The sequence below is a fragment of the Brienomyrus brachyistius genome, unplaced genomic scaffold (assembly GCF_023856365.1).
Source record: "Brienomyrus brachyistius isolate T26 unplaced genomic scaffold, BBRACH_0.4 scaffold58, whole genome shotgun sequence".
Taxonomy (NCBI): Eukaryota; Metazoa; Chordata; class Actinopteri; order Osteoglossiformes; family Mormyridae; genus Brienomyrus; species Brienomyrus brachyistius.
Genome location: NW_026042333.1, coordinates 1383699 through 1527210, shown reverse-complemented (window position 1 = coordinate 1527210; position 143512 = coordinate 1383699). Strand labels below are relative to the sequence as shown.

General features: G+C 49.5%; 4 protein-coding genes and 1 long non-coding RNA gene across 6 annotated transcripts; 2 read left to right on the top strand and 3 right to left on the bottom strand.

The window, feature by feature from the left end:
* Nucleotides 1–33566: 33566 nt before the first annotated feature.
* On the bottom strand, nt 33567–36728 carry LOC125724957 (uncharacterized). The gene is made up of 3 exons (XR_007387264.1): nt 36518–36728; nt 34080–34513; nt 33567–33978 (listed from the first exon to the last, which is right to left on the bottom strand). It is a non-coding gene; the product is annotated as an uncharacterized LOC125724957 (long non-coding RNA).
* A 784-nt stretch (nt 36729–37512) lies between these two features.
* LOC125724953 (NACHT, LRR and PYD domains-containing protein 12-like) lies at nt 37513–69074 on the top strand. The gene is made up of 17 exons (XM_049001444.1): nt 37513–37560; nt 39860–40156; nt 41912–42031; nt 42566–42679; nt 44390–44503; nt 48301–48364; nt 48548–48776; nt 49375–51094; nt 56672–56890; nt 56981–57025; nt 57071–57160; nt 57656–57700; nt 57900–58073; nt 58520–58693; nt 65652–65825; nt 65940–65986; nt 68297–69074. The coding sequence occupies exons 3-17, from the start codon at nt 41952–41954 to the stop codon at nt 68818–68820; spliced, it is 3813 nt and encodes a 1270-aa protein (XP_048857401.1). The 5' UTR covers nt 37513–37560; nt 39860–40156; nt 41912–41951; the 3' UTR covers nt 68821–69074.
* A 15365-nt stretch (nt 69075–84439) lies between these two features.
* Nucleotides 84440–103948, bottom strand: LOC125724967 (unconventional myosin-Ic-like). The gene is given in 32 exon segments (XM_049001469.1): nt 84440–85849; nt 85975–86074; nt 86344–86441; nt 86848–86918; nt 87603–87738; nt 87941–87996; nt 88217–88307; nt 88482–88565; nt 88661–88820; nt 90173–90257; nt 91099–91167; nt 91378–91454; nt 92169–92282; nt 92640–92757; nt 93775–93880; nt 94421–94501; nt 94599–94645; nt 95376–95470; nt 95725–95816; nt 95915–95995; nt 96738–96843; nt 97295–97377; nt 97570–97689; nt 97898–97969; nt 98061–98168; nt 99143–99241; nt 99396–99575; nt 99577–99657; nt 99984–100182; nt 101304–101419; nt 101989–102141; nt 103617–103948. Coding segments are annotated over 32 exon segments (3231 nt in total). The 5' UTR covers nt 103743–103948; the 3' UTR covers nt 84440–85822.
* Nucleotides 103949–108795: 4847 nt separating this feature from the next.
* Nucleotides 108796–117156, bottom strand: LOC125724974 (14-3-3 protein epsilon-like). 2 transcript variants are annotated; one of them, XM_049001474.1, is made up of 7 exons: nt 116913–117156; nt 111808–112007; nt 111366–111472; nt 110907–111113; nt 110594–110730; nt 110056–110099; nt 108796–109135 (listed from the first exon to the last, which is right to left on the bottom strand). In XM_049001474.1, exons 1-6 carry the CDS (start codon nt 116974–116976, stop codon nt 110092–110094), a joined length of 723 nt encoding a protein of 240 aa, XP_048857431.1. In that variant the 5' UTR covers nt 116977–117156; the 3' UTR covers nt 108796–109135; nt 110056–110091. The 2 variants fall into 2 exon arrangements, with proteins under 2 accessions (XP_048857431.1, XP_048857430.1); XM_049001473.1 differs by lacking the exon at nt 110056–110099 and having other exon boundaries at nt 108797–109135; nt 116913–117155.
* A 3003-nt stretch (nt 117157–120159) lies between these two features.
* LOC125724980 (protein phosphatase 1D-like) lies at nt 120160–123553 on the top strand. The gene is made up of 5 exons (XM_049001484.1): nt 120160–121197; nt 121553–121781; nt 121882–122006; nt 122215–122396; nt 122486–123553. Exons 1-5 carry the CDS (start codon nt 120804–120806, stop codon nt 122774–122776), a joined length of 1221 nt encoding a protein of 406 aa, XP_048857441.1. The 5' UTR covers nt 120160–120803; the 3' UTR covers nt 122777–123553.
* Nucleotides 123554–143512: the final 19959 nt, after the last annotated feature.

The following is a 143512-nucleotide window of genomic DNA, read 5'->3' as shown; positions in this document are numbered from 1 at the left end:
CCGTCGGACAGAATGGGCAGGTGCCCAGGTAGCCTTGCCACCCCCACCACACTGTAAAAGGTCTGGTAATGCCCCCGTCGGACAGAATGGGCAGGTGCCCAGGTAGCCTTGCCAGCCCCACCCCCACTGTAAAAGGTCTGGTAATGCCCCCGTCGGACAGAATGGGCAGGTGCCCAGGTAGCCTTGCCACCCCCCACCCCACTGTAAAAGGTGTGGTAATGCCCCCGTCGGACAGAACGGGCAGGTGCCCAGGCAGCATTGCAACCCCCTCCCCACTACAAAAGGTCTGGTTACTCCCCCGTTAGACAGAACGGGCAGGTGCACAGGCAGCCTTGCCACCCCCCACCCCCACTGTAAAAGGTCTGGTAATGCCCCCGTCGGACAGAACGGGCAGGTGCCCAGGCAGCCTTGCCACCCCCACCCCACTGTAAAAGTTCAGGTAATGCCCCCGTCGGACAGAACGGGCAGGTGCCCAGGTAGCCTTGCCACCCTGACCCCAGTGCAAAGGGTCTGGTAATGCCCCCGTCGGACAGAACGGGCAGGTGCCCAGGCAGCCTTGCCACCCCCCACCCCACTGTAAAAGGTCTGGAAATGCCCCCCGTCGGACAGAATGGGCAGGTGCCCAGGAGTCCTTCCCCCCCCCCCACCCCACTGTAAAGGGTCTGGTTTCTCCCCCGTCGGACAGAACGGGCAAGTGCCCAGGCAGCCTTGCAACCCCCTCCCCACTACAAAAGGTCTGGTTACTCCCCCGTTAGACAGAACGGGCAGGTGCACAGGCAGCCTTGCCACCCCCCACCCCACTGTAAAAGGTCTGGTAATGCCCCCGTCGGACAGAACGGGCAGGTGCCCAGGCAGCCTTGCCACCCCCCACCCCACTGTAAAAGGTCTGGAAATGCCCCCGTCGGACAGAACGGGCAGGTGCCCAGGTAGCCTTGCCACCCCCACCACACTGTAAAAGGTCTGGTTACTCCGCCGTCGGAGAGAACGGGCAGATGCCCAGGTAGCCTTGCCACCCCCACCCCACTGTAAAACGTGTGGTAATGCCCCCGTCGGACAGAACGGGCAGGTGCCCAGGCAGCCTTCCCACCCCCACCCCCACTGTAATACTCTGGTCACTCCCCCGTTGGAGAGAACGGGCAGGTGCCCAGGCAGCCTTGCCACCCCCACCCCACGGTAAAAGGTCTGGTAATGCCCCCGTCGGACAGAACGGGCAGGAGCCCAGGCAGCCTTCCCACCCCCACCCCCTCTGTAAAAGGTCTGGTAATGCCCCCCGTCGGAGAGAACGGGCCAGGTGCCCATTCAGCCTTGCCACCCCCACCCCACTGTAAATGGTCTGGTTGCTCCCCCGTCAGACAGAACGGGAAGGTTCACAGGCAGCCTTGCCACCCCCACCCCACTGTAAATGGTCTGGTTGCTCCCCCGTCAGACAGAACGGGCAGGTGCCCAGGCAGCCTTGCCACCCCCACCCCACTGTAAAAGGTCTGTTTGCTCCTCCATTGGAGAGAATGGGCAGGTGCCCTGGCAGCCTTGCCACCCCCACCCTACTGTAAAAGGTCTGTTTACTCCCCCGTCAGACAGAACAGGCAGGTGCCCAGGTAGCCTTGCCAACCCCACCCCACTGTAAAAGGTCTGGTTACTCCCCCGTCGGAGAGAACAGGCAGGTGCACAGGCAGCCTTGCCACCCCCACCCCACTGTAAAAAGGTCTGTTTACTCCCCCATCAAACAGAACAAGGCAGGTGCCCAGCAGCCTTGCCACCCCCATCCCACTGTAAAAGGGTCTGGTAATGCCCCCGTCCGGACAGAACGGGCAGGTGCCCAGGCAGCCCTTGCCAACCCCCCACCCCACTGTAAAAAGTTCTGTTAGCTCCCCCTTCGGAGAGAATGGGCAGGTGCCCAAGTAGCTTTGCCACCCCCACCCCACTGTAAAAAGTCTAGTTACTTCCCCCGTTAGAAAAAACGGGCAGGTGCCCAGGCAGCCTTGCCACCCACACCCCACTGTAAAAGGTCTGGTAATGCACCCCGTCGGACAGAACGGGCAGGTGCCCAGGTAGCCTTGCCACCCCCACCCCAGTGCAAAGGGTCTGGTAATGCCCCCGTCGGACAGAACGGGAAGGTCCCCAGGCAGCCTTCCCACCCCCACCCCACTGTAAAAGGTCTGGTTACTCCGCCGTCGGAGAGAACGGGCAGGTGCCCAGGTAGCCTTGCCACCCCCACCCCCACTGTAAAAGCTCTGGTCACTCCCCCGTTTGGAGAGAACGGGCAGGTGCCCAGGTAGCCTTGCCACCCCCACCCCACTATAAAGGTGTGGTAATGCCCCCGTCGGACAGAACAGGCAGGTGCCCAGGTAGCCTTCCCACCCCCACCCCACTGTAAAAGCTCTGGTCACTCCCCCGTTGGAGAGAACGGGCAGGTGCCCAGGCAGCCTTGCCACCCCCACCCCACTATAAAGGTTCTGGTAATGCCCCCGTCGGACAGAACAGGCAGGTGCCCAGGCAGCCTTCCCACCTCCACCCCACTGCAAAAGGTCTGGTTGCTCCCCTATTGGAGAGAAAGGGCAGGTGCCCAGGCAGCCTTGCCACCCCCATCCCACTGTAAAAGTTCTGGTAATGCCCCCGTCGGACAGAACGGGCAGGTGCCCAGGAATCCTCCCCCCCACCCCACTGTAAAGGGTCTGGTTTCTCCCCCGTCGGACAGAACGGGCAAGTGCCCAGGCAGCCTTGCCAGCCCCACCCCACTGTAAAAGGTCTGGTAATGCCCCCCGTCGGACAGAATGGGCAGGTGCCCAGGCAGCCTTCCCACCCACACCCCACTGTAAAAGGTCTGGTTACTCCGCCGTCGGAGAGAATGGGCAGGTGCCCAGGTAGCCTTGCCACCCCCACCCCACTGTAAAAGGTCTGGTAATGCCCCCGTCGGACAGAATGGGCAGGTGCCCAGGCAGGCCTTGCCACCCCCACCCCACTGTAAAAGGTGTGGTAATGCCCCCGTCGGACAGAACGGGCAGGTGCCCAGGTAGCCTTGCCACCGCCACCCCACTGTAAAAGGTGTGGTAATGCCCCCGTCGGACAGAACGGGCAGGTGCCCAGGCAGCATTGCAACCCCCTCCCCCACTACAAAAGGTCTGGTTACTCCCCCGTTAGACAGAACGGGCAGGTGCACAGGCAGCCTTGCCACCCCCACCCCACTGTAAAAGGTCTGGTATGCCCCCGTCGGACAGAACGGGCAGGTGCCCAGGCAGCCTTGCCACCCCCACCCCACTGTAAAAGTTCAGGTAATGCCCCCGTCGGACAGAACGGCAGGTGCCCAGGTAGCCTTGCCACCCTGACCCCAGTGCAAAGGGTCTGGTAATGCCCCCGTCGGAGAGAACGGGCAGGTGCCCATTCAGCCTTGCCACCCCCACCCCACTGTAAATGGTCTGGTTGCTCCCCCGTCAGACAGAACGGGAAGGTTCACAGGCAGCCTTGCCACCCCCACCCCACTGTAAATGGTCTGGTTGCTCCCCCGTCAGACAGAACGGGCAGGTGCCCAGGCAGCCTTGCCACCCCCACCCCCACTGTAAAAGGTCTGTTTGCTCCTCCATTGGAGAGAATGGGCAGGTGCCCTGGCAGCCTTGCCACCCCCACCCTACTGTAAAAGGTCTGTTTACTCCCCCGTCAGACAGAACAGGCAGGTGCCCAGGTAGCCTTGCCAACCCCACCCCACTGTAAAAGGTCTGGTTACTCCCCCGTCGGAGAGAACAGGCAGGTGCACAGGCAGCCTTGCCACCCCCCACCCCACTGTAAAAGGTCTGTTTACTCCCCCATCAAACAGAACAGGCAGGTGCCCAGGCAGCCTTGCCACCCCCATCCCACTGTAAAAGGTCTGGTAATGCCCCCGTCGGACAGAACGGGCAGGTGCCCAGGCAGCCTTGCCACCCCCACCCCACTGTAAAAGTTCTGTTAGCTCCCCCTTCGGAGAGAATGGGCAGGTGCCCAAGTAGCTTTGCCACCCCCCACCCCACTGTAAAAAGTCTAGTTACTTCCCCGTTAGACAGAACGGGCCAGGTGCCCAGGCAGCCTTGCCACCCACACCCCACTGTAAAAGGTCTGGTAATGCACCCGTCGGACAGAACGGGCAGGTGCCCAGGTAGCCTTGCCACCCCCACCCCAGTGCAAAGGGTCTGGTAATGCCCCCGTCGGACAGAACGGGAAGGTCCCCAGGCAGCCTTCCCACCCCCACCCCACTGTAAAAGGTCTGGTTACTCCGCCGTCGGAGAGAACGGGCAGGTGCCCAGGTAGCCTTGCCACCCCCCACCCCACTGTAAAAGCTCTGGTCACTCCCCCGTTGGAGAGAACGGGCAGGTGCCCAGGTAGCCTTGCCACCCCCACCCCACTATAAAGGTGTGGTAATGCCCCCCGTCGGACAGAACAGGCAGGTGCCCAGGTAGCCTTCCCACCCCCACCCCCACTGTAAAAGCTCTGGTCACTCCCCCGTTGGAGAGAACGGGCAGGTGCCCAGGCAGCCTTGCCACCCCCACCCCACTATAAAGGTTCTGGTAATGCCCCCGTCGGACAGAACAGGCAGGTGCCCAGGCAGCCTTCCCACCTCCACTCCACTGCAAAAGGTCTGGTTGCTCCCCTCTTGGAGAGAAAGGGCAGGTGCCCAGGCAGCCTTGCCACCCCCATCCCACTGTAAAAGTTCTGGTAATGCCCCCGTCGGACAGAACGGGCAGGTGCCCAGGAATCCTTCCCCCCCCCCACCCCACTGTTAAGGGTCTGGTAATGCCCCCGTCGGACAGAATGGGCAGGTGCCCAGGCAGCCTTGCCACCCCCACCCCACTGTAAAAGGTGTGGTAATGCCCCCGTCGGACAGAACGGGCAGGTGCCCAGGTAGCCTTGCCACCCCCACCCCACTGTAAAAGGTCTGGTTACTCCGCCGTCAGAGAGAATGGGCAGGTGCCCAGGTAGCCTTGCCACCGCCACCCCACTGTTAAAGGTCTGGTAATGCCCCCTTCGGACCGAACGGGTAGGTGCCCAGGCAGCCTTCCCACCCCCACCCCACTATAAAAGGTCGGGTAATGCCCCCCGTCGGAGAGAACGGGCAGGTGCCCAGGCAGCCTTTCCACCTCCACCCCACTGCAAAAGGTCTGGTAATGCCCCCGTCGGACAGAACGGGCAGGTGCCCAGGCAGCCTTGCCACCCCCACCCCACTGTAAAAGTTTAGGTAATGCCCCCGTCGGACAGAACGGGCAGGTGCCCAGGTAGCCTTGCCACCCCCACCCCACTGTAAAAGGTCTGGTAATGCCCCCGTCGGACAGAACGGGCAGGTGCCCAGGCAGCCTTGCCACCCCCACCCCACTGTAAAGGGTCTGGTTTCTCCCCCGTCGGACAGAACGGGCAAGTGCCCAGGCAGCCTTGCAACCCCCTCCCCACTACAAAAGGTCTGGTTACTCCCCAGTTAGACAGAACGGGCAGGTGCACAGGCAGCCTTGCCACCCCCACCCCACTGTAAAAGGTCTGGTAATGCCCCCGTCGGACAGAACGGGCAGGTGCCCAGGCAGCCTTGCCACCGCCACCCCACTGGAAAAGTTCAGGTAATGCCCCCGTCGGACAGAACGGGCAGGTGCCCAGGTAGCCTTGCCACCCCCACCCCACTGTAAAGGGTCTGGTTTCTCCCCCGTCGGACAGAACGGGCAAGTGCCCAGGCAGCCTTGCAACCCCCTCCCCACTACAAAAGGTCTGGTTACTCCCCCGTTGGAGAGAACGGGCAGGTGCACAGGCAGCCTTGCCACCCCCACCCCACGGTAAAAGGTCTGGTAATGCCCCCGTCGGACAGAACGGGCAGGTGCCCAGGCAGCCTTCCCACCCCCACCCCTCTGTAAAAGGTCTGGTAATGCCCCCGTCGGAGAGAACGGGCAGGTGCCCATTCAGCCTTGCCACCCCCACCCCACTGTAAATGGTCTGGTTGCTCCCCCGTCAGACAGAACGGGAAGGTTCACAGGCAGCCTTGCCACCCCCACCCCACTGTAAATGGTCTGGTTGCTCCCCCGTCAGACAGAACGGGCAGGTGCCCAGGCAGCCTTGCCACCCCCACCCCACTGTAAAAGGTCTGTTTGCTCCTCCATTGGAGAGAATGGGCAGGTGCCCTGGCAGCCTTGCCACCCCCACCCTACTGTAAAAGGTCTGTTTACTCCCCCGTCAGACAGAACAGGCAGGTGCCCAGGTAGCCTTGCCAACCCCACCCCACTGTAAAAGGTCTGGTTACTCCCCCGTCGGAGAGAACAGGCAGGTGCACAGGCAGCCTTGCCACCCCCACCCCACTGTAAAAGGTCTGTTTACTCCCCCATCAAACAGAACAGGCAGGTGCCCAGGCAGCCTTGCCACCCCCATCCCACTATAAAAGGTCTGGTAATGCCCCCGTCGGACAGAACGGGCAGGTGCCCAGGCAGCCTTACCACCCCCTCCCCACTGTGAAAGGTGTGGTCACTCCCCCATCAAACATATCGGGAAGGTGCCCAGGCAACTTTGACACCCCCACCCCACTGTAAAAGGTTTGTTTACTCCCGCATCAAACAGAACAGGCAGGTGCCCAGGCAGCCTTGCCACCCCCATCCCACTGTAAAAGGTCTGGTAATGCCCCCGTCGGACCGAACAGGCAAGTGCCCAGGCAGCCTTGCCACCCCCACCCCACTGTAAAAGGACTGGTTGCTCCCCCGTCGGAGAGAACGGGCAGGTGCCCAGGCAGCCTTGCACCCTCACCCCACTGTAAAAGTTCAGGTAATGCCCCCGTCGGACAGAACGGGCAGGTGCCCAGGTAGCCTTGCCACCCTCACCCCAGTGCAAAGGGTCTGGTAATGCCCCCGTCTGACAGAACGGGCAGGTGCCCAGGAGTCCTTCCCCCCCCCACCCCACTGTAAAGGGTCTGGTTTCTCCCCCGTCGGACAGAACGGGCAGGTGCCCAGGCAGCCTTTCCACCCCCACCCCACTGTAAAACTCTGGTCACTCCCCCGTTGGAGAGAACGGGCAGGTGCCCAGGCAGCCTTGCCACCCCCACCCCTCTGTAAAAGGTCTGGTAATGCCCCCGTCGGACCGGACAGGCAAGTGCCCAGGTAGCCTTGCCACCCCCACCCCACTGTAAAAGGTCTGTTTACTCCTCCGTCGGACAGAACGGGCAGATGCCCAGGCAGCCTTGCCACCCCCACCCCACTGTAAAAGGTCTGGTTACTCCCCCGTCAGACAAAACGGGTAGATGCCCAGGCAGCCTTGCCACCCCCACCCCACTGTAAAAGGTCTGTTTACTCCCCCGTTGGAGAGAACGGGCAGGTGCCCAGGCAGCCTTGCCACCCCCACCCCACTATAAAGGTCTGGTAATGCCCCCGTCGGACAGAACAGGCAGGTGCCCAGGCAGCCTTCCCACCCCCACCCCACTATAAAAGGTCTGGTAATGCCCCCGTCGGAGAGAACGGGCAGGTGCACAGGCAGCCTTGCCACCCCCACCCCACTGTAAATGGTCTGGTTGCTCCCCCGTCAGACAGAACGGGCAGGTGCCCAGGCAGCCTTGACACCCCAACCCCACTGTAAAAGGTCTGTTTACTCCTCCGTCGGACAGAACGGGCAGATGCCCAGGCAGCCTTGCCACCCCCACCCCACTGTAAAAGGTCTGGTTACTCCCCCGTCAGACAAAACGTTTAGATGCCCAGGCAGCCTTGCCACCCCCACCCCACTGTAAAAGGTCTGTTTACTCCCCCGTTGGAGAGAACGGGCAGGTGCCCAGGCAGCCTTGCCACCCCCACCCCACTATAAAGGTCTGGTAATGCCCCCGTCGGACAGAACAGGCAGGTGCCCAGGCAGCCTTGCCACCCCCACCCCACTGTAAAAGGTCTGGTTGCTCCCCCGTCGGACAGTACGGGCAGGTGCACAAGCAGCCTTGCCAACCCCACCCCACTGTAAAAGGTCTGGTTGCTCCCCCATTGGAGAGAATGGGCAGGTGCCCTGGCAGCCTTGCCACCCCCACCCAACTGTAAAAGTTCTGGTAATGCCCCCGTTGGAGAGAACGGGCAGGTGCCCAGGCAGCCTTGCCACCCCTACCCCACTGTAAAAGTTCTGGAAATGCCCCCGTCGGACAGAACGGGCAGGTGCCCAGGCAGCCTTGCCACCCCCACCCCACTATAAAGGTCTGGTAATGCCCCCGTCGGACAGAACAGGCAGGTGCCCAGGCAGCCTTGCCACCCCCACCCCACTGTAAAAGGTCTGGTTGCTCCCCCGTCGGACAGTACGGGCAGGTGCACAAGCAGCCTTGCCAACCCCACCCCACTGTAAGGGGTCTGGTTTCTCCCCCTTCGGACAGAACGGGCAAGTGCCCAGGCAGCCTTGCCACCCCCACCCCACTGTAAAAGGTCTGGTAATGCCCCCGTCGGACAGAACGGGCAGGTGCCCAGGTAGCCTTGCCACCCCCACCACACTGTAAAAGCTCTGGTAATGCCCCCGTCGGACAGAACGGGCAGGTGCCCAGGTAGCCTTGCCACCCCCACCACACTGTAAAAGCTCTGGTAATGCCCCCGTCGGACAGAACGGGCAGGTGCCCAGGCAGCCTTGCAACCCCCGCCCCACTACAAAAGGTCTGGTTACTCCCCCGTTAGACAGAACGGGCAGGTGCCCAGGTAGCCTTGCCACCCCCACCCCACTGTAAAAGCTCTGGTTACTCCGCCGTCGGAGAGAACGGGCAGGTGCCCAGGTAGCCTTGCCACCCCCACCCCACTGTAAAAGGTGTGGTAATGCCCCCGTCGGACAGAACGGGCAGGTGCCCAGGCAGCCTTGCCACCCCTACCCCACTGTAAAAGTTCTGGTAATGCCCCCGTCGGACAGAACGGGCAGGTGCCCAGGCAGCCTTGCCACCCCCACCCAACTGTAAAAGTTCTGTTAGCTCCCCCTTCGGAGAGAATGGGCAGGTGCCCAGGTAGCCTTGCCACCCCCACCCCAGTGCAAAGGGTCTGGTAATGCCCCCGTCGGACAGAACGGGCAGGTCCCCAGGCAGCCTTCCCACCCCCACCCCACTGTAAAAGGTCTGGTTACTCCCCCGTCGGAGAGAACGGGCAGGTGCCCAGGTAGCCTTGCCACCCCCACCCCACTGTAAAAGCTCTGGTCACTCCCCCGTTGGAGAGAACGGGCAGGTGCCCAGGTAGCCTTGCCACCCCCACCCCACTATAAAGCTCTGGTAATGCCCCCGTCGGACAGAATGGGCAGGTGCCCAGGTAGCCTTGCCACCCCCACCCCACTGTAAAAGGTCTGGTAATGCCCCCGTCGGACAGAATGGGCAGGTGCCCAGGCAGCCTTGTCACCCCCACCCCACTGTAAAAGGTGTGGTAATGCCCCCGTCGGACAGAACGGGCAGGTGCCCAGGCAGCATTGCAACCCCCTCCCCACTACAAAAGGTCTGGTTACTCCCCCGTTAGACAGAACGGGCAGGTGCCCAGGCAGCCTTGCCACCCCCACCCCACTGTAAAAGTTCAGGTAATGCCCCCGTCGGACAGAACGGGCAGGTGCCCAGGTAGCCTTGCCACCCTGACCCCAGTGCAAAGGGTCTGGTAATGCCCCCGTCGGACAGAACGGGCAGGTGCCCAGGTAGCCTTGCCACCCTGACCCCAGTGCAAAGGGTCTGGTAATGCCCCCGTCGGACAGAATGGGCAGGTGCCCAGGTAGCCTTGCCACCCCCACGCCACTGTAAAAGGTCTGGTAATGCCCCCGTCGGACAGAATGGGCAGGTGCCCAGGCAGCCTTGTCACCCCCACCCCACTGTAAAGGGTCTGGTTTCTCCCCCGTCGGACAGAACGGGCAAGTGCCCAGGCAGCCTTGCAACCCCCTCCCCACTACAAAAGGTCTGGTTACTCCCCCGTTAGACAGAACGGGCAGGTGCACAGGCAGCCTTGCCACCCCCACCCCACTGTAAAAGGTCTGGTAATGCCCCCGTCGGACAGAACGGGCAGGTGCCCAGGCAGCCTTGCCACCCCCACCCCACTGTAAAAGGTCTGGAAATGCCCCCGTCGGACAAAACGGGCAGGTGCCCAGGTAGCCTTGCCACCCCCACCACACTGTAAAAGGTCTGGTTACTCCGCCGTCGGAGAGAACGGGCAGATGCCCAGGTAGCCTTGCCACCCCCACCCCACTGTAAAACGTGTGGTAATGCCCCCGTCGGACAGAACGGGCAGGTGCCCAGGCAGCCTTCCCACCCCCACCCCACTGTAATACTCTGGTCACTCCCCCGTTGGAGAGAACGGGCAGGTGCCCAGGCAGCCTTGCCACCCCCACCCCACGGTAAAAGGTCTGGTAATGCCCCCGTCGGACAGAACGGGCAGGAGCCCAGGCAGCCTTCCCACCCCCACCCCTCTGTAAAAGGTCTGGTAATGCCCCCGTCGGAGAGAACGGGCAGGTGCCCATTCAGCCTTGCCACCCCCACCCCACTGTAAATGGTCTGGTTGCTCCCCCGTCAGACAGAACGGGAAGGTTCACAGGCAGCCTTGCCACCCCCACCCCACTGTAAATGGTCTGGTTGCTCCCCCGTCAGACAGAACGGGCAGGTGCCCAGGCAGCCTTGCCACCCCCACCCCACTGTAAAAGGTCTGTTTGCTCCTCCATTGGAGAGAATGGGCAGGTGCCCTGGCAGCCTTGCCACCCCCACCCTACTGTAAAAGGTCTGTTTACTCCCCCGTCAGACAGAACAGGCAGGTGCCCAGGTAGCCTTGCCAACCCCACCCCACTGTAAAAGGTCTGGTTACTCCCCCGTCGGAGAGAACAGGCAGGTGCACAGGCAGCCTTGCCACCCCCACCCCACTGTAAAAGGTCTGTTTACTCCCCCATCAAACAGAACAGGCAGGTGCCCAGGCAGCCTTGCCACCCCCATCCCACTGTAAAAGGTCTGGTAATGCCCCCGTCGGACAGAACGGGCAGGTGCCCAGGCAGCCTTGCCACCCCCACCCCACTGTAAAAGTTCTGTTAGCTCCCCCTTCGGAGAGAATGGGCAGGTGCCCAAGTAGCTTTGCCACCCCCACCCCACTGTAAAAAGTCTAGTTACTTCCCCGTTAGAAAGAACGGGCAGGTGCCCAGGCAGCCTTGCCACCCACACCCCACTGTAAAAGGTCTGGTAATGCACCCGTCGGACAGAACGGGCAGGTGCCCAGGTAGCCTTGCCACCCCCACCCCAGTGCAAAGGGTCTGGTAATGCCCCCGTCGGACAGAACGGGAAGGTCCCCAGGCAGCCTTCCCACCCCCACCCCACTGTAAAAGGTCTGGTTACTCCGCCGTCGGAGAGAACGGGCAGGTGCCCAGGTAGCCTTGCCACCCCCACCCCACTGTAAAAGCTCTGGTCACTCCCCCGTTGGAGAGAACGGGCAGGTGCCCAGGTAGCCTTGCCACCCCCACCCCACTGTAAAAGCTCTGGTCACTCCCCCGTTGGAGAGAACGGGCAGGTGCCCAGGCAGCCTTGCCACCCCCCACCCCACTATAAAGGTTCTGGTTTCTCCCCCGTCGGACAGAACGGGCAAGTGCCCAGGCAGCCTTGCCAGCCCCACCCCACTGTAAAAGGTCTGGTAATGCCCCCGTCGGACAGAATGGGCAGGTGCCCAGGCAGCCTTGCCACCCCCACCCCACTGTAAAAGGTGTGGTAATGCCCCCGTCGGACAGAACGGGCAGGTGCCCAGGTAGCCTTGCCACCCCCACCCCACTGTAAAAGGTCTGGTTACTCCGCCGTCAGAGAGAATGGGCAGGTGCCCAGGTAGCCTTGCCACCCCCACGCCACTGTAAAAGGTCTGGTAATGCCCCCGTCGGAGAGAACGGGCAGGTGCCCAGGTAGCCTTGCCACCCCCACCCCCACTGTAAAAGGTCTGGTTACTCCGCCGTCAGAGAGAATGGGCAGGTGCCCAGGTAGCCTTGCCACCGCCACCCCACTGTTAAAGGTCTGGTAATGCCCCCGTCGGACAGAACGGGCAGGTGCCCAGGTAGCCTTGCCACCCTGACCCCAGTGCAAAGGGTCTGGTAATGCCCCCGTCGGACAGAACGGGCAGGTGCCCAGGAGTCCTTCCCCCCCCCACCCCACTGTAAAGGGTCTGGTTTCTCCCCCGTCGGACAGAACGGGCAAGTGCCCAGGCAGCCTTGCAACCCCCTCCCCACTACAAAAGGTCTGGTTACTCCCCCGTTAGACAGAACGGGCATGTGCACAGGCAGCCTTGCCACCCCCACCCCACTGTAAAAGGTCTGGTAATGCCCCCGTCGGACAGAACGGGCAGGTGCCCAGGCAGCCTTGCCACCCCCACCCCACTGTAAAAGGTCTGGAAATGCCCCCGTCGGACAGAACGGGCAGGTGCCCAGGTAGCCTTGCCACCCCCACCACACTGTAAAAGGTCTGGTTACTCCGCCGTCGGAGAGAACGGGCAGATGCCCAGGTAGCCTTGCCACCCCCACCCCACTGTAAAAGGTGTGGTAATGCCCCCGTCGGACAGAACGGGCAGGTGCCCAGGCAGCCTTCCCACCCCCACCCCACTGTAATACTCTGGTCACTCCCCCGTTGGAGAGAACGGGCAGGTGCCCAGGCAGCCTTGCCACCCCCACCCCACGGTAAAAGGTCTGGTAATGCCCCCGTCGGACAGAACGGGCAGGTGCCCAGGCAGCCTTCCCACCCCCACCCCTCTGTAAAAGGTCTGGTAATGCCCCCGTCGGAGAGAACGGGCAGGTGCCCATTCAGCCTTGCCACCCCCACCCCACTGTAAATGGTCTGGTTGCTCCCCCGTCAGACAGAACGGGAAGGTTCACAGGCAGCCTTGCCACCCCCACCCCACTGTAAAAGGTCTGTTTGCTCCTCCATTGGAGAGAATGGGCAGGTGCCCTGGCAGCCTTGCCACCCCCACCCTACTGTAAAAGGTCTGTTTACTCCCCCGTCAGACAGAACAGGCAGGTGCCCAGGTAGCCTTGCCAACCCCACCCCACTGTAAAAGGTCTGGTTACTCCCCCGTCGGAGAGAACAGGCAGGTGCACAGGCAGCCTTGCCACGCCCACCCCACTGTAAAAGGTCTGTTTACTCCCCCATCAAACAGAACAGGCAGGTGCCCAGGCAGCCTTGCCACCCCCCATCCCACTGTAAAAGGTCTGGTAATGCCCCCGTCGGACAGAACGGGCAGGTGCCCAGGCAGCCTTACCACCCCCTCCCCACTGTGAAAGGTGTGGTCACTCCCCCATCAAACATATCGGGAAGGTGCCCAGGCAACTTTGACACCCCCACCCCACTGTAAAAGGTCTGTTTACTCCCCCGTCGTCTAGAATAGGCAGGTGCCCAGGCAGCCTTGCCACCCCCACCCCACTGTAAAAGGTCTGTTTACTCCCCCGTCGGAGAGAACGGGCAGGTGCCCAGGCAGCCTTGCCACCCCCACCCCACTGTAAAAGGTCTGTTTACTCCCCCGTCAGACAGAACGGGTAGGTGCACAAGCAGCCTTGCCACCCCCACCCCACTGTAAAAGGTCTGATTACTCCCCCGTCTGACAGAACGGGCAGGTGCCCATGCAGTCTTGCCACCCCCACCCCACTGTAAAAGGTCTGGTAATGCCCCCGTCGGACCGAACGGGCAAGTGCCCAGGTAGCCTTGCCACCCCCACCCCATTATAAAAAGTCTGGTTACTACCCCGTCAGACAGAACGGGCAGGTGCCCATGCAGCCTTGACACTGCCACCCCACTGTAAAAGGTCTAGTTACTCACCCGCCGGACCGAACAGGCAAGTGCACGGGTAGCCATGCCACCCCCACCCAACTGTAAAAGGTCTGGTTACTCCCTCGTCGGAGAGAACAGGCAGGTGCCCGGGTAGCCTTGCCGCCTACACCCCACTTTAAATGGTCTGGTTACTCCCCCGCCTGACCGAATGGGCAAGTGCCCAGGTAGCCTTGCCACCCCCACCCCACTGTAAAAGGTCTGTTTGCTCCGCCGTCGGAGAGAAGGGGCAGGTGCCCAGGCAGCCTTGCCACCCCCACCCCACTGTAAAAGGTCTGTTTACTCCTCCGTCGGATAGAACAGGCAGATGCCCAGGCAGTCTTGCCCCACCCTCCCCACTGTAAAAGGTCTGGTTACTCCCCCGTCAGACAGAACAGACAAGTGCCCAGGTAGCCTTGCCACCCCCACCCCACTGTAAAAGGTCTGGTTACTCCCCCGTCGGAGAGAACGGGTAGCTGCACAGGCAGCCTTGCCACCCCCACCCCACTGTAAAAGGTCTGGTTGCTCCCCCGTCGGAGAGAACGGGCAGGTGCCCAGGCAGCCTTGCCACCCCCACCCCACTGTAATAGGTCTGGTTATTCCCCCGTCAGACAAAACGGGTAGATGCCCAGGCAGCCTTGCCACCCCCACCCCACTGTAAAAGGTCTGGTTACTCCCCCGTCGGAGAGAACGGGCATGTGCCCAGGCAGCCTTGCCACCCCCACCCCACTGTAAAAGGTCTGTTTCCTCCCCCGTCGGACAGAACGGGCAGGTGCCCAGGCAGCCTTCCCACCCCCTCCCTACTGTAAAAGGTCTGTTTACTCCCCCGTCAGACAGAACAGGCAGGTGCCCAGGCAGCCTTGCCACCCCCACCCCACTGTAAAAGGTCTGGTTACTCCCCCGTCGGAGAGAACGGGCAGGTGCACAGGCAGCCTTGCCACCCCCACCCCACTGTAAAAAGTCTGGTTACTCCCCCGTCAAACAAAACGGGCAGGTGTCTAGGCAGCCTTGCCACCCCCACCCCACTGTAAAAGGTCTGGTTACTCCCCCGTCGGACAGAACGGGCAAGTGCCCAGGCAGCCTTGCCACCCCTACCCCACTGTAAAAGGTCTGTTTACTCCCCCGTCGGACAGAACGGGCAAGTGCCCAGGCAGCCTTGCCACCCCCACCCCACTGTAAAAGATCTGGTTACTCCCCCGTCGGACACAACGGGCAGGTGCCCAGGCAGCCTTGCCACCCCCACCCCACTGTAAAAGGTCTGGTTACTCCCTCGAATGACCGAATAGGCAAGTGCCCAGGTAGCCTTGCCACCCCCACCACACTGTAAAAGGTCTGTTTACTCATCCGTCAGATAGAACAGACAGGTGCCCAGGCAGCCTTGCCACCCCCACCCCACTGTAAAAGGTCTGGTTACTCCCTCGACTGACCGAATAGGCAAGTGCCCAGGTAGCCTTGCCACCCCCACCACACTGTAAAAAGGTCTGTTTACTCATCCGTCGGACAGAACGGACAGGTGCACAGGCAGCCTTGCCACCCCCACCCCACTGTAAAAGGTTTGGTAATGCCCCCGTCGGACCGATCAGGCAAGTGCCCAGGTACCCTTGCCAACCCCACCCCACTGTAAAATGTCTGGTTACTCCCCCGTCTGAGAGAATGGGCAGGTGCACAGGCAGCCTTGCCACCCCCACCCCACTGTAAAAGGTCTGGTTACTCCCCCGTCCGAGAGAACGGGCAGGTGCACAGGCAGCCTTGCCACCCCCACCCCACTGTAAAAGGTTTGGTAATGCCCCCGTCGGACCGATCAGGCAAGTGCCCAGGTACCCTTGCCAACCCCACCCCACTGTAAAATGTCTGGTTACTCCCCCGTCTGAGAGAATGGGCAGGTGCACAGGCAGCCTTGCCACCCCCACCCCACTGTAAAAGGTCTGGTTACTCCCCCGTCCGAGAGAACGGGCAGGTGCCCAGGCAGCCTTGCCACCCCCACCCCACTGTAAAAGGTCTGGTTACTCCCCCGCCTGACCGAATAGGCATGTGCCCAGGCAGCCTTGCCACCCCCACCCCACTGTAAAAGTTCTGGTTACTCCCCCGTCGGACAGAACGGGCAGGTGCACAGGCAGCCTTGCCACCCCCACCCTACTGTAAAAGGTCTGTTTACTCCCCCGTCAGACAGAACGGGCAGGTGCCCAGGCAGCCTAACCACCCCTACCCCACTGTAAAAGGTCTGGATACTACCGCGTCAGACAGAACGGGCAGATGCCCAGGCAGCCTTGCCTCCCCCACCCCACTGTAAAAGGTCTGATTACTCCCCCGTCTGACAGAACGGGCAGGTGCCCAGGCAGCCTTGCCACCCCCACATCACAGTAAAAAGGTCTGTTTACTCATCCGTCAGATAGAACAGACAGGTGCCCAGGCAGCCTTGCCACCCCCACCCCACTGTAAAAGGTCTGTTTACTCCCCCGTCAGACAGAACGGGCAGGTGCCCAGGCAGCCTAACCACCCCTACCCCACTGTAAAAGGTCTGGATACTACCGTGTCAGACAGAACGGGCAGGTGCCCAGGCAGCCTTGCCTCCCCCACCCAACTGTAAAAGGTCTGGTTACTCCCTCGTCGGAGAGAACAGGCAGGTGCCCGGGTAGCCTTGCCGCCTACACCCCACTTTAAATGGTCTGGTTACTCCCCCGCCTGACCGAATGGGCAAGTGCCCAGGTAGCCTTGCCACCCCCACCCCACTGTAAAAGGTCTGTTTGCTCCGCCGTCGGAGAGAAGGGGCAGGTGCCCAGGCAGCCTTGCCACCCCCACCCCACTGTAAAAGGTCTGTTTACTCCTCCGTCGGATAGAACAGGCAGATGCCCAGGCAGTCTTGCCCCACCCTCCCCACTGTAAAAGGTCTGGTTACTCCCTCGTCAGACAGAACAGACAAGTGCCCAGGTAGCCTTGCCACCCCCACCCCACTGTAAAAGGTCTGGTTACTCCCCCGTCGGAGAGAACGGGTAGCTGCACAGGCAGCCTTGCCACCCCCACCCCACTGTAAAAGGTCTGGTTGCTCCCCCGTCGGAGAGAACGGGCAGGTGCCCAGGCAGCCTTGCCACCCCCACCCCACTGTAATAGGTCTGGTTATTCCCCCGTCAGACAAAACGGGTAGATGCCCAGGCAGCCTTGCCACCCCCACCCCACTGTAAAAGGTCTGGTTACTCCCCCGTCGGAGAGAACGGGCATGTGCCCAGGCAGCCTTGCCACCCCCACCCCACTGTAAAAGGTCTGTTTCCTCCCCCGTCGGACAGAACGGGCAGGTGCCCAGGCAGCCTTCCCACCCCCTCCCTACTGTAAAAGGTCTGTTTACTCCCCCGTCAGACAGAACAGGCAGGTGCCCAGGCAGCCTTGCCACCCCCACCCCACTGTAAAAGGTCTGGTTACTCCCCCGTCGGAGAGAACGGGCAGGTGCACAGGCAGCCTTGCCACCCCCACCCCACTGTAAAAAGTCTGGTTACTCCCCCGTCAAACAAAACGGGCAGGTGTCTAGGCAGCCTTGCCACCCCCACCCCACTGTAAAAGGTCTGGTTACTCCCCCGTCGGACAGAACGGGCAAGTGCCCAGGCAGCCTTGCCACCCCTACCCCACTGTAAAAGGTCTGTTTACTCCCCCGTCGGACAGAACGGGCAAGTGCCCAGGCAGCCTTGCCACCCCCACCCCACTGTAAAAGATCTGGTTACTCCCCCGTCGGACACAACGGGCAGGTGCCCAGGCAGCCTTGCCACCCCCACCCCACTGTAAAAGGTCTGGTTACTCCCTCGAATGACCGAATAGGCAAGTGCCCAGGTAGCCTTGCCACCCCCACCACACTGTAAAAGGTCTGTTTACTCATCCGTCAGATAGAACAGACAGGTGCCCAGGCAGCCTTGCCACCCCCACCCCACTGTAAAAGGTCTGGTTACTCCCTCGACTGACCGAATAGGCAAGTGCCCAGGTAGCCTTGCCACCCCCACCACACTGTAAAAAGGTCTGTTTACTCATCCGTCGGACAGAACGGGCAGGTGCACAGGCAGCCTTGCCACCCCCACCCCACTGTAAAAGGTTTGGTAATGCCCCCGTCGGACCGATCAGGCAAGTGCCCAGGTACCCTTGCCAACCCCACCCCACTGTAAAATGTCTGGTTACTCCCCCGTCTGAGAGAATGGGCAGGTGCACAGGCAGCCTTGCCACCCCCACCCCACTGTAAAAGGTCTGGTTACTCCCCCGTCCGAGAGAACGGGCAGGTGCACAGGCAGCCTTGCCACCCCCCACCCCACTGTAAAAGGTTTGGTAATGCCCCCGTCGGACCGATCAGGCAAGTGCCCAGGTACCCTTGCCAACCCCACCCCACTGTAAAATGTCTGGTTACTCCCCCGTCTGAGAGAATGGGCAGGTGCACAGGCAGCCTTGCCACCCCCACCCCACTGTAAAAGGTCTGGTTACTCCCCCGTCCGAGAGAACGGGCAGGTGCCCAGGCAGCCTTGCCACCCCCACCCCACTGTAAAAGGTCTGGTTACTCCCCCGCCTGACCGAATAGGCATGTGCCCAGGCAGCCTTGCCACCCCCACCCCACTGTAAAAGTTCTGGTTACTCCCCCGTCGGACAGAACGGGCAGGTGCACAGGCAGCCTTGCCACCCCCACCCTACTGTAAAAGGTCTGTTTACTCCCCCGTCAGACAGAACGGGCAGGTGCCCAGGCAGCCTAACCACCCCTACCCCACTGTAAAAGGTCTGGATACTACCGCGTCAGACAGAACGGGCAGATGCCCAGGCAGCCTTGCCTCCCCCACCCCACTGTAAAAGGTCTGATTACTCCCCCGTCTGACAGAACGGGCAGGTGCCCAGGCAGCCTTGCCACCCCCCACATCACAGTAAAAAGGTCTGTTTACTCATCCGTCAGATAGAACAGACAGGTGCCCAGGCAGCCTTGCCACCCCCACCCCACTGTAAAAGGTCTGTTTACTCCCCCGTCAGACAGAACGGGCAGGTGCCCAGGCAGCCTAACCACCCCTACCCCACTGTAAAAGGTCTGGATACTACCGTGTCAGACAGAACGGGCAGGTGCCCAGGCAGCCTTGCCTCCCCCACCCCACTGTAAAAGGTCTGGTTACTCCCTCGTCGGAGAGAACAGGCAGGTGCATAGACAGCCTTCCCACCCCCACCCCACTGTAAATGGTCTGGTTACTCCCCCGTTGGAGACAACAGACAGGTGCCCAGGCAGCCTAACCACCCCTACCCCACTGTAAAAGGTCTGGTTACTCCCTCGTCGGAGAGAACAGGCAGGTGCATAGACAGCCTTCCCACCCCCACCCCACTGTAAATAGTCTGGTTACTCCCCCGTTGGAGAGAACAGACAGGTGCCCAGGCAGCCTTGCCACCCCCACCCCACTGTACAATGTCTGGTTACTCCCCCGTCTGAGAGAATGGGCAGGTGCACAGGCAGCCTTGCCACCCCCAACCCAATGAAAAAGGTCTGGTTACTCCCCCGTCCGAGAGAACGGGCAGGTGCACAGGCAGCCTTGCCACCCCCACCCCACTATAAAAGGTCTGATTACTCCCCCGTCTGACAGAACGGGCAGGTGCCCAGGCAGCCTTGCCACCCCCACCCCACAGTAAAAAGGTCTGTTTACTCATCCGTCAGATAGAACAGACAGGTGCCCAGGCAGCCTTGCCACCCCCCACCCCACTGTAAAAGGTCTGGTAATGCCCCCGTCGGACCGAACAGGCAAGTGCCCAGGTACCCTTGCCTCCCCCACCCCACTGTAAAAGGTCTGGTTACTCCCCTGTCGGAGAGAACGGGCAGGTGCCCAGGTAGCCTTGCCGCCCACACCCCACTGTAAATGGTCTGGTTACTCCCCCGCCTGACCGAATAGGCAAGTGCCCAGGTAGCCTTGCCACCCCCACCCCACTGTAAAAGGTCTAGTTACTCCCCCCCTGGACAGAACAGGCAAGTGCACAGGTAGCCTTGCCACCCCCACCCCACATTAAAAGGTCTGGTTACTCCCCCGTCAGACAAAACGGGCAGGTGCCCAGGCAGCGTTGCCACCCCCACCCCACTGTAAAAGGTCTGGATACTACCGCGTCAGACAGAACGGGCAGGTGCCCAGGCAGCCTTGCCACCCCCACCCCACTGTAAAAGGCCTGGTTACTCCCTTGTCGGAGAGAACAGGCAGGTGCATAGACAGCCTTCCCACCCCCACCCCACTGTAAATGGTCTGGTTACTCCCCCGTTGGAGAGAACAGACAGGTGCCCAGGCAGCCTTGCCACCCCCACCCCACTGTAAAAGGTCTGGTAATGCCCCCGTCGGACCGAACAGGCAAGTGCCCAGGTACCCTTGCCTCCCCCACCCCACTGTAAAAGGTCTGATTACTCCCCCGTCAGACAGAACGGGCAGGTGCCCAGGCAGCCTAACCACCCCTACCCCACTGTAAAAGGTCTGGATACTACCGCGTCAGACAGAACGGGCAGGTGCCCAGGCAGCCTTGCCACCCCCACCCCACTGTAAAAGGTCTGGTTACTCCCTCGTCGGAGAGAACAGGCAGGTGCATAGACAGCCTTCCCACCCCCACCCCACTGTAAATGGTCTGGTTACTCCCCCGTTGGAGAGAACAGACAGGTGCCCAGGCAGCCTAACCACCCCTACCCCACTGTAAAAGGTCTGGTTACTCCCTCGTCGGAGAGAACAGGCAGGTGCATAGACAGCCTTCCCACCCCCACCCCACTGTAAATGGTCTGGTTACTCCCCCGTTGGAGAGAACAGACAGTTGCCCAGGCAGCCTTGCCACCCCCACCCCACTGTAAAAGGTCTGGTAATGCCCCCGTCGGACCGAACAGGCAAGTGCCCAGGTACCCTTGCCAACCCCACCCCACTGTACAATGTCTGGTTACTCCCCCGTCTGAGAGAATGGGCAGGTGCACAGGCAGCCTTGCCACCCCCACCCCACTGTAAAAGGTCTGATTACTCCCCTGTCTGACAGAACGGGCAGGTGCCCAGGCAGCCTTGCCACCCCCACCCCACTGTAAAAGGTCTGATTACTCCCCTGTCTGACAGAACGGGCAGGTGCCCAGGCAGCCTTGCCACCCCCACCCCACAGTAAAAAGGTCTGTTTACTCATCCGTCAGATAGAACAGACAGGTGCCCAGGCAGCCTTGCCACCCCCCACCCCACTGTAAAAGGTCTGATTACTCCCCCGTCAGACAGAACGGGCAGGTGCCCAGGCAGCCTAACCACCCCTACCCCACTGTAAAAGGTCTGGATACTACCGCGTCAGACAGAACGGGCAGGTGCCCAGGCAGCCTTGCCACCCCCACCCCACTGTAAAAGGTCTGGTTACTCCCTCGTCGGAGAGAACAGGCAGGTGCATAGACAGCCTTCCCACCCCCACCCCACTGTAAATGGTCTGGTTATTCCCCCGTTGGAGAGAACAGACAGGTGCCCAGGCAGCCTTGCCACCCCCCACCCCACTGTAAAAGGTCTGGTAATGCCCCCGTCGGAGAGAACAGGCAGGTGCACAGGCAGCCTTGCCACCCCCCCCCCACTGTAAAAGGTCTGATTACTCCCCCGTCTGACAGAACGGGCAGGTGCCCAGGCAGCCTTGCCACCCCCACCCCACAATAAAAAGGTCTGTTTACTCATCCGTCAGATAGAACAGACAGGTGCCCAGGCAGCCTTGCCACCCCCCACCCCACTGTAAAAGGTCTGGTAATGCCCCCGTCGGACCGAACAGGCAAGTGCCCAGGTACCCTTGCCAACCCCACCCCACTGTAAAAGGTCTGGTTACTCCCCTGTCGGAGAGAACGGGCAGGTGCCCAGGTAGCCTTGCCGCCCACACCCCACTGTAAATGGTCTGGTTACTCCCCCGCCTGACCGAATAGGCAAGTGCCCAGGTAGCCTTGCCACCCCCACCCCACTGTAAAAGGTCTAGTTACTCCCCCCCTGGACAGAACAGGCAAGTGCACAGGTAGCCTTGCCACCCCCACCCCACATTAAAAGGTCTGGTTACTCCCCCGTCAGACAAAACGGGCAGGTGCCCAGGCAGCGTTGCCACCCCCACCCCACTGTAAAAGGTCTGATTACTCCGCCGTCGGACAGAACGGGCATGTGCCCAGGCAGCCTTGCCACCCCCACCCCACTGTAAAAGATCTGGTTACTCCCCCGTCGGACACAACGGGCAGGTGCCCAGGCAGCCTTGCCACCCCCACCCCACTGTAAAAGGTCTGGTTACTCCCTCGACTGACCGAATAGGCAAGTGCCCAGGTAGCCTTGCCACCCCCACCACACTGTAAAAGGTCTGGTTACTCCCCCGTCGGACACAACGGGCAGGTGCCCAGGCAGCCTTGCCACCCCCACCCCACTGTAAAAGGTCTGGTTACTCTCTCGACTGACCGAATAGGCAAGTGCCCAGGTAGCCTTGCCACCCCCACCCCACTGTAAAATGTCTGGTTACTCCCTCGTCGGAGAGAACAGGCAGGTGCATAGACAGCCTTCCCACCCCCACCCCACTGTAAATGGTCTGGTTACTCCCCCGTCGGACCGAACAGACAGGTGCCCAGGCAGCCTTGCCACCCCCACCCCACTGTAAAAGGTCTGGTAATGCCCCCGTCGGACCGAACAGGCAAGTGCCCAGGTACCCTTGCCAACCCCACCACACTGTAAAAGGTCTGGTTACTCCCCCGTCGGACAGAACGGGCAGGTTCCCAGGCAGCCTTGCCTCCCCCACCCCACTGTAAAAGGTCTGGTTACTCCCTCGTCGGAGAGAACAGGCAGGTGCATAGACAGCCTTCCCACCCCCACCCCACTGTAAATGGTCTGGTTACTCCCCCGTCGGACCGAACAGACAGGTGCCCAGGCAGCCTTGCCACCCCCACCCCACTGTAAAAGGTCTGGTAATGCCCCCGTCGGACCGAACAGGCAAGTGCCCAGGTACCCTTGCCAACCCCACCCCACTGTACAATGTCTGGTTACTCCCCCGTCGGAGAGAACAGGCAGGTGCACAGGCAGCCTTGCCACCCCCCCCCACTGTAAAAGGTCTGATTACTCCCCCGTCTGACAGAACGGGCAGGTGCCCAGGCAGCCTTGCCACCCCCACCCCACAGTAAAAAGGTCTGTTTACTCATCCGTCAGATAGAACAGACAGGTGCCCAGGCAGCCTTGCCACCCCCCACCCCACTGTAAAAGGTCTGGTAATGCCCCCGTCGGACCGAACAGGCAAGTGCCCAGGTACCCTTGCCAACCCCACCCCACTGTAAAAGGTCTGGTTACTCCCCTGTCGGAGAGAACGGGCAGGTGCCCAGGTAGCCTTGCCGCCCACACCCCACTGTAAATGGTCTGGTTACTCCCCCGCCTGACCGAATAGGCAAGTGCCCAGGTAGCCTTGCCACCCCCACCCCACTGTAAAAGGTCTAGTTACTCCCCCCCTGGACAGAACAGGCAAGTGCACAGGTAGCCTTGCCACCCCCACCCCACATTAAAAGGTCTGGTTACTCCCCCGTCAGACAAAACGGGCAGGTGCCCAGGCAGCGTTGCCACCCCCACCCCACTGTAAAAGGTCTGATTACTCCGCCGTCGGACAGAACGGGCATGTGCCCAGGCAGCCTTGCCACCCCCACCCCACTGTAAAAGATCTGGTTACTCCCCCGTCGGACACAACGGGCAGGTGCCCAGGCAGCCTTGCCACCCCCACCCCACTGTAAAAGGTCTGGTTACTCCCTCGACTGACCGAATAGGCAAGTGCCCAGGTAGCCTTGCCACCCCCACCACACTGTAAAAGGTCTGGTTACTCCCCCGTCGGACACAACGGGCAGGTGCCCAGGCAGCCTTGCCACCCCCACCCCACTGTAAATGGTGTGGTTACTCCCCCGCCTGACCGAATAGGCATGTGCCCAGGTAGTCTTGCCACCCCCACCCCACTGTAAAAGGTCTGGTTACTCCCCCGTCAGACAGAACGGGCAGGTGCCCAGGCAGCCTTGCCACCCCCACCCCACTGTAAAATGTCTGGTTACTCCCCCGTCAGACAAAACGGGCAGGTGCCCAGGCAGCGTTGCCACCCCCACCCCACTGTAAAAGGTCTGGTTACTCCCCCGTCGGACAGAACAGGCAGGTGCCCAGGCAGCCTTGCCACCCCTACCCCACTGTAAAAGGTCTGTTTACTCCGCCGTCGGACAGAACGGGCATGTGCCCAGGCAGCCTTGCCACCCCCCACCCCACTGTAAAAGATCTGGTTACTCCCCCGTCGGACACAACGGGCAGGTGCCCAGGCAGCCTTGCCACCCCCACCCCACTGTAAAAGGTCTGGTTACTCCCTCGACTGACCGAATAGGCAAGTGCCCAGGTAGCCTTGCCACCCCCCACCACACTGTAAAAGGTCTGGTTACTCCCCCGTCGGACAGAACGGGCAGGTGCACAGGCATCTTTGCCGCCCACACCCCACTGTAAATGGTGTGGTTACTCCCCCGCCTGACCGAATAGGCATGTGCCCAGGTAGTCTTGCCACCCCCACCCCACTGTAAAAGGTCTGGTTACTCCCCCGTCAGACTGAACGGGCAGGTGCCCAGGCAGCCTTGCCACCCCCACCCCACTGTAAAATGTCTGGTTACTCCCCCGTCGTATAGAATGGGCAGGTGCACAGGCAGCCTTGCCACCCCCCACCCCACTGTAAAAGGTCTGGTTACTCCACCGTCAGACAGAACGGGCAGGTGTCCAGGCAGCCTTGCCACCCCCACCCCACTGTAAAATGTCTTGTAATTCCCCCGTCGGACAGAACGGGCAGGTGCCCATTCAGCCTTGCCACCCCCACCCCACTGTAAAAGGTCTGGTAATGCCCCCGTCGGACAGAACGGGCAGGTGCCCAGGCAGCCTTGGCACCCCACTGTAAATGGTCTGGTTACTCCCCTATTTGAGAGAACGGGCAGGTGCCCAGGCAGCCTTGCCACCCCCACCCACTCCCCACTGTAAAAGGTCTGGTTACTCCCCCATCGGACAGAACGGGCAAGTGCCCAGGCAGCCTTGCCACCCCCCCCTTATGTGCCTGACCCAGAGAAATTGATGCATAGATAGATACTGAATCCATTGTCCCCTCCCACCCTTCACTGGCAAAAGCCACTAAATTTATCTACATGCATCATTATTAATAACAGACATGTATGAATATACATAGACATCCATTAACAATCCAGCATTCCATTCATTATCTATTGCATTTTAACGTTTTATACAGAGACTGTAGTCAGTTATAATGTCTCTCTCTCAAGCTGCTGCCATATTTCTTACATCCACACAGAACAAGGATCCTTCTCGAAACAATGTGTACTTTTCTGGGACGCCCCTAGGTGGAGACAAAAGACAGTTAACTAAATAAAAGAGGTTCAGAATTAAATTACAAGAAATCGGATATATGCGCGATATTAAGTCCCATGTAAGTCTGACCTAGACATGTTTGAGTAGATTACCAGGTTTCCTCTGGTTATTGCACTTACCGCACACAATATGAATAAAATTTAAGTGAACTGAAATTAGCATCCTGTGAGTATCAAGTGCTGCACCCCATACATTAGCAATGGGCATCAGATCACTGTATTCAAAAGGGTGAGGGGTTATTCAGGAAGGACGAGTGTATTATTATAAAACAGACTGATAAATCAGCTGGTTTAAGCAGTTATTACTGTATGTCTTGTTCAATCATCCAACATACTTTCCCAGCTGGCAGCTTTCAAAGAGGATTGACCTCATTGTTCTTGCAAAACTCGACATTTATGAAGCCCTCCATACCTTAACAAACTTACGATTAAATGCAGCACGGCCCTTGATGTCCTGTCTGGATGTCTGGAGGTGATTTTCTGTACGGAGTTAGATGAAATGCATGAATCCAATTCCAAAAGCTGTTTATCTGGGTCCCCGCGATGGGGCCCCTTGGATATGGTGCCAGTATCTCACAGGCCTTGGACACCGAATCACTCAGGCATTTCTGAGTCGCATTTTTTTTTAGCCTGATCTTTATTTTTTGTCTAGCAAATTTAACACAAACCAGTGTGTGGCCTGAATGACACACTAATGAAAAACAATTCAGTGGCAGGAAAAGGTTTCCCGCTTATTTACATACATTCCAGAGGTTCACAGGGATGGCAACTTTGGTCTGACATTTTCATTCATCCATTTTCCAAACCTTTTCCTACTGGGTCACATGGGGCCTGGAGCCTATCCCGGCAGCAATGGGCACGAGGCAGGGAACAACCCAGGATGGGGGGCCAGCCTATCGCAGGGCACACAGCATTCACACACACCTACGGGCAATTTAGCAATTCCAATTAGCCTCAGCATGTTTTTGGACTGTGGGGGGAAACCGGAGTACCCGGAGGAAACCCCACGACGACATGGGGAGAACATGCAAACTCCACACACATGTGACCCAGGCGGAGACTTGAACCCGGGTCCCAGAGGTGTGAGGCAACAGTGCTAACCACTGCACCACCATGCTGCCCTACATGTACTATATTATTATTATTATTTTTATTATTATTATTTCTATTCACCTCCTTTTGTTTTTTTGTTATTTTTTTCTCTTTCTCCATGGTGATTAATGTCTGTTATTGTTATGATTGTTGTTTCTGTGCCTCCCCCCCCCCCCCCCCCCCCTTTTTTTTTTGTATAATCACGGCAGTAGGGTGGGTGATTTCGGAGTGGCCACACTGGGGTTGAATAATTTTACACGGTAACTTTAATTTTAAATAAAATAATAAAGTCTTCCGAAGAGGGGGGATGGTGGTGAGCAGAAAAATATCTTTTACTTTCTTATTTCCTCTCCTTTTACTGTATCTCCCCTTCCCAAATACTTTAGTGACCCCTAGTGTCCTGACATGGTATTACTGCACCCTGCCCCTTTATTCAATTAACATAATTCTTTACTCTTCTTTTGAATTGTATCAGGCTGGTAATAGAACCCAACAGTAATGTAACAGTATTGTGTCTGTTCTTAAATCATGAACAGCATTATTACTCTTCTGTAAAAATGATCAGCCTTAAGCTTATTGTTCTTTTCTAAGCTGAAACGGTAGACTGTCTGATTTTTGCTCTCTTGCTCTGCCTCTTGCCCCGTAAACTTTCTTTGATTAATTTTATCTTCATGTCTTTCGTTTTAATTGCCTAGAGGTCTGGTCACTCCGCTCTGAGTGTTTGAGGAGGGACTGGATCTGTAGACCTTAACCTTCTCCCCATCAGCAGTTCTGCTGGTGAGACTCCATGTCCTAATGGAGCTGTTCTGTAAGCCAAGAGGGCTTTCTGGTCCTAATCTTTATTCAGTATCTGTTTGACCGCTCTAACAGCTCTCTGCCTCTCTGCTGCATTGGGAAAACTCAGGGGCTACTAGTGACATGTTCAAGTTGTGAGAGTTGGCAGATTGGCTACTTCTATGTATCTGGAGAAGTGATCACTGCAGCTAAGTAGTGACCTTTTTCCCACTGGAAAATATCTGCAGCCGCTCTCTACCGTGGTCCTGCAGGCAAAGGTGCTGTGAGGAGAGGTTCTGTTACTTGGCCAGAATGCTGGCAGATTATGTCACACTGTTCCACCATTTCTCTGATGTCTCTGGTCAGAATAAGGATTTGTTCTCCCTTTAGCAGGAGATCCTCTGCTACATGTGTGTCCATCCTGAACGACCAGTAAGGTAAGAGATTCCCTGGGACTGCTTTCCTGTGTACAGGCTAAACTCGGTCTGCGAACTGTCTTAGTTGCCTCTTGGCTCTGTCTTTATTCAGCATGTCTCTAATCTGACCTAGTTTAGTCTTTGTCACAGGTATGTGCTCCATGACATGATCGATATAGACGCCACACTCCTTTTCCAGTGTGTCACTCTCCCTTTCCAGTGTGTCACTCTCCCTTTCCAGTGTGTCACCCTCCCTTTCCAGTGTGTCACTCTCCCTTGTGTTTTCGGATCCAGTGGAGCTTGTGATTACACATCAGCTGCCACCAGTTGTTACCCTGCAACATGAATGATTCTGTATTTGAATCTCTGAGTCTGAGTTCCTCGAGGAAAGTCATCAAGTGGTGAAGAATCTATGAAGGAGATCAGGAGCTTGTGGTCTGTATGCACTGTGACGTTCAATCCCAAGAGACATATGATCATTCACTTACAGGCCCGTGTCACACCAAGGGCCTCTTTTTTGATCAGTGCGTATCGGGTTTCACTGGGAGTCAGACTCCTACACAGATATGTACATCACTGGTCTGTATTCTCCTTCTGTCTGGGGGCAGGCAGGGAGAAAACCTGCCAATGTAGTTCACCATCCCCACGATGCGTGTCACTCCTTCAGTACTCTGAGGTTTGGGCATGTTGATAATGGCTTTAATGCTGTCGGGGGTCACCTCAGTCCCTTTAGCTCTTATTTTATGACCCAGGAACTTCACCTCATTCACTCTGAACTCACAGTGTTGATTTAGAGTGAGGTCTGCATTCTCAAACTTCTGGGGAACTTTGCATAGCGTATCGTCATGCTGCCTCTGGTCTTTGCCAGTTACCAAAATTTCATCGGTATAGCACATTGTTCTAGGTGCGCCTGAAACAATCTGAGAGATTCTCAGCTGGAAGTGCTTGAGTACCGAGAAGATCCCAAAAGGTAGTCTGTTAAAACAGTACCTGCTGAAGGAGAGTAATGAAGGTCATCAAGGGCTCGGAGTCTTTATATGAGGGTATCTGCCAGAATCCCGATCAGGCATCCCGTTTGGAGAACATTACTGCCCCGCCCAGTTTGACAAGTGTGTCATCCACAGCTGGGAGTATGTGCCTCTTTCACAGACACTTCCATTGAGTCTTGTTAGGTCCACACAGATCCTAATATGTGGCAGAGTGGGCTAAGCCTCGGAAGATCGGAAGGTTGCTCGATCCAGCCTGGCTTTGGCAGAATAGCCACATGTCTCTGGGCCCTTGAGCAGAGCCCTTAACTCCCAGCTCCATAGGTGCCACTGCAGGTGGCTGCCCTTTGCTGCCAAGCTGACTCTCACCTACATGTGTACAGAGCTCCATGTCCAGGGGCTGACAGTGCATATGGTGATGCCACCTCAGCAAACTCTATCTTATAGTACAACCTTTGTTTCTGACCCTCGTGCTCCTTTTGCTTTTTGTCCTGTTCTTAGTCTTTTCTGTTTTATGTAATAAATCCCCATTTGCTGTGAGCCGCAAGTGGGTCGTCCACCATTTCTGTTCCCCACCTGCATGACGCCTCGTTCCCGCTCAGAACCCGCCCGGATCCATGACAAAGTCTGCGTTTAAGTTTGTTTCCCCAGTCCGCTCACTGTAAAGTCATCGCGTGTTTCCCTGTGTACGATCCTGAATAAACCCCGTGTTCCTTCACTTCTCGGATTTCAGTTCATGTTTCCCTGTAGAGAAACGCTGACTTAAGCACCAGCTTTATGGCACCTAGTAAAACAAACTACAGCAGACGTATAGTCTATCGTTATCATTCATGAGGACCTATAACTGTCACATGTAAATTCACCTGTAAGCTGAAAACTCTCACTTTGTCTCACAAAGAGAAGGAGGGGATAATGGCATCAGAGTCAGCTTTAGGTGAGACCTGGGCTTTTCTTAATTTTCTTTTCCTGAAGTCCTGCTAACAGTCCTGTTAAACACATCCTCTTTATTACTTGTTTGGTAATTATTACATAATTGGGGAATTATTACGTCATTGGTCTCCTCCATGGATCTGGTTGATCTATGAAGGCGTTCCCATGTGTCATTCTACAGTGCTGTCTTCTGGAAAACAAATCAGAGATGCAGTAATTTATTAAGCTCACTGTACCTTTGCATTAGAGCAGAACTCAGTGTAATTGGACCACAGAACTGTAAGAACATAAGAAATTTCCAAATGAGAGGAGGCCATTCGGCCCATCAAGCTCGTCCTTGTAGACTGAGACTGGTGCACTGAGACTATAATAAACAGTCTGTGTTTTCATCAGGCGAAATGACACAAGCATAGGCAAAGGAATTTGAGGTTGGAGATGTAGCACTGACACAGGTCCTGACATTAGTTCATGATGAGGGCTTAGATGTTCTATATCCTCCACACAGCTCAGGGATGAGAACAGCGAGAAGCTGAGCTGGAGTCGCAGTTAATCTATGTCAGAGTCAGTCAGAGAATGAGCCAAACTGACAAATATGCCCAAAATTGCAACTGTTTTTCTTCCATCCATCCATCCATCCATCCATCCATCCATCCAGATGTAGCTGATATCCTTATAGCTGATAATGTCTCTATAGCAACTTTCCCATTGAAGTTCAGGAACCTAGTTCCTGGATTTGAGTTCCTGGGCCATGTTGACCAGGAACTTATGTAGCTCTTGATCACTTCCGTGTTTTGCTTTCCCACTGCACAACAGGAACTGTGACCTTTATGCTAAGAAGACGCAAAAAGCGTGTAGGATAAACTTCATACGAAATTACACCACGATCCCAAATCTCTCAACCTCCCACAGTCTCTTGACCTCCACAGACTAAAAATCCATCCATCCATCCATTTTCCAAACCGCCTATCCTACTGGGTCGCGGGAGGTCCGGAGCCTATCCCGGAAGCAATGGGCACGAGGCTGGGAACAACCCAGGATGGGGGGCCAGCCCATCGCAGGGCACACTCACACACCATGCACTCTCACATGCATTCCGACGGGCAATTTAGCAAGTCCAATTAGACTCAGCATGTTTTTAGACTGTGGGGGGAAACCGGAGTACCCGGAGGAAACCCCACGACGACATGGGGAGAACATGCAAACTCCACACACATGTGACCCAGGCGGAGATTCGAACCCGGGTCCCAGAGGTGTGAGGCAACAGTACTAACCACTGCACCACCATGCCGCCCCCAGACTAAAAATGATGTCACGTTATTCTACTAGTAAGTGCTGGCAAGTTTCAGGACTGGAACCACTAATAGACAGAAGTACATTATACTGGCTATCAATTGAATTTTCAGATGCAGAACTTTGGGGACACAAGCAAAAAGGTCATTGATGCCTTTAATGTAACTGAGGTACAAAAAAAATCCTTCTGCTCAATTTTTGCTCCACTTCTCTTTTCCCCTCATTTCCATGAAACTTTCAAGTTGGCGCTGGGACTTGTGGTCAACTAATTGGCAAAATTTATCACAATAAGCCCCATCCAGTAGCTCTTGGCTGAGTGAAAAGTACATATTCTGGAGTAGGAACTAAAAAACAATTCAGGAACAACCTCCTATGACCTACAATCGGGCCAAGTTCCTAGGCTGAGAATGTGATAGAAGTTCCAGGTTCCTGAAAAAAGGTTCTAGTTCTTGAAAATGTTTTCTCTGTCACCTTGCATGCACCCACAATGGCTCGTTTAAAGACACCAGTTCAGCTGCCTGTGTGTTTGTCACATGCGGCAGAAACAGCAGTGAAAACTTTTGTTCAAAAGTGCATGAAACATTGAAAATTGCTAAGTGTGGCTGCATGTCTAAGCTTTTCTGTTAGTGTTCAGGTAAACAAACTATGGATACAAATGAGGTTTTCCTTTTGCTAAGCAGACAGATGAAATATCTGTGTTCAGTAATAAAATGAGTTGAATAAGTACCTCTGACTGTCAGTCTCTTTCCCATGCGCTCATGCTTTGTGTGGCTCTGCACTGCCATCTACTGACAGAATAAAGTAGTTGCACCCAAGACATGCTAAAGACATGCTGGAGAATTTCCACAGCAATATGGGATGTTCGTGTTCATTATAACCATATTCACGTTGCCTCCTGCTGACAGGCTTGATCGTAGCACATTGCTATGAGTCTTCAGTCAAACTGAAACAGATCTATAACATTCATGGTAACTGATATTGTGTTTTCTCTCCCAAAGGACCTTCTGAAGTAAGAATTGTGCTTTTGGGAAAAACAGGATCTGGGAAGATGTTATCCTGGGGGAAGAGAACGAGTCAGTGAAGATGGTACTGAAGTGGTTTGGGGAGGAAGCCCTGAAACACACAGGTGTCCTCTTCACACAGGCTGATGGGCTTAAAGAAAACCAAACCATTGAGGAATATGTGAAGGAGAACAAGGACCTGAAGGAACTTGTTGATAAGTGTGGAGGCCGAGTCCATGTCCTTCACTCTAAGCACTGGAACAGAAAAGATAAAAATGCTCAGTCTGCAGATCTCATGGAAGAACTACATCAAGTGATGATAGAGAGGAGAGAAGCTGGGGAATCACAGGCTGTTCAGACACTGGAGGAGATGAAGAACTGGCAGTTAGAACAAAGATCATCACACCTGATCAGGAACCAGGCCAAGGGTCAGGAAGACCTTCGAGCTCTGATGGAAACCTGGATGAATCAGAGTACAGGAGTAACAGCCTTCAGATTAAACAGCTGCTGACAACTATAGAGAACATGGTGACAAACAATGGCAGCAGTCATTACACAAATAAATCACTACAGGTAATAACAGACGCTATAGAAATGGAGGTGAAAAAGACAAAAGAAGAGATGGAGGAGAGAGGAGAGGAAGCAGGGGAGTCTGAGATCAGGAGAAGAGCAAGAGAGAGTGAGGTGGGGCATTAGGGGCAGCAGGAGCTTGGGCAGTTGGGGCATTAGGAGCTGGGGCATTAGGGGCAGCAGGAGCTGGAGCATTAGGGGCAGCAGGAGCTGGGGTAGTTGGGGGATTAGGGACAGCAGGAGCTGGGGCAGTTGGGGGATTAGGGGCAGCAGGAGCTGGGGCATTAGGGGCAGCAGGAGCTGGGGCATTAGGGGCAGCAGGAGCTGGGGCATTAGGGGCAGCAGGAGCTGCAGCTACAGAAGCTGGGGTAGTTGTGGCATTAGGTGCAGTTCTGATCTGCTTGCGATTTTTGCCTAAAAACAAATGCTGGTGTTATCAAAAACTATGTTATGTGGCTATATTCCAGATTTATTACAGCCAAACACATCTGGGAGCTCCGAGGAACCTCCTTCTCCTTACATTTCCCTCCTTCCCACTCTTCCCTCAAATACTGTCACATTTGTGTTTTTTCCTCACTCACACCCTGTCTTGATCATGCTCTCCCTTAGCAAAAAGTAGTTTATTCAAGTGTACTACGAGTATACTTATTTTAGGCTAAAACTGGGTGCATGTTGCCATATGCATGGCAAACTATTTTACAGTCTTATCTTGTATAATAGGACATAAACATTTAATTTGATAGTTATCTTTTATTTTCACATCCGAACACAACGCACGAACATGAAGGGGTGGTTTGCATTTGCAACCAACCCCTCCGCAAACCCCCCAGCGGAATACTGGCCGTGGACCGGGTTGGGAATCCCCAAGCTGGAAGACTGTACTGCGTCATGTTAACATTAGTTAGCTAGTTAGCATGGATACAGAGTGCACCGGACTAAAACTATAAAGGAAGTAAGGTGTATGACATAGTAAAACACTTACTAACTGGTAATGCACGTTAGCATTACGTTAAATGACAACTTTACCTGTTACTTACCAGAATAGTCTCCTATACGTTCGCCGAATGACAGCAGGCAGAAGGCGGCGCGTTTTCAAAAATACAAAGTTACGTCACGTTATTTACAGGCACTTCTAACACCAACATTTGCAGCCATTAATTCATAGGTGGTAGTAACACTGAAATTACGTTTTCTGCTTCAAAATAAGGTAACACTGTTTAATAATTTTAATAATAAATCAAATAAGTTTGATAATTTATTATTTTTCTTTACTTAACCGTACCTTCCTCTGTCTCTGCTTATTGACGTTGAGGAAAGTGTCAAGTATAAATTAAAGATGCAAAATTATCAAAGACAGACACAACACTGAAGAGAAGACAAACACACAGTTTGAATAGGAATTATATGGTTTATTGTTAAGCTCTTATATTTTAACAGCCTATTTTTATCATATTTTAACAGCCTATCATCATATTTTAACAGTCTATCTTATCATATTTTAACTTAGCCTATCATATATATTTAACTTAGCCTATAATTATATTTTTAACAGCCTATCGTCATATTTTAACAGCCTATCTTATTATATTTTAACTTATCCTACCTCATCTAAACCTCTTATCCTATCTTATATCTATAACAACACTTAAATAATACCTGTATTAACCCTCCGTCCCCGGCCATAACCAACAAGTCCGTCAACAATATGTGTATTAACCCTCCGTCCCCGGCCATAACCCATAAGTCCATCAGTCCTCTTTCTTGTGGCTCCTGCTTCCTCCAGGGGGGGTGGCTCGTCCCTCCCGTTCCATGGGCGAATCTTCAGGCCACGGTCATTTTCTTTTCTTCCAGTCTGGCACAGCCGATTGTGAAAACAAGGAAAGATTATTGATATAGCACATTTTATACTCTAATTAAAGTGTTATAATAAGGTCTCTTAAGCCAGGACTTTACCTTCGGCATGTAACACACTGTCCATCGGGGCTTGTCCGTGTCATCCGTCTTCTTAATCACCTTCACCATATCCACCCCCTCGCCGCTGTTCGTCTCCAGTGCCTCATTTTTTTCAGAAAATGTCTCACCTTCCTTATGTGTTATTTTCACTTTGATTTTAATTTTTATTTGAATCTTAACAACCTTAATTTCTTTGTTTTCCATTTTTAAACGTTAAGAGTCTTCAAAATACGACCAGTCGCGAAAGAAATTTGATAAGATAAGTACATGTGATTCAAAAGTAATCAAGCTGTTGTCACGGACGCCCAGGCATTCGTACTATAACAGACAATGCGATCCTACGCAGCTCGTCGGCGACTTTCGGCCGCGTTCGGCTCTGACTGACCGGTCGTAGGTCCGATTCGGCTGTAAGCAGGTTGCCAACTCTGACGCATCTGGCGCGAGACTCGGGCTTTGAGACTCAAACGCTCACAGCAAGAAATCTTACGGCGAATCTCTATTAATCAATTTTAAACCTAACATTAGCTACAATATAATCAAGAACACACTGTAACCCTACACTAGATTAGTCACTAAGCTATGATGGTTCCAGCATGGGTTAGTATCTGCCTCAATCTTAACCATGACTTGGCTCAGTGTTCTATGTCTATATTTTGAATTTGCCTCAGTGTCTCTGTCAATTTGATAACTAGATTATGGGTTTGGAAATGATCAAATGAAATGGTCCCAGATTCACGTTCTTCATTACTGGAGTTCTTAGTCAAAGAATGTGTGACATGAATGTTCTTTAGAATTTAATTTTCAATGTAATTATCTTGCTAGTTTAAAGGTGTTTTTGCGCTTCTACACCGACTGCTAACAGATAAGCAGCAAATTTAGTCACTGACAGCTTGTTTGTAATATGTAATATTTCAGGTAATCAAACTAATAACTTGTGTAATTCACCTCAGATGTGGTGTAAAAATGAGACCTTCTGATGAAGGGAAGGGCTGAATATCTACATGGCTCAACATGCAACACGTGCAGGATGAAAACAGGTCCTGGGGGGCAGACAGCCAACAGGGAGCAGATAAGATGAGGCCCTTAGTGCAGAGCAGACAGCAGCAGCCCCAGGAGGGAAGTCAGGGCTGGGATCCCCCTCAGGGATCCCCACAGTAACGTCCTCACTGCCGGGGCAGCTAGACAGCAGGCAGAATAAACACCACCATCATTACGACCAAAACCATTTCTGTAGGCACACAGACCAGCAAAGACAGGACCACAGTCATGACCATTATCTGCTTCATCAGCACAATGAGCATCATCTGCATCACCTGTCTACATCCCCTCCATCATCATCACTGCCGTCATAACTTCAGTCATCTCTACCATCATCACCAACTCTGCCATCATCAGTGCAGTAATATGGTCTCACCATTAACACAGGAGTTACCATCTATAAAACAGAGAAGTGAAATCATGTGTCAGGGTTTCTGTTAAGTGTGAAATTAGGCAACATCTGATTGGATGGACAAACCCACATGATCCCCATCTGTGTTCACGAGGCTTTTAAGTACCTACAACAGAGTTGTTTTTTTCACTGGAGTATATTTCCATTTAGTAGCATCAGCAACAGACACAAGGAATCATATTGGTTTTACAGCAGGAAGTTGATGTTGTGAGAAGGTCACTGAGAAGTTTCAGGTATGAAATATAATCACGTAATTCTGGCCATCATCTGAAATGCATCAGCAACAGACACGAGGAATCATATTGGTTCATGGGCTCATCATGCAGCACTATAATCAGACTGAGTCAGCACTGTCTCCATTGTTGGAGTCCCCCCCCCTCAGGAATAGAATAAACATCGCCATCACTACGACGAAAACCATTTACACAGGCCCTGAAGGTGTTATCGGTCAGCTGCTACATGAGATCAAAGTGTCTAAGAAACAGACTATAGTGAGGTCTGTTGAAAGGGGAGGGAAGTGTTAAATATTAACTAGTGATTTATAACACCACATTAAGACATTTAGAAGCCTGTAGTTAATGATGAACAGATCATTCCCAGATTCTTAAGACATTTTTTAATTTATGTAAAACATTTACATGTGATGAATTGCTGATGTTTTAGATTTGGGTTTTTAAATGACTCGTAAAATAAATTGTTACCCTGAAGTGTTTTCCACCAATGACGTCATCGACGACTAGGCTCCGCCCAGTGTCCCAATAAATTGGTGACCTGTGTTGGCAAAATTAGTTGGAATGCGCACAGGCTAATTATGAGCTAGAGTAAAAAATGTCAAAGTTAATTTTCGTCGAAATTGAGATTTTCTCAAAAATGAGTCCGTTAAATCATCATCTATCGATCCCAATAATTAAAATAGAAAATAAATACCTTGAACCATCATAATTTGAATGTTTTGTACAGGCTTTGTCTTCAGAAATTAGTCCTTTACCTTAAATTTTCTTAGAAAATCCGTGTTTTTCTCCACTCACTCGCGGCATGACTGGGAATCCCCCCACCGATTGTTTGGTATCACCTTGAAGCGAAGCACGCGTACTTTCTAAAAATTTGCATAGAAATTCCAATGACATCACTCTGAACCAATACAACTCGATTTTATAAAGCCCTGTTGATGTAAACAACTTCTAAGGATGTAACGCGGCCATTTTTTGTCCGATTCCAACGAACCATATATAATTTTGAAGGTTTTAAAAAGGAGAATTCAAAAATAATAATAACTACAACTGCATGCTATATTTTTAACCACAAAAATATTTGTTGCTGCATTATGGGAAAATTATGGGAGTTAAGGCCTGTTAAACTTGGCTTAAAAACTAAAATAAACAAACAAACACAGATTTCAAAGTAATGGTTCAGTGAATGTTAAGCAAATTGTGTATTGGTAATAGCTTGGGACCTTCCCTTTTAGAGGGTATAAGACTTGTTCATACACTATGGGAAAATTCTGAGATGTGTCCTGTCAAATTTGGCTCACATAAGGAAATTCACGTAGAACCATAGTTTTCCAAGTGCAATCGCTAGAAAGTGGTACAATTGACTAAATTTTGTCTGGAAATTGCCTAGGAATTTGCCTCTCAGATAGTATATCACTTGTTTTTTGTACTATGGGATAACAAGAAATTAATTATACTTTAGTGCATCCTGCACTTCATAGATATGACAGTAAATCTTGAGCCATTTTCTATGCACGATCGCTTAGAGTATTATTTGTCATTTGATATCGTTATGTTACGTTAAGCGCGCGTGATTTGACCGTAGTCGGTAAGGTGTAACTATACTTTTATGCATAAATTAGGCTATATAACAGCAACTGTACGGTAACCCTGAAATGAGATTTGCTGCAATATTAAATATTCATGAACTATGGTGTGGCTACCATTACCTGTGCGACTATATAATAAAATGCTTCGAACTCGTACTTTCATTTTCGCATTTGTCAGTAAAACTGCAGCTTTCGAGGGTCGTTTGGAAAAGGTGAGCTTGTTAAAGAAATTGGCTTATATACCGTATAAACTGTAGGCTAGTAAACCCCATAACTCGTTAATTTTGTCATTCTGTAATTTTTTTCACATTTTTTAAGCTCTCTTGTGGAACTCTCAGTGATGTTCTCTAATCATTTTATACCTAAGGAACTTATGTAGATGTGTAGAAGGATTTCAATATCTGTATTAATAATAGAACTTATTCTAGCAATTGTATAAGAATATTGTTAAATAACAAATGTACTTATATTTTACCTTTAACCTCTGTTATCCGTGTGACTATGTAAAATATGCTTTTACTTCCACAACTGTCTGTAAAAACTACAGCGGTTGAATGTGGTTTGGAGAAGCCGAGTTTTTTATACAAATATTTGTATATTTCAGTGGGGTGCAAAATGTAAGAAATCCAATATTAGTGGTTTTGTGTCCAGCTGATCCATGTTTTGTTGAAACGTCTTTGGCTGAAATTGGTCTTTACGCTTGTTCACCGACCGCGACATTCCAGGGGAATTCATAAAGATGTGTAGAAAGATTTCAACATCTGTATTAATATATTAACTCTTTCTAGCAATTTTTCTTTGTAAAGTAGGAAAACAGACGTTGCAATTACATCCATTACCCCGGAGCCCTGTTATAATTCACGCAAATCAGTTTATTTTAAAAGATCAGATACGAAATAGAAGAATCTATTTGACTGTAGTTTTACTTTTAAGCGATGTAATTGTTTTATTTTTAAATTAGACTAGCATAGCATTTTAAGTCAACAACTGTACGGTAACCCTGAAATGAGAATTGCTGCAATATTAAATATTCATGAACACTTGTGTGGTCACCATTACCTGTGCGACTATATAAAATGCTTTGAACTCCTTTCATTTTCGCAGTTGTCTGTAAAACTAGCTTTCGAGGGTCATTTGGAAAAGGTGAATTTCTTAAACAAATAGACCTATATACCGTGCAAACTGTAGCTAGTAAACCCCATATTTCGTATTTTTTTAATTTTTGAAGCGTTTTTTTGGCGGAACTGTTTGTTTCTGTTGTTGAATCACGTCATACCCACGGAACTCATTTAGAAGGATTTCGAAAGCTTCAACACAAGAGCGTATTACAGTAATTATACAACTAGTAAATTCCAAACGTACTTAAATTTTACGTTTTACTTCCGTGATCTGTGTGGTTATATAAAATGCTTTTTAAATTCTTTCACTTTCATAATCGTCTATAAATATGGAGGCAGTCGAATGTAGTTTGGACAAAGTGAGTTTGTCCAACAAATATATGTAAGCTACATCTCAATAGCGTGCAAAATGTAATACACCCCAATAACTGATTAATTTATTGGTTTTGTGAGAAGTCCTACTAAACAAAGTTTTTTGACACACATTTGGCTGGAACAGTTTCCAGCAATTTAAAGATCCAGGGCTATAGGTGAAGTTTACCTGGGGATGATTTTTTTCAAGGAACATTGGCATCGGGGCGGAAATATTCGGCTTGGGTTCATGGGGAACTCATGTACAGTAAATGTGCAGACGGATTTCAGCATCCGTATTCATATAATAACTTATAGGCCCTATTCTAGAAATTTGCTAACTATTAAATATCAACCATATTTATATTTTCTTTGTAAATAAGCAAAACTGACGTCGTGGAACTTCATTACCCCAGAGCGCAATTATAATGAACACAAATCAGTTTATTTTAATATACAATATATAAAAACAGAATAGTCCATTTGACCTGCCTTTTACTTTAAGCCAACTCCAAAGACACTGTAAAAGATACTGCGTGTTGTAACCACAGTAATCTGCGTGACTATCAGAAAGACGTCTTCATTCCTACAGTCACTTTAATAATAGCCTGTAAAACTGCAGCTTTCCCGGTCGGTTGGGAAAAACGAGTTTAACGACATATTTCTTGAACAGTGTGGGTCACGGAGCCATGCTGCTTATTAATGATACTGAGATAATTCTGGTCTCAACCACAAGGTGGCCTTTATTGCACCCGGGTCAGTTGTACTCACAACGCATTCATACTGCCCACCGTGCCCGTTCATGCGCACACTCCTAACACGTACGGTGGGCGCACACACACAAACACACACACATTAATATTTAACACTATACTTGACATTACAATGCATGTGACTATGGAGAACTATTCACAAGGCTAGCATCAGTCCAACCTGCTGCGCTGCCTGCCGGTACCTCAACGCTACACTGCACTCCATCTATGGGGTTAACTGTCCCAGAACCCCCACAAAGTCCCTGAAACGCAGGTGCTATTTTGTCTAGCTCACGTGGTGGTGAAGTTGGGGCGAATGCTGCATACCCCCCTTGAAGCTGTGAGCACAACTGGGCAGCCTCTGGGGAGTCATTCACTGTTAAAACCTCCATCACCTTCCAGAAAAGGCCTTGGAGGGTGAAGAACGTCCCAGCCAGAGACTTAGCGGCAGGCAGCCGAGCCTCCAGCTTCCTCTAGGGGGCAGCGGCAGCAAAGCGAACTCCGGGGATACTCAGAGGTGGCTTTGGACGATCACATGAGAGGGAGTGGCACACAAGAGGATCGTACGATCAGGTCATAACACAGAGGTTAGTAATAGTAAGCAATCACTCACGGCACCTCCACACTGCACTCATTCAGTGCTAAATGATAAGCAATCACACTGACACGGGTGCCACGTATTTGTGCTTCACTAAGCAGAGCAGTTGTGGTTTATTGAGTGTGTGTGTGTCCAGGAGAGAACTTGCTGGATAACATTGTGAGATTGTAAAAAAAAATTTTTGACAATCTGTTTCAACTTCGCACCGTCATACTTATTTTGTTTCTGACAGGTGTTACAGGATATTCAGTTCTCCCATGTTCTCTTGTCGAGTGCTGATTAGATATCATGACGTCATCCGCTACTTTATATTATATTATTATATATATATTTAGACGGTTATTAACTAGACCCAGTTATCGTGAGTACGGCGAAGGATGAGGGCACTTGCTTGCTAGGACAGAATCACACTTTTTATTTTAGTCCTGAAAAAGATTGTAACAGGCACCATATGAGCAACACCACTAAATATACAAAACGGAAATACAAGGTGGTCAGACGCCAAACTGAAAGGTGACTTACGGCGGGGGAGTTATACAAACTAAGAACATGTGAGGATCGGACAGGGTACACACAAGATACGGGCAAACATACACACCACGATCGAGAAGGCAACTATAGCCTTAAGAACAACAACAATACAAGGGCTATTTACAATTACACAGACACGAGGTTATATACACGAGTGCTTGCGAGACATGCCGGGATTTTCAGATCTCACTAAAGTATATGCCATGTGTGGCAATAATTCTGTTATTCTTTAATCTAATTATAACTTCATTGTAGCAATTTACTTCTTACATTTATCAACTACTGCTGACAACAAAGTCTTTGTGAGCATTCAGACATAATCCAGTTCTATTAAAACATTGTGATGCATGGTTTTCTATGTTAACACACAGGTACAGAAATCAAAATTTCAGCCATCAAAAATACATTTGTGCATGTATTTGAAGAGGGAACATTGTTACCCTAGCTCTAAAATATAGGTTCCCCCTGCTAAAACAGACAGACAGTGACTCTGGACCTCAGTACAAAAAAACGTAGTTTATTCACATGTCATTTATTTATCTGAATGGCTTTCTGCCATCTCACATACTTCTCTGACCAAATATGAGGGGGAAATATTTCCTGAAATGCAGGATATTTGGTGCCCCTTCCTAAAACAGGGCTATCAGGTCCCACGCATTGACCGTCAGACACACGTATTTCAACCAGTTCTCACGCTGAGAAGTAAGGAATAACTCCCCACCACGGTGTCCCGTTATATAGGATTAATGGACGAGGCGCAGCCAATCGGAGTGGAGTTTTCCGCCGAGTTCATAGCTGTGCCGAGTTATGCAAAGTTAATAGCCACCTACCAGCTAATCAGAAAATAGCATCTGTTTTTTCGGGGTAAATTTCAAAATAAGTTACACGTGATCGCTGCAAGAACATTATTACATAGATGCGCACATGGAGTGCAGAGAAGGTGGGAGTGGAAGAGCAGGATCCGATGTTCTGACGGGTTCTGCTCCCTTGTCGATATGTGCTACACCGGTAACACCGGTAAAAATTTAATTTGGTAATACAATATCAGTGTGGAAAGTTTTTCTTTATTTTGTTGTACAGTTTGAGTTATTGAAGTAGTCACATTTGCATTACATGAAATATTTAATAATAATGACTAATGAGAATCACAATGGTATTATGAAATACAATTTCAAGATTATAGGATGTATCTATTAACCCTTCATGTTCACAGAGGCCCCAGCAGGAATCAACTGGTCTGGATCAGCACAAAAATGGACAAGGAGAGAGGAAATAGAGGAGCTGCTTCTGAAATGCGCCCCCCTGTGGGATGTAAGAGAAAGAGCCCTGATAGGTAACAGTGTTACAGCCCACTAGCATGCATGTCTCTCTGGGTCTATAGTCAGGCCATAACATAAAAGTAAACTGCGCTCCTAATAGGGCTGGCTCAGTGGGCAGCACTTTAATATGTGTAGCTTCATAAAAAGACCTCGCCATCTTCTGTCTTCGCCGTCTTCTTCCACAATCAGCCAGTTCTTTTATACTAGAGGCGAGTAACAGACCATCCCTCCTATACAAAATGGCCACATAACAAAACTAAACAAACAAACAAAGACATATATAAACAGGTAAAAAGGAACATCAGTCAAGTCTACAGTAGTTGTGGCGGTTTTTAACGTTCATACTAAAAGTTTCATATAATATCTAAATTTTAGATGAGACAATTTCCTTAAAAACTGACTGTAAATAAGTCTATTTACATCAAGAGCTTCACAGCATATCAAAGTACATGAAGGCAGAGCAGAAGGCTAAACAGCAGTGTGATGTCGTCCCCATTGTATGAATTATATTTATACCATGAGGGTTTGTTTCCTCTCGCTGCCCACAGTGTCCTGATGAAGAGAGCAGACTCCCCTGTACCCAGCTGTGTTTCCCTGAAGAGTGACGCGTCAATGGATGAACCAATCAAATTCAGAGAGGGACCTTTTCCTACAGATCAGAGGTAAATGTGCATTTAAACAAACACTGTTAGTGACATTCAGACTCTCAGTCAAATGGCACAGAGACACATGCAAGCTATGAGGAAAAAACATATTTATAATGAATGAACCAATTTTTACCTTTAACAGATTCCATCACCTTGAGAATTTAAACAAAAGTTTTGTCTGTGTTCTATATAAATAACATCTGAGGTAAATGGATGAGGATTACTGTAAAACCTGACTTTCTGCGAGCTGGAATCGGAAGTTGTTTAATCGCAAAGTGGATTTTAAATTTCAGTCCTCAGCACAGAGCTGGAAAAAACTGGTTTGCCTGTTTCCCCCCGCATGTCCATTAAAGAATGACTCGACAATAGATTGTCGTCTCGTGAGACGGATGTTTCTGTTTTGATAACAAATAATTTCACTCCCATGAATTCATTAGATCAGACTCAGACGAAGGCTTCAGTTTAACATGTTTAATCGAACTGTGTGGCTTAAACAATAAACTGCTATCATCAGGCAAAAAAGAGAAAGACTATTGGTTTCTTTGCCAAAGGTGACGTTTTAATACTTGCTGATTCAGATCATAATTAATGTGACACTGTAGTGGTTCTCATCCCCCGAGTATAAAATAAGATGATTTATTGATCCCAGGGTTAAATTCTCTTGCGTTCAGCAGCAAAGTGCACAAATACAAACATACAATGTAAAACAAAGACAACGTGCAAAGACAGCAGATATAGTGCAAGTCAGTAAACATTTATAGAAGTAAACAAAATTTCTGTAGGATAACAAGTTTAAGAAGTACACAGTGCATAATGAAAAAAATCCAGGAAATACAATTTCGTTCCAGAAATAAATATAAATTTAAATGTATGTTATTTATATGATTAAAAACAGAGAGCAGCTTTTATCACATTAAAAATGGGACGTCAAGGCTGGCTGTGGGGGCTGCACATCGACAGCAGGCATTGTGGTGTCTAACGGCAGCAGGCAGGAAAGATCCCCAGTAGCGCTTCTTAGCCCACGGTGGGGGAATGAGCCGGTGACTTTAGGTGCCCCAAGATAGCGCCCCCTGGAACCTGGGCTGAGTTATGGACCGGGCCAGTGGGGCCAGTGCCCTGGGACCTCAGGACATTAGAAGCTGTGAGTTGCAACATTTATAGTGCAAGCCATGAAATGCGCCCCCCTGTGGGGTGTAAGAGAAAGAGCGCTGAGAGGTAACAGTGTTACAGCCCACTAGCATGCATGTCTCTCTGGGTCTATAGTCAGGCCAGAACATGAAAGTAAACTGGGCTCCTAGCTAGGGCTGGTCAGTGGGCAGCACTTTAATATGTGTAGCTTAATAAAAAGACCTCGCCATCTTCTGTCTTCACCGTCTTCTTCCACAATCAGCCAGTTCTTTTATACTAGAGGCGAGTAACAGACCATCTCTCCTATACAAAATGGCCACATAACAAAACTAAACAAACAAACAAAAACATATATAAACAGGTAAAAAGGAACATCAGTCAATGACACTAAACCTTTCATATAGTAATTTAAATTTTAGGTGAAACTATTTATTTCACGTTAAAGCTAATCATAAACTAGCCTGTTTACATCAAGAGCTTCACAGCATATTGAAGTACATGAAGGCAGAGCAGAAGGCTAAACAGCAGTGTGATGTCGTCCCCATTGTATGAATTATATTTATACCATGAGGGTTTGTTTCCTCTCGCTGCCCACAGTGTCCCGATGGAGAGAGCAGACTCCCCTGTACCCAGCTGTGTTTCCATGAAGAGTGACGCATCAATGGATGAACCAATCAAATTCAGAGAGGGACCTTGTCCTACAGATCAAAGGTAAATGTGCATTTAAACAAACACTGTTAGTGACATTCAGACTCTCAGTCAAATGGCACAGAGACACATACAAGCTATGAGGAAAAAACATATTTATAATGAATGCACCAATTTTTACCTGTAACAGATTCCATCACCTTGAGAATTTAAACAAAAGTTTTGTCTGTGTTCTATATAAATAACATCTGAGGTAAATGGATGAGGATTACTGTAAAACCTGACTTTCTGTGAGCTGGAACTGGAAGTTATTTAATCGCAAAGTGGATTTTAAATTTCAGTCCTCAGCACAGAGCTGGAAAAAACTGGTTTGCCTGTTTCCCCCCCTGCATGTCCATTAAAGAATGACTCGTCAATAGATTGTCGTCTCGTGAGACGGATGTTTCTGTTTTGATAACAAATAATTTCACTCTCATGAATTCATTAGATCAGACTCAGACGAAGGCTTCAGTTTAACATGTTTAATCGAACTGTGTGGCTTAAACAATAAACTACTATCATCAGACAAAAAAGAGAAAGACTATTGGCTTCTTTGCCAAAGGTGACGTTTTAATACTTGCTGATTCAGATCATAATTAATGTGACACTGCAGTGGTTCTCATCCCCTGAGTATAAAATAAGATGATTTGTTGATCCCAGGGTTAAATTCTCTTGCGTTCAGCAGCAAAGTGCACAGATACAAACATACAATGTAAAACAAAGACAACGTGCAAAGACAGCAGATATAGTGCAAGTCAGTAAACATTTATAGAAGTAAACAAAATTTCTGTAGGATAACAAGTTTAAGAAGTACACAGTACATAATGAAAAAAATCCAGGAAATACAATTTTGTTCAAGAAATAAATATAAATATAAATGTATGTTATTTATATGATTAAAAACAGAGAGCAGCTTTTACCACATTAAAAATGGGACGTTAAGGCTGGCTGTGGGGGCTGCACATCGACAGCAGGCATTGTGGTGTCTAACGGCAGCAGGCAGGAAAGATCCCCAGTAGTGCTTCTTAGCTCACGGTGGAGGAATGAGCTGATGGCTGAAAGTGCCCCAAGATAGCGCCCCCTGGAGCCTCGGCTGGGTTATGAACTGGGACAGAAGGGTTAGTGCCTGGGGGCCTCAAGCTGGGCTGCAGGGGGCCTCAGAGCACTAATGGCCCGAGTCCCAACATTTATATTGCAAGTCATGAAATGCGCCCCCCTCTGGGGTGTAACAGAAAGAGCCCTGAGAGGTAACAGTGATACAGCCCACTAGCATGCATGTCTCTCTGGGTCTATAGTCAGGCCATAACATAAAAGTAAACTGGGCTCCTAGCTGGGTCTGGCTCAGTCGATGCACAAAAGCTAGGAGACCGAGTTCCCTGCTAAAACAGCCACACGCAGCCGAAAAGTGCGAGAACTGAAAAGTCAGTCAGCGGCACAGCAGTCAGTTTTTATCCAGCTGCATCTTCCCAGTGCCAACGGTCCCACTAAGGTAGAGAAGTACATTTATTTACACTTTTTCAGTTTGGAGAATCACCTGGATTTGTCTGGATTTGCTATGTGCATGTTAACTATGTCGAAAGGCAATAGCTAGAGTAATAATAGAGTAAAAGAGTAATAGCTGTGGCTTCCTGTTTGAACTGGTAGATCTCAGCACACTGGCTGCTTGTAAAGTAGATCTTGAGTAAAAAAAAAAAGGGTTGGGCTCCCTGCAGTAGGACATTCTAGAGAGAGTGGCACATGCTGATGACATCACACACATTATGTCCACTGGGATGGAGAATAGGTGCACGGTGATGACATGTTTAATGTTTAGTTATATTTAGGCAGCAGTATCGCCCTGGCTCGTTGGGGCCCGGGGACCAGCTGGTACAGAAGCGGGGGGGCAGGGATGCGGGCAACAAGCTGATAGGCTGAAATTTACTCTGCTAATCAAGTGAATGACTCTAAAAGTCACTGGGTACAAAGGGCTGCATAGAAAACTGTCCTTCCTGCCTGCTGTGTGTCTGTGTGCTGGAGCCTGATGTCACTGGTTCTCTTCTGCTGTCATGAGAGAATTAGGAAGCCGCCCCAGTGAATAAAGCTTAACATGGCAGATACATCTTTCCAAACTACAACCCCGATTCCAAAAATTTTGGGAAGTTCTGCAAATTGTAAATAAAAACATAATGCAATAATATTGAAATCTCATAAACCTATATTTTATTAATAACAGAACACAGAAAACATATCAAATGTTTAAACTGAGAAAATGCATCATTTAAAGGAAATAATAAGGTAATTTTGAATGTTGCAGCACCAACACATCTCTAAAAAGTTGGGACAAGGCCATGTTTACCACTGTGTGGCATCTCGTCTTCTTTTAACAACAGTCTGTAAATGTCTGGGGACTGAGGAGATCAGTTGTTTGAGTTTTGGGAGAGGAATGTTGTCCCATTCTTTTCTGATACAGGATTCTAGTTGCTCAACCGTCCTAGATGTTCTGAGTTATATTTTTCATTTTATGATGCAGCAAATGTTCTCAAAGGTTGAAAGATCTGGACCGCTGGCAGGCCAGTTCAGTACCCGGACCCTTCTTCTACGAATCCATCATGTTGTAATTGATGCAGTGTGTTGTTTTCCATTGTCATTTTGGAAAATGCAAGGTCTTCACTGAAAGAGACGTCGTCTGGATGGGAGCATCTGTTGCTCTAGAACCTGGATATACCTTTCAGCACTGATGGTGCCTTTCCAGATATGCAGGCTGCCCCTGCCATATGTACTAATGCACCCCCACACCATCAGAGATGCTGGCTTCTGAACTGAGTGCTGATAACACGCTGGGTGGTCCTTCTCCTCTTTAGTCCGGATGACATGGTGTCCCTGGTTTCCAAAAAGAATTTCAAATTTAGATTCGACTGACCACAGAACAGTTTTCCACTCAGCCGCAGTCCATTTTAAATGAGCTTTGGCCCAGAGACGACGTCGGTGATTCTGGATCATCTTTATATTCGGCTTCTTCTTTGAATGATAGAGTTTTAACTGGCATCTGTGCATGGCAGCGTGAATTGTGTTCACTGACAATGTTTGTGGGAAATATTCCTGAGCCTATTTAGTGATTCCATTACAGAATCATGCCTGTTTGTGATGCAGTGCTGCCTAAGGGCCAAAATATCACAGGCATCTAGTCTGGTTTTTCACAGAGATTTCTCCAGATTCTCAGAATCATTAGATTACATTATGTGCTGTACATGATGAAATATTCAACCTCTTTGCAGTTTTATACTGAGGAACTTATTTCTGAAATTGCTCCACTATTTGTCAGTGCAGTATTAGGGGGATTGTGACCCTCTGCCCATCTTTACTTCAGAGAGACACTGCAGCTCTAAGATGCTCTTTTTATACCCAGTCATGTTACTCACCTGTTGCCAATTGACCTAATTATTTGCAAATTGTTCCTCCAGCTGTTGGAGTTTTGTACCATTAACTTTTCCAGCCTCCTATTGCCCTGATTCCAACTTTTTTGAGATGTGTTGCTGTCATGAAATTCAAAATCAGCCAATATTTTTTCATGAAATAGCAAAATGTCTCAGTTTAAACATCTGATATGTTTTCTATGCTTTGTTATGAATAAAATACGGGTTTATGAGATTTCCATATCATTTCATTCTGCTTTTTATTTACAATTTGCACAATGTCCCAACTTTTTAGAATTGGTGTTGTAATATAACACAATGTTATTCTTTATCTGCAGTTACAGCAGTTTTAATGGGGAACTTTTCAGCCTTTCTGTTACATTTGTGTAGATGAATTGAGGTCTTTATGTTTATGTTTCTAATTCACAGAGACCAAATGGAAGAATGCAGTTCAGATCTACATGATAAATCTGGTTTATCATCCATATTGAAGGTTTGTATTTATTGCTGATATATATTTTCCTGGCTGTTATGTGAATTACCTTATATTTTATACAGCTGTGTAATAAGAAATTCATCATGTTAAAGGAAATATGTACTAAACTATGATTCACAAGTGAAACTCTGAAAAGGTTTGGTGTAAGTAGCATTAATTAACTGTGACTGTTTATTTTAGTCACTAGAGGAAAAAGTCATGAAGTGTCTAAAGGATGAGCTGAAGACGTTTGTGAGGCACCTAGATCAGAATTACCCAGAATGCTCTGAGCCTCAGCTGGAGGAGGACAATGACCTGGACTGTGATGGTCAGATGCAGAAGACCAGTGTTAGAGAGGTAGCTCTGAAGATCACACTGTACATCCTGAGGACCATGAAGCAGAATGATCTTGCTGACATGCTGGAGAAGAGTAAGAGCTTTATAACATTATGTACATGTACAATATTGTGCAAAAGTCTTAGGCAGCCAGAGAAAAGGATGTTTAAAAGGTCTTCATGTTGGTGTAGAACTACTATAATATGTATGTCAAAGTGTGTTTGCCATTTCAGAACCTCTCCCAAAATCACCCTAATATTTGCAGAAATCGTGCAGAATATCCACATATTTTTTTACTGGACGACTAACACACCTCATGTGGCTGATCAATATCTCACTCAGTTTTTACACTAATCTAATTAATTAATGAAGTGAGCTGGTGGTGAAATTTAACAAATACATGGACTGGCTGTGTTGCCCCTGAGGAGAGGTTTGGGAAATGAAAAGGGGTTTTGTGTGTTTTTTGGTTCTGAGCAGATATACACTTACTACCCAGATAAATGGCTTTAAACGTTTCCTTTGGCTGCCTAAGGCTTATTCATGGTCCTGTATGCGGTGTTCCAGTAAAATACGCATGATAAAACTTTCAGATTCACATTCACAGTCACAGGGAAATATCTGGATACGTATGTGTGAAAAAGTGGTCAGGATCACGATGAGAATTAGTGCATTTTCCTCTCATTTCTTTTCAGGACAGCTCATGCTGCAAAATCAGCAGGAAATGAAATGTAAACTTAAGAAGCAATTTCAGTGTGTATTTGAAGGGAAAGCTAAGGAAGGACAGCCAATACTTCTCAGTGAGATTTACACAGAACTCTACATAACTGAAGGTGGGACTGGAGCAGTCAATAATGAACATGAAGTGAGACAGATTGAAACAGCATCCAAGAAAAGGCGAACAGAAGATACTACAGTCAAGTGCAATGATATATTTAAACCCTTATGTGGGTGTAAGACACCTATCAGAACTGTACTCACTAAAGGGGTGGCAGGTATCGGGAAAACAGTCTCTGTGCAGAAATTCATTCTCGACTGGGCAATAGGAAAAGCAAACCAGGATGTTCACTTCATATTTGCTCTTCCTTTCCGGGACCTGAATTTGATTAAGGGTGAATACAGTCTGATTGAACTGCTTCACCACTTTGCCCCAGAACTGAAATCATTTGAATCCACGGAGCTGTTTAGCTACAAAGTCTTGTTCATCTTTGATGGCCTGGATGAGTGTCGCCTTCCTCTGGATTTTCAGAACAATGAGAGCTGGTTTGATGTAACAAAGAAAACATCACTGGATGGACTGTTGACTAACCTCATTAAGGGGAATCTGCTCCCATCCGCTCTCCTCTGGATAACCTCCCGGCCAGCAGCAGCCAATCAGATACCTGCTAAGTGTGTCCAGCAGGTGACAGAGATACGAGGGTTCAGTGATGCCCAGAAGGAGGAGTATTTCAGGAGGAGATTTAATGATCAGAGCTTGGCCAGCAGGATTATCACACATGTGAAATCATCAAGGAGCCTCTTCATCATGTGCCACATACCTGTGTTCTGCTGGATTTCAGCCACTGTGTTTGAGAGGTTTTTTAGTGAGACTGACAGGGCAGAAATTCCAAGGACTCTGACTGAAATGTACACACACTTCCTGATCTTTCAGACAAGTTTAAAAAATGAGAAGTATATGAAAAACCATGAAACTAAGCTTAAGGAATACAGCAAGGAATTCCTTTTAAAACTTGGCAAACTGGCTTTTGACAACCTTAAGAAAGGCAATCTCCTATTTTATGAGCAAGATCTGAGAGAGAATGGCATCGATGTCACTGAAACTTCAGTTTACTCTGGAGTGTGCACAGAAGTCTTTAAAGAGGAGTATGGGTTGTACCAGGAGAAGGTGTACTGCTTTGTGCATCTGAGCATCCAGGAGTATCTCGCTGCTTTATACATGTTTCTGTCAAACTCATCAGCTGATCTGCTGAAAACTGCAGTGGATCAGGCATTAAAGAGCAAGAATGGACACTTGGACCTCTACCTCCGCTTCCTCCTGGGCCTCTCAACAGACTCCAGTATGACTCTGTTACAAAGGCTACTGGGACAGACAAGAACCAGCTCACATAACATTAGGATTACAGTGAAATACATCAGGGAGAAAATACAGGAGAATTTATCTCCAGAAAGGACCATCAACCTGTTCCACTGTCTGACTGAACTGGGTGACAATTCTCTAGTAGAGGAAGTACAAAGATACATGAATTCAGGAAACATTTCAGCAGATGACCTCTCACCTGCACAGTACTCAGCTCTGGCCTTTGTGATGCTGATGTCAGATGAGGAGCTGGATGTGTTTGACCTGAAGAAATTCATCAGACGAGATAAAGAGCACTGCAGGCTGCTGCCTGTGGTCAAGAACTCCAGGACGGCACTGTAAGTGACGTGGGGATGGGAAACCATGTCTGGGCTGGCAGTAGTACGTGAATATTGTTTGAAATGTGTAATATATATTATATATTTCTCCTCATGGATTAATAAGTGGGTTTTATTTTGATAATCACAGCTATAGCTGTTTGCATAGCAGCAGCTAATCTTGACCACAGACTTTGTAATGACTGAAGGTAGTGATGTCACTTTTTGTTTGTTACTGCGTTTTCATTCCCATCCAGTCTGCCTTCTGATCACAGGCACAGCATCCTAACCTGCTATAGAAACAGTGAGGGCTCTTTATCCACAGGGTGTATAAGTGGTATGTGAGCAGAGGAAGCCCTAACCCTAACCAGACTCAAAGGGGGAGCCCATCCTCCAGGGGGCAGCAGAGGAAGCCCTAACCCTAACCAGATTCAAAGGGGGAGCCCATCCTTCAGGGGGCAGCAGAGGAAGTCAAATGATCAAGATGGCAAAGTCCTAATTCACATTATCCCAACATTTCAGTCACAAAGCAGGGGGCAGGGAGGTGATGACAGGCAAGTGCTGGAGCTGCTTCAGATGGCAGGGAGAACAGTAGTACGGCAGCAGGGTAAACAGGGAAGATGTCACAGGCAGAAGGGTGAGCAGGCCGGAAGGACTCACAGGTAGTGGAGACGTCGCAGGCAGCAGGGTAGGCAGGATATCTTGAAAATTTGGGATCTTCATACAGCACAGCCCAGGAGGAGTAGGGGAAATAAAATGTGCAACTAGCCAAAGGGGGAGACTATAGGCAGTGCAAACAGTTAGGTGAGTGCAGTATGTAAGCTCCGGCAGATATGGCTATGGCAGCATAAGTAGGAGGGAGAGGCAGGTGGGAACACAGGCATGGGGAGTCCCTGAAATGTCAGCACTCCAATTCCACAAGGGGCTGTGAAGCTAAAGTGACAGACCGACAGTACAGTTTATCCAAAGCCAATGGCACCGATCCCCACCCAGCTCTACACCTCACACTATAGGTCTGACTGGGAGTGAGCAGTTAGTTAGAGCTAGAACTAGAGTCCCTACAAGCTAAACTAAACAGGAGTGTTTTTAGTCTAGACTTGAATATTGAGAGTCAGCCTGAATCCCGCACATCCAATGGAAGACCATTCCACAGCTGAGGAGCTCTATAAGAGAAAGCTCTGCAGCCTGCCGTAGCTCTTTCTACCCTGGGTACTAACAGATATCCTGCTCCTTGAGATGGAAGAAAGCGAGGAGGGTTGTATAAGGCCAGCAGGTTACTACGGTATTCTGGTGCAAGGCCATTCAGTGTTTTATAAATCAATAGCAGTATTTTGTAGTTAATCAGAGACTAACTGCAAGCCAGTGAAGGGAGCATAGAACAGGGCTAATATAATCAAATTTTTTTGTGTTTGTAAGAACTCTGGCTGCTTTTGTACCAGCTGAAGTTTATGTGAGGATCCAGATGGGCACCCAGAAAGGAAGGCATTACAGTATCCAGCCAGGAAGTTATAAAGGTGTTAGTGTTTCCACTTCCTGAAAGGAGAGCATCTTCCGAAGCTTGGCGAGGTTCCGTACATGATAGAACACAGCTTTAGTGATGCTTTTTATATGAGCATCGAAACATAAATCTGAATCAACCAGAAGACCAAGATCTCTGACCACTGTGTCAGGTTGGGTAGGAAGACCACCAAGGTTGAGGTTGTCAAGCTTATTTCGAGCCGCCTTCGGACCAGTAAACAGTACTTCTGTTTTTCAGTCTTTAACATAAAGAAATTATTTCCCATCCAACACCGGATATTTAGTCGACAGTCTTCTAACCGAGAGCTGTGATGCATCATCCGGCTTAACAGATATATATAACTGTGTATCATCAGCAAAACAATGAAACCCAGCACCATGATTTCTGATAATGTAACCAATATATAACATTTTTATATCTCCACCAATATGTTTTGAAATTAATTAGATTTTAATTAATTATTATTTAATGATGTTTATTAACTAATTTTTCTGACGAATGGTTGGTTCCTCCAAACTCAATTGCGAATCCCCGTCATTCGGTCAATGTGAGACTTGGATGTGATTCACGAGTTACCAGTATCGCTTAGTAACCTGGGTTAGAAGGCTCGTCCAGCTAGCTGCGTCACCAGGTAATGTAAATGATCGGTAGCGTAGCTCTCCTCACGGCCGATAAGAGAGAGTCTTGCGATATTTCAGGCGAGTTTGAGGTTTCAGAGCTTAGTAGCCAGATCGCACAGAGGCAGGGACTATTGTGAGCACTCAATGAACGGAGGCTGAAGTGGTGTAAAAGACATGCATTTATTCCTAACTAACACTACAGCTAACATAAGACAGACATTACACTTCACATAAACAACAAACATAAAATAACAGAATAGAACCAAACAGAATGTAACATGAAAATGCAGTGACCAGATTTAAAATGGGTAACCTTAAAAGGGAAATACTGTTCTGCAAAGCAAGCACAGTTTGTGGAAACACGACCCTAAAGTCATAAAGCAGGTTAACAGAACTGCTTAGGTTGTTAGAATGAAAGGAAGCTGGTTTACTTGTTTGCAGAGTGGAGGGGGTCTTGGCAGTAGGTTGCAGAGGTGATGAGCTGAGGGAATGGTAGCACCCAAGAATGTGCGGCGTTTGGAGCGGTTGTTGGAGTGGAGCCCCTTGAATTCTCTCTCCTTGTGAAGCTTTAAGGTGAAAGGCTCTGTCTTGGTTGCAGTTCTCTGTTGGGTAGCAGGCCTTCACCGGCAGGCTTCAGGAGGGCTTCTCTTCTCCTCCCTCTGCGGGGCTGATGTTCTCCTCTGCTCCTCTCTCTTCTTCCCCCTGCACTCTTCTGAGGTGCCATGTTTTATGGTCTAAAGTTCATGAATAGGGATGACCTGGAATTCGACATCTGAACCAATGGCTGATCATCTAGTTGGTGGGCTTTCGGAGGGGTGTCTGTGACAGTCCTTTTGGTATTCATGACTAGACCGGTACCACTTTACCGATGATTTTCATTAAACTGGTGTAACTTTAATCTTGCAACTTTCGTTAAACTGGTGTAACTACATACAGTTTCATGGTAACCACTGACCAGATTTGGAATCAGGAGTGATTTTCCATCAGTTTGACACCAAACATGCCATACCAGCCTGTCTGGTCACACCTCATACCATCTGTATTAATTAATTAACAATTTCTGATATTATGTATGTTAATAAATCCCATCCATATACATTATTGCTGTTTGACGTTGCACATCAACAGAGGTTGCTACTTTGGATCACTTGTATGGACATTACATTACATATTCACATTTAAATAGCATATCTTACCCTTAGACAGGCATGGCTGTTAGTTTGAGGCAATAACAATTTAAATTGCACATCTGGGAACAACTTGTGAGACTTGTGAGTTTAATGTTGAAGAATTCGGTGTTAGACTAGACAGAGATTCAAATAGGAATTTAGGATTAATTTTCTTCTCTTCCATGAGTCTGGAGAGGTACACAGACCTCACAGTCTGTACTTAGAGAGGCTCCTTCCAGGTAGATCTGAAAACTTCTAGTTTAGTTGAGCCCCATTTGCGCTCTAGCTTGCGTGAAGCCTGTTTAAGTTACGCGTATAATCAGAGCACCAGGGGGCAGGTTTCTTATCTCTATGCTTCATCTTCTTAAGTGGAGCTACAAGATCTAGGTGCTGCGAAGCGATTTCTCCATGTGCACAGTTACCCGTTCAAGTTCATTTTCACACGGGGCTTCAGATGTAAGGCTGAAGGACTGTGGAAGTTGGTTGAGAAACACTGTTGTAGTGGATGAGGCAATGGAACGTCTGATACTGTACTTTGGACCTGGAGCCGAAGGGAGGCTATACTGTATATCAAACGTTAACAAGTAATGATTTGAAAGCAGACAATTTTGAGGTAAGGGACCAGACGGTCTATACACAATAACAATGATGATTGGAGGTTAGGGACCAGACGGTCTATACACAATAACAATGATGATTGGAGGTTAGGGACCAGACGGTCTATACACAATAACAATGGTGATTGGAGGTTAGGGACCAGACGGTCTATACACAATAACAATGGTGATTGGAGGTTAGGGACCAGACGGTCTATACACAATAACAATGGTGATTGGAGGTTAGGGACCAGACGGTCTATACACAATAACAATGGTGATTGGAGGTTAGGGACCAGGCGGTCTATACACATTAACAATGGTGATTGGAGGTTAGGGACCAGACGGTCTATACACAATAACAATGGTGATTGGAGGTTAGGGACCAGACGGTCTATACACAATAACAATGGTGATTGGAGGTTAGGGACCAGACGGTCTATACACAATAACAATGGTGATTGGAGGTTAGGGACCAGGCGGTCTATACACATTAACAATGGTGATTGGAGGTTAGGGACCAGGCGGTCTATACACAATAACAATGGTGATTGGAGGTTAGGGACCAGATGGTCTATACACAATAACAATGGTGATTGGAGGTTAGGGACCAGGTGGTCTATACACAATAACAATGGTGATTGGAGGTGAAGAACTACAAAGAGATAATCCCGCAAGACTAAGAAGAAGAATTTCAAATTTTTGCAATTTTGCAAACTTTGCTCAGACACTCCTAGTTCAGACTGAAATATGGCAGCAGCACCAGCACCTTTGCACCAGAAATGATAGATGAGAGAGAGAGAGAGAGAGAGAGAGAGAGAGAGAGTTTGGAAGCTCAAAATTCCCACCAGAAAGCTGCACTTGAATGGCTAAAGATAGAAGTTGGTGATGTGACAATACTGAACTTACAAGAATGGCGAACGCATGGTTACTGCAAGGGACAATGCTTGTGAAATTCTCCACAATGTTTCTTTTTAACTGCTTCAGAATCTTAGGCTAGAAGGCTGAACTGAAAGCAAATCATGAATCCTTCTGTTATCTTGCTTTGTATGTAGCCTAAGCGCGTTTCCCCAGCAAAGACGATAATCGCCGGTTAGTCACGGTCAGATCTCGCCACCGGGATACTTGTCTGATTACGCTCATTACCGATAATATCATCATATCACCCAGACGTAATTGGTGATTTGACATGTTCCCAGGTATAACAATACAGGGAGAAAAAGGATTTTACTCATGGGATCAGGAATCCAAGTGCCAGTTGCTGCTGCATTAGCTGCTGGGAATGTTCACATCTCCTCCTTTCAGTGATACGTGTCGAGTGTAGGGACACCTGGCAGAAAGATGGCTAAGGACTGCACTGGAAGCACTGGTCTGACTGTTAATGGGAGGGTTCACGTCCATCTTACTGTTGATGTGTTCCTATATATTCCTGTATATTCTGTGATTTTTGGCTGTAGCTTCTACTAAATGTTTTACCTCTAGTTTTGAGCAAAGATGCACTGACTCACAATTAGTGGTCACATGACTGCAGCAGATTGTCAGGACACACAGAACACTCTGCAGACTATAATTCATTTTGAAGTGTAAACTCTGCTACTAATTATACTGAAAACAAATACTTATAGTAATGCTTTGTATTTTACTAATGTGTAGGATGTGTATGTGTCTGTGTCTTAAAGTGTTTTCTATTTCAGGCTGAACAACTGTGATCTAATAGATAAACAGTGTGAAGTGCTGTCTTCAGCTCTAAGATCAAACTCTTCCACCCTGAGAGAGCTGGACCTGAGTGACAATAACCTGAAGGATTCAGGAGTGAAGCTGCTCTCTGCTGCACTGGGGGATTTACACTGTAAACTGGAGATACTGAGGTCAGTATTACTGGGTATTCTACACTGTAAACTGGAGATATTGAGGTCAGTATTACTGGGTATTCCACACTGTACGCTGGAGATACTGAGGTCAGTATTACTGGGTATTCCACACTGTACGTTGGAAATACTGAGGTCAGTATTACTGGGTATTCCACACTGTAAACTAGAGATACTGAGGTCAGTATTACTGGGTATTCCACACTGTACGTTGGAAATACTGAGGTCAGTATTACTGGGTATTCCACACTGTAAACTGGAGATACTGAGGCCAGTATTACTGGGTATTCCACACTGTACGCTGGAGATACTGAGGTCAGTATTACTGGGTATTCCACACTGTACGTTGGAAATACTGAGGTCAGTATTACTGGGTATTCCACACTGTAAACTGGAGATACTGAGGTCAGTATTACTGGGTATTCCACACTGTACGTTGGAAATACTGAGGTCAGTATTACTGGGTATTCCACACTGTAAACTGGAGATACTGAGGTCAGTATTACTGGGTATTCCACACTGTACGTTGGAAATACTGAGGTCAGTATTACTGGGTATTCCACACTGTAAACTGGGGATACTGAGGTCAATATTGCTGGGTATTTCACACTGTAAGCTGAAGAAACAGAGGCCAGTATTGCTGGGTATTCCACACTGTAAGCTGAAGATACTGAGGCCAGTATTGCTGGGTATTCCACACCGCAAACTGGAGGTACTGAGGTCAGTATTGCTGGGTATTCCACACCGCAAACTGGAGGTACTGAGGTCAGTATTACTGGATATTCCACCCTGTAAATTGGAGATACTGAGGTCAGTATTACTGGGTATTTCACACTGTAAACTGGGGATACTGAGGTCAGTATTGCTGGGTATTTCACACTGTAAACTGGAGATACTGAGCAATTAGCTAAGGGAAAGGGAGGAGGGGGCCTGCCTTGTCTTAGACACTAAACTGTAATTCTTGAAATATTTATTAGAGCATCACATTTATTTAATAATTGTAATGGTGAGGTGATATTATTTATTGGGGATTTTTTTGTCTGTCTCTCTGCAGGCTGTCAGGCTGTAGAGTCACAGAAGAAGGCTGTTCTTCCCTGGCTTCAGCTCTGAGGTTAAACCCCTCACACCTGAGAGAGCTGGATCTGAGCTGCAATCACCCAGGAGACTCAAAAGTGAAGCTGCTCTCTGCTGTACTGGAGGATCCCAGCTGTAAACTGGAGAAGCTGCAGTGAGTTCAGAATATGCATTTTACACAAAAGTAACTGGACACCAAGAAAACCCACAATGCCTTTCAGCAGTTACATAATAAACAAACACAAACAGCTTCTGTTTTCTTCTCCTACGTCCTTATATCCCACAATCTTATCAGCCCTCGATCCATGTTAGAAATAATTAAGCAGTGAAGCAGGAAACATCCATTCAACCATATAATCCATGTAAAACATTTGCGTTGTTCAGCAAAGTTAACGGCACTGTTACAGTTAAACATGCTGACTTAAACGTGTTATGGACAAAAAATAAAGGACACCAAACAGAATCAAGATGATTGTTAGAATGATTTTTAGTAATTTAATTGTTTTCTGAAAATCCATTATGTCATGGCTCCTATTGTCCTTATTTGAATACAGGGCTGCAGTGTAACAAGTGGATTTAAAAGTGTTAAATTTTTTTAAGGGTGAACCTGTGTGAACTCACAGAGAAATGCTGTGAGGCACTGGCTTCAGCTCTCAGATCAAACTCCTCACCCCTGAGAGAGCTGGACTTGAGTGACAATGACCTGCAGGACTCAGGAGTGAAGCTGCTCTCTGCTGGACTGGGGGATTTACACTGCAAACTGGAGATACTGAGGTCAGTCTTACTGGGTATTCCACACTGTAAACTGTGGGTACTGAGGTGAGTATTACTGGGTATTTCACACTGTACGCTGAAGATACTGAGGTCAGTCTTACTGGGTATTCCACACTGTAAACTGTGGGTAGTGAGGTGAGTATTACTGAGTATTTCACACTATACGCTGGAGATACTAAGGTAGAAAATAACTAATGATTTCAAAATAATGCAGGAGTATCTAAGTCTACAGGTTGACTCAAAAAATAACATTAGACTCGCTAAGTGGAATGTTGAAAGGAAGATTGCACTGGAGGCTAAGGACGACATTAAAAGTTTCTTCCAATATTTTAACTCCAAAAGAGCTCTAATAGCTGAAATCACTCATCTGCAGGATAGTAAGGGCCTTGTAATTGAAAATGAAGATTGATATAGTAAACGAGTCTAATGATTATTTTACACGGGTGTTCACATTAGAGGACATGATTAACTTACCACCATTTAGTACAAATACAGCGTCGTATATAAACAATATACAGTCCCTCCACAATTATTGGCAGCCCTTGTAATAGGTACTTCGAAATCCTGCATTGGTCGCTCGCTGTACTATTCTGTGTGATGACGTCATAATTTTTTCAGCGGCGGCTACGGGTTGGGTGCGAAAATGCGGTTTTCGCGGCTAGCTCTGCATTCAACTTATGAGATATCCGCCGTTTTGAATAATTAATTTATCCTTGATTTTCTTATTTTTTACCAGATCAAAATCGGTTCAGTTTTCGCGGAGCAACAACAATTTTAAAACAAGAAAACAAACTTTCACGCACTAAATAAAAATCGAAAGAATCATGGGGCATTGATTATTTGTGTAGAGGCATATTTATTGGACCCTAAATGTGAAAATTGCCAAATATGATGACGATTTGTCACGGGACGCGGTCGGGCGAAGCGGGCAGAGCGGCGATCGTGTGGGTAGGCAGGTAAGAAGCAGGCAGGCAAGCGGAATACGGGGAAAACGGGGTTTAATGGAGGAAAACGAGGTGCAGGGAACACCAGACGCTGACTGACATCAGGTAACATCAATGACGGAAAAAGGACTCGGGTAAGACACGGACTGAAATACACAGGACTGATTGAAAATAAGCAGACACAGCTGGGTACAATCCGGGAAACACACATGGGTAAGCAGGGGGCGTGGCACACAGGAGGAGCCGACGAGCAGGGCATGACAGAACCCCCCCCCCAAAGGCGCGCTTCACCGGGCACGCCAGGGAGGAGGCGACAGACGGGACACGGGAACCGGGACCTGGAGCAAAAAAAACAGAACCATCAACGAGAGACGGGAAACAGGACCGAGGCACAAAACAGGGCAAGCGACTGGACGTGAGACAGGAGCTGACACAGGACAGGGAAGGCAGAGAGACAGATCAGGAAAGGGGACACAGCGGGAACAGGAGGAACAAAAGGACCAGGAGTGAACGAAGGGAACAGAGGAGGACGAGGAGCAGAGACGGGAGGAACAAAGCGAGGGGGAGCAGAGACAGGCGGGACCAAGAAAGGGGAAGCAAACGAAGGAGTGACCAGGGCAGGAGAGAAGGCGGGGGAACAAAGGGGAACCCGTGGGAGCCCCAGCGGGCGACGGGGGGCGACCGGAGGGGCCGCAGGCGGCCGGGAGGCCGGAACCGGAGGGGACCGTGAAGGGGCTGAGGAGACAGGGCGAGGGACCCGCGGAGGGGCCAGGGAGGGAGCAGGAGGGAGCACCGGGGAAGGGGACGAGGGAGCTGGAAGGGGCCAGGGCGAAGGCAAGGCGAGGGGGGGAGCCGCAGTAGGCGGCGACGTCCTCCGACGGGCCGAAGGTGGGGGCCCCGCAGGCGACCGAGGAGCCGCCGTCGGGGAGCCCGCCGGCAACCGACCCGGCACCGGAGGGGGGAGCGAGGCAGGGCGACGAGGCACCGGAGGGGGACCCGCAGGCGCCAACCGAGCCCCAGCGCAGGCGAGGCAGGGCGAGCCAGGGGGCAGGGGGGGCGGGACCCCAGCCCTGCGTCTGTGTCCCCTCCCTTTACGGGACACAGACATGATGACCCCAGGTCGGGGTCGAGTTCGCCGGGGCGAGGGAGAAAGAGGCACAAGTGTGATCCCCGAGGGGTCCCATTCCAGCTCCTCCACCTCCGAAGAGGGAGGAGCCATGATGGAGTCCTCCGGGACCACCTCGGGGACTAAGGCGACAAGAACTGGGGCACGGTCAGGGACTGGAACAGGGTCAGCAGGCTGTGGGGGAGCGCGGTCAGGACTTGGAGCGCGGTCAGGACTTGGAGCTAAAGTCTGGGGGGGCGCCTGCCCGGGAGCTGCAGGTGGCTGCAGTGGGGGCGCCGGCCCGGGAGCTGCAGGTGGCTGCAGTGGGGGCGCCGGCCCGGGAGCTGCAGGTGGCTGCAGTGGGGGCGCCGGCCCGGGAGCTGCAGCAGGCGAAGGGGGCTGCGCAGGCAGCGAAGGCGGCTGCGCAGGCAGCGCCGGCCGCACGGGAGCGGGGTCCGCAGACAGAGGCGGCAGCTAAGGCGGCTGCGCAGGCAGCGCCGGCCGCACGGGAAAGGGGTCCGCCAGCAGTAACGGAGGGAGGTCCTCAGTACTGGCGATCGCTGGTCCCCTCCGTCTCCCTCGCTGGCGCCTGGCGGTGGCGGGAGGCAGCGCGACGTCCGTGAAAACGGACGGCGGAAGAAAGGCTTCCGGCTCCGGGTAAGGGTAGAGGAAGGGCTCCTCGTCCTCGTCCTCACTGGAGAGCCAGTACTTCCACGCGGGATCGGGGTCGCGTGTGGTCGGCCCCCGGGCTGGAGGTAGGGCGGGTACCTCCCTCTCGTCCTCTGTCGGGAGCCAAAGCCTGGAGAGCGAGCAGGCGCCGAGACGGATCGTCTCCTGCGGGACTCTCCTCCGTCTTCGCTTCTTCTTTTGTTGGTCTGTCATTCTGTCACGGGACGCGGTCGGGCGAAGCGGGCAGAGCGGCGATCGTGCGGGCAGGCGGGTAAGAAGCAGGCAGGCAAGCGGAATACGGGGAAAAGGGGGTTTAATGGAGGAAAACGAGGTGCAGGGAACATCAGACGCTGACTGACATCAGGTAACATCAATGACGGACAAAGGACTCGGGTAAGACACGGACTGAAATACACAGGACTGATTGAAAATAAGCAGACACAGCTGGGTACAATCCGGGAAACACACGTGGGTAACCAGGGGGCGTGGCACACAGGAGGAGCCGACGAGCAGGGCATGACACGATTGATGCATGCCCACACTATACAATTGTGTGCCCACTTCAGGATGATTGAAGATTGAAGGGATTTTATACCCACTCCGATTGCTGTGCGGTGGAATGTCACGTGACCACCGATCTGGCTCCTGATTGGTTGGGCATCATGCCAGCTAATGTAGATACCCCCAAGTAAATTTTCATTTCAACATTCAACAACAAAAATCACTAAGATTGGTTAGATATTGGCAAAGTTATGGTTGTTTAAGTGCACCATACCCTATTTACAATTTCTTACATTTATTGAACGAGGCGCAGGCGGTCCTCCGCCTATGCAGAGCGAAGTTGCTCTAAGTAGTCACAGTTTTTTCTACAGTTCTAACTGTAATTACATTAGAACAAAAAGCCGATTTCAGTTATATTAAATCTTCAATATCTCTGGTTCTATTAAAGATATATTGACAAATGAGGTATCATTTTTTATGGTGTTTTAAATCTCTTTCCATTAAAATAGGTGTGAAGTTAATCAAGACACCTTGGTGAAAAATTTCCAAGTACAAAGGCGTGCCAATAATTGCGGAGGGCACTGTTTCTATAACTGAGGCTGATGTGGTACAAAGCCTGGCTAAGCTCAAAATAAATAAATCGCAGGGCCTTGATGGCAACTTACCTATAGTTTTAAAATAGATGAGGGATATTATTAGCCAACCTTTAACTTTACTATTTCAGAAATCGTTATTTGCGGGTGTGGTACCTTCTTATTGGAAGTATGCTAATATAACGCCCATATTCAAAAAAGGGGATAGATGTAATCCAGCAAACTATAGGCCAATTACTTTAACTTGCATAATTGTAAAAGTAATGGATGCTATAATCCAAGTGAAAATGGTATATTACCTGGATACTGTCAGAATCACGGGTTATCGGATGGGTAAGGCGAATGGGCAGGCGGGCAGGAAGAATCAGGCAGGGATGAGGCAGGCAGGCGGAAGAAGGGGAAAACTGGGGATTTATTCGGGAAACGGAGGCCAGGAAACATCTGACTGGGCCCAAAACTGGACAAAAATAATCAGACACAGCTGGGCAAGATCGGGGAAGCACACGTGGATAATCAGGGGGCGTGGCACACATGAGGATCGGACAAGCCGGGCATGACAGATACAAATAACATTCTGAGGGGTAGCCAACATGGATTTAGGAGAGGTAGATCTTGTTCAACTAATCTGCTTGAGTTCTTTGAGGAAGCTACAAGAGAAATTGATCACATAAAGTACTTAGATTTGCAGAAGGCCTTTGATGTTGTCCCCCTCAAACGGTTCTCGTTTAAGCTCAAAGCTGCAGGGATTTTAGGAACTGTAGCAGCTTGGATTGAAAACTGGTTAACAGGCACAATGTTATTAGAGGCAAAATGTCACAGTAGGCCTGTGTTCATAGTGGGGTACCACAGGGTTCAATTTTAGGACCACAATTGTTCCTAATTTACATTAATGATATTGACACCAGGTGCAGTGGTTAGCACTGTTGTCTCACACCTCTGGGACCCAGGTTCGAATCTGCCTGGGTCACATGTGTGTGGAGTTTGCATGTTCTCCCCATGGAGGTTTCCTCCGGGTATTCCGGTTTCCCCCCACAGTCGAAAAACATGCCGAGGCTAATTGGAGTTGCTAAATTGCCCGTAGGTGTGCGTGTGAGAGTGAATGATGTGTGTGAGTGTGCCCTGTAATGGGCTGGCCCCCCATCCTGGGTTGTTCCCTGCCTCGTGCCCATTGCTTCCGGGATAGGCTCCGGACCACCCGCGACCCAGTAGGATAAGCGGTTTGGAAAATGGATGGATGGATGGATAAATGTAAGGTAATCTATGCAGGGAGCAGAAATATAAAGTACAGATATTTTATGGGTTCCACTGAAATAAAGGTAGCTGATTATGAGAAAGACCTCGGTGTGTATGTTGATGCTTCCATGTCCCACTCTCGCCAGTGTGGGGAAGCAATTAAAAAGGCCAATAGGATGTTGGGTTACATATCTAGGTGTGTGGAGTTTAAGTTAAATGAGGTGATGCTAAGATTATACAATTCCTTGGTAAGACCCCAGATAGAATATTGTTTTAATGTGAGAGGGGGATATAGGGCTTTCAAAGGAACAATCAGGTTCGCATGGTCCATTCATAAATATTCATTAAAATATACACAGGCCCACATAGCACGCACATAATTATCTGTGACACCCATGGTGCACTGTTATTAGTATGAATTCCATTTATTTCACTGTTCTGTCATATTGCTGCCGCAATTCAATTTTTCTTTGAAGATGGCAAACAGTGAAGGAGAGACTGGGCATGCAGGCCGTCTTCCCCGTCGGAGTGTGAATGCAGGTGATGTGATCCCATCTGTGACACTGTAGCTTTGGCTGAGATGTACAGTATTTTAACCCAGTGGGTGAACGACTCTCCGAAGCCAAATCTATGCAGTGTATTAAAGAGGAATGTCCAACTGACTGTCAGATGCCGTTTCTGCATCTAATGATGTAATCATGGTTGTAGTATGGGTATGCTGAGCAGTATTGACTAAATTAAATAATCTATGGATGTTGTCCGAGGCATGTCTTGTCTTGATAAAGTTTGTCTGATCAGGATGGATTATAATGATGAATGTCAAGAGCATTTGTAATGATTTTCAAGTCTGTATTCATTAGTGAGAGTGGTGGGTAACTGGATGGTTGTGTTTGGTCTTTATCAGGTTTCAATAACACTCTAATGGCCGGTAACTGGAGGGTTGTGTTTGGTCTTTATCAGGTCTCAATAACACTGTAATGGATGGTAACTGGAGGGTTGTGTTAGGTCTTTATCAGGTCTCAATAACACTCTAATGGCCGGTAACTGGAGGGTTGTGTTGGGTCTTTATCAAGTCTCAATAACACTGTAATGGATGGTAACTGGAGGGTTGTGTTAGGTCTTTATCAGGTCTCAATAACACTGTAATGGCCGGTAACTGGAGGGTTGTGTGTGGTCTTTATCAGGTCTCAATAACACTGTAATGACTGCTAACTGGAGGGTTGTGTGTGGTCTTTATCAGGTCTCAATAACACTCTAATGGCCAGTAACTGGAGGGTTGTGTTAGGTCTTTATCAGGTCTCAATAACACTGTAATGGTGTCTACACCATTTATGATGGGATTTGTGATGCATGTTTAATTCCTCTTACCAGTCTATTGAAGATTGATATAATATCTTCTAAAATGTGTATAGATTTCTGCAGATTAACCATCCGGTCTGGCGATTGGTTGTTAGGCATTTGGTTGAGGACCTTATGGAGTTCTTCTGATGTTAATGGTGGATCAAGCAGAGGTTGAGATTTCAGGTCCAGGGAGTACAAATCCAGACCAAGATTTTGTTTCAAACAACCTGTTCAGTATAAAGAGTCACAATCACAGAGAACTCAACTGGTTTGTTAAAACAAAATCTTGGTCTGGATTTGTACTCTCTGGGCCTGAAATCTCCACCTCTGTCATCAAGTACATCTGCTGTTTCATTGGTTAATATGGGTAAGTCTACATTATTTAAAACTGATACTATATCAGCTGTATCTGGTTCTTGTTCTGAGAAGTATTGGTTCTTATAAAATGTTCAAAAGATGTTAATTTTGCGTGATTATTGAAATATTTATTAGAGCAATCACGTTTAATTAAAAGTAATGCTTATATTGGTGAGGTGATCTTATTTATTGGGGATTTTTCTGTCTCTCTGCAGGCTGTCAGGATGTAGAGTCACAGAAGAAGGCTGTTCTTCCCTGGCTTCAGCTCTGAGGTCAAACCCCTCACACCTGAGAGAGCTGGACCTGAGCTACAATCACCCAGGAGACTCAGGAGTGAAGCTGCTCTCTGCTGTACTGGAGGATCCCAGCTGTAAACTGGAGAAGCTGAAGTGAGTACAGAGTGTGTGTCTGACACGCTACAGATATTTATGCATGTATGTGAATAAGAGGCACCAATAAATAAATGGATACAGCAGTACTATGTCATTCTGCTTCTCCTGTAGTGTGGATCACAGTGGAGACTGCAGGACCAGACCAGGCTTACAGAAATGTAAGTGTGTTTGCATGTTTTTATTAATAATATCATGAATCCTATGTTATGGTAGTATTCACACAGTTGTTGTGATGAGTGTGGCTTTTTGCACTGTGTGTAGATGGATTTGCATGTTTGTTTTTAGGTGAGTTTCATGTCATTTTAGACAACATCCAAACGAGAAACAAAATATCAGAATCATCACCAAAAACACTATCAGTTCATTTAATCGTTTTATGCTCATATTGTCTTTGTGTTTGTGTGGGAGTGTAGGATGGTTAAAATATATTCTGATGTAGTTATACATCTTTCATTTCACAAAAAAAGGAATCCTTTGCATTTGCCCTTTTTGCGCATGCCGTGAGTGTACAGTATGTGTTTTCTGTGTGAGATTAGTTAATATTGTACTAAGACGGCACCCGTAGGCAGTGACACCGGACTCTCTCCTCAAGTGCAAAACGTGCATTTTTACAGGGTGGTTCTGGAACACTCCTTAATATTCATGAGAGAATATTACTGATTGGTCACTGAATCCCTTAAACCAGGGGAGCCCAAATCCAGTCCTGGAGGGTCAGAGTCCTGCACATTTTTGGGTTTCTCAAAAACAAGAAATTAATTTTTGTATAGCGCAATATCACATTACATCGTCTCAAAGTGCTTTACAGCATCCGCACCCAAAGCCCCCAGTGAGTAAGCCATAGGCGACAGTGGCAAGGAAAAACTCCCAAGAAGGAAGAAACCTTTGGAGGGGCCAGATTCAAAGGGGGAGCCCATCCTCCAGGGGACAGCAGAGGAATCCCTAACCCTAAGTTCCAAGTCACACTGTCCAAATCATAAGATTTGAGAAATAACCAGAGACCAGGGGGGAGATGACAAGCCGGTGCCGACACTCCCTCCAATCGCCAGGCAACCAGAAGTAAGGCAGCAGGTCATACATGGAAGATGACACAGACAGAATGACGAGCTGGATGCAGGGACGTCAGGGATAAGCGGTTCTCTACGGAAGCTTATTGCAGTCATCTGGGGAAAAAAATCAGTTCTGTTTTTCGAATTAATGCTATGATAATCCCGTTTTTCTGAACAATATTTTTCTGTTTTTCTGAATTAATGAGATAACTTTTCTGTTTTTCATGATGCACGCTCTGTGTAGTTTAATTCACTTTTATTGATGGTTTGTAGACGGTATTATCATTAGTTTGTCGGCTTTGCGCGGCACCTATTCCGCCCCGCTTGACACTGCAGTGTTTCTCCCGGATCAGTAGATACAGTCTGACATGCTTCACGGAAATAAGCCGATGCATGTGAAATGCATTCAGACCGGCTTTGCTGTGACTAAAGACCATGTCAGACAATCGCTGCAAATACTGGATCCTCATGGGACGCGACTCCGGCGCCGGAATCATCCTTTGTATCAGAATCCAGGTCCAAACTTTTATTAAATATCACTTTAAATATGTTATAATATTGCTTAAATATTCTGTTACTGATGGCCATTTTCAAGCCGCACGCACCGGCTTTAGCGGTTAGAAGGAAAGACACTGACTTTAGTATTGATCTCTGGTGCCGTTTTGCGGTAAATATGTTTGTGGTGAATATGTCTGATGAATGTAGGAGAGGATCACTTTTCCCCAATTATGCAGGTTTGTGACTCGACTAAACTGGGCACCAGGTATAAGAAACAGCTCACAACAGAAGTATAGGAATAAGCCTTTATTACCAGGATTCCACAACTCAGCGACCCAGACAACACCGCAACCCCCCACAGAATGATCTCAGCACAGAAATCTCTAAAACACTTGGGAAAACACTTCACACTCAGCTAAAACCCCCGGCTAAAGTTCACACGTGGACAATAAAAAGGCCTGGGCAGCTCACATCAACACAAGGGCCATGAAAACCAAAATCACGTGTGGTTCCTCCTAAACAACACATAAATACACAAGGAAAAAGAATCAATTCATATCAAACAATATTATTTAAATTAACTAGTCGGGGGAAGACAGCCCAATCCCCCGAAAACAAAACCCACAACACAAACAATAATCCAACTCCTAGAAGGAACCACAAACCTTTCCTGTGGTGCCTGGAATCCACGCCGCTGCCACCAATCGCGGACCGGCGTCGTTAGCTTCCCAACTTGGCGCACCCCAATAACTCACCGTATGTCCCACAATGCAATCATTTTCCCGCGCCATCCGACATTTCCTGAGCTGTTTCATAAGCTTCAGTTCCCGCTTCGTTAGGGGAAGCTGTGCTGTTTTTATATCGTACAAAAACATAAAGTACAGGCGGCCTGATGGGATTAATAATTCTTCCTCCTGCCTACAGACTCCTGCCGGCTGATGCTGGACCCCAACACAGCACACAGAAGCCTGTCTCTGTCAGGGGGGAACAGGAAGGTGACATGGGGGGCAGAGCGGCAGCCATATCCTGATCATCCAGAGAGATTTGACAGCTGGAACCAAGTTCTGTGCAGAGAGAGTCTGATTGGCCGCTGTTACTGGGAGGCTGAGTGGGATGGACGTGCAGCCTGGATAGGAGTGACTTATACAGGAATCGAGAGGAAAGGAGGTAGTGCTGACTTTCTGCTTGGATACAATGACAAGTCATGGTGTCTGTGCTGTAATACTGACAGATACTCTGTCTGTCACAATAATAAACAGACTCTCTTACCCATAGAGCCCTCAGGCTCCCACAGAGTAGGAGTGTATCTGGACTGGGGGGCTGGTGCTCTGTCCTTCTACAGAGTCTCCTCTGATGGACTGACCCCCCTGCACAGATTCACCTCCTCATTCACTGAGTCCCTCTATCCAGGGTTTTATGTTTATATAAACTCCTCAGTGTCACTGTGACGTGTTGCTGGTTCTCCTGGCAAAAGGGTAAAATCTCTGCTTTTTAACCTTTTAATCCTTTTTACTCAGTGAGCTGGATAACCATGAAAAATATATTTTTATAGTTTTTCTCTCTGACTAAAATGTAATTAAATGTAATTCTGATGAGTGGGGGGGGGCTTTCGCCCTCCCCTGTATATGTACATTTTATATATTTATGTCTATTTACTGTTTTCCCTCCCTGTACAATGACAATAAAGGCTTTCTGTTCTGTCCTATTAATGTCCTGCTTCAGCGTCACCCAAAGCATAACTGAGTAACATAATGAAACCACAGTCTGCTGGATTAAGTTAAATTCACTGTATTACTGCAGCTGAACATAAGTGACACAATGACACTCAGTCAATGTGTATAATAATCATTTAACTGGAGACATAACAGGCACAAAAAAATTGGAAAATATAATTATGTCCTGTTACTGTCCTGATTCAGTGGATTAAAGTAAATAAAATTATTATTTATATATTTCAATATATAATGAAGTTATATGTTGTTAAACGAGGTGTTAAACGATTAAACCCCCCTCGGTGTAGGCTGGCTATGCCCCCATCAGACAGAAGGGGCAGGCAGGTGCCCAGGAACCCTTCCCCCCCCACTCCACTGTAAAAGGTCTGGTTACTCCCCTGTTAGACAGAACGGGCAGGTGCCCAGGCAGCCTTGCCACCCCCACCCCACTGTATAAGGTCTGGTTGCTCCCCAGTCGGACAGAACGGGCAGGTGCCCAGGCAGCCTTGCCACCCCCACCCCACTGTAAAAGGTCTGGTTGCTCCCCCGTCGGAGAGAATGGGCAGGTGCCCAGGCAGCCTTGCCATCCCCACCCCACTGTAAAAGGTTTGGTTGCTCCCCCGTCAGACAAAACGGGCAAGTGCCCAGGCAGTCTTTCCACCCCCATCCCACTGTAAAAGGTCTGGTAATGCCCCCGTCGAACAGAATGGGCAGGTGCCCATGCAGCCTTGCCACCCCCCTTATGTGTCTGACCCAGAGAAATTGATGCATAGATAGATACTGAATCCATTGCCCCCTCCCACCCTCGACTGGCAAACGCCAGTACATTTATTTACGTGCATTATGATGAGACGTGTAAGAATATACACAGACATCCATTAACAATCCAGCATTCCATTCATTATCTATTCGAGATTAACATTTTATGCAGTGACTGTAGTCAGTTATACTATCTCTCTATAATGCTGCTGCCATATTTCTTACATCCACTGGACACATCAGTTCACAGAACAAGTGATCCTTCCGGAAACAATGTGTACTTTTCTGGGACGCCATTTAGTGTCTGAGACAAAACACAGATAACTAAATAAAAGAGGTTCAGAATTAAATTACAAGAAATCGGATATATGTGCGATATTAAGTCCCATGTAAATCAGACCTAGACGTGTTTGAGTAGATTACCAGGTTTCCTCTGGTTATTATACTTACCGCACACAATATTAAGAAAATGTAAGTAAACCGAAATCTCCTTGCAATGAATTAGCATCCTGTGAGTATCAAGTGCTGCACCCCATACATTAGCAATGGACATCAGATCACTGTATTCAACTGGGTGAGGGGTTATTCAGAAAGGACGAGTGTATTATTATAAAACAGATTAATAAATCAGCTGGTTTAAGCAGCTATTAATGTATGTCTTGTTCAATAATCCAACATACTTTCCCAGCTGGCAGCTTTCAAAGAGGATTGACCTCATTGTTCTTGCCAAACTCGACATTTATGAAGGCCTCTATACCTTAACAAGCTTACGATCAAATGCATCTCGGCCCTTCAAGTCCTGTCTGGATGTCTGGAGGTGATTTTCTGTACTGAGTTAGATGAAATGCATGAATCCATTTCCAAAAGCTGTTTATCTGGGTCCCCGCGATGGGGCCCCTTAAATATGGTGCCAGTATCTCACAGGCCTAATCCTAATCAGATGCTCGAGCCACCTCATCTTGCTCCTCTCGATGCGGAGGAGCAGCGGCTTTACTCTGAGCCCCTCCCAAATGACTGAGCTCCTCACCCTATCTCTAAGGGAGAGCCCAGCCACCCTATGGAGGAAACCCATTTCGGCCGCTTGCACCCGCGATCTCGTTCTTTCGGTCACTACCCATAGCTTATGACCATAGGTGAGGGTAGGAACGTAGATTGACTGGTAAATCAAGAGCTTTGCTTTTTGGCTCAGCTCCCTCTTCACCATGACAGACCGATGCAACACCCGCATCACTGCTGATGCCGCACCGATCCACCTGTCGAGCTCCCGTTCCATCATTCTCCCTCTCGTGAACAAGACCTTGAGATACTTAAACTCCTCCATTTGGGGGAGGACCCCTTCCCCAACCCGGAGACAGCATTCTATCGTTTTCCGGCTGAGAACCATGGTCTCGGATTTGGAGGTGCTGATTCTCATCCCAGCCGCTTCACACTCGGCTGCGAACTGTCCCAGTGAGAGTTGAAGGTCACGTTCCGATGAAGCCAACAGAACCACATCATCTGCAAAAAGCAGAGACCTAATCCTGAAGTCACCGAACCGGACGCCCTCAACGCCCCAGCTGCACCTAGAAATATTGTCCATAAAAACTATGAACAGAATTGGTGACAAAGGGCAGCCCTGACGGAGTCCAACCCTCACTGGAAACGAGTCCGACTTATTGCCGCCCATGCGGACCAGGCTCTGGCACCGGTCATACAGGGACCGAACCGCCCTTAAAAGGAAGCCCGGCAGCCCATACTCCCGGAGCACCCCCCACAGGACTCACCAAGGAACACGTTCGAATGCCTTCTCCAAGTCCACAAAACACATGTAGACTGCTCGGGCAAACTCCCATGAACCCTCCAAAACCCTGCTGAGAGTATAGCGCTGGTCCACTGTTCCACGGCCTTTCTTAAAGAGGGGGGACCACCACCCCGGTCTGCCAGTCCAGAAGCACTGCCCCCGATGTCCACGCGATGCCGTAGATGCGTGTCAACCAGGACAGCCTCGCAACATCCAGAGCCTTGAGGAACTCCGGGCGAATCTCATTAACCCCCGGGGCCCGGCCACCGAGGAGCTTTTTGACCACCTCAGCGACCTCCACCCCAGAGATAGGTGAGTCCACCCCCAAGTCCCCACCCTCTGCTTCCACATTGGAAAGTGTGTCAGTGGGATTGAGGAGGTCTTTAAAGTATTCCTTCCACCAACCAAAAACGTCCAGAGTTGTGGTCAGCAGTGCATCATCCCCACCATAAACAGTGTTGATGTTGTACCGCTTTCCCTCCCTGAGCCGCCGGATGGTGGACCAGAACCTCCTCGAAGCCGTCCAGAAGTTGTTTTCTATGGCCTCGCCGTACTCCTCCCACACCCGAGTTTTTGCCTCAGCAACCACCAAAGCCGCATCACTCTTGGCCTGCCGGTAGCCGTCGGCTGCGTCTGGAGTCCCACAGGCCCGATAAGACTCCTTCTTCAGCTTGACGGCATCCCTTACCACCGGTGTCCACCAGCGGGTTCGGGGATTGCCGCCGCGACAGGCACCGACCACCTTACGGCCGCAGCTCCGGTCAGCCGCCTCTATAATGGAGGCGCGGAACATAGCCCATTCGGACTCAATGTCCCCCGCCTCACCCGGGATATGGGAGAAGTTCTGCCTGATAGGGGATTCCGCCAGACATTTCCAGCAGACCGTCACTATACGCTTGGGCCTGCCAGGCCTGGCCGACTACCTCCCCCACCAGTGGAGCCAACCCACGACCAGGAAGTGTTCAGTTGACAGCTCCGCCCCTCTCTTCACGCGAGTGTCCAATACATGCGGCCGCAAGTCCGACGACACGACCACAAAGTCGATCATCGAACTGCGGCCTAGAGTGTCCTGGTGCCAAGTGCACATATGGACACCCTTATGCCTGAACATGGTGTTATTATGGACAATCCATGACGAGCACAGAAGTCCAATAAAAAAACACCGCATGGGTTCAGATCGGGGGGGCCGTTCCTCCCAATCACGCCCCTCCAGGTTTCACTGTCATTGCCCACGTGAGCATTGAAGTCCCCCAGCAGAACAAGACCCCTTCCAAACTCCAGACTCCAAAAAGGGTGGGTATTCTGAACTGCCGTTTGGCGCATAAGCGCAAACAACAGTCAGGACCCGTCCCCCCACCCGAAGGCAAAGGGAGGCTACCCTCTCGTCCACTGCGGTAAACCCCAATGTACAGGCACCCAGCCAGAGGGTAATAAGTATGCCCACCCCCGCTCGGCACCTCTCCCCGTGGACAACTCCAGAGTGGAAAAGGGTCCAACCCCCCTCAAGGAGACTGGTTCCAGAGCCCAAGCCATGCGTCGAGGTGAGTCCGACTATATCTAGCCGGAACTTCGCAACCTCGCACAGCTGCTCAGGCTCCTTCACTATCAGAGAGGTGACATTCCATGTCCCTATAGCTAGCTTCTGCAGCCGAGGATCGGACCGCCAAGGTCCCTGCCTTTGGTCACCGCCCAACTCACATCGCACCCGACCCCTATGGCCCCTCCCATGGGTGGTGAGCCCATTGGAGGGGGGACCCACGTGCCTTGTTCGGGCTGTGCCGGACCAGGTCCCATAGGTGTAGGCCTGGCCACCAGGCGCTCGCTATCGAGCCCCAACCCCAGGCCTGGCTCCAGGTGGGGGCCCCAGTGACCCACGTCTGGGCAAGGGAAACCGTGAATCCAAAATCTTTCTCTTCATTGGGGGTCTTCTGAGCCGCACTTCGTCTGGTTCCTCACCCAGGACTTGTTTGCCTTGGCTGACCCTACCAGGGGCATAAAGTCCCAGACAACATAGCTCCTGAGATCATTGGAACACAGCTTTATTAAACAGTCCATGAGATGAACAGAAATTTGAATGAAAATACCCATAAAAAATGTCAGCTAAATGACTCCTGTCATACAGCATCTGTGTGTCAGATTCATAGCGACGATCTGGGCTGTTAATAAATACAGGTCCCTCGTGTTATCAGACTCTGTGTTTCCCCTGGTCCCTGTCGGCCACACAGCTCAGCATGTTGAGCATGTGATTGTCTGTGAACCTTTCTGTCCCGAGTTTGAATCCTGCTTCCTTTGTTTTTGTATTTTACTCCCTAGTGTTTCATTTGTATGAGTTTTTCTAGTTCATGTGTCTGGTGATTTTGTATTTGGTTTTGGTTAAACTCTTTGTGCCCGTGCTTGTGTTTCTACCTGTCTGTTACTCCCCAGTCTTAGTTCCTGTTTCCTTAGTTAGTTCTTAGTTTCCCTCTTCAGTTCCCTGAGTTAATTAGTTCCACCTGTTGCCCGTTCTTGTACCTGCCCTTGTGTGTTTCCCTGATTGTTCGTTGTCCTGCACCTTCCCATCCATCCATCCATCCATTTTCCAAACCGCTTATCCTATTGGGTCGCGGGGGGTCCGGAGCCTATCCCGGAATCAATGGGCACGAGGCAGGGAACAACCCAGGATGGGGGGCCAGCCCATCGCAGGGCACACTCACACACCATTCACTCACACATGCACACCTATGGGCAATTCAGCAACTCCAATTAGCCTCAGCATGTTTTTGGACTGTAGGGGGGAAACCGGAGTACCCGGAGGAAACCCCACGACGACACGGGGAGAACATGCAAACTCCGCACACATGTGACCCAGGCGGAGACTCGAACCCGGGTCCCAGAGGTGTGAGGCGACAGTGCTAACCACTGCACCACCATGCCGCCCCCCCCTGCACCTTCCCCTATTGGTTAATTGTTTGTTTCACTCCTGCTTGTCATCACCCTGTTCAGTGTTTGTATTTAAGTTCCTGCCTGAGTTTTAGTCCCTAGTGCTTCATTGTTTGTGATTAGTATGATTCTGTTGACTGTGAATGTTCTCATTCTGTTACATGTATCTTCTGCTTACCTGCCTGCTTGTGATTAGTATGATTCTGTTGACTGTGAATGTTCTCATTCTGTTACATCTATCTTCTGCTTACCTGCCTGCTTGTCATTAGTCTTTGCTGATCCCATTTTGTTTCTGACCCCTCGTGCTCCTTTTGCTTTTTGTCCTGTTCTTAGTCTTTTCTGTTTTATGTAATAAATCCCCATTTGCTGTGAGCCGCAAGTGGGTCGTCCACCATTTCCGTTCCCCGCCTGCATGACGCCTCGTTCCCGCTCAGAACCCGCCCGGATCCATGACAAAGTCTGCGTTTAAGTTTGTTTCCCCAGTGCGGTCACTGTAAAGTCATCGCGTGTTTTCCTGTGTACAATCCTGCTTAAACCCCGTGTTCCTTCACTTCTCGGATTCCAGCTCGTGTTTCCCTGTAGAGAGACGCTGACTTAAGCACGAGCTTTATGGCACCTAGTAAAACAAACTACAGCAGACGTATAGTCTATCATTATCATTCATGAGGACCTATAACTGTCACATGTAAATTCACCTGCAAACTGAACATTCTCACTTTCTCTCACAAAGAGAAGGAGGGGATAATGGCATCAGAGTCAGCTTTAGGTGAGACCTGGGTTTTTCTTAATTTTCTTTTCCTAAAGTCGTGCTAACAGTCCTGTTAAACACATCCTCTTTATTACTTGTTTGGTAAGTATTACATAATTGGAGAATTATTACGTCATTGATCTCCTCAATGGATCTGGTTGGTCTATGAAGGCGTTCCCATGTGTCATTCTGCAGTGATGTCTTCTGGAAAACAAAACAAACAGAGATGCAGTAATTTATTAAGCTCACTGTATCTTTGCATTAGAGCAGAACTCAGTGTAATTGGATCACAGAACTGTAAGAACATAAGAAATTTCCAAATGAGATGAGGCCATTCGGCACATCAAGCTCATTCTTGTAGACTGAAACTAGTGCACTGAGACTATAATAAACAGTCTGTGTTTTCATCATGCCTAATGACACATGCATAGGCAAAGGAATCTGAGGTTGGAGATGTAGCACTGACACAGGTCCTGACATTAGTTCTTGATGAGGGCTTAGATGTTCTATATCCTCCACACGGCACAGTGATGAGAATAGCGAGAAGCTGAGCTGGAGTCGCAGTTAATCTATGTCACAGTCAGTCGGAAAATGAGCCAAACTGACAAATATGGCCAAAATTGCAACTGATTGTTTTTCTTCCATCCATCCATCCATCCATCCACCCATCCATCCATCCATCCAGACCAGATGTAGCTGATATTCTTACAGCTGAGTCACTCTTATTCCAAATGTCTCTATAGCAACTTTATCATTGAAGTTCAGGAACCCGTGTCAACCAGGAACTTATGTAGCTCTTGATCACTTCCATGTGTTGCTTTCCCACTGCACAACAGAAACTGTGACCTTTACGTAAGAAGACGCAAAAAGCGTGTAGGATAAACTTCATACGAAATTACACCACGATCCCAAATCTCTCAGCCTCCCACAGTCTCTCGACCTCCACAGACTAAAAATTATGTCACGTTATTCTACTAATAAGGGTTGGAAAGTTTCAGGACTGGAACCACTAATAGACAGAAGTACATTATACTGGCTATCAATCGAATTTTCAGATGCAGAAATTTGGGGACACAAGCAAAAAGGTCATTGATGCCTTTAATGTAACTGAGGTATAAAAAAAATCCTTCTGCTCAATTTTTGCTCCACTTCTCTTTTCCCCTCATTTCTATGAAACTTTCAAGTTGGCGCTGGGACTTGTGGTCAACCAATTAGCAAAGTTTATCACTATAAGCCCCATCCAGTAGCTCTTGGTTGAGTGAAAAGTACATCTTCTGGAGTAGTAACTAAAAACAGTTCAGGAACAACCTCCTAGGACCTACAATCGGGCCAAGGTCCTCGGGGTGAGAAAGTGATAGAAGTTCCAGGTTCCTGCAAAAAAACATGGAGACCATAACGTCTCTAAAAGGTGAAAACACTACATGTCAAGCGCCCCCTACTGGCTGGCTGCAGTACCATTATTAGCACCATCCATCCCCATGTGTTTCAGTAGTAAAATAGGCGATTTTCCACATCACTTTCATGTCTTTCCATCTACAGTCTCTAATTCAAACAGTTAGTTTTCCCTATGCTAACATCTGCAGATTTTTAATTTTCCTCCAGAAATTAGTCATTAAAACATTATTCTAACTATATTGTAAGTAGGCTTACCTGACATCGACTCTATTCTCTACTGCACAGACTCGGGCTCCAAATTTGACAACATGCTGAGGGTTTGTTTCACTTCCTAAGAACAGAAGGCAGTGCAGACAAGTGTCCATGTTTTATACAGTCGATGGGTCAGAGTATATTCACAGACAAGAGGCTCAGACTGAAACACAACAGAACAGAGTTATAACTTTCTCTTTAAATTTCTCAAAACAAAGGAAAGCTTAATTTATCATTAAACTTTGGAAATATAATATTCTAAATGTCCCAGACTGTTTAATATATTGATCACTTTAAACTGGTATATCTGATGCACGTCACACCCAGGGTGAACCCCTGCCCTGTGCTGGCTGGGCCCTGGCTCCCCTGCAACAATGACCCGCATGTGGATGGATGGACACTGTATGTACATTAGTCAGCCACATATGCTGGACGGCTTTGTTTTCCGGACAGTCTGGGCTACTCAGATATGCCATAATTTGATGTGTAAATGCTGACAGTCTTCATATCATCCTTCTTATCAGGAAAAGCTACTTGTGCATATAGATATTTCTCAATTTTTAGTCTAATATAAAAATTGTCAAGCAGTACAAATAGAATCTTATAAATGCTGAGATTAGAGTATCTGCGATGCAGGAATGCAATGTTTTCATTGGGGACCTTTCTATGGCTTAGTACTGTGAAGGAATACATGGTTAGTGCCAGGCGCAAATGAATATCTTTGATTTTGCATCCATTTGGTAACTTGTTGAAGTTGTCTGATAGTCAGTAATGCATGGTTTAATTATTATGATTTTTTATTTATTACTTTATAACATGTGAAAGAAACTGAAATCAAAAGCTTATTCTAGTTTATGGTCCACTGGATAAACACAGACATTACAGACGGTTTTAGAGTCTAATACTGAATGATTTTTGCTGTCATTTTGCTCGGTGCACATGCTGTGAATGTTACAGTAAATTTGAGAATGTGTTTGTGGTCAGTATCAATATGGTGTGTTCGATTATTTTTGGGTGCGTTCGATTATTTCTCTCCAACTCGGAACTCGGATGAAAAAGTCACAAAACGTCACGAAAAACGTCACTTCCCATCAGAAACACGCCTCTTTTATGACGTTGATGTTGAATGTTTTCTTGTCTGAGTTGCCCCGTTACGTAATTTCATCTGTCAGCATCCAGACCGCTCTACACCAAAACCTCATTCCGTACGGAGAGTCGAAAGGGTCAAAACGTATTGTTTGTTTTGCGTTAATAAGCTGAAAATTAATACGCTTACGTGAACATTTTGTTTTGGCATACAGTTCATTATAAAAATGGGAAGCTCCTCACCTTGCTGAGTGTTTCATCAAAGTAACGGAACACCTTAACCTGTTAATTTAAAGAAAAGAAAACGATATAATTCATAAAATTAGGGCAAGCATGCTGTTTTTGTTCAAAAGTGCATGAAACATTGAAAATTGTTTTACTCTGTCGTTGGTATGTATAAAAAGACGCTAATCTGTTTAGAATAAATGTTTGTTTCCAGCAAAATTCTGTGGCTTCAGTGATTTTCCGAAAAGTGGCTCTTCTCAATTCGGTTGCCGACCCCTGAGCCAGACTGACATCCAGTGAGCTGGACAGAAGCATCTGTCGTGAAATTGCTAAGTGTGGCTGCATGTCTAAGCTTTTCTGTTAGTGTTCAGGTAAACAAACTATGTATAGAAATGAGGTTTTCCTTTTGCTAAGCAGACAAATGAAATATCTGTGTTCAGTAATAAAATGAGTTGAATAAGTACCTCTGACTGTCAGTCTCTTTCCCGTGCGCTCATGCTTTGTGTGGCTCTGCACTGCCATCTACTGACAGAATAAAGTAGTTGCACCCAAGACATGCTAAAGACATGCTGGAAAAATTCCACGGCAATATCGCATGTTCGTGTTCATTATAACCACATTCACGGTGCCTCCTGCTGACAGGCTTGATCGTAGCACATTGCTATGAGTCTTCAGTCAAACTGACACAAATCTATAACATTCATGGTAACTGATATTGTGTTTATCTCCCAAAGCACCTTCTGAAGTAAGAATTGTGCTTTTGGGAAACACAGGATCTGGGAAGATCAGCACAGGAAATGTTATCCTGGGGGAAGAGAACGAGTCAGTGAAGATGGTACTGAAGTGGTTTGGGGAGGAAGCCCTGAAACACACAGGTGTCCTCTTCACACGGGCTGATGGGCTTAAAGAAAACCAAACCATTGAGGAATATGTGAAGGAGAACAAGGATCTGAAGGAACTTGTTGATAAGTGTGGAGGCCGAGTTCATGTCATTCACTCTAAGCACTCAGCAACAGAAAAGATAAAAATGCTCAGTCTGCAGATCTCATGGAACAACTACAGCAAGTGATGATAGAGAGGAGAGAAGCTGGGGAATCACAGGCTGTTCAGACACTGGAGGAGATGAAGAACTGGCAGTTAGAACAAAGATCATCACACCTGATCAGGAACCAGGCCAAGGGTCAGGAAGACCTTCAAGCTCTGATGGAAACCTGGATGAATCAGAGTACAGGAGTAACAGCCTTCAGATTAAACAGCTGCTGACAACTATAGAGAACATGGTGACAAACAATGGCAGCAGTCATTACACAAATAAATCACTACAGGTAATAACAGACGCTATAGAAATGGAGGTGAAAAAGACAAAAGAAGAGATGGAGGAGAGAGGAGAGGAAGCAGGGGAGTCTGAGATCAGGAGAAGAGCAAGAGAGAGTGGGGTGGGGCATTAGGGGCAGCAGGAGCTGGGGCAGTTGGGGCATTAGGAGCTGGGGCATTAGGGGCAGCAGGAGCTGCAGAAGCTGGAGCATTATGGGCAGCAGCAGCTGGAGCATTAGGGGCAGCAGGAGCTGGGGCAGTTGGGGGATTAGGGGCAGCAGGAGCTGGGGCATTAGGGGCAGCAGGAGCTGCAGCTACAGAAGCTGGGGTAGTTGTGGCATTAGGTGCAGTTCTGATCTGCTTGCGATTTTTGTCTAAAAACAAATGCTGGTGTTATCAAAAACTATGTTATGTGGCTATATTCCAGATTTATTACAGCCAAACACATCTGGGAGCTCCAAGGAACCTCCTTCTCCTTATATTTCCCTCCTTCCCACTCTTCCCTCAAATACTGTCACATTTGTGTTTTTTCCACACTCACACCCTGTCTTGATGATGCTCTCCCTTAGCAAAAAGTAGTTTATTCAAGTGTACTACGAGTATACTTATTTTAGGCTAAAACTGTGTGCATGTTGCCATATGCATGGCAAACTATTTTACAGTCTTATCTTGTATAATAGGACATAAACATTTAATTTGATAGTTATCTTTTATTTTCACATCCGAACACAACGCACGAACATGAAGGGGTGGTTTGCATTTGCAACCAACCCCTCCGCAAACCCCCCAGCGGAATACTGGCCGTGGACCGGCGTGGGAATCCCCAAGCTGGAAGACTGTACTGCGTCATGTTAACATTAGTTAGCTAGTTAGAATGGATACAGAGTGCACCAGACTAAAACTATAAAGGAAGTAAGGTGTATGACATAGTAAAACACTTACTAACTGGTAATGCACGTTAGCATTACGTTAAATGACAACTTTACCTGTTACCAGAACAGTCTCCTATACGGACGCCGAATGACAGCAGGCAGAAGGCGGCGCGTTTTTCAAAAATACAACGTTACGCCACGTTATTTACAGGCACTTCTAACACCAACATTTGCAGCCATTAATTCATAGGTGGTAGTAACACTGAAATTACGTTTTCTGCTTCAAAATAAGGCAACACTATAAGTTTGATAATTTATTATTTTTCTTTACTTAACCGTACCTTCCTCTGTCTCTTCTTATTGACGTTGAGGAAAGTGTCAAGTATAAATTAAAGATGCAAAATTATCAAAGACAGACACAACACTGAAGAGAAGACAAACACAGTTTGAATCGGAATTATATGGTTTATTGTTAAGCTCTTATCATATTTTTACAGCGTATTTTATCATATTTTAACAGCCTATCATCATATTTTAACTTAGCCTATCATATATATTTAACTTAGCCTATAATTATATTTTAACAGCCTATCGTCATATTTTAACAGCCTATCTTATTATATTTTAACTTATCCTATCTCATCTTAACCTCTTATCCTATCTTATATCTATAACAACACTTAAATAATATCTGTATTAACCCTCCGTCCCCGGCCATAACCCACAAGTCCGTCACCAATATGTGTATTAACCCTCCGTCCCCGGCCATAACCCATAAGTCCATCAGTCCTCTTTCTTGTGGCTCCTGCTTCCTCCAGGGGGGGTGGTTCGTCCCTCCCGTTCCATGGGCGAATCCTCAGGCCACGGTCATTTTCTTTTCTTCCAGTCTGGCACAGCCGATTGTGAAAACAAGGAAAGATTATTGATATAGCACATTTTATACTCTAATTAAAGTGTTATAATAAGGTCTCTTAAGCCAGGACTTTACCTTCGGCATGTAACACACTGTCCATCGGGGCTTGTCCGTGTCATCCGTCTTAATCACCTTCACCATATCCACCCCCTCGCCGCTGTTCGTCTCCAGTGCCTCGTTTTTTTCAGAAAATGTCTCACCTTCCTTATGTGTTATTTTCACTTTGATTTTAATTTTAATTTGAATCTTAACAACCTTCATTTCTTTGTTTTCCATTTTTAAGCGTTAAGAGTCTTCAAAATACCACCAGTCGCGAAATAAATTTGATAAGATAAGTACATGTGATTCAAAAGTAATCAAGCTGTTGTCACGGACGCCCAGGCATTCGTACTATAACAGACAATGCGATCCTACGCAGCTCGTCGGCGACTTTCGGCCGCGTTCGGCTCCGACTGACCGCTCTTAGGTCCGATTCGGCTGTAAGCAGGTTGCCAACTCTGTCGCATCTGGCGCGAGACTCGGGCTTTGTGACTCAAACGCTCACGGCAAGAAATCTTACGGCGAATCTCTATTAATCAATTTTAGACCTAACATTAGCTACATCAAAAACTTTGGGGCAGTTTTGCAAACCCCATTTACAAGGTAATAAAACTGTTATATGCACGTGAATACGTGTGTAGACTTATCCCGAATTGAAAATTTCACTCCAACCAGCTGACCAAAGTTGGCAACCCTGAGTAAGTCGGCCCTATATTTTATATACAAAAATATGTAGGGGGCACATAACTTGTATGAAAGTACGTGCGGTAATGTTTTGTTTTTCGCGCTGTTATAATAGGAAATCACTGCATTTTAGCCTTCCTGCCGCGAAAGAAGTACAAATTAATCACTTAAATGTTAAGCTGTACGGTTTTTTTGTCATGACAGCGTGAATGCACATAAAATAAATACGCATTCGCGCTGCTACAACAAGGAATTGCCGCGCGTGTACGGGGAACGCGTACTTGGACTGTGGTGTGTTCATGTTGATTGTTGTCACATCACTGATCGGGGAATCAGGAAACAAGGGATTTATTGGGGAAACCAGCTAGGAACACGGGGCAATACAGGTAGCAACTTCATGGACAGGACTGGGGAAATACATTTTGACGCAGACTATAATACACAGGACTAATGAAAACAGCTGGAAACAGCGAATGACATAGAAATTCCACACGAGGTAAACGAGGGGGCGTGGCACACGGGAGGAGCGGACGAGCGCGCATGACAATTGTAAGACAGACCACCTTGAATTGTTGGACGTAACACTTGTGTGTATTGAGGTTTTTTCCCCCCTCCCCTCCCTTTTATGAGTATGCACTGCGCATGGCCTTGGTGTGTCTTGAGTATTACAAAATGCACCATGAACTGTCTATGTTATATGTCTATATTTTATCTTTATTTAAGCAATAATATGTGCTCTTGATGTGTTGTTTTTCAGAGAGCTGGAGGGATTTGACAAAAACATCCTTTTAGAAATGCGTGAGGAAGTAACTTCTTTTCTTTTTGAAAAGTAGTGTATCTGTCAGGTTTGCGACACAACAGAGAAATTAAATATTATGTTTCACTCAGGGTCAAGACTCTGGTCTCCAGCTCACCGCTGTCTGTTACATTTCCATGGCCATTTTGCCCGATAGTATTATTGGATTTTTCTATGCTATATTTTATTTATGTGTAGTCATTGTGTGCTGTGTAATTATAAATAATAGTTTCTTCTCCCTGTAAACTCAGCAATTAAAACCCCTTGTTTTTGGTGTGTGAGGCTGTAAAATGTCTCTCCTTTGTTACCTACAGTGAGGCTGACATTTGGTTAACTGAAATACACATGAATTATATTTATTTAAAAGGAAGACATTTTTATTTAAATCCACGTTAATATGATGGGGAAAAAATCGTTATGTTCATATGGTAGTAATGAACTTGTAATGAATACTGAATGCTCTCAACTGACCAACAGTAAACCTTCCTTAATGATACAACGGTATTTAATACTCAAACATTAATTGCCAGGGGGTGTAGTGTTTCCGTATAAGCAACATAGCAAACGAGAACTGTAACGGTAATTTTCAATTATGCACCGTATCAATTAAAACATGGCAGATGGGTGCCCCACCCTGGGTTGTTCCCTGCCTTGTGCCCATAGTGTCTGGGATTGGCACTGGACCCCCCCTTAACAGAACCAGTGGTTGCAGAAATGGATGGATGGACTTTAAGCATCATGTTACCTTAGGAACAGCAATATGTCAGGTTGTCTACAGAGCGCAAGTGGAAATCTCTGCCTGTCTTCAAACTGACTGGCAGAGTGCCCCTAGACCCCTTGATACTGTGTGATCCTTTAAATTAGGACCCATGGCAAACATTAACTGAATAAATAATTCAGTTTTTCAGAACTGCATAGGCGGAATTGGGCGCTTTTGACTGGAGTCGCTGGAGACCCAAAACATTTATATTTTTAAAAAACGCTCATCATAACAGAAATAGAAAACAATAACATTGACTGATTGACAAATTTATAAATAACTGGAATTTTAAAAAGCACCATTGAGATATGACAAAAAATATATACCCCTTTTGGGATAGTGGGATAATTGGGGTAGATGTGGTCTGAGTGTGGGATAATTGGAGTTTGGGGTAGATGTGGTCTGAGTGTGTGATAATTGGGGTTTGAGGTAGATGTGATCTGAGTGTGGGATAATTGGGGCAGATGTGATCTGAGTGTGGGATAATTGGGGTTTGGGGTAGATGTGGTCTGAGTGTGGGATAATTGGGGTTTGGGGTAGATGTGGTCTGAGTTTGGGATAATTGGGGTTTGGGGTAGATGTGGTCTGAGTTTGGGATAATTGGGGTTTGGGGTAGATGTGGTCTGAGTGTGGGATAATTGGGGTTTGGGGTAGATGTGGTCTGAATGTGGGATTATTGTGGGACCTCAGTAATCAAAGATCTGTATCACGCACCAGCGGTGACTTTAAAAAACAGTCAAATTGAAGATATGAGTTTCTTAACGTATAATAACAAGATGTTTCAGACAAGGCTGGAGAAAGTCAGGCAAAATCTTTCACTGTTACCATTTTATTTAGATAATTCATCCTAAAGCTCTTGATTTGATGGATTATTCAGATTATTTTCTACAGATTAGTATGACGTCTCTCCTGTATTGAATTTGGTACATCAGAGTGAAGAAGGATAAACGCTCATGTTTAACGCATAGGAGTGGCTGCGGTTCATTAGATTGCATATGTGATGTATGTGTACCTGAAGGCAAGCACAAGTGCAGCTTTCTGATTGGTGCATGCGTGCATATCTCTGATTGGTGGGTTAGACATAAAGTGGATTACACTAAAGGAATGTAAGTCTTAAAAAGCGTCATTGACACAGTTGTGTAAGTGATAAGGTCGGGTTACTGGGTTACTGACACAGGGGCAGTTTCTGCCGTGTGTGTGTTCGGCTTTGCTAAATTTAACATGACAAGTGGAACATTCTGTCTTTCTCTCTTCCACTGTTTTTACTCTTGCAATTATCTCTCTCTCTCTCCCTCTCTTTCTGTATCCAAGTCTTCTCTCTAAACCAGCAAACGTACAATCATTTAACACTATCTGACGTTACAGTACACTTTCTTAAATCACTTTCAGAAAGGTTCGCTGATTGATGATTAGCAAACAGGTATATTTCTGTGCAGATACCAGATAACTGAGATATTAATTCATTCATCTTATAAGCAAAGTGTAACACAAGCTCACCCATGCAGATAACAGGAAGCGCAGTAGCAATGCTGGACTGATGAGTGTAACTGCCGGTTTCTCTGGCTCAATTAAGACGTTTTCTCTTAATTACTGCTTGACTTGAAACATGTTTTTCTCTGAAGAAGGACAGTCGCACAACAAGCAGGTGCAAATGCAAGTCACACGTGTGAGTCCATATTTACACGCTGAGCTGAAGTCTGACACATGGCACCCGGACCTGCATTAGAAGGATCGGTGCTTGTACACGCTGTACATCATCACTCTCACAAGTGGACGACCACCTCTGTTTACAAAAATCCATCATGTGATGTATTCACCAAGTAATAGAATACTAGACTACAGAGAACTGCAAAGATTTCCCTCTCAGCCCAAACCCAGAGGTGATCCATCTACTGTATTTCTCCATCATGTTCCCCTAGGAGCAAAGCTCATCACAGAACTAGTCCAAATGCACCTAGGTATCTTCCAGAAGAAGATTTCATAAAACAGGTATTTAAATTATCCCCTATTAGACAGAAACACTGTGGATGTTTATTTCTGAAATGCTGAAGTCACTGGTATGGGAGGAGCTTTGTCGGGATTGGCTAAAACAGGAAGAAGCAGACTTTGATAGGCTCATCACTTTCTGGCTATATCAGAATCATCTAAACGACTTTTGGCTGCTGCTTCGCTCCTGTGATGAGTTGCTGGACCTTGTCATCGGGATTTGAGAGGTGGGGCCATCTGTAATGTGATCAAATGAAAAAAAAGTGAATTATTTTCTAAACCCACTTGATTATCAGGCATTGCTGAATGAGCCTAAATGTCATTTCATGTTTCCATTTAGCCAGGTCAGTACTGGGACTCACCACTGACAGGTGTCCATTCTTGGCTTTGGCCACCACCAGCTTGGATCCAGGTTTGAAATCAATGACGGCTTCCTTTCCTCGGCCCACTGCAAACTTTATACTTGGGGGTGGGGGGGAAGGGGGGCAGGGGAGGAGGGCACTGTGTCAGCCCGCATTTTACTACAAAATGACTTAATGTGGAAAAAGTAACATCTGTCTGGAAAATTGATGGAATGAAAACTGGAAAAGTAACAAATCCAGTTAATGACCTGTAACCATCTCTGGAGGGAAACAGTACATCAGCCAATCACAGCACACCAGACACACAAGCAGATTTAGGGGGCAGACATGCAGTCCCAGGAGGTCACAGACAGTCTGGCACTCCCTTACCTGTCCTGGCTGACATTGACACTGTGGACCTTGTCAGCGCTGATGGCCAGCTTGGTCACTGCCTCAATAACATGTTCAGTCTGCAGGACCACATCACCCTGGAATGCAAAGAATGTCTGAACATCTACATGCCTGTACATCTACATGCCTACATGTCTACATGCCTACGCCTTCACACCTACATGGCTGTACACATTCATGTCTACATGCCTTCGTATCTACATGCCTGTATCTCTACATATCAACATGCCCATACATGCCTGCACATCTACAAGTCTGCACATCTACACGTATGCACGTCTACGTGTCTTCATCTGTACACATCTGCATCTGTACACGTCTACAGGCCTGCATGTCTACATGCCTTCGTATCCACAGTGCAGCACTTCTACACACTTGCATATCAACACTTACCACACACAGCAGGTCTGGAGTGAAGACACATAACTACATGGTCACATGATCAGAATGTGTCACATGATCAGGTCTGAGGCCGACTCTTACCTTCTGCTTCTTCTCCTCATAGGGCAAATGCAGAACAAAAATGCCATCGCTTAGGGAGCTGACTGAGATGCCTATGGAGACAAACCCATCAGCCAAACCATTGTGACCCCACCCCTCAAAGCTGACCACTGGTACATGACTGTGACCTGACCCGTGTGGCCCCACCCCTCAAAGCTGACCACTGGTACATGGCTGTGACCTGAGCCGTGTGGCCCCACCCCTCAAAGCTGACCACTGGTACATGGCTGTGACCTGACCCGTGTGGCCCCGCCCCTCAAAGCTGACCACTGATACATGGCTGTGACCTGACCCGTGTGGCCCCGCCCCTCAAAGCTGACCACTGATACATGGCTGTGACCTGACCTGTGTGGCCCCGCCCCTCAAAGCTGACCACTGATACATGGCTGTGACCTGACCCGTGTGGCCCCGCCCCTCAAAGCTGACCACTGATACATGGCTGTGACCTGACCCGTGTGGCCCCGCCCCTCAAAGCTGACCACTGATACATGGCTGTGACCTGACCCGTGTGGCCCCGCCCCTCAAAGCTGACCACTGGTACATGGCTGTGACCTGAGCCGTGTGGCCCCGCCCCTCACTGCTGAGCTCTGCTGTCTGATTGTCCCCGGATCAGTGTGGCCCCGCCCCTCACTGCTGAGCTCTGCTATCCAACTGTGGCCTGAGCCGTGTAACCCCGCCCCTCACTGCTGAGATCTGCTATCCAACTGTGACCTGATCCGTGTGGCCCCGCCCCTCACCAATGAGCGTCTCGTAGTCGATGCGCTGCTTCAGCTTAGCCTCCTCCACAACGATGGCAAAGGCGGAGCCAAGCAAGAGCTGGCGCTGGCGTGGGCGGTAGCCTCTCCGGTCATACTTGGTCACAGCCACGCCGTACTGCAGGTCACAGGGGACAGGAGGGGATGACACACGCCGACAGGCTCACAAAGTGCATGGACACACTGACACTGCAGAGCGGCTAATCCACTACAGCGAGTCCCACCCCCATAGCAAAAAAACAGAAAAACCAACCAACAAAATGTTGTGTGAACATCTTCACATCACCTACATACACGGCAAGGACAACTACAGGACTCACCAGCACTGTGTCATCACCCAGTACCTGCAACACCTTGGGGTTGATATCTTCACGGTCTGAGGGAGGGCACAACACCACAAATGGCCATTTAGGAGGCAGCAATGGAAAAGAGGTGGGGCAAATGAGCAACTGTGGCCAATAAGACAGCAGGAGCACGAAGGAGGTGGAGCCAATGAGCAACTGGTTTATTAAGAACGTGTGATTGCGTTTATTTGTGTGTGTGTGTGTGTGTGTGTGTGCGCGCGCATGTGTGACAGAGGTATATTTAGTTCTCACTTAGTCTGGTGCTCACAAAGAGCCTAGGAACACTCCGTGCGTAGCTGTCCTTATCCTTGAAGATCTCACTAGCCACCACCTTTTGCTCCATCTGACGGAAGAGAGGAGAGATGGAGGAACAGAAGAATGGAGAACCAAAAAAGCTGAATTCATAGACAGTCATTAAAAAGCAATGATGTCTTCCGCATCCCACACATTGATGCCCAGCTCCCCTGACTGACTGCGCAGATGGCTGATCTGCGCATGTGGCTGCACAGCACTGCACCTGGTTCCTCCATTCGGGCTGGATCCTCCGGCAGTAGCGCCACACCATGTTCTGCATGCAGAGGTTGCGCAGATGTTCGGATGCCTGCCAAACAGCCAGCCAAACACAGCTCTGTCAGCCCCGCCCGCGGCCAGCCACCCAATGTGCATGTGTGTGCATGTTTCTGGGGGCGGGGGCACCTCTGTGAGAGCCAGTGGGGGTCTGGGCCAGCTCTTGTCCAGGACAGTCCTGGGCAGGTTCTTCCTCAGGTTGGTGAGGAACGTGTGGCGGACGATGGCCAGGAAGTACTCGTTCTCGGGGCACCGTGGCTGTTCGCGTAAGATGAAGCCCTTGATAAACCTAAATGAGAGGATACTGTCAGGGATTCTCCTGGCTGCTCTGCCCCCTAGTGGTGTCCCAGCTCACTGCCTCTGTCCTCATGTTATGGGTGCATCTCTGCTTTCTACTCTCAGTAATTACCTGACTGCAACCGCCAATCAGTCTCTTTGATTAGTCAAGTGCTTACACCTGTTCCTTGTTGATCATCTCTTCCCCTGTATATTTAAGGATCTGATCAGTGAAGGTGAAAGGAGGCTTTATGAAGCACTGAGGCTCTCCATGCAGAAGTTCATTACTTGCAGCCTCATGTAACTTGGTGTGCACTAGTGACACCTACTGGTGGATATAGTGATAGCGAAATGGGTGTTCTGAGAGAGGGGAATATCTGAAACACTCCGTACAGAAACAGCTGCGATCCTTCAAAGGGTTTGGACCATTGCTTCACATAGACATCTAGTGTCTTGGAGAAATATGCAAAAACAGAATGTATGTGCTATTATTAAAGGCATTAAGGTAAATCAATATCAAATCAACAGCATTTCCTTTTGGGAAGCAAGGCTCCGTTTGTCATCAATCATGTGATTTTCTGAGAATGTTCCAGGCCTCAAAGCGAGACTTCAGTGGACACGCCCCTTTGTACTCAATACACATTTCAAAGCCTCAGTTTCGAATGCAATGTTACTACTACTCAATGCTTCCAGAAGAGATGCAGGTATAGCCCGGAGCGTGCCTCCTCTACACTAAACATCTCAGCACAGAAGGAGAGATGCAGGTATAGCCCAGAGCGTGTCTCCTCTACCCTAAACATCTCAGCACAGAAGGAGAGATGCAGGTATAGCCCAGAGCGTGCCTCCTCTACCCTAAACATCTCAGCACAGAAGGAGAGATGCAGGTATAGCCCAGACCGTGCCTCCTCCACCCTAAAGACCGCAGCACAGAAGGAGAGATGCAGGTATAGCCCAGAGCGTGCCTCCTCTACCCTAAACATCTCAGCACAGAAGGAGAGATGCAGGTATAGCCCAGACCGTGCCTCCTCCACCCTATAGACCTCAACACAGAAGGAGAAATGCAGGTATAGCCCAGAGCGTGCCTCCTCTACCCTAAACATCTCAGCACAGAAGGAGAGATGCAGGTATAGCCCAGAGCGTGTCTCCTCTACCCTAAACATCTCAGCACAGAAGGAGAGATGCAGGTATAGCCCAAAGCGTGCCTCCTCCGTTCTAAAGACCACAGCACAGAAGGAGAGATGCAGGTATAGTCCGGAGCATGTCTCTTCCACCCTAAAGACCGCAGCACAGAAGAAGAGATGCAGGTATAGCCCGCAGCGTACCTCCTTCATGGACGAGTGCACGCTGTCGAGGGGTGGATTGTACCTGCGGATGGTGTCAGCAGCCTGCTTTCGAACCCGGGCCTTCCGCCGGTCCACAACTCCCCTCCACCAAGACTGGATGGTGATCACTGGCGGAGAGAGAATCCCCTCCTCTTTTATTGTCATTTTTAGTGTCTAGCCCCAAACCACCAGAACTGAGAAACACAGTTTACTTTCATAATAATATATCATTGTAGCTCCAAGATCCATCTGTTAAGCATTATTATCCCAGTGAAGACATTCGCCAGATATTAATCAAGACAAACAGTTTCACACTGTAACCTCTGAATACATGGACTGCAGCAATCAGCCACTGAACACACAGCATATTTATACATGCAGCCACGTGTCACATAAAGACGCTTCGGTCAGCGATGGACCACATGGTGTCATTAGATTATAAAGGAGCTGAAAGATTCCTGTTTTTGCTCATGCTGGGCAGGCGTACAAATGAATAGCACATACAACTATGTAACGTACATGATACTATATAATGATAGTAAACAGCTAAGTTACTGGTTTATGCATTTACTATACTTTTTACTGGTATTTTACAATGTACTCTTTCTACTTGTGAAATAAAAGTTTACTGTAGCCTAAGTGTGTAGTGGGTTGTACCATCTTGGTTTGTGTATGTACATTCTATAATGTTCACACAACAACACAATCACCTAAGGATGCATTTGTCAGGAGGTATTGCTGTCATTAAGTGATACATGACTGTATGTTCATACACGAGTCATTCATGCTATGGATGTGTGAATGGCTGACAGCTACATAATCTGCTCCATCCTCAGGGCACAACAACACGCTGAAATTAATGACCAGCTCTGTGGTGTTTTTCACTGGAACCTTAGTAGTGAGGTTTTGGGTCAGTAGGACGCTCAAGAGTGGGACAGACGTACAGGGAGAGAGCGGTGCGGGTCTGACCTGCGTTCCTCAGCTTCTGGTACTTGGACCTCTTGCTGTAGCCCCTCCAGCTGGTCTGTAGGACTGTGGCTGAGGTGGAACATCAGGAAGATGGAGGAGCATCAGAGGAGCAGCAGTGGCATCAAGCTGGTTTGCTCCTTATCTCTGAGGTCACTAAACCCAGGTATCTCCTCACCTAGGAGTCCATGCTTCCACTCCTCTATCTTCCAACCTTTCAAACATCATAATCACCACAGACTGACTCACTCACGCCATCTTTTTCCTCCTCGCATCTCTCACCTATACTTTGCTTTCTTATTTCCAGGGCGTCTTCAGTGGCAAACAGAGTCTTTGGTAAACGAATGAATATCTTTGACCTGTGGAGACAGGATTTCACAGTTCAGAGGAAGGGACATGTCTAAAGAATTCACTGCACCACTGGAGGGGATAAAAGAGGGTAATGCAGTGTTTCCTAACCCAGACCTCAGGGATCCCAGACAGTACATATTTTTGCTCCATCCCAGCTCCCAGGGAGCAAAAATGTGGACTGTGATGCCACACCGGTTAAAGTAAGAGGCTAATGAGTGCTAACGTCACACAGGCTAAGGTAATCGGGGACATGGGAGGCTTATCAAGACCCATCTTTTCCAGGAACACCTCAACTAGCTCACCCAACCAACCACTCAACTGAGCCCCTCTTCATCTGCACCCAACCCCCCCCCCCCCCCCCCCCCCCCTTGGTTATAGTCTATACTTGCTTCATAAGAATCGGTGAATCATGTAGTATCTTGGGCCATCACGATTTGAAATGCTCTTCTGTTCTTGCCATCTTGTTTGCTGTTCTGTGTGGCTGTTGCTTTAAGTGCCACTGATTGTTCATTGGAAGCTCAGCCCAGATGCTCTTATGCCTATTTGGCTCCATAACAGCAGCATGCTTGAGATGCTTTAACAGTCTGGCTGGATTTTGCTATTTCTTTCGACATCTGTCCCTTTGCCTGCTCTCCTCCTGCCCATCGCTCCCTCCATAACCCTCCATCGTACACCCCTCCCGTATGCCCCCCCCCCCCCCCCCACACACACACACACGCTACCTGCCCAGTTTGTACTCCTCAGGCTGGTACCCTAGGTGTCTGACCAGGGTGGAGACGCCCTCTGCCAGCTGCCCTTGCCAGTTAGGCCAAGTCTCAGGACACAGCGATTTGTATCTGCATGGTGACAGAGGACAGAAGCTCAGGCCTTAGTGTGTGTGACAGGGGGGCGGCGACCTCACTGCAGGACACCTGTAGGTGATACAGTCATGCTTCAGAATTCCATTACCGTAATCAGCACAGCCCACATAACGCGCCATAATGAAAACCCAACACTCAAAACACAGAACCCAACACTCAACAGCACCTGACACCCAGCACTCCACAAACAGCACTCAGCACTCAACCCTCAACAAACAACACTCAACATCCAGCACCCAAGAAGCAGCACTCAACATCTAGCACCCAACACTTAACCCCGGACAAGCAGCACTCAACACCCATCGCTCAACAAAGAGCATCCAGCATCCTGACCTCTGCAGGAAGACCTCATAGCGACGGCGGTAAGCGAAGCCAGCGCGCCGTATCCTCAGGCTCTGCATCAGGCCCAGGTACTTCACCTGGTGGCGGATTAACACCTCATCGAAACGACCTGAGGGGGATGGAGAGGCATGAAGGTGGGACGGTCACTCCCTAGAAGGGCATGGAGGAGGGGCAGTCACGCCTTAAAAGGGCATGAAGGCGGGGCATGTCAAAAAACAAGCCAAACACACTTACAATCCATCACCGTAGCCACTTAATCCCTACTGGTGTCACGGAGCCTATCCTGGAAACAAGGGGCGCAGGCGGGAACCAACCCTGGGCAGGCACCAACACACCTAACCACCGCTAACCACTGCTAACCACCGCTAACCACTGCGCCTCCTGCTGCATATGTGCAGTCACGTTTATCTATACCAGAGCACAGCGTCCCAGCCAGAGTGGGTTAGGTGAAGCACTATAGCAGAACCCCTCCCAAAGGCTGGGCCAGCAGACACGGGCTCATCTCCTACCTGCTGGTTCTGACTGCGTCGTAACCTGGTTGCGTTTCGCATTTAGCCGATACTTTTATTCAAAATGACAAACAATTGTAAAGAGAGCATTATCAACCAGTCCCCAAAGCATCCCGACCCAGGGATTCAAACCAGCAACCTTTTGATCACAGGCGCAGCAACCAAATCCACACACCGATTCCCAGTGCTGGCACACAGAATGGATGAACAGCAAGGAGGAGAGAGTGAGAGCTGCATAAAATGTGCAAACACAGTATGACGCTCATGAACATAGAGAAACACACACACACGCACATGTAGGGTATACCTATCCTTATGGGGACCGCTCATTCACTTCTATGGGAAAAATGCTAACGCTAACTATAACAACCTTAAACCCCACCCCGCCCTAACCATAACCATTAGTAACCAAGCAAAATACAAGACCTTTTTTTGCATTTTTAGTTTTTTCATAACTGTCACTGATTTTTATAAAATAGAGTTTTTCCTTATGGGGACCAGGAAACCGGTCCCCATAAAGGAAAAAAAACTGATATTTATCACGTTATGGGGACATTGTGTCCATTGTGTAAGGATAGGTATACCCGCTCACACACACACACACACACACACACTACCTGTCTGCTTGGCATCATTGGGCTTGATGCAGCGCACGTACGACGGCTCCTTAGACATCAGGATCTCCATCAGCTTGGCCAGGCTGTTCTTGAACTGAGTGGCCGTCTGGATTCCCAGATAACGGAATGGGGAGAGGCAGAAAGTGAGGAAAATCCAGAGTAAAGGGAAGCGTTGGAGAAGAGGATCAGGGGGCGAGAGAGAGGAGAGTCCCAAGTGTCAGTGGAGAAGAGGAATGACCGACGTGATGAACCCAACTAACGAAAGCATGCAAGTTTTTCTACCAATAAGGTGAAATGTTTCAGATCAGCCAATGAGCTGCTCGGCCAGTAGGTGCGGTGGGAGGGGCTTGGAATGGGCATTCCAAGATGTGTGGGTAGGGGGCGAAATGAAAGGAGCTTACAGCACTTGGCATGTGTGGGAGGATCTCTGCATACCTATGGGGTCTGCATGTTTACGGCCATAAACAGTGAGCGTGTCTGTGCTTGGTATGAGTAACGATGTTCAAATGTTCATGAAGCTTCTGTGTTCACATGCTTGAGACTCTTTAGCTACATTATCTACGATTGTATCTCTTGTGAGCTGCTTACAGAACTTATGTCCTTATTGTGCATTTGTGCCCGTGCGTAAGTGTTAAACCCGACCTACCGTCTCGGGGCGCTTCTGGTCGGTCAGCTCATCCCGCTCGAAGCACTGTGTGAGGATCCTGTTCTCCGACCGACACATCATCTGCAGGTGGCGACGGGGGGTTGGGGGGGGACAGGGTGCCGTCAGTGGAGAGCTAGAATGAAGCATGGTGCCATCTGACTACAGCAGGTAAAACTACCTCTTTGAGGTTCCGGTAGAGGAGGTCATTGTTCTTGTCCAGAAACCCTGCAAACAACAACAGAAAGAGACTGAATTAAAGAGCCAGTCAGTCATTCATCAAACTCCTATTACTTCCTGACAGTGCTGCCCTGCGCTAAGGGCCTGCGCTAATGCCCTGCACTAACACCCTGTGCTAATGCCCTGCGCTAAGGCCCTGCGCTAAGGCCCTGTGCTAACGCTGCGCACTAATGCCCTGCGCTAAGGCCCTGCGCTAACGCCCTGCGCTAACGCCCTGCGCTAAGGCCCTACGCTAACGCCCTGAGCTAACGCCCCGCGCTAATGCCCTGCACTAAGGCCCTGTGCTAACGCTGCACACTAATGCCCTGCGCTAAGGCCCTGCGCTAACGCCCTGCGCTAACGCCCTGCGCTAAGGCCCTACGCTAACGCCCTGAGCTAACGCCCCGCGCTAATGCCCTGCACTAAGGCCCTGTGCTAACGCTGCACACTAATGCCCTGCGCTAAGGCCCTGCGCTAACGCCCTACGCTAATGCCCTGAGCTAACGCCCCGCGCTAATGCCCTGCGCTAAGGCCCTGTGCTAATGCCCTGAGCTAACACCCTGCGCTAAGGCCCTGCGCTAAGGGCCTGCGCTAATGCCCTGCGCTAACACCCTGTGCTAATGCCCTGCGCTAAGGCCCTACGCTAATGCCCTGCGCTACCACCCTGTGCTAATGCCCTGCGCTAAGGCCCTGTGCTAACGCCCTGCGCTAAGGCCCTGCGCTAATGCCCTGCCCTCACCGTTGACATTGTAGTTGACCTCTCCGGCATAGTGAAGCAGCCTGAACTCCTCTCTGCCGATTGCTTTCCGGGTCTTTCCATCGGTCAGCTTGTGTCTGATGCAGGAAAATACAACTTGGTGAGTTATGTCACGTCATCCATGCAAGGTAAAGAAAACATACACAAATGGCCGTGCATTAAAACTTTTAAAATTGTTTAAAAATGTTATGCATGAATACGGTCATTTCAGTGTGATCATGCCCTGCCATGAATCAGGGTCGAAATTCCAGGCCTGTGAGTGTCGAGTGAGGATGGGAACTGGAATGACGGGGGATGGGGGGAGTTTAGGGTTAGGGTTGGGTGGGCTCACGTGACAAAGTGGGGGTGATCCCCCACGGTGACCTCCAGCTTTTCCAGGAAGGTGATGTCACTGGCATCCCCAGGCCTCAGACACTCCTCATCCTGGGGTGGGAATTGGGGAACAGTATGTATGGAGTGCAGGGTGTAATGGCAGAGGAATGACAGGAGAGCGCCCACCCCCCACGGCCTCCTCCACCCACCAGGACTGAAATGATGCCTTTGAACTTCTCCTCCAGCAGGTCGCAGATGCTCTTGTTGTTGAAGTACTGCACAGGCTCCCACTGCGAGTCACAAACAAGGGGGGGGGTGGGGGTGGGTCACTCGAGGGTAATTCCCCTTGGCACTTTTCAGCTCCCAAAAATCTCAGCTATTTGGGAAATGCCACGCCCACTGCAGCCCAGGGCTGCCGGACAAACGCTGCTCTCTCCGCTGCCCTGCCTGCTATTCCGAAAGGCGCGGCTTTCCGTTGCCACGCCGACGGCGGGAGCGTGGGGCCACCAGTCAGTGTGCCTCGCTGCATAAAGCACCCTTTGAGAGGCCGGCACCCCGGGACACAGCAGCCCCCAGGGACATAGCGGCCTTTCCGTTACGGTTACTGGGGGGCCGGGGGGGGGGGGGGGGGGGGGGGGGTCAGCCACTTGCTGAATCTGCATCACGCATCAAAAGCGGAAAGTCCACCCTGTCACACCTCTGGGAGAGAGGGGGTGGGCAGTGCCACCCGGCTCAGTGAGACATTCCTCACTCAGGGTGTCTGTGTCTCAGCCTATGGTCCCTGAGCCAGACTGAAGTTCTACCCATAATGCACCCTGCCAGCAGTGTTAGCTTTGACATTCACTGGTGGGAAATGCATACAAAATGTAGCTGGTAAGACAGCAGGGGGTTCAAGCATCTTACAATGTCCACCAATGACTGCATCTGGGAGCCAAACAAGAAGACCGTTAATGACACCGCGGACGGCAGCCCCAGTCAGAGCTGCTATAGCGTCTTACGAACGCGCCGACGATTGCAGGCGTGCCCTCTCACCGCGACGCCCTCGGCCGTGTAGTCCTCCTGTTCCTGCTTCAGAGTCAGCTCGATGACCAGCTGCTGCAGCTTCTCGTTGCAGTAGTTGATGCAGAACTGCTCGAAGCTGCAGGGGGGAGCTCAGTGTGAGTCGCACGCGTGCGCGGCAAATATCAGCAAACACACCCCTGCTGAGAACAGTGCTGGGAAGAAGGGGTCAACTGATTTTTTAAAGATTTTTTTTTAAAATTTTCTTATCCTCAAAAGTGTCCCAGTACTGAACAAACATTTGGAAGACTGATGGATGGATGGATGGATGGATGGATGGATGAATGGATGACTCAAAAATGAACACAAATGCTTATCATTGTGTTGAAAACAGCTAAACTCCAACCACTAGATGGCGCACTGTACAAGGCAGTGATGAAATGAAAAGTAAAAAAATCACCACAGGTCATATATGCAAGTGATAATTTTATGTCATGAATAATATCTGGATTATAACAGACAGATCCAAAGAAGGAAATGGCGTGATGGGGTGGGGAGGTGGGGGGGTCAGTCAGGGGGCAGTTCGTCACCTGTTGTGCTGGAAGACCTCGAAGCCGTAGATGTCTAGCAATCCGATAGCGGCAGCACACCTGCCGGTGGGATAGACCGGGTCCTGCGGGACAACAGCATCAGAGAACCGGAGCACAGCAGAGCCACGAGCAAGAGGGGCTCTACCGCTACAAAGAAGTAAAACAACCCACATCCATGCAAATGCAACGGAGCTGTGATAGAGACGATAATGAAGAGGTGAAGCGGACAGGTCGTCAGAGAGCAAACAGGACGAGGACACAGTCGCTCTGCATACCCTGAAGGCCAGAGACGTGTTGATGTTGTCGATCAGCCAGGCAAAGGCGCGTCCGTAGACCGCCTTGGACAGGGCGTCCCGGGCTGAGGCCGCCTGCTCCAGGTTCAGGGGGCTCATGAGCTACAGAGCAAATGCACACAGGAAGAGAGCGGCCATCTTAAGGAACAGCGGAAAGACGGGATCCATCGCGAGCAGACCCGTGAGCGCGTCTCTCCTCCACAAACACCACTTTTCGCCAATGCTCACAGTTATACTGTCTAAACAAAAGAAATGAAAAACAATGTAGAACGATGAATTAATACAGAAAGGGGGAGTGGGAGAGACATACCTCCTCCCCCTGGGTGATGATCTTCCTGTAGGTGAGGGCTTCATTCAAGTGGGTCCCTTCCACACCCAACAGCTGCAAGGAGTAACAACACCATACGCAGGAGCGTCAGTGTGGACAGCAGGGGGGGCGCTGCCTGGCGAGCAGCAGCCCTGACGTCCCATACCTGTGACATCATCTGCGTCTCTGTGGTGATGTAGACGCCTCCATTGTCCTCCATCCCAAACTGAACATTCCCCAGATGGAGGACACTGGCAATAATGTTTAGCAGCTCCTGCAGAGTGAGAGAGAGAGAGAGAGAGACAAAAACAAAGACATAAAACAAAAGGTGCTTTTGCACCGAGAACCGACACGTACTGCAAACTGGGAGTTTCCCATTGTAAAGTACCCCAGCTATACTCAGGTGTTACCACGCTGGCATGGCACTGCTTACTAGCAGTGTGATTTTTGTCACCACCATCTGTTTCACCAATATACAGGGAGATAACAGTGATCTGCGTATGGATAATCTGAAAGAAAAGTGTACATTCTACATATTATTCTTTATTAATAGTCTCGCACATCGAGATGCATTCCCAAAACCTTAAAAAATTCCCACCTCCTACTTAGAAAAGTACTACACAACAGCAAAACGGAATGGGTTTGTAATGCAAATTTACGCCGGTAAATGCGAAATTCCCACAGAAGTGCAAGAAAATGACGAAATCAGCACATAGTAAATCATGATGGACGCTGTGTAAACAGTAAATAAGTGTCTCTGTTTCATGTCACTGTTGCTCTCCAAACCCGGCCACGTCTTTATCGAGCCGACACTTCTGCAGTGGAAAACAGAATCCAGCTGTAACTGTGCTGTAACTAGTCTCTCTTTCCGGTACGGCTTGACTATGGCCCAGTTACTGTATATCAGTGGAAAAGCAACATTTGTCTGACAATTTGCAGGCTAACTGCCTGCCTCTAGGGGGCAGTGCTGCAGCAGTCACTTAAGGTAGCAAACTAACGCCTGTCCACTAGCAGCAGGAAAGTGCCAAATATGTGAGGGTTCATTAGCAGCCTTACAGCAAGTCCCCTGAGCTCATTAAGCGGGCTGCAGTGAAGCAATTAGCCAGAGGAATCTGCAAACACCGAGCCACCAGCCTCCTCATTTAGGTCTTATCTTGAAGGTCCATGAAGTTCCATCCCAACATGAGAGTTATCTTCTGTTTGGAAGAAAGTGGGGAACAACTATATGGAAAAAGAAGCTGATCTCACCTCCACCTCCTCATCACTGACGCCAATAACAGACAGGGCCTTCCTCACTACCTTCCAGTCGTTGCGGTCGTTGATGGAGCTGACCTTTGGGCATTTTCCCTGGGAAACAGAAAGATGGCTGGTGTTATATTCAAATGGCCAATGAAATCTTCTTAGAGGACTCTTCTCTGGTGCTATTGCCCATAGTACATCCTCCTGTGGTAAGTGAACCAGTAGGTCCACACATACAGAGAGTGGGCAGGCGCGCAGTCACCTTCACCAGGTAGTAGTACCGCTGGGGGTTCCTCTCCAGTCCTCGTCGTTGTAGCAGCTCCTCCTCTCCGCCTTCGATCATCTGGTAGAAGATGTGGAAGTTTCTCTCGCCGTGGTTCTGGTGCACGACACGAGAGTTCTCCAGCAGGAAGCTCAGGATGTGACCCCCAACCGGCACCCCCCTTGAAATCAAACTGAATGTCCATGTACTTTCCAAAGCGGCTGGAGTTATCGTTGCGCAGGGTCTTGGCATTCCCAAAAGCCTGAAGGAAGATGAGGAGGGAAATAGTCAACCACGCCTCACGGTCACCTCCAGCACCGTGACTGTGAGGTGATATCAGTGATAACGGAACCTCACGGTCACCTCCGGCACCGTGACTGTGAGGTGATACCAGTGATAACGGAGCCTCACGGTCACCTCCGGCACCGGGACTGTGAGGTGATATCAGTGATAACGGAGCCTCACGGTCACCTCCGGCACTGTGACTGTGAGGTGATACCAGTGATAACGGAGCCTCACGGTCACCTCCAGCACTGTGACTATGACATGATATCAGTGATTCTCATGGTCAGTGAGCCTCATGGTTACCTCCAGCACAGGGTTGGACTGCAGCAAACGGTCCTTGACTTTCTGCACCTGCTCACTGGCAGGGCAGGTCATGGCGTAGTACTGCAGTATCTTCTTGGAAGCTTCAGTCTTTCCAGCACCGCTCTCCCCCGAGATTAGGATGCACTGGTCCCGCCCCTCTGTCCGCATCGAGCGATACACATTGTCGGAGATGGCATAGCTGCAAAAATAGTGACAAGGGCTTAGATCTGTCTAGTGAGAGGGCAAGGGTTTAGTACTGTCCGACTGAATGTGAGAACAAGGGTTTAGTACTGTCCTAGTAAGAGTGAGGGCAAGGGTTTGTTGCTGTTCCACTGGAGTGGGAACAAGGGTTTAGTGCTATTCTACTGGAGTGGGAACAACGGTTTAGTGCTGTCCCACTGGGTGTGGGAACAAGGGTTTAGTCCTCTCCCACTGGAGTCTGAACAAGGGTTTAGTCCTCTCCCACTGGAGTGGGAACAAGGGTTTAGTGCTGTCCCACTGGAGTGGGAACAAGGGTTTAGTCCTCTCCCACTGGAGTCTGAACAAGGGTTTAGTCCTCTCCCACTGGAGTGGGAACAAGGGTTTAGTGCTGTCCCACTGGAGTGGGAACAAGGGTTTAGTGCTGTACCGCTCCAAAAACAATGAAAACGTGCAATGACTGTGAATGTTCAAACAGCTGTGATTGTAATTATTGAGAAGTTCAGACTGGGCTGTTGACCTGGAAGCACCACAATGTCAGCACTGGGCATGTTTGTTTGGCTTTGGTTTCCTCATAGAGGAGTGACCCACAGGAAGTAGAGCGTTTATCCTAAATCAGGCACATGTCAAGGGGGCAGATGGAAACTATGAAGCAGTGTAGAGGTATTTAGAAGCACAATAAAGGACAGGAGGTCATCACAAACCTCTAACTACAACTACTGGAGAAAATGTGCCCTACACTATAAGGGGTGCATTGTTTCAAAGTGTCCGTTTGGATTCAAGGGAAGCTGGTGATTGGAGAAATGACATCACAGATGCAGAATATTCCACCTGACAGGAGAGGATTGGAATGTCTCACTGAGCAAAGTCCAGGGTTGGGTTTAGTGCTGTACTTTCCTTTGGCCTCAGTCCTTTCCTGGCCCTTGCATAAATCAGGACTCCATTAGAAGCAGGTGAAACATCTAGTCTCACAGCAGCAGGAAGTGGTGAGTCAGGGAAAATCTGAGGCACCACCAATGGCAGAATCCCAGTAGTCCTGCGCTGGAGCGTCAGAACATAAGAAGACCTAAATGGAAAGCAAACATCACTTGAAGAGGGTGCACATGACGCTGACGAACTCACATGTGGGGTGACACCTCGCAGAAGCTGACGCCGTGGTAACGGTCCATGTGTGGTTTGCTGTAGATCTCCAGCTCCTTGTAGGGGTTCACGGACACAAGGATGGAACCGATGTACGTCTGTGAGGAGACAGCTAGTGCGGTTAGGGTCACACACATCTCTGTGCAAAGCAGAATCTGCCAGTGAGATGTGCGGGGCTGGCTGTGTGGCTGCTCGTGTGTATATGTCAGGTGAGGTTCTCTGTGTGTTATGTAGATGAGGTTCTCTTTGGGTGTGCCTTACATAAATGAGGTTCTCTTTGTGTGTGTTATGTAGATGAGGTTCTCTTTGGGTGTGCCTTACATAAATGAGGTTGTCTTTGTGTGTGTTATGTAGATGAGGTTCTCTTTGGGTGTGCCTTACATAAATGAGATTGTCTTTGTGTGTGTTATGTAGATGAGGTTCTCTTTGGGTGTGCCTTACATAAATGAGGTTGTCTTTGTGTGTGTTATGTAGATGAGGTTCTCTTTGAGTGTGCCTTATATAAATGTGGTTCTCTTTGGGTATGCCTTACATAAATGAGGTTCCCTCTGTGTGTGTTATGTAGATGAGATTCTCTTTGGGTGTGCAAAAACTTTTACTTGCTAGTGTACATGAAGTTCTCTTCCTTTGCATTGTGTAGATGTGGTTCTATTTGAGTGCGCCTTACATAAATGAGGTTCTCCTTAAACCTCTTGCGCAGATTCTCGATGAAGGCCGCCTCACTGGTGTAGTTTTCCAGCAGGACAAAGTCCTGAACCCCAACCCGGTCCCGGGCTGTTAAGGCAGTCTCCATGATGACGCGGATCCCCTCGCCAGCTGCCTGCCGGAGGGGTGGGTAACAAGGAGTAAACAAGGGTCACCAAGCAGCAAGAAATATGTAAACAACGGTTGCTCAATAGGCTGTTCTCCATGTGCGTGCATATCAGGAGTACAGTTCAAAACAGCAGAAATCAACTGAACAAGGCTTTGGTTGAGAAAAAGATTTAGGTAGGTCAACAGCCATGACCAGTTTATAGCTTGACAGGAAGATGGACACATACGATCATATAACTAAATCCTTGAAGACCAGGTTAGAAACCATAACATGGGGATCCGGCTTCCAGTTCCTGGTCTGTTCCTCCTCCTGTTCCCCACCCACAGCTGCTTTTCCTCTCAGCCTGCAGGGGGCAGTACTAGCCCAGTCCCTGAAAGTTGGTAGATGTCAGGTGCCTGAGAACAGCACCATTCCCGGGGGCCTCATTAACGGCTTGGTAAACTCATTAAGGCTGTTATCTCAGCATCACTTCCATGGGGCTGGAATGTCCTAGATCCTCCAACAACAGCAGCACAACAGTGGATCCAGGCCAATGAGGCAAGCGGGGGGAAGCCCACTTGGGGGTCCTGACCCAGTGTTGCCTCTCACACGATCGCATGGGAGCTGGCAGCAGAAAGCAGTCCCAGCCACACCCATCTTCTGGATTCCCTTATAAGGAGTCACTGCTCTCTGCACACTCTCAGCTAGACGAGCTGCTCAGTGCTACACAAACACATACTAACAGTATGATATGACAAGAAGGAATGACACTGCACAGCGCAGTGCGAAGGACTAGACGTGATCCTGAAAGAAGCCAGTCACATGACCAAGGACAGTCTATTCCAATCCTGACAGAGGCCAGTCACATGACCAAGGACAGTCTATTCCAATCCTGACAGAGGCCAGTCACATGACCTGGGACAGTGTATTACAATCCTGACAGAGGCCAGTCACATGACCTGGGACAGTGTATTCCAATCCTGACAGAGGCCAGTCACATGACCTGGGACAGTGTATTACAATCCTGACAGAGGCCAGTCACATGACCTGGGACAGTGTATTCCAGTCCTGAGACAAGCCAGTCACATGACTTGGAACAGTGCATTCCAGTTCTGAGAGAGGCCAGTCACATGACCTGGGACAGTATGTTCCAATCCTGATGGAGGACAGTCACATGACCCAGGACAGTGTATTGAAATCCTAACAGGGGCCAGTCACATGACCTGGGACAGTGCATTCCAATTCTGACCGAGGCCACATGGGGAACGCCTGAAGTGTTTACAGCCAGGTGATTCGTCAGTTGACGTTGTAACACACACATGCACACAGCCTTTTCACTCTGTCCCGCCCCACACAGGATACACTTCCAGCACCTGGACACCAGGAGGAATGTTCTAAAAGCCTGTGTTTATAATCAAGCCCCCCTTCATCCAACAAAAACCTACACAGAGGCCCCCCCCCGCTCACAATACTCACACACGCACGCACACACACGCCCTTACCACAGCCCGGTACCTCATCCTGCTGTCATCCTGCCTGCCCCAGCCGTGTATCCTGTTTGTCCCGGGTCTGCGTGTCCCGCTCTGAGCAGGCTGTGTTTTTACGGTTCCAAACGGTCCGATCGCCATCCCTGCCTCTGCTCCGCAGACCGCGTCTTCCTCTTGCTCCCTGGTCTCCTCTCTGTTCAGATGATTCTCTCGCACAGACGCGCCCGCGCTCCGCGACCCCGAACTGGGGGGGCCGCTCCCTGTATCACGCCTCTGCAGCACCTCCCCGAACCACCCTCTCAGTCACAAGCAAAACATACACTCTGACTCCCAGGGCCGTAGCCACCCCAGCCCCCACCTCCACGTGTCACATAGGGGGGAGAAAAAAAAAGAAAGGAAGAAAAATGACTAAGTTTGGGAGGCCTTGCTGGAGGAAGGAGCACCAGGAATGTGGGCGTGAGCAAGTTCTGGAAAGATTCACTCATGACCCAGAACTCAAAACAAGCAGCCTCACTGAAAATGGTGAAAACAAGACAATGTGTGAGCAGCGACGCTCGGGGAGTCACAAGCCGGTCTAACGTGGGCGATGGCAGGTACCGTGAAGTACAGCAAGAAACAGAAGTAAAGTCCTAAAGTAAGCTGAGACAGAGAGTCAATATAAACGCAGCCCCAGAGTCGGTTTTAGCCGGATGCGGTCACCCTGGCAACTGCATCAAGCAGTGCATGTATGTTTGCCTCACGCTGGGGGGCAGGGAGGCATCGGGGTACTGCCTGCATAAGGGGTAGAGGCTGGCTGACATTGAGGTGCAGATAGCGAGCTGGAAAGAGCCTTAGCGAGGACAACCTGGCGCCCTCTATTGGACCAGCCAGCTAATGCGGCAACGATGGGCCACCTTCACACCCGAAGCACGGCGTTAGATTCCATAGCCGACAAACACCGAGAAGAAGCGTGAGCCTGGAGGCCCAGCTCATGGTTTCCCTCCCCCCCTCAGAGCAGAGCTGGCAGGACGCTGAGCCACCGGGATCTGGATAATACTTTCCAGACACAGGACTGCCCCTGGAGAGCTTTTAGCCCCACCTCCTGCAGGAGTGAGAGTTAAACATTCGGCCTGTAGCCCCTTGTTCTTGTCTCTCCTCCTTTCATTACTCTCTCCTTATTCATTGTGTTTTCCAGCCTCCTTTATCTCCTGCTCTGTTTGTCTGTACCCCTGCTGTTCCCCAAAATGAGCCCCCTCTTCCCCTCCCCACGGTCTGTGGAAATCACTGGAAATTAAACATTAAAGCCATTTTGTCTGACATGTATCTCGATCAAAGTTAACAGCCAGTCTCCTTGGCCCCGCCCACTGCCGGGCAGCCAATCACCTCCTGCGCTATAAATAGCCACAGAGCCTTATAAGGCAAAGCCAGGTGCTGTCCCTCCCCAGAGCCGCAGTCTAACCCATCACACGACTGAGTCTCCCTGCAGTTGTTCCATCAACTCAAAGGTCCAACAGGAAAAGCTCCACGTGCCCGTTCCTGTGCTCTCAGACGTGCTCATGAATGCAGCTTCAGACATGCTGACCCCTTCCTGTCCCCCCCCCCCCCCCCCAAACCACCCCACTCCCCCACTTGCCCTTCTCAGGATGCTGCTTTCCGGCTCCACCTGTAACAGAAGCAGGAGCTGCTACAATATGAAGGAAGCCCCCCCATCGGGCCCAGTCCCGCATTCCTGCTCACACACACACACACACACACCTTGGGGGGCCTTGCATGTGCTCTGTGGAGGATTTCCCTTGTCATGAGCACTGTGCTCCAAATCGGCTCTGGATGCAGGGATTAGAAAGGTGCCGGTACTAAATGGCAGGGGCGCCGCTAGCAATTTTGGGTCCTATGACAAAATATGAGGTTGGGCCCCCCTACCACACCCATTCAGATCTCTGGGGGCCCCTAAAGGGCGTGGGCCCTTAGAATTGTCCCAACTTTCCCCCCCTTAGCGGCGCCCCTGCTAAATGGTCCCAGGTTTACACTCGACATGCTTTTCAGGTTAAAACTGCGGATGTCTTGCTGATGTCGGTTATCCAACGCAGCCTACTGTACATCGCCTCACGAATCTGTCAATCATGCCGTTCGTTCAAGAAGAATTTTGGCTTATGGTTAAAGTTAGCTGGGGTTAGGGGTTCGTTAGGCGAGCTCCCCTGTGCCCCCCCGTAATTCGAATCCTGCTGCATACTTACACAAAATGGTTGACATGGCATATTGCTTTAGACGATTTTTTTCCTTTTTATTAAGTGTAAAGAGTACATTCTAAAATGGTGATAAAAAGTACAGTATAGTAAATACATTATTATTATTAACAACTCCATTTGAGCGCGGGGAGCAGTACAACACCCTTGTGGGGATGGTTTTCTGCTCGCAGATGTTGTTCCGTGTTCAGTACATGTGCTTGGCTTTTATGCACGCGTGTTTTCAGGCGCCATAATTCGGGCAGCTTGTTCGGCTCACACTTCGGCTTCCACCTGAAGATGTGCTGGATGTAGGCGTGTCCTTTCACGTTACGAAAGGGTCAGGTCGGACGTCCAACCCGCCTTCCTGCAGGTCGCACCCAGAGGCTTCTTGATTAAAAAGGACACACATAGGGAGAATCCACCTGCCTCAAGTAAAGGACGTGATACGAGGTCGTCTCTACTACCCCTCAAGCAAACTGAGTTTTCAAACAAACTTCAGACCTAAAGCTCCCCGGCGGATACTCGGGTTGCGTGTTGTCGCCCCCTACTGTACCATCTCCCTCACTGCATTTTGTCTCACCGCCTTTCGATTACATCTGAAGGAACATCTGCAGAAGTGAAAATGGCCACTTCTGTCAAAATAAATTTCCCTTACGCAAAATTAAACATCTTGTTCTGATTTGGTTTATTCTTCAGCGTTGTGACACCTTGGTGTTCACCGGTTTTGTGCTCGCTTCCGATCATTTTCCAGATAACCTTTTAAAACCACAAAAAGCAAACGTCTCCTTAGCTCACAGGCCTCAGCTGGGTGCAGACAAGTCTCTGAAAGCGCCACCTCGCTTTCACACTCACCTTGAAAGACGACGCAGTCCCGCCTGAGCCGTGCTCCAAAAGCCCGCCAAAAGGTCCACACCTGCCCAAGTCCAAATATCCCTGCTCGGGGATGCGTTCGGCGTTAGGACTTTCCGGAACTCCTGTATTATTTCCCAGCTGAATGCTTACACTCCATGCAGGACACGTGGTAGAGACAGACCAGGACGTGGCAAACTTAAAATCGTCACAGCGACTTTCGAATCGAATTGAATAAAATAAGTTACTGAAGGCAACTTTCACTTGCGGACTGATTTGCGTTTAAGCAGCAGACCCACTGGGCTCCGAGGCACACTCCCCTGTAGCTCTCAGGAACAGGAAGCCAGACCTCATGTACGGGTGAGCAGGATAAGACACCAGAACGGAAACCGTGCATCACTGCGGGCGGGCTGCAGCTTCCACGCTGCCTACAGGCACTCGCGCATTTTCTGTGAATGCGGACATTTCCCCCCCCCTGGCAGCGGCATGAGCAGGTCAGGGACCCTGCTGATTGGTAGATGTGATGGTGCTCAGCTGATCACAGCATGGGGCCTGGCCCCTCCTCCTTGCCATACGAGTGATATCACAGCGACTCCTTCTGCAGACGTCGTGCTTTGAAAGGACAGACACCCAATGCCCCCCCCCCCCCCCCACTAACAGACCAGCCCCCAAAACCTGAAACCTCACGAACTGATGGAAAGCAGTGAGACAAAACAGACTAAGAAGTTGCAGAAGGTAACATTCGATTGGGAAACTGTTTATCTCCTTTATTGTGTAACTCTTTGGGTAACACCAGCACCGCACGACCACACGAGTCCCAGCAAACGGAAGCAAAACCAAAACCACGTGCGACATCAAAGCACGGTAGGCGACCGTGCAGTTCACGTTTCTGCCGGCCGAGATGCCTTCACATGACGTTCTGGGAGCTGAAGGAGGAAAACCAGTTCTACGCCTTAAAACAGGGATTCATTCAGGTTCATGCGACGTGTCACACGCATTCAGTTCTGATGGAGATGACGAGAAAGTCAACGCGTCCGCATTGGTCGAACACAGCCGCAGCTGGCTACAGGTGTCAAGACCCGATTAAGGGACGCATGCTCATCTAGGGGGGGAGGGGCCGGTAGATATGCAGCCAGGTAAAGCACGCTCAGTGTCACTGAGCCAACCTGAGGCCGCGCCACCCCCCAGAGAATGCCCTAATCGAACCCGAGTTGAGGAAACAAACCACCACGGCCGTTTGTCTCATTCTGGGGGTGGCATTTTCATGGAGACAAAAGAGGTCCATGCAGAGGAATGCAAATCGGGAAGATGGAGGCTGACACCGTCCCCGTGCAGGGTGTGAATCGGCACCACAGTCACACCGAGGCCGACAGCCTAAGGCAGGAAAGGAAGCAGCAAGGAGGCAGGTTGGTTATTTCCGTCATTTTTATTCTGAGATCAATGTTGATTCCATGCTGTGTTTCAGTAAGAACAATACAGACTGTGTATCTGTGGCTCCAGTCAAACACCCAGTAGTACAAATTAGCTTCAAGTTACACATGAATGAAAGAGGAGTGTAGGAGAGAAAAAAGAAGGAGGGAGAAAAGGGTGGCAGAGGCGGCGGCGGAGGAGGACGAAAACACAGACTTGGTGGGTTAAACACATGCAGGCCTGAACGTAACTTTGCATCAACACACCTGCCTTTTGTGAAAACAGGAAAAAAAAACAGAGCAGTCTGGATCCTTGTGACTATTGGAAAGCGCTAATGGCGACCCCTGGAGGTCATCGGAGGCATCGCGCCGTTACAGTATTTCAGCACAAAGTACAGTTGAAAAACCACAGACACGTCGCCGTTTGGGTGCGAACGGCGGAGGCGCTTCTCGCCCGGCAACCAGCATTCCAGCAAATTCCTCTGACACAGTAACAGAAAGGTAACTACCAAAGAAGGGGGCGCCTTGCGTTCGTTTTCACGCACAAATGCCCTGCTTAAAACTTCGATGATTTTTCTAATTCCGCAACGGATGTTTGCACTAACACAGAAATATTACAGTACCCCACATGTAATTATAGTAGATGTTTCAGTAATAAAAATTCATTTGTGTAATCACATGAACATTACTCAAAAATACATCCAGCAACTGATAAAAATGAGGAGGCGGGGAGGGGGGTTGGGGGTGGGGGGGGGCAGGGGCAGGTAAAACTAAGAGGCGGTTTGTGAGGGATGGGCTCGGCAGGCAGGGGGGAGCTGCAGGAGCCCCCGGTCGCAGGCGTCTGCACTGCCCCGTCCGGCCGGAACGTTCAGCTATACAGGTTGTAAAAAATAAACTTAAAAACAAATAGACATACTAAAGTGGGGGCACTGAGAGGGAGAAGAACCACAGCTCAGGGTCAGACCGGCAGCTGTCGGAGGGGGAGGGGGGAGGGGGGGGGGGGCGTTGGCCATGACGTCTCACTGATTCTCGTCCTCAGCGTCCTGCAGTGCTTCTTTATTCTGTTCATCACCTGGGGGGACGAGAGAGACAAAGAGCTCAGGGAAAGGGAGAGAGAAAGAGAGACCCGCACACATGCGGGGAGGGTGGGGCACGTGTCGTCATTGGGGGGGGGGCGGGCCACCTCAGGCCACACGCTATGGCTGCTGGAGTGATCTGCCTGTATGCTGCCCCCACCCCACACCAATGCACGCTCCCAGAGGGCACCACCCAGCCAGCGGTCACAGGTGAACCATGATCTCAACAGGACCACAAGCTGCACCTTCACGGTGCCTAGATACGACCGGCGCCCTGCGATGGCAGACTGTGCGACGCACTGTCACCCCCTGCTGATGGAAGGGGAGAAGGGCAACTCCAGTGCCCAACAGAACTAAACTGGTCCACAGCCACCCCAGGGACAAACGGCATGGACAAGCGGTTCACATTTGTGAAGGGATAATTAGTGAGGCACACGCCTCACAAAGCATTTTGAACTGGGTTACTGCCTGATAAGGCAGCGTGAATAAGAACACAGAATTTACACCTGGGACTCCCAGAAAAATCATTCATTCCACACAGTGCATCATTAAAACATTGTTAGAGTGACACAGAAACCAGGCACGGCAGACAAAAGGCAGGGGGCGGCCCCAAGCTTGGCCACACCCTACCCAAAAAGCAGCCAATCCCTATGGGCAAGGGGGAGGGTCCCAAATATAGCCACACCCACACAGAAAGCAGGATTATTGTCCCTAGTCAGACAGAGAGCAATTTGAAGTTGACCGGGTAAAGGATCGCAAATACAACCGCGGTGTCCAGGACACCAGTCACCCAGCCAACCCTAGAAGATGATGGTGAGGAGGAGCAAGACAAAGGAAGACGCAGTGTGGAGTTAGTGGGGATGGAAGGAGCAGTAAGAGGGGGCAGAGAACACTAAAGGCAGGAAAAATGACTTACAAAAGTACAGTTTTAGAGGGAATGGAGTGTTTTTCCTTAGGAATCTACATGAAGAGAATGAAGAAAAGAAGAGGTGAGGGACACGGAGGATGGATGACAGCATCACGGTCCATATCGCAGGGAAGGAGGGGGGGGGGGGCGCTACACAGCTGCTAGAGTATCTGGGTGTGGAACAGAAGGCCAGCAGGAGAGCCTGGGGTGACTGACAGTGTGGGAGGGACAGGGGCTGTACTGAAAGAGGGCAGAGAGCCCTGAGTTCATTAGCATCAGCCTTCCAGCACGCATGCTGCACCAAGCAGAGCCGAAGGCCGCCTTGGGCCTGCAAGCTCAGACTAACACACTGCATGTGCTCCAATTAGCATGCAAGTGACTCCCACATGGCCCTCTGCCAGCAAAACCAGTCTGACCAGTGCATCCACAGCCCAGCACTCCAGCCCCTGGAGGCGTGTGCACTCGGACCGCTCCTACAGCTTCGCCCACATGAGCCTCGCCCCAGTGGGCCAATCCGCCTGCCCCACAGTGCCCCCCTCAGGCTCACCGTCTCCCTGCATGTCTGAAGTCCATAGTGTTAAGTTGTCACGTAGCAGCTGCATGATGAGTGTGGAGTCCTTGTAGCTTTCTTCGCTCAACGTGTCGAGTTCGGCGATGGCGTCGTCAAAGGCCGCCTTGGCCAACCTGGGGGGACGTGGGGAGAGGGCGAGTCAGCTGCCGTCTCACCGCTCCAAGGCCAAAATCCCACGTCACAGTCCCTCGTCCCACTACAGCACTGAATTCCCACAGGAAAATGACCCTGCCAGACACGCTAAGAGCGCCCCCTACAGACACACCGAGAGAGCGCAAGTGTCACTGACCTGCACGCGCGGTCGGGGGAGTTCAGGATCTCATAGTAGAACACGGAGAAGTTGAGGGCGAGGCCCAGGCGGATGGGGTGTGTGGGGGGCAGCTCTATCATGGCGATGTCGCTGGCCGCCTTGTACGCCACCAGGCTGTTCTCCGCCGCCTCCTTCCTGTCGTTGCCCGTTGCGAACTCCGCCAGATACCGGTGGTAATCGCCTTTCCTGTAGAGGGCGACAGTCGTGCCCACTGAGGTTTATCATTTGTACCTCTAATCTATACCCAGATCCACGAGGGGCGTTTAGGAACTTCACTGCGGCTCCTCCTCCGTTTCTGTTCCACTCTGCCGCTCACAGGACTGAGTAAAGGTCAAAGGTCACAAAAAGCCCTACGGCCGACGTTCATCTGACCTCCTGCGCGGCCTTTTCAGATGTATTTCCAGTTCACGAGCGCACACACAGCATATTTACACTTACATTTTGTAGTAGAACACCTTGGACTCCCCTGTGTTCGCAGCGGGAATGAGGTGCTTGTCCAGTACATCCAAAATGTCATTACAGATGGACTTGAGCTCTGTCTCAACCTGCAAATAAGCGACGACAGGGTCAGGGGGACGACCAGGGGGGGCCGAGCAGGAGCCTATGAGAAGTCACCTGGAACGTCACGGCAAACGGTCCAGCCACAAAAAAACTGGATAAGAAGCAAACCAGAAATACAGCGAAGAACCCAACAGAATCTCCTGGATGTAAAGTGAAGGTCCTTCTATGGGTCAGCACCACAACACCAGCCTTCAGTGCAGTGTGTTCGCCACAGTGTAAAGGCAGGGGCCCCAATGCAGACCGACACGCCTTTTAAGTGACCCGACACCTTCCACCCTTATCCGTACCCCCCGCACCCCCCAGGACGATGCTGCCTCACCGTCTGTCGGTACTCGCGGATCATCTTCAGCTTGTCCTCGCCGCCCTTGGTCTCCTCCTTCTGCTCAATGCTGCTGATGATCCTCCAGGATGCTCGGCGAGCCCCGATCACGTTCTTGTACGCTACGGAGAGCAGGTTCCTCTCCTCCACAGTCAGTTCCACGTCCATACCTGCCACCTTCTTCATGGACTCCACCATTTCTGCAGGGGGAAGGGGAGGCAGGAGGGCAAAGGTGTGAATTGCTGTGGATAGACAGACACACCTCTTCACACTGGGGGGAGACCAGGGGATAATTCAGCATAACACTAAGGATGAGTCAGACACGCGACGCTGTCAGACAAACCGAGACACGCCACCATCACACTAAATTCACACCACGTCACTCTTCCCTTTCCAGCATTTCCCACAGTGCTACAGAGGCCCATCCCAAAACACGTCACACCCGTGTTGCCATGACGACCACTCTAGCTCCCGAACAGGAATGTCTCCAACCAGAACTGCAGCATTAATAAAAAAAACCAGTCAATGGCTTCAAAACCCTCCACCCCTAGGCAGGAAGGGGGGGGGGGGGGGGAGAGACCTCCAAAGCTACAGGTGGTGCTCTGCTGACACCCCCAACAGGACAGCCTTTCAAAGACATGTGATCATCAGTGGAAGGCAGTCAAGAGTCAAAGGTCAGCTGACAAGTCACCTGACACCGTCAGAAAATTGCATTTGGGGCCAATTCTGTGCCCTGATGAACTTGACAGGGAACTGGACAGGTTCCTACTCCGCACAGCTGATGCACAGAAGGATTCCTCAGACTGGACCAAGACTGGGAAAGGGGCAGAAGACCACCCCCCCCTTCACAGTTCTGCAATGTTGCACATCAAGGGAGAGCAAACACGAATGCGTCAATCTGCCCTGCATTAGCTCCTTACGCGAGCCACGAGAGATGTGGCATCTAGGGGGCACAGCGGCTAAGCATCAGGAAATAAAGACTAAATATCCCAGCAGGAAATGATACCACATCTAATTTACTCTCAGCTATACAAAGCCCTGGAGATTCCATAGACGTCTCACACAGGCGAAGCTTAGAGGCAGCTAATCTGAAGTGCGGAACAAAGTGGTGAATGTCCAGAAGCCACCCACAGATCGATAGGCACCGAAGGCTGCCTGGAGCAGCGGTGGTGTAGTCGGCCCCTGCAGGCAGCAGGCAAGCCCAGAGTGCCGATGCCACCTCCACCTACTCTCTACTCTGCCTTGAAGGTCCAAACCGGCTACGAAAGTAATCGCCTGACACATGAATGACCGAAGTGAAAGGCTGTGACATCACTGGTGAGTTGCGAGCTCCGGGATGCTTCTTTGGCAGCCCAACCTCTCCCCCAAATAAACACAAAACACTCACCAGCACGGCCGATGGCTGAGCCCCTGGCAAACAGACGCCCCGATTGTAACTATTCACCATGAAACTATCAATGTGCACACGCTCCCCAAAGCATTGCCACAGGAGGAAATACATAAAGCACCATCACTAACACTTACATGATCAGCCCCACAACTGAGGCCTAAAGGGGCTCTAGAGGGGCTCCTGAAAGACTGCTCCGCCTCAACTTACCGCAGTTAACCCATTCATTTACGCTTGAGAAGAGACAATCTGACAAAATGACAGACGCCCACTTGCATACTGGTGTCCTTTAAATCCAGCTCGATAGGCCACATTCCCTACTTGCATTAGCTGATAACAGAGGTCACCTCCAACCTGTGCGGCTGGGGAAGATGAAACCTGAAGATCAGCTGAAGATTGCCTCCGGCTGCTTAACTATAGGTGACGAGGGGAAATCCGTTCACCTAGCTGGGTCTCTCACAGACTGAGTATCTTTCTTGTTCAAGCACACAAACTGACAACTTACAGGTTACAAGTGGCTACAGGTCGACATGTAAAATGTGAACAAATCGTACAGCAACACTGAGATGACAGGTGATGCCTCGCCTTCCTGTCTGCTGCAAGCGGGCAGGATGCTGACAGCACGGCCCCAAGAGCACAGACAGATCCAATGCTTCTGGTCAGGATGAGGGGAGTCCTGCATGCTTGGGCTGGATGCTCAGATTATGACATGTTCTAGTATCCAGCCGGAAAGGGCAGCTGGTGCCTTCAAGCGCTCAGCAAATGAAAAATGCACACAGGAAACACAACACAAGCCCCAAGATCTCAGGTGAGTCCAGCCTACAGCGGGTGATGGGGTTACCATGACAACACTGCCGTTTCCAGTCATCCGGTCGTGGAATGGCACCAGCAAACACCAGCAGAGCCATGCCTCGGTTTGAGCACAGTGTAAGGCCTACGTAACAACCTTAGCGCACCCTGCTGCCACCCGCCAGGAGTGAGGGCATCCATGCCCGTGGCCTTCTGAGGGCTGTGCCCTTAGAGGGAGCTTAGCCCGGGATGTTGTACACTGCGGATGCATGCTGTGCAAGACGGAGCGCTGGTGACAGCCACTGAGACAGCACACCGCTCAAACCCAGCTTTCTGCAGAACCATCAGGCTCTTCTCAAGCCTTACAAAAAGCAAGCAAAGTCACTGTAGGTCAAAGTGACTCGGGCCACCTGCAAAGTTTGGTCCGCAAACCACATGGGATGGAAGAGGCGGAAAGCATCCATTAACACCGGTATCATTTGTTTAAACATGAACAGGGGCATTCGCCAAGACTGGTGCCCCTTTTCGGCCATTAACATAGCCGGAAGCTCCGTGAGGCCCCTTGCAGGGCGGAACAGCAGGAGCCCCACTGAGAGCAGGAATACAAGGCCGTGGATCAAACACGCCGTGGCTAAAACCACATCACACCGTGTCCTCGTTTGAGGAAGGCGTCACGCTAAACAGCAACGCTCCTGCAGCACGGGAGACAGCGATCACATGCCTGTGCTTTTCACGTCTCTCGTGGGGTGTGTAATTAAAGGTACTCGGAGACTGAGACAGGGATCCGTGAGACAGAGGACAGCTGCTCTCGTCCGGCTTGGAGCACGTGAGCGGTAGACAGACACAGAGCGGGCGCCACCAGAATGCACCGCGCAACACGGGCAGCATTAACACGGCGTCCTTGAGAGCGTAACGACGAGGCCATCTGCTAAAGCAGCGCTTACTGTACGGCCGGCAGCCGATTTCCGGGGTCCCAGCCAGTAACGGAAGCCATGGCGAAACACCAAAAAGGGCCGCGTGACCGGCGTGCTCATGTCACAATCACCGAGACACGGGCAGACGAACAGCCATCGTGTATGAGGAAGTTACCAGACAAAGACATTTATGTTCCAGGTCACAGCAGACAGAGGGACAGATGCACAGCGGTCTCGTCTCGGAGCGAACCTTGTTGCATGAGACCTTGACCGGACCACACTCTTAAGACAATAGGGCCAGAGCAGAAGAGGAGCCCCATGCCACGCAAGGCCAGTCTGCCAGAAGCATCCCAGCTCAGCTGAAACACGTCCAGGCCTCGAAGAAAGCCTGAGAATCTACTTCAGGGGTAGCCAGACTTCCAAAAATGGCCGTCGCGTGTGCAGGTTTTCAACAAAACTCCCTAATTAGATTACTACTTAAAGGACTGACTCGCTGAAGATTCCTCACACCTGGGTGTGAATAGCTTATCTAAAGGTTATCCCAAATACCTGCATACACACCAGCCCTTTGCAGATAAGACTGGCCACTCCTGATCTACGTGCTTCTAATGGGTGATGCATAACGCCGCTGAGGGTGTGTCCATCACTGTGAGATCTTCAGACATTACAGAAGAAACGCCAACATGTAAAGGATTCACGCACACTCATCCGTGTTAAAGATCAGCAGACCTGCCTGTCCATCACCCTGTGGTCAGGACCGGAGAGGGGCGTGCATTTCACTACACATTGTACCATGTGACCAATAATGAATCTTGAATCCTAACGACCTGCAGTGAAGCTGAGAGAGTGCCTGTTTGTTGGTGTTACTCAGCTCACCTAACACCGCCCTGGTAACCGAGCAGCCAGATCCTTAACTGTCTTAAGCTGCCAGGTCCGGCTCTGGCCGAAATGGCGGACAACCAGGCCATGAAAAGGGGGATGAGTTGCCTGGCACACCCAGCGAGCCGTCCATCAGGAGGAAAGCCCAGACAGCAGAGCGCCACGCCCCGTTAACCACACATGGGGGCGCTCTGCTGCCAGACACGCTAAACACCACGGAAACCGGGTTTAAACGCAAATCCAAAAAGGTGCGGCTGGCTAAGCCGGCCAGGGTCTTACGCAAGGTTACCACCACCCTTCATATCCAAACCCTGCTAGTTAACTTATACGGGGTGTTATGCATGGTTATAATCGCCAAGATATGTGGAGTACATGCTAAACGGAGTCGTTTTAAATCAGAATAAATACTGCCGATTGACTGACCGGACCCACTATCGTCTACAGCCACACATCCACTCTAACCATAGGTTACATTTAGGTTAGTTAAATGGGTTAATAGGTAGCGGATAACACCGTACCCCACGCCGTGTACGTGGCCGCATAGGCGTCAAACATTAGGGGTCATTTGTTTTAATTATCTACCTAATTAAGACCGCTCAAACTTAAATATAAATATCACTTCTCATTATAATTTCTTAAATAAAATAGATTTTTTTTAAAAGACTGCTGTTAGGATAGCCTAGCTAACTGGTTGGGCCAGGGACGACGGCCGCTCAGCTAGGCTAACGCGGCTAGGCTATGCTATGCTAAGCTAAGGCAGCTAACCACTAATCCCCCCATTGTTAGCCGCCATTTTACTGCCGCCTTTATTCGCGGGCACCGCGTCCAGGCGAGCGGGCCCAGCTGTTCCCTGGCCGTTCTGAGGCGCCCGTATAACCGCGTCCCCACGTTGCTCGCAGCCTTCCGACATGACGGAGGTCCGCACAGGCGCCCCGGACGGCCCCCGCCGAAAGCAGCCCGCCGCCATTTTGTCTCTTCCTAACAAAGAGGGTCGGACTCGGCGGCGCGCCGCCATCTCCCCCGGGTGCGCCGCTGGAGGGTGGCCTGAGGCGAGATGCGGGCGGCTGGACCCAGAGATACACGTTTCAGGCAGCCCAACGGCGGACGGCTGAGCGCCGCTCTGCTTCGCGTCTTACCGTCGTATCGCTCAGCCTGCTCGGCAAGCTTGGCCTGGTACACGAGGTCGTCTCGGTCTCCCATGGCGTTCAGAGCCGGCCAGGCGGTGCTGTCTGCAGGCGAAGGGAAGGCGGCTCTGCGGCGAGCGGCTGTGTATCGGTCGTCAGTTCCCAAGCGGAGCGACGGCTCAGCGTCCCCCACTCTACCGGCAGCACTGAACTAAAAATGGCGACGGGGCTCCATCCGGGAAACTAACCTAGAACTGAGGACGTACACACACCTCCTCCCCCTCCCCGATCCCCCTCTCTCTCTCTCTCCTCTCTCTCTCTCTCTCTCTCTCTCTCTCTCTCTCTCTCTGTTATACACACACGTTGGCGTTCCTATCCTATTCATTTCTATGGGAAAAACCATAATCCCAACCCCACACTCTTAACCCTACCCAGCCTTAACCATAACTAACCAAACAAAATTACTTTTGGCATTTTTACTTTTTTGATTGCAGTCACAGATTAAAAAAAATAAAATTAAGGTTATCCAAATGGGCACCTGTAAAATGTCCCCAGAAGTAAGGAAGTTTCAGGTTTTACCACACTTTGAGGACATTTTAGTGCCCAAATTTGATCTGTGCAAGCACACCCACTTACTTTCTCCCTCCCTGCTTCTCCTTTCCCAGACACTCAAAGTAACCTGACCTCGGATTTTGAAGTAGCCGGCGTCCGATCACACTCAACCTGCGGGATGTTTAATATGACCAGACGTGTTTATATTATCATTATATTATTAACTAACACAAGGTGACAGTGGTGACAATCTAGGTGAGGATGAGCAGAAGCTTCTTCTGCCAACATGACCTGTGTTGATATTCCGGAAGAACGGCCAAATATCTATAAGTAAACGGGCCCTGGAAGCCATTGACGGCATCCCCAAAGCCCCCAAAATAGAGACTCCTTTACAGGACTGCTGTTGCATGAGGATCATCAGCCTCTTTGCTTAGATTGTGCTGAAAGTAACTGAAGCGTGGTTAAGAACGTAATTTGAAGTTCATGGGAGAGACCCAGGCCACACCCTCGCTGTGTGACCGACGCCACCTGATGCCATACCTGCTCAGTAGGAATGATACCCCAATGCTGTGATGTCATACCTGATTCCCAGCTATACAGACCCGCACCGAGCTGCAGAGCTGAGAGCTGGTGGCACCACCCAGTCAAGACACCTGATCTCACAAATCCACCCAGCTTAGAGTAGCAGTAGGAAAGAGTGCCCCACACACACAGCACGGCCTGAAGTGTGGGCCAGGGTATAAAATATCAGGAGATCCCAGTTTGCCCACAAGAGGGAGATAGAGGCATTATTAAAACAGACACACGAATCAGGCAACACGCCTGCATCACACCAACAAATATTAAAGGAAGGGGGGGGGTAGAATCTTGTCTTCACACCACCCAATGACTCAAACAAACCTACAGTGAACCCGTGAGGCAGCTACGCTGCATTCATCCTGTCACAAAACCGACGTAAGAATTTTCTAGAACAGAAACGCGAAAACAGGCTCGCTGAACTGCGACAGACTCCGGGTGTGGGTTTCTTTAGGTGTTTATGACCACACATCTCTACTAGCAAGATACTTCAGAAAAGTGCAGAGGGTGGCCTGAGGTCATGGTGGGGAGGGGGGGGGGGGGGTTGTGTTGGGCGGCATTTGTGTACAAGCTCCTCACACCTGTGAGCAGGTATGTGTGTTCGAGGATGTGGTTCTGTGGCAGTAGGTAAGAGGTGACCATGTCCTCTGGGCTAACACCGGTGTCCTCCTTGGCATGAATGTGACTCGACTGAAATTCAAAACCCATTTCAGACATAGTGGACACGTCGCAATATCTTCTCAGGGAAGCAGTTCTCTTGGTCAGCTTGCGAAGCATTTCCCTCAGCACCATCTCCGTCATCTCACTGTAAACTGTTCCAGGACGAGTGTAGGATTAAGAAGTCCACAGCACTTCCAGTAAGCAGCAAGCCTGTGTGTCTCCTCCTTTTAATTCATACCGCCTGCATCACAACCTGCATCACCTCCGGTAAACTACAAGTCCCATGTCACAGTCTCCGCCTTTAAGCCACACCTCCAGTGTCACATGACCCTTATCAGGTCCTCTATTCCAAAGATCCTGCATTAGGATGCTGTAAGTACAGTGAAGTTCCGTCCTACACTCCAGTCCAGTAGGTGGCGGTAATGCACCTTCACGCTGGCTGCCAACTACCTATAAATATGAAGGAGAAGTAGCTGCTGCATCACGCTTCTCCTCCTCCAATCTCCTGTTACTGAATCTTTGATTGTGCACCATCATTTGAACCTAAAAACGCCTGAGCCAGGAACCACCAACTGTACACCAGCGATGTCCCCACATCCTGGCAAACTCAGCACGACATGGTGTCCAAATTGGAGGGGGGGGGGGCTGTAAACCAGCAGCAGATGGTCTTCAGGCAAAACGTTCAGCGTGGAAGCTGCTAGGAGAGTGAAGGGAGAGGGAAACGCGAAGAGGCCCTCTCAGATGCTGACAGAGGTATCCTGACTCCAGAAAGCCCAAAAGTACACAGAAGCACATGCAGGTAAAGCCGGAAAAGAATGATTTTCTTAGGCTAACAGGAATGGTGACTGTGAGAGAATCCCAGCAGTAAGTGAACCTGCACTGTAGGATCAACTCCCGGCAGGCTGGGGAAATAAAACACCAAAACTCAGGATTTATGATTATTGGTAGCTAAATATTCTGCGTCCCCTGACAAAATGTCACATTGGACACCCCCCCATAAGGGTTACTACTTTCAATCTGAAGAAATATGCGAAGAATTTCCAGAGCGGTGTATGTGTGTGTGTGTGTGTGTGCGTGCGTGTGTGTGCGCGTGTGTGTTTGTGTGTGTGTGTGCGTCCACACAGTAACGTTTACAGAGTGGAGGTATTTAGGAGCCTCTGTAAAGTGCAGGGCCTCCACAATCTGGCGTACAGGGTAACCACGCCCCTAGTCATGTTATTAACTTTCTCAGAACGTGATAGTTTCACTAATATATTTGCAGCCATACGCAAAAAAAAGCAATATTTAACAAGGACAGAGGGTGGGAAGCTGAGTAACACCTCAAGGTGAGAAACTGCAGCAATATTTGAAATCCCCACCAGCGCACACCTACCACTGAGGTCCCAGGGACTCCTGTTGCTGAACTACACAGGACAAACAAGGAGCCCATCGCAGACTGAATAACAAAGGTGCCACTCACTAGACCGGTCAGAGCGGCTCCCGTGGGTGGTTTCACACTAACTCCGATCTAAACGAAAACAACACTGCTGAATCCTTCCCCATAAAGGTTGTCGTTCACGTTAAACAGCACAGATTAGACTCCCGACTGAACAGAACCATCAATCCTCCCCTGCTGTCTAGACGATTTACTACATAAATACCGTCAACCCTCGCATCTAGGCTGATCCGCAGCCACGTGCCCTGTGCTGCCTGGCACCGGCTTCGTGGAGGGATGCGTCGCGACTTCCATTCCTATACAATCATTATACACGGATGGATGGGTGGGTCAGGAATTTGTTATTTTTTCCTTAATTTTGCACTCCCCAGATATGTTAGCTTAGATTATAGGCTAACAGTCGTCGGTTTTAAATGCGTGTGATTTTTCAGGATGACCGTCGGACGGTAACATGCGATGCTACAGGCTTGTGTTTTTCTGCTCTGTAAAGTAAGGGTGTCTGGTCGAATATTATATGTATATAGGTCTACAACATTGTATGTAATAACGCCACCGCGTAAGTAAGCCAATACGCCCGATTAAACTCGCTTCTGCCGGCAACTGCAACTATAGCGTCCGCCTCTTTCTGGGCTCGGCTCCCAGTAAAATAGACTACCGCAAATAGCCTATATCCATTAGCGATGGCCGGTCTGTCTGTTAGGGTGAGCGCCTTCTCCCATCAGGGAGGCAGGGAATACATGGAGGACTTCACTCAGGTGCTGCTGGAGAGGGAGCTCGGGGGTCCGGACCGGAGCATCCTGCCCTCCGCGGTACCGGGATCGGTGGCAGCGGAAACCGAAACCGAAAGCAGGCAACAGGACGCGGCGCAGGGCGGCAGCTATGGTCAGGGATTCGCAGGGGTTTTCGCCGTGTTTGACGGCCATGGGGGCGCGGAAGCCGCGCACTTCGCTCGGGACCATCTGTGGGATCATATTAAGAAGCAGCGTGGATTTTGGTCCAGGGACAACGAGGAAGTGTCGGCGGCGATTCGCAAAGGGTTCATCGCCTGCCACTACGCCATGTGGAAGGAACTGCGTAAGTGGAAGTCTCTCTCTCTCTCTCTCTCTCTCTCTCTCTCTCTCTCTCTCTCTCATACACACACACAAAGGCATTTAAAAAGCGGGGTAATGTAGACTGTGATGTACTAAGGTATTTTAGCACACCCATGTAAAGCACTTGGGGCGGCATTGTTGTGAAAGGCGCTATATAAAAAAATTAATTGAATGTAAACAAATCATGTTGGTATCCTCTGCTGTGAGGAAGATGGAATTTAAACCGAACACCACATGAATGACATGCCCCCAGGAGCCCCATTGTTATTATTTTTATTATTATTATTATTTCGTATCACACACCCTTGGTCACGTTTCTGCTGCATTTACCCCCACAGCCAAGTGGCCGAAGTCCCCGCTGGGTTTCCCCAGCACCTCCGGCACCACAGCCAGCGTGGTGCTGATCCGGGACGGCCGCTTGTACGTGGCACACGTGGGTGACTCTGCCGTGGTTTTGGGGGTGCGTGATCACCCCTCCCAGCGGACGCTACAGGCCGAGGAGGTCACTCAAGACCACAAGCCCGATGCCCCTTCGGAGAGGCAGCGGATCGAGGGCATGGGCGGCAGGTGGCCGAGATTTGATCTTAATTCGCTTTATCGTACTGCTGTTAAACACGAGTGTGGCGTGGTCCTACACGGCTGTCTCTCATTGCCGCGTCTGACACAGTGTGATGATGAAGTCGGGCGTGAGCCGTGTGGTCTGGAAGCGGCCCAGAACGACACACAGCGGCCCAGACAGGGGGGGCATCATCATGGACCAGATCCCTTTCCTCTCCGTGGCTAGAGCCCTAGGTACTGCACCAAGCGCCCCCTTGTAGCCATCACAGGTCCTGCATGTAACGCTGGTGAGCTTCCTCTAAGGTGGCTGTTTACTCCCTGTAGTTGCTCAGATGGATTCTCTTGCTCTGTTGTATCTGCGGTGGTATCTGTGTCTCTACATTGGATACGTGATGTTTTATCTGGACAGTTTATAATGGTGACCCCCCCCCCCGTCTGTCAGGTGACCTGTGGAGCTATGATTTCTGCAGAGGGGAGTTTCTGGTGTCTCCAGAGCCTGATGTCATGGTCGTGACACTGGACCCCCGACGGCACCGATACATCATCCTGGGCAGCGATGGGCTGTGGGACATGGTTCCCCCGCAGGATGCTGTCACCCTCTGTCAGGCCCATGATGAGGCGCTGGTGAGCAGCCCCCGCCCCTTTCCTCATTTAGTGGACCCCAGCCGCCCTCTGGTGAGCTATGACATACCCAACCCCCCCCCTCCTTGCAGGCCCCGTTCGCTGTGGCAACAGCCCACCGCTTGGTGAGCCACGCCCTCCTCCGGTGGCGGAGACAAGGACTCCATGCGGACAACACGAGTGCCATCGTCATCGCGCTGCTGCAGCCCGGCGATGCCCACAGGCCCCTACATCGCGACGAGGAGCTGCTCACTCTGGCAGACCTCCCTGAATATACCCTCAGCCCCCACTCTGACCCCCCTCCCCCGCAAGGTGAGCGGGCACGAGGGCACCCGACACACCGGGGGCATCTTCCGAGGCTGACTGCTCTTCCCGTCGTTTGAGTCCCAGGTGTCATCGGTACATCCTCCACCCTGGCCAGACAGCAGCACATTCCCACCTGAAGGTGGCGCTACGCTCTGCGGGCTCAGCCAGCTAATATGGAGATCCTCAGGGGACAATATCAGCGGAAAGGGGCAGTGTCTGCTTGGCCAGTGTTCCCATGTTCAGTTGACTCTGAAAACCCTATGGAAGGGAGGAGTCACTGCAAGGTGGTGGTGAGATTTCCGCTCATGGGAGTGTTATTTACACAAAAATGTTCTGAGGGCAGAACGAAAAATTATTGGTTACCTCTCTGAACCAATCAGATTGTAGAGGAGGTGGGTCAAGTAAATACAGGGGGCAGCATCAACCAATGGGGTGTCTTGGCTCTGCCTCTTCCAGGTGCTTGCATCTCTCTGAACCAATCATTTTTCGTTCTGTCCTCAGAACATTTTTGCATAAGTAAAATCTCCCACTAGCGGGATTTACATCTCAGTTGAGATTTTCATAAAAAAAAAAACTCTCGGCTACGTTATTCATATTTTTCCCTTTCAAATTATGGGGCATCGACAGGCCAGAAGAATGTGATCGGTGAGGCTGCCTGACAGCATCCTGAGGCTGAGAGGAAAGTGCAGGTGAACATGCTGCTTCTCTTGTAGCCTGTATGCATGTGGACGGGACAGTGATCACAGACATGACTGTTCTTCACCAAAGGAGGTAACCCTGATTCCACAAGGTTTTTGAAAAGGACTGTTTGCTGTCACAAAGCATCTATGTGATCAATAAACAGCGGTTTGGTTTCCTTGTGTCTGTCAGGCTTTTCTGAAAGGGTTATGCGCCTTTTGCCGGATTCCCTCATGAAATGAGGTGATTAGAACTCATCACTGTGCTAAAGAGAACTTATCCAATACTTTCACCTTATCTGCTGCAATAACGTGTATTTTCCACCGGGTGTCACTAAAGTGCCACCTGTAACAGAACTGCTTATTTTTCGCGGCGTGCTGGTTGTAATAACCAAACTGCTGGTGATGTGTATCATCAGAAGAAATTTGGATTGTATTTCACTTCGGCTGCATCTACTGTTTCAAATCTCGAGGTCATTTCAGTGGCGAGGAAGAAGGCAGAACAGGCCACACTGCAGTAAGCAGAGGTTATGACAGTTGCGAGGAAAATGCATCCCCTAATTGGGCCCGACGTGACCGGGCCCCATAATAAGGAGGAAGCCAGTCTTTGCAGTGATCACAAGCCTGTCCTGCAGACCTGAAAACTCCCACAACCCTTCCTGATGCTGCGAGCCAATAGTACAGCTTAAACGCGCATATGTAATAAGCCCTGACTTGAGTCATCCCCACATTAGCCGGCTGGTTGCTTAACTTCCTCTCGCTGGTGTGCGTATCCTCCTGTTTTACTTCAGAACCTAGAGGAGATGAAGTCCGTTACAGGTCTGACCTGCAGGGAGGCCCCATCCTCGTTTCCATGGCGAATTTCCCCCCGTTCCTGGTTCGTGGTCAGGGGTGTTTATGTGATTACTGGGTAACTGTGTAACTGTGGTAATGCAGTGAACACACGTCCTGCTGTGGGTGGACTCAGGGGGACACCCTGGAGAGGAGGGGGTTGGGGGTGCAACTGGATACCGCGCCGCATGCTGAAGGGGCCTCTTTGAGTTTGGAGCGTTTCATGAGTTTCCGATCAGCATTCAAATCCAAATCAGCTATTGTGGTTCTGAGGCCTGCGATGGGCTGGCCCCCCATCCTGGGTTGTTCCCTGCCTCGTGCCCATTGCTTCTGGGCTCCGGACCTCCTGCGACCCAGTAGGATAAGCGGTTTGGAAGATGGATGGATGGTTCTGGGGCTCATCCCACCTTTAAGATTCATTGAGCAAATCCTAGTGCTTTATGAGGCCAAGGCTCACCGAACAGTGTCATATACACTAGTGGCCAAAAGTTCCAATTTTTCCAAAACACTTCCAATTTTTAGAGATTGCTCCAGTTACTTATTTAACCATCCAGTGTATGATATTTGTAATACTCTTTACTCATAAACATTACTGCCAATATTTGTGTAGTCATTTTTTAAGCGTAATACCAAAAGAATGCTAGGTGTTCCCACAATTTCGGCCACTAGTATAGACGCGAGATTCACATGGTCTGCCAAGCGCTGACATGCTGAAGTCTCGCATTTACAAACACTCTACAGGAGTGTGGGAACGTGTGTGGTCTCTCCTTGCCATCTTGTGCCATCATGTACTGTTGGACATGCATGGTTCTAAGAACGATTTAGAGCAGGAGAACCTGCAGGTGAATGTCAGCTTTCATCACCCTCCTGATTGGACGGTTACTGTGGGCACCCTGATTGGGTAATTAACCACTGGACGTCATGCCTCATTAGCTCTTCATAAGCTCAGCTCCCAGCAGGCGAAAGAACCAGGTCCGGAACATGACGGAATATTCCGGAACCTGCAATTTGTTCTGTTGGCGGGGGGATTTTGAAGTTTGTGTTTGTTCAGGTGGTCGAGGAAAATTATGGGTTCTTAGCGCAATCTGCAGAAGGAATGATGTAAATGTTATCCAACAGTCTTGCTGTACTTGTGTTAATTTGTACTATGCTTATCTGCTTATCTACACATCAGTGCCATTTCACAGTAAAGTGTAACAATGTTACTGTACAATAGCTGGCCCCTCCTGCGTTTATGTGTTAGTTATGAAGCACTCGAAAGCATTTTTGCTGCCATTTATCCACTGTGGCCTTGAAGTTGTCGTTTTTTTTCTTTCCTGACGAATGCTCTGATATTTCTGCATGCGACTCAGCTGCCCCGCGTATTTTGAGGCGAGGCTCTGCGTTTCGTCTGACAGAGGTCCTCCCTGCCCTCTGTCTCCTCTCGTTATGACCCATTACACGAGGCCAGGGCCAGAGGAGACGACAGATCTGAATTTAAGGTCAGTCATTCCGTAACATCATGAGTGCATATACATTACCAGTCAAACGTTTTTTGCATGCACACACACAGAGAGTTTCTAGATGCTGCGCACTTAGTATTTACTAAAAAATACACTCAATATTCTTTACTAACAATTAAATTTACAACATGTTCACCATTTGAGTGCCTTTATTAACAAGAAAATATCATACCTTTGATTAATCAAAGTAACCTCTAGCCGTAGAGAAAATATGAGGCATTTTTTCCACAAAGGACATTAATGGGATTATGGGATGAAATTGTTAACTAGTGCATTTAAAGTTAAAGAACAGCCTATAATTTGACTCTGCCATCACCATACAGCCAGTTAATAGGGTGTCAGACATGCACTGTTACATGCTCTTTCCATGTTATAAAGGAAATTTGTTTTATTTGACTTATATTTTCGTCTATAGTTGTTCACTCAACTTTTCAATGCTTAACAAGAACAACAAATCTGCAATTTATGAAATAAATGGAAAATGGTAAGATCCTCTGATGAACAAAAGTTTTTGACTAGTAGTATATAGGAAGTGCCCTGCACAAGCAGGTTTCCTTACTAGAATCACTAACATAGACATTTTTTCATTTTATGTTAGCAAAGTCTACAGGTAAAAGTATAATTGGTTCTAGATGGCAGATACTGTCCGGGATCTTCACTTTCCACTCCTTTGAGTAAAAGGCAGATGATCCCCTACTTAAGAGGAGGACAGGGGGAACTGGAGGGTCATGTGACCAGGGGAATGAGTCCTGCATAAAAACAAGCATGTTTACCTCGGCAGCATGGGGCCACATATTATGCTATTAAACTGTTAATTAAGGGCCTGTCCAAGATGGATAGAGATACTGCTGAAAGGTATTATAAGGAAAAACACCCTTCATGAAAGGATGTACATTTGGCGAGACTAAGACCAAGATGAACCAAGATATACTCTGGCCCTCTACAGAAAAGTGTCACGTTCCATCATCAATCATTTTGAAGAATTCAAGGTTAGTGTAGGATCTAATAACATTCAAAAGAGGTCCAGGTGGGTATAGGATCTAATGAAATTTCAAAGAATTCCAGGTTGGTGTAGGACCTAATGACATTTAAAAGAGGTCTGAGTTGGTGAAGGATCTAATGATATCTTGAAGAAGTCCAGGTTGGTGTAGGATCTAGTGACATTCCAAAGAGGTCCAAGCTGGTGTATGATCTAATGACATCCTGAAGAAGTCTAGGTTGGTGGGGGATCTAATTACATTCAAAAGAGGTCCAGGTTAGTGTAGGATCTAATGACATTCCAAAGAGGTCCAGGTTGGTGTAGGATCTAATGACATCCTGAAGAGGTCCAGGTTGGTGTAGGATCTAATGACATCCTGAAGAGGTCCAGGTTGGTGTAGGATCTAATGATATTACAAAGGGGCCCAGCTAAGGGCTGATGACATCTATATGTTGCAGGGGGGGTGGGGGGTAATTACGATCCAGAGTTGGGAGCCCCACTGTCTCCAGGGTAATAGGATTACAGTGCAGACAAGCCCTGTCGCTAATTCCCTTTGAAAGGAAACAGGGTGATGGGGGCGCGTCAGCTGGCAGTGGTGGCACTGGGCTGTGTCGGGGGGTGACTGGGGGCTGTTCGGCTCATCTGCTTGGGGGGTCATGCTGATGTCTCAGGGTTTGAGCTGTTTCCCATTATCCTCACCCTACCCCCACCCCGGCAGTACTCATTACCGCCCCCTTCTGGACAGCCTGTTGGAGACGCTAAAGAAGAAAACCAATTTTCGCTGACATCATACGGTTCCTCTGCTTAACTTGCAACCCCTTTTAAGAGGTTTGCACAGGGCAGCCGTCCCTGAAGATGCTCACAACACAAAGTAGCCGGATCTCACCTTCTGAAAGAGTGACAGTGGTGTGAAGTGTCGCTACACCCCTTGTGTCACTGCGGACCTGCCATTAGGAGCAGGAAGTGGGTCGCCGTCACGGCTGGTTCGTGACTCAGAAAGCGTAATTGTGTCTTGGGGAAAATAAATCTGAAACAGGAAGCTGGACTTCAAAGAGCTGCGGGGAGACGAGCATGGCTGGTTTCGTGACTAAGAGACTATGTTTACACCTAAAAATGTCTCGGGGGGGGCGGCGTGGTATGGAATGCTGTGTCAATTCTCTTTAGGTAAACTTAATGAAAATAAGCAGTTGTCTCCCTGTATTGTTTCCTTTTGTGGGTTGATACAATATGGGTTTCACACCTACAAACAGCTTCAGCATCCATAATAGGCAGCCTCTTCGGTTCAAAGAGGGTGACTTTATCTACAATGGCTTCTCTGTGGGTGACATACAGTTATTCACAGCTCTTCCTCGCGTAACAGCTAGGGGGCAGCACAACTGTACAGTGGCTGAATGGCATGTAACAAATCCACAGGATCAATGAAAGTAATGGTGATCCTCTATTCATTCCTCTGACTAAATTTAATGTGAAGTTTTTCTGCCTGCAATTCCAATAGTATTTTACCTTCAGGGTGCCCAGATAAAATGATAATGTTCAATGTAGGATGCGTCGTGTTTAACAGGCTGCGATTGACTGACTCAGTCAATCACTGTTCTGCTGATTTGGGACCTGGCATTCTGGTATAAATGTTGTTCCATGTGTTTGTCATTAGATGTTTTCTTGAACTGAAGACCACTGGTGTTAATTAAGTGGGGAAAGTCTTTTTATGGTGTCATGTCAGTCACTTCATCACCTGGCAGGGATTCACGGTCGACTAACTGCCCTTATCGCAGAATAAAGTATCTCAGTCCATCTGCTGGCTGACAGAGTGGGGTCTTTCTCCCATTCATCTCTGTAGTGACACCTACTGTCAGTTAGCTTGTGGCTGCCATGTTAGCCTGTGCTTGCTGTGTTTGGCTGTGGCCGCTGTGTTAGCCTGTGGTTGCCGTGTTAGCCTGTGGCTGCCGTTAGCTTGTGGCCGCTGTGTTAGCCTGTGCTTGCTGTGTTAGCCTGTGGCTGCCGTGACCCAGGTTCAAACCCATCATTTGTTAAGGAAATATAAAATCTTGTATGGAGTTTCCTGTGAGGATGACCTTCAGCCTGCATGTGGTTTCTGGCTGCTCCCGGACATCCTGTGATATTTCTGTGGTCATTGCGTTTATACTGGGGATTTGCGTTCTTATTGCAATTTGGAGCTGCATGTGGCTGGGCTTTTAAATGGGCCTCTACATGAAGACCATTAGGACGAACGGCCGACCTGGTGAGTTCTCCTGAGGTCACATCCGTGCAGTTTCTGCCGTGACCAGACGGTATTAACCACTGCATCGACTCTACTGATATCTCACTGTAGCGCAAACAGCTCATCGATTTCGCACGCTGAATCCGAAGAGAGTGCGGCCATTTGAGAAGGTTCTGAATGAATGTGATATGGGTCAGGCTAGCCCGCTCATTTCCTCTGCTAATGCTTCTTCTGACCATTGTATTATCTCAGGATACGTCAGAAAGCACAAACCATCAGAAGAACCGTACTCTAGGTTCCAAGGAAAGCAGTGGTGGGCAGTTAGCTTGACAATCTTCTACTTGAGCTGCAGACCATTGGGAGAGGAGGGACCATTGTCTGACTTGGGTGAGATGTGTATCAGGGTGTGGCTGAGGAGGTGGTGGATCAAGGAACCCGATTTGGGAGGGGATGTGGCTTAGGGTGGCTAAGAAGACACAGCCAGCCACGCCCCCCAGCACCTTCACACATGTAAAGGACCCCCTCAGACATATTTCCAGTGTCAGACACACACTGTTGGCTTCCACACCTCTACTGGTCCTTCAGAGGAACCTTGTGAGCTCCCAAGATATCTACAGCTTGTGGGTTGGGTCGTGATGGAGCTGCACGACTCGCATTTCCCGCAGAGGAGCTGTGTCTGGTTGATGCTATCGTGTCCGCTTGGGTCAGATGACAGAAACATTTCCTCAAGCTGAGCTCTACTTCCAAAACAGCGAGTTACCCCAGAGATGTGGCTGATAGGACGGTAATGAGGACCAGCTTGGTCACGTCTTGAGTGCAGCTAATATTCACCGTAATGGGAAACAGCCTGGTGTCCTTTGCACAAACAGTCACTAATAAAAAACAGGGCTTTATCGCAGTGTGACGAACAGTTTATTTTGCAGACATGCCCCGGAACGGGAACTCTTAAATTTACTGCCGCTGTAGCGTAAATGAGCTGCTGGTGGCGCTGTCACTGAGGCAGTGGGTGGTTCTTTTTCGCTATCAGCATGTCGTCCCCACATGTCCGCGATTGCGCCATTGATAATACAGATCTCCTCTCCACCACCTTGTTTGTCTAGCAGCCTGCGCATATCTGTTTACTGAAACCACACTAATATTTATGCACTCGCCCCTGGAGTGACCGGGCCTGTGCCGGTACCCTCAATGTCGTGTTTGGATGTGGTCACCGGACCTCCCTCATCTGGGCGCCAGCATTCCCAAACAGAAGAACGGACACCCACCCAACCCCCATCCCTCACCCAAGTTCGTGATAACCGTCTAACCACTGGCAACTGGATCGCAGTGAGGCAGCTGAGATGGGTCTGTGGCAATGAGAAACGGGACAGATTCCCTGGGGCAGCGGCTGCTGGACGATCAAATGCGTCTAATCTGAGTATCAGGGGTGCCGATTGGGCCAAATCCCAAAGCTACAGCCAGTTCTCTTTGACCATTGGCCCAACGGTCGCTAGTTCGGGATATTAAGAACGTTCCTAAGAAACATACTAATGTGATGTGCTATATTTTATTTATATTTATGTTTTTAATATTCTTTTTAGGATCTTGTTTGTGTATCCCTGTGTTGTGTAATCTTATTTATAGTCTTATGTGTACTGCCGATGCACTTAGTCTTATTTCACACTGTACAGACACTCCCCGAGTTACGATGGTCCATGTTACGATATTTTGACTTTACGATGGGTAAATGTTTTTCACTTTCCGTTATTCAATAAATCGCATGAAATATTCAAGACTTTATCATAAATTAGGCTTCGTTCGAATGATTTTGCCTAACTGTAGACTAGTGTAAGTGTTCTACGGATGTTTAAAGTAGGCTAGCGTAGGCTGTGGTGCTTGTTAAGTTAGGTGTAACCGTATTAAAATGCATTTTCGCCTTACGATATTTTCGCCTTATGAAAGGATTATCGGAACATAACCCCATTGTAACCTGGGGAGAGGCAGTGTATGTGTTTCTTACTGTACTGTGTGTACCTCACTGTATGCAAAACAAGTTCCCCCCGGGATTAATAAAGTCTGTCCCCTTATTTCCCCCCCCATGCATTTCTTCCAGCTTGGCTTGGCAGCCATGACCCCCGCCAGGAAGCAGAGGGCCCCCGACCTGCTTGTCTCCCTACTCCACTTCACTTTCTTTTTCCACTTGGTTTGTGTTCCTGTTCTTTGCTTTGAGACTCACAATCAGCAGTATTAGCCAATCATGGGGTCAGGTGGCTCAGGGACCTTCTCACACACGCACATGTTTCTCCAATTTATGGGAAAACGTCTCCTCTAGCTGCCAGCCGTATGGGAGCCGGGCCATTTCGCTCATTGCGTGCGTCTGTGCGTGTTTGTCCGCTGTCCTCCGAAATAAAACCTGACACTTCCATGAAATCAGGGGCCAAGTGGCGGCCTTCACGGGAGCCCAGCTACAGATGTTTAGGATGTTCTCATGAGGCAGATATCATGCATAATTCCAAACATATAAAACCTGTTAGAGCCTGTCTTGTTTCCAGTGTCTCTGGATGCCAGCATGGAAAGTGCTGCTTTTTTCGCTCCTACTTTGCTTTTTAATTTGCTCTGTAGGCTGACGCTGGGGTGTCACTGGTGCACCCCCCCCCCCCAAATATGTAGGCTCCTGGGAAGAGTGGTGCCTGCACTGGGTTGGTGGACAGTGAGGGACAGCACGTACACACATCAGCGAGATGTAATACCAGCCCACGAGAATGTTCTGGAATGCAGGCGAGTCTCGTTTTTTCAGACTGCCCGACGTTATTTTAGCCAGACTATTCTTAGTTAAAACGTGGCTTTTGTCTGGTGCTTTAATATCGTGCTGCATGTTTTTAGGGCATAAAGATGAGGAACAGGTCTGCTTGTTTGTAGTGAAACCCAGCCTTTGTTGTGGGTTGACCGCGATCGGCCTGGTCTGGCTGCAGGACTGGGGAAGCTCTAGATCCTCAGCTGTCCGGACTTTGTGCACGTTCATCCAGCTCTGGCTGCTGGGGCCATGGAGCTTCAGATGTGCTGAGACATAAACCTTTTGTTTTGGTGGAATTTCTGTGTTTCATTACTTGAATGTCCTGGGAAGATAGTAAAGGTCTGAATACAGACCAGTTGCTACATAAGTGAAGGTTTAGAGACTGGCTCCATCGTCTAAGCCAGTGAATGTTCACAAACCAGCTCCATCATGTAAGTCAGTGAAAGTTCACAGACTGGCTCCTTCATTTAAGCCAGTGAAGGTTTACAGACCAATTCCTTCATCTAAGCCAGTGAACATTCACAGACCAGCTCCTTCATCTAAGCCAGTGAAGGCGTACAGACCAGTTCTTTCATTTAAACCAGTGAACATTCACAGACCAGCTCCTTCATCTAAGCCAGTGAAGGTTTACAGACCAGTTCCTTCATCTAAGCCAGTGAAGGTTTACAGACCAGTTCCTTCATCTAAGCCAGTGAAGGTTTACAGACCAGTTCCTTCATCTAAGCCACTGAAGGTTTGCAGACCAGTTCCTTCATCTAAGCCAGTGAACATTCACAGACCAGCTCCTTCATCTAAGCCAGTGAAGGTTTACAGACCAGTTCCTTCATCTAAACCAGTGAACATTCACAGACCAGCTCCTTCATCTAAACCTGTGAAGGTTCACAGACCGTCTCACTCCATTCTCACCCTCAGAACAGACTGGGTTTGGTCTTGGGGGTGGTTTAGACCCCTTGGATAGATGTTAAAGTCCTTACAGTTTTTCTCTTTCCTCCTTGTCACTGACTCGTGCTGACAGTGCAGTCCGCTCAGACCTTCTGGCTGCCTGCCGTAATGACCAGGCCATCTTCATGCTGTGGCGACTCGTTTTCTGTGAATTACAGGAGGCTCGAGCGAAGTCCATCTCTGCCAGTGATATGTTCCCACCTGGAACCGCAGTCCTTAGCATTGCTGCCATTCTTGGTGACCATGAGGAGCCCCGCTTGGCTCCTATCTTGATCAGCTTCTGTCAGTAGCCCTGAAACGCCCCAGCTGCTCCCCACTGTGGACCCGAAGAAGCCAGCGTGTTTCACAGTGATTTGTTTGGCACACTGGCTGATAAACGAGTCTTGATTCATTTTTCCAGACCGTTCATTCATATGACTCATAGTGGGAGTGATTATTGTTGTGAAGAGCAGATGTGTATCCAAGGTAGCTGAATTAGGGTGCTTTTGATCAGGGGGGTCAGGCATGGCGTATTTAGGGGGTGGGTGGGACATTAGGTGAGGACTGATTGTTCCACATTGCACTGTAATTCATTTGGGTAGAAAGAGGTACTGCAAAAGGGGGCGGCATGGTGGTGCAGTGATTAGCACTGTTGCCTCACACCTCTGGGACCCGGGTTCAAGTCTCCGCTTGGGTCACATGTGTGTGGAGTTTGTATGTTCTCCCCATGTCGTCGTGGGTACTCCGGTTTCCCCCCCACAGTCCAAAAACAGGATGAGGCTAATTGGAGTTGGTAAATTGCCCATAGGTGTGCATGTGCATGTGTGAGTGAATGGTCTGTGAGTGTGCCCTGCAATGGGCTGCCCCCCCCTGTCCTGGGTTGTTCCCTGCCTCGTGCCCATTGCTTTCGGGATAGGCTCTGGACCCCCTGCGACCCAGTAGGATAAGCGGTTTGGAAAATGAATGGATGGATTAGGTACTGCAAAAGCTCATTTTTAGCGTTTAGTAGTTTTAAAGAAAACAGACCGGTATCTGAGGTGCAAACCATTTCATGGATTGCTGGCAGGTTTGTATGTGACATGCTTCAGTCTGAAAGCCTGATACTACCACCACTAGAGGCAGTATATAACTGTAATGCACCCGTCTGACCACCGGGGGCATCAGTGTCATTACGTTTGTGTTCGAAGGAGTAAGTGCTGCCTCCACAAGGCATGTTGTCGCTAAACCGGTTCACAGGATTTGCAGCTAAAGGAGAAGAATTGTCTTTCTGCTTTGTGGGGGGGGGGAGGGTCGCGGACGTGACAATTTTCTCACTTCTCAGCGGGGAGATGGGAAATCTTCAGGGGTTGGAACCTCTGGTAGGCGGCGGAGAAGGCTCTTCCTCTGATCCTGCACTACAATTTGAGAGCTCCTTTGTGAACGGTCCGCCGTTTTTGCTGCGTTTGCTGCAGACATAATAGAAGAACATGAGGAGCAGATGTCCGGCCTGGCTCGGCCGTGAATACAGATGCCCGTAATGCCGTTAAGAGTAGACAGGTTGACATGTCATTCCTGGCCGTGGTCGGGGATTAAATGGATATTGGCCCTGGTGCTCATGCATCCTGTTATTTTTAGTGGATAGTCCTATTGTGTGAGGTGGGTGCTGCTTTGAAAGCAGGCCATGTCTTCCCCCATCCAGCTGCTGTCTCTATCAGCACGAGATCTTACCACAGGCAAAAAGGACAGATTTCCAGCACAATCGGACCAAGTCACACCACCGATGACTCACGCTGTGTGTTGGATGGGTTGTGTATCAATGAATCATACTGTGCCTAGGTTGTGTGTTGGAAAACCTGCAGCCCAGTCTTGCGAGACAGCTTTTAGAGGATGGCCCCGCCTCCTGTGGGCGTGGCCTGGATGTGACCTGGGCGTGGCCTTATGCTGACCTGACAGACTCCCAGGTAATGGATATAGCAGAAGGGGCCCGTAATCACCTGACCTGGAACACAATGGCCTTTTATTAGGGACAGAGCTCACATTTAGGCCTAGAGTCCTGGATACAATGGGGACCATTGATCAGAGCCAATACAGGTCCCATCTCTCATGTCCCCCACCCCCCCTCCCAGTGACCAGAGCACCTTGGGGGACTGATAAATGTGACATCCAGGTATGTCCAGGTAGCTGAGCAGCAGCCTCCAGAGCTTAGTCCTTGAAAGGTGCCATTTCATCATGGCGGCTGTCTGGGAATTTTCTGAGTTCCCATTTTTATCCAGTTTGGAATGTCAGCTCCCGCTGCTGCTGTGGTTTCTTTCTTGCTTCGCTCGTCTTACACGCAGTGTATCTGAGAGGGTAAACTCCCCCAGATGAAGGAGCACTGGAAGAGTACCAACCAACGCAGACAGAAGTGGAAAGACCCAGAAGAGTACTGACCAACACAGACAGAAGTGGAAATAGTCAGACATTTAATTCTAATGATGTTGACTAAAGAAGACCCACCTCCTGCACTACCATCTACACTCTGAACAGCGCCACCTTATGTCCGGTTGGGTCTTGACCAACAAACTCACCCTTGGTGATGCATCCAAAGAAGTGACATCTCAATTCCCGCCGAATGTAAATATTTTGCAAAAGTGTATTGGCCGAATTTGATAAGTGTATTGGCCGAATTTGATAAGTGTATTGGCCGAATTTGATAAATGAGGAACACGTGTCATCCCCTCCCCCCCCACGGGTCCCGTCACCTGTATGTCCACATTCCCCATTCTCACCAGCTTCAGGAACCACGCTGGAGGACTTGGAGGTTTAGACGGTGCTTCTCAGAACCTCGGCACACACTCGGGTAACTGCGACTGCCCACAGTTCCCATCAAGGGCCGAAGCTGCGCATTCTGCACAGTGAGGATCCAATAAGGAGAGCGCTGAGACTGAGCGACTTCCCCCTGACCGCTGAGTTCTTCAGGGAAATGTATTCCCAGGCTAGACTCAGCATCCGGGGCAATGTTTATGTAAGGTTTTTTTCCTCCTTCCCGTTTCTGTAAGAATGGCTATTTCTCTAACCTTTTGCACACAGAGTGTGATGCCCTTCCTGTTGCACTTATCTCGGCACTTCCTGTATGGTGAGGCCGTGTGGAGAGGCATGCCCCATAGGCCAGAGTGAAGCCCCAGCCATGCCCCGCCCACTGGCTCCACCCACCTGTCCAAAACACTGGCCCCACCCAATAGCCAGTTACACCCCAGCTGTTTGACCAATTATATTGTAGAAAAAGAATACAATGTACCAAACTTCTCAAACATATTACAACTGCTGTGCTCAGTCAAACCAAACACATAAAACACAACCAGCGTGGGCCAAGTAGAAGGCGGTGTGATTTTAATGGTCAGACACAGGGTCCTACATGTGCCATGAATCGCACAAAAAAATCCAGGTATTTCTACACAGTGATACAAATCAACATCATCATATGACCACAGATTCTTATCGACATTGCAACTTCACCTGTCAGGTGTGTGGAAGCTGTTTTTTCATCATTTTATCAAACCTTGAAGGAAGCTCGTGGTCTGCATCCCCAGCCACCACACTGTCCGGCACATTCACAGGACTGCAGAGGACCTGTGTGACGGCCATCAGGATTCCCCTAAGGGTTTCCCTGAGGGATCTCGTAATGGTTCTCATAAGGGTCTTCATAGGGGGTTCTTGCAAGGGTTCCCATTAGGACTCTCATAAGAATTCCTGCAAATGTTCTAGTGAGAGTTTTCAAAAGGGGTCTATGTAAGGGTTCTTGTAAGGAATTGGCTCTGGGCTGAAAAGATTCCTGAATATTGAAGCAAACACATGTTGAGGACATGTAAAAAGCCGCTCAGACTACTGCTGTGTGATGGATGTTCACTAATGTGTGTATTCCCATTCAGGAACCTTCGTACGGGTATAGGCCCGTTTAATCTGATAACTGTGGTGAGACCATGGAGCTGAAAAGCTGACTGTGTCCCAGGCCGTGGAGAATCCTTGTTGCTGGTGTTTGGTCCATAATGGCTGTGATGTAATTAGCTGTAATTCCCCACCGCAGGGCCTAGTGACCACACTACACGCCACAGGGAAAATGAAGGCGGGGCTACTTAAAAACCACACATCGTACATCTGCATCTCAGGCACAGAGTGCCTTCCCAGCATGCACCACTGTGAGCTGTCTCAGACGGTGTAATCAGCCCCAAGCTCCTATCAAAACCTCGAAAGGCTAGATGGATTGGGGGGGGGGGGGGGGGGGGGGAGTCGCTGACTCATCTACCACAAATAGGTTTTTTGGGAGTTATGCAGCCTTGGAGGTAGGGCGGGGATTCCCGGGGTGGGGGGGGGGGGGGTGGTTGACGTCTCCCATGGTGTGGGAGAGATGTCAGTGACTGTGTTCACACAGACTGGGAGGTAAACAAACATCAGTCTGTCCACCACCCAGCTGCTCTGTTTTGAATAATCTGGCACTTCCCAGAATTCCCCCGATCGCTGCCCACCAGCCGTGCCCCCGTACACACATCTGTTAATGGGCGTGTTTGATTCCTGGGAGTGACTCCCCCCCTACACACTCAGGTTTGATCATATCGCCGCTGTGAGGTGAAGGATTAGAGAAACACACTGGAGGGCTCTTAGCTGGTGTTGCTGCAGTCTCTGTACACGCTGGCCAGCAAACTGATCCAGGGTCAGTCCTACACGGCTGTTCAGTCTAAAGAACTGAAGAAGGTTGTCTGGTGATGAGGTCGGGCAGGCCAACACAAGGACAGGAAGCCAACTCCCCCCCCCTCCCCCCCCCCCCCCCGCTTGACGTCTCATTACGGTGAAGAGTCGGTCGAGTTGAGGGCAAATTCAGGGCCAGAGAGGAAATGAATGCATGTTTTGGTTTTCGGAGAACAAGGTTCAGAAAGACACTGCGAGTGACCAGCGTCTGTTCCCATTGAAAGCAGGAACAGAAAGAACTGTATGGCGTAAGGTGACTGTGCAACCTCCGGTTGGGGTTTGAGTGTGAGGAGTCTTCTTATGACCTGTGAAGAAACTGACCCCCAGCTGCTCCATCTCTGTGACTGGACCGTATTGTGAAGAGGTGAGTGGATTACCCGGCCGAATCATTTCCAAACTTCCCCTGGACACCCAAATGAGCAGACTGAGGTCTTATTTTGAACATATAATGAAAAGACCCAGCACCCTGAGAGAAACCACAATGCCTGGAGAAGTTCAGGGTGAAAGAAGAAGATGACAAGCAGCCACTTAAACCCACTTATCACATCAGTGTCCCTGAGATCCAGGAGGAAGACGAGTCCTTCTGGAGGCATGTTGTCCATACAGTCAGCAGGACGGCACCCAATAACAACAAGAACAACAACGACAACAAGAACAACAGGAGCAACAACAACAGTAACAATAATGTTAACAACAACAACAATGACAACAAGAACAAGAGCAGAAACAACAACAATAACAACAATGTTAACAAAAACAACAATAATAATGTTAACAACAACAACAATAATAACAATGTTAACAACAACAACAATGACAACAAGAACAACAGGAGCAACAACAACAGTAACAACAATGTTAACAACGTCAACAACAACAATGACAACAAGAACAAGAGCAGAAACAACAACAATAACAACAATGTTAACAAAAACAACAATAATAACAATGTTAACAACAACGACAACAAGAACAAGAGCAACAATAACAACAATGTTAACAACAACAACAATAACAACAATGTTAACAGCATCAACAACAACAATAATAGTAATAATAATAATAAGCAGCATATGCTCATTTCCTCAGGAATCCATCAGTCCCTCCAGTACGCGCTTCGCCTTTAAATCAAAGGCTGCTCGGAGTGTCTCCACACCCTCGGCGCCCTCAGAAGACCTGCATGCTTCCACATCCGTCTGCTACATCCCATGATGTCACAACCTCATTCCCACTCCCTGTGGAGAAATTCTGTGGGTTCCCTGCTGATCATGTTTCTGTTCCTCTGTGTGGGAAATCGCTTTCACACATACAGACAGGCAGATGTAAACAATGACACACAGTCCAGCATCTGGGTTCTGTGTCGTCTAGCTGAGGAGTTTTCCTCAAACCAGAAGAGCCCTCCTGGTTCTGTATACCTGGTGTTAAGTGAGGCATCCCCCCCCACCGCCCTTCATGGGTCCTTCAGAGTCAGAGTCAGAGTCAGCACAGAAGCTTCCTGGGAACCTCTGTTGGTGGGAGCTCAGTGAGCAGGACCAGCCACAGGGCATATGGAAGCTCCCCGTTCCTCTCCTGCTCCTCTCTGGCTCTGTTTCACTCCTGTTTAGCTCCTCTCCTGCTCCACTCCTGTCTATTTTCTCTATGCTCCTCCCCTGTACTACTCCTCTCTGCTCCTCTCCTGCTCTGTTCATCTCCAGCTCATCTTCTGCATTTTCCCTCCCTATCCTTGAGGAGACCCATGGCATTTTTTGCTCACCTCCCATCCTGCTGATTTTTCATTCTGACATTATGGCTCTGTTGTGGGGGGTCAGTGTTGGATGCCACAGAGGGGGGAGGGGAGACATTAAATTACCCTGCATCTGGCTGACTTACGACAGCTGCCCCCCCCACCCCACCCCCTCCACCGTCCACAGCCGATATCCATGCTGCTGTTTGTCTTTCTTCGGCTTGCTTTTTGATCGCGTTTCCTGTTCCTCTTCCTGTTCCTGTTCCACGGTTCCCTGGCTCTGATCTATCAGAGCTGTGGTCCTCGGGGCTTTTATGAATGGTGCACGAGCTTCAGTCTCAGCCCAGGACGCCTGAAACACAGCAGCGCAGCTGCAAGTCCTGGTGCTAGTCAGCAGCCCCGGTTCGTGATGATGCCACACAGTAATCGAACACTTTCTTTTTTTTGGGGGGTGATGGGGTTCAGCTTTTTTCCATTTAATCCACAGCTTCAGTTTAATCCAGGTGACAAGTACAAATGAGCAATACAGACTGCATATTCTTATTAGAGCCAGTGCTTATGCATTAGGCCCTGTCCTGTCTCTAAGGGCTCAGTATCTGACCTTCTCTTTAAGGGCTCAGGATCTGACCTTCTCTTTAAGGGCTCAGTATCTGACCTTCTCTTTAAGGGCTCAGTATCTGACCTTCTCTCTAAGGGCTCAGTATCTGACCTTCTCTTTAAGGACTCAATATCTGACCTTCTCTTTAAGGGCTCAGTATCTGACCTTCTCTCTAAGGGCTCAGTATCTGACCTTCTCTCTAAGGGCTCAATATCTGACCTTCTCTCTAAGGGCTCAATATCTGACCTTCTCTTTAAGTGCTGAGTATCTGACCTTCTCTCTAAGGGCTCAGTATCTGACCTTCTCTTTAAGGGCTGAGTATCTGACCTTCTCTCTAAGGGCTCAGTATCTGACCTTGTCTTTAACGGCTCAGTATCTGACCTTCTCTCTAAGGGTTCAGTATCTGACCTTCTCTTTAAGGGCTGAGTATCTGACCTTCTCTCTAAGGGCTCAGTATCTGACCTTGTATTTAACGGCTCAGTATCTGACCTTCTCTTTAAGGGCTCAGTATCTGACCTTCTCTTTAAGGGCTCAGTATCTGACCTTGTCTTTAAGGGCTCAGTATCTGACCTTCTCTCTAAGGGCTCAGTATCTGACCATGTCTTTAAGGGCTCAGTATCTGACCTTCTCTCTAAGGGCTCAGTATCTGACCTTCTCTCTAAGGGCTCAGTATCTGACCTTCTCTCTAAGGGCTCAGTATCTGACCTTCTCTTTAAGGGCTGAGTATCTGACCTTCTCTTGAAGGACTCAGTATCTGACCTTGTCTTTAAGGGCTCAGTATCTGACCTTCTCTCTAAGGGCTCAGTATCTGACCATGTCTTTAAGGGCTCAGTATCTGACCTTCTCTCTAAGGGCTCAGTATCTGACCTTCTCTCTAAGGGCTCAGTATCTGACCTTCTCTGTAAGGGCTCAGTATCTGACCTTCTCTGTAAGGGCTCAATATCTGACCTTCTCTCTAAGGGCTCAGTATCTGACCTTCTCTCTAAGGGCTCAGTATCTGACCTTCTCTCTAAGGGCTCAGTATCTGACTCTCTTTTTGGGTTCAGTATCTTGCCCTGTGTTTAAGGGTTTCGTTTTAGGCCCATGGACTCAGATTTTATAGCTTTTCTGTGTTGTTAAGAGCATCCTTGTTGGGTAACCTGCTGATTCTCAGCCTACAGGTTTGGGAGTAAGGATCAGGAATTTATCCTCCACAAAATTCACAATCTATGCAATTACTGGATACAGGCAGCCAATCAGCTTCACCAGTAGTTACTTTAGCAGAACGTCAGCAAGACCTTTCCACCATCTGGAAAATCCAGCTCCTTTTCCCGAACTTAAGCCACACGGCTTTTTACTGCAGTGTCTGACGTCTTTGAGCAGAAACCCAAGTGGACACATTCTAACGTTCTGAATCGCAGTCGTGTGAAGCAGGAAGTGGTCTGCAAGGTTTTGTAAACAAAATCAGAGCCATGTGACCAGCAGGAAAGCCGCCGCGCTGATTCACAGCTTTGCTGTGTTTTACGCACCTCAGGGGGTGGGTGTGGGGGGGGGGGTGGACTGGGGCACCATGGGACAGCACCCTCTGACGTCTCAGTTTTTTGGTACCGGATGCAGACCTAGTTATACTTCATGTGTCTCATTGCTCTGTTTTTGCAAACCTTTGATCATATGATTATATAGCGCCTTTCTCAACACTTAACCCCCCGTGTGGCAATGTGATAGTTCGGCTCAAAACAGCTAATGATGTACCATTTAAGGAAAGATAATAACAGGCGCATAAGAGTAGGGCCAGCCGGCTAGCTGATCCCTGACCGTGAGGGGGGAGCTGGGGAGCAAGGCAGTTATGGAAAATCTTCAGGTTACATCCTGAAGGTTGCTGGTTTGAGTCCTAGAGGCAGGCTCTGACACAAAGGGTCTTTCGGTGAGATACTCCCACACTTGAACGACTGGCTGCTATAAGGTGCTATAACAGGGGGTCTGGCTGCTGAAAGGCGGGGGGGGCGGACTGGTTGCTGTAAGGGGGGGGGCTTGGGCTTTGGTCCTCACAATGAACCATTTGAAGGTCTTATTTCCACACTCACTTTTGGCTCATTTGCGAAAGGTCAAAGGTCATAGCATAGGAACGTTCTGGAAAAGAGGTGCTGTCTTCTGGAGCAGGTCTGTGGGCTTCAGCTATCTTCTCTCACATGAATCAGTGTCATTGTCCATAGTCACTCACACACAGTGACCAAATATCCCCCACAATGTAATAAAAGCTTGTTTTTTTTTTTTTTTTAACGTTGTGGGGACCATTTTTCAGGTCCCCACAAAGATCTGTGAATACAACAGAAAAACTAAAAACGCCAAAAGTCTCATATTTAGTTTGGTTATTTATAGTCAAGGTTAGTGGTAGGGGCTATGGTCGTCATGTTGGGATTATACTTTTCTCCACAGAAATGAATGAAGAGTCCCAGCAAAGATATAATTACAAATCTGTGTGTGTGTGTGGTGTGTGTGTGTGTGTGTGTGTGTCTGGCAGTCACACTGTAATAATCAACATAGACTGACTCATTTCCGACAAGCTGCACACAGCAGTTTAGATTTAGCCTTTCACAGGATGTCCGTTAAACCACATTAGATAAACCTTAATGGGCGTGTGTGTGTGTCTGTGTGAGCCTCTCGCACCAGAATGCCTGCTCTGGGGCTGCTGCGGCACTGCGCGCATGACATCCTCCTCGCTGCTGCCCGCTCTGCAAAACTCTGGAAGGAATTAAAAGTGTAAGGGCTCCGTCTTAGTTAACCGTTAGCTAGAAGTGTAGCTGCTGCCCAGAGCAGATGCAACGATGCTTTCATCAGTTGTTGGCGGTGCTATACACACACACAGACACACACACACACACACACACATGCCCAATAGGCAGGCTTCCTAATCCCTCCCAACATCTACGCACCAAAGATTATACGTGAAATACCATATTCGATCCCATCACATCCAAGCAGTTGCCAGATGAAGTGTGAGACTGGTAATCTGGGCACAAAATCATTTCTGAGATATAAATGACATCGTGAACTCAATCACTGGCTGAGAGTTAACCGGGCCAGCAGGGGGCAGTATCAGCAATAGGGTTCGCCGTTTGTTTATCTATATCTATACCTATGTGACATGTGAGGCCCTAACAACGCACCCTGATGCACCCTGGGCCGTGGCTTTGGGTCACACTCCTCCTGTGGTCTGTCCTCCCCAGCTACGGGGTGTTACATCAGTAGGGAGGGGTCAGATCCAGCGTACATGAGCCTCATTTGTGGGCCTGAATTGTGGCCACGCCCAGACCTCATCATCGCACGTTGCGGGGATCTTGTATATGTCCATACTTCCCCGGCTCATTTATGCTTTTTTGGTGACTTCCTATACATGTGATGCACACTCTCACCCAAGCAATTCACGCACATGAGTGTATAGACACCAGCCCACCCCAGGAGTGGGAGTGCTGCTTCCACATCCAGACACGGAGGTCGTTCTCAGGTCGGCGGGGGGCGGCTTCCACCTTCCGCTAGTCATTAGAGCAGGGGGTGGGGGCCAGGGACCGGGGCTCCTGATCTAATGATGCAGGATGTCTTACAGACCACTGGCAGGAAGAAGCACTTTGTCCCCAGGCTGCGTGCTCTCAAGTGAGACTGAACATGCGGGGCACAGGGACCCAGACGCTCACAATGCGGGACTCAGTCTGCACCACAGAAGACAGGAACCATGATTGGAAGTTTAAGAAGCGGCGATCTGCTCTGTTATACTGCACTTCAGGCACTGTGTAAAAAGGCACGAGGTTCGCCGGCTGCAGAAGGGTAGCCCTGACTCCAGCACTAACTCGGCATGGGGAGTTTGCAGATCGCCCCCCCCCCCCCCCCCCCCCGGCTGCGTGTCTGTGAGTGAGCGA

What these genes read in the sequence shown, in the direction of transcription:
- LOC125724974 (XM_049001473.1), bottom strand. Translation starts at nt 116,976, where the DNA reads ATGGGAGACCGAGACGACCTCGTGTACCAGGCCAAGCTTGCCGAGCAG. An exon ending in GCAGGCTGAGCGATACGACG is followed by an intron (nt 112,008 to 116,912) that starts GTAAGACGCGAA and finishes TTCCCCCTGCAG; the next exon opens with AAATGGTGGAGTCCATGAAG. An exon ending in TCCGCGAGTACCGACAGACG is followed by an intron (nt 111,473 to 111,807) that starts GTGAGGCAGCAT and finishes GCTTATTTGCAG; the next exon opens with GTTGAGACAGAGCTCAAGTC.
- LOC125724980 (XM_049001484.1), top strand. Translation starts at nt 120,804, where the DNA reads ATGGCCGGTCTGTCTGTTAGGGTGAGCGCCTTCTCCCATCAGGGAGGC. An exon ending in ATCGAGGGCATGGGCGGCAG is followed by an intron (nt 121,782 to 121,881) that starts GTGGCCGAGATT and finishes CGTCTGACACAG; the next exon opens with TGTGATGATGAAGTCGGGCG. An exon ending in CTCCGTGGCTAGAGCCCTAG is followed by an intron (nt 122,007 to 122,214) that starts GTACTGCACCAA and finishes CCCGTCTGTCAG; the next exon opens with GTGACCTGTGGAGCTATGAT.
- LOC125724953 (XM_049001444.1), top strand. Translation starts at nt 41,952, where the DNA reads ATGGACAAGGAGAGAGGAAATAGAGGAGCTGCTTCTGAAATGCGCCCC. An exon ending in TGTAAACTGGAGATATTGAG is followed by an intron (nt 56,891 to 56,980) that starts GTCAGTATTACT and finishes GGAAATACTGAG; the next exon opens with GTCAGTATTACTGGGTATTC. An exon ending in TGTAAACTGGAGAAGCTGCA is followed by an intron (nt 58,074 to 58,519) that starts GTGAGTTCAGAA and finishes AATTTTTTTAAG; the next exon opens with GGTGAACCTGTGTGAACTCA.